Raw genomic sequence first — 144179 nt, 5'->3', positions numbered from 1 at the left:
TCAAGTACTCCACCACGAAGAAAGAGTTGTTAGCAGTCGTGTTTTCCTTTGACAAATTTCGTTCCTATTTGATCGGTTCCAAGGTTATCATCTATACCGATCATGCTACATTAAGACATCTTCTCTCTAAAGCGGACGCCAAACCTCGGTTGATCCGTTGATCCTACTTCTTCAAGAGTTTGACCTTGAGATTCATGATAAGAAAGGCTCCGATAATATGGTGGCCGATCGTTTGTCCCATTTTGTTGTTGAGTCCATTACTGAGTCCATTCCAATCTCAGATACTTTTTCGGATGACCAATTATTTGCAATATCTCATGCCCCATGGTATGCTGATATTGTCAATTACATTATGACGAGTCAAATTCCTTCAACTTGGTCTAAACACGAGAGAGATAAATTCCTAGCTAAGGTTAAGGAATATTTTTGGGATGACCCCTACTTGTTTAAATATTGTCCAGATCAAATCATCCGTAGGTGTGTCCCTGAGGTAGACCAAGAATCTATCATTTCCTTCTGCCATGTCAGGCCTGTGGTGGCCACTTTAGCTCTAAAACAACCGTTGCCAAAATCTTGCAATCGGGATTTTATTGGCCCACCCTTTTCAAGGATACCCACACCTACTGTCTGGCTTGTCATAGATGCCAATTGTTAGGTAAGATTACCAAGCGTAATGAATGGTCCCAATAACCCATTTTAGTTGTTGAAATTTTTGATGTTTGGGGTATTGATTTCATGGGACCCTTTCCTTCCTCATATAGATGTCTTTACATCCTTCTAGCTGTTGATTATGTATCCAAATGGGTAGAAGCCTTAGCCACCAAGACAGCCGACCATCGAGTTGTGGTGCGTTTCTTCAAAGACTTAATTTTACCTAGGTTTGGTACACCTCGAGCCATTATAAGTGATAATAGTTCACATTTTTGTAATAAAGTCTTTGGAAGTTTATTGTCCAAATATGGTATCACTCATAAAGTGGCCCTGTCATATCACCCACAAACCAATAGTCAGGCTGAGGTATCTAATTGGAAAATTTGGCAAATACTCGAAAAAACAGTTAATCCTACACGGAAAGACTGGACCCTCTGGCTTCAGGATGCTTTGTGGGCATACCAGACTGCTTACAAGACCCCTATAGGAATGTCCCCATACCGTTTGGTTTATGGCAAAGCCTGTCATTTGCCTGTAGAGCTGGAACACCGTACTTATTAGGCTATTAAGGCCATGACTTTCGACTCTAATAAAGCTGGTGAACATAGGAAACTCCAGCTTGATGAGTTAGAAGAAATTCAAAATGATGCATATGAGAGTTCCACAATGTATAAAGCTAAAACAAAGTTAGAACATGACAAGCACATTCTTCGAAAAGATTTCTCCCCCGGACAAAAAGTTCTTTTGTATAACTCTCGTCTTCAATTGTTTCCCGGGAAGTTACAGTCACGTTGGTCCGGCCCATACTTTGTCAAACATGTGGCAAATCATAGTGCAATTGAAGTACAAGACCCCATGACTGGGGAATTGTTTAAAGTTAATGCTCATAGCTTAAAGCCTTTCCTTGAGCTCGAGTCTCATGAAATTGAGGAAATTCTCCTCATGAATCTTGTCTATTCGGATTGATATCTCCGGGGGTACTTACCCCTTTGCGTCTGGCTGAAGACGTTAAACTTAGCGCTCCTGGGAGGCAACCCAATTCCTTGTTTCTATTTCTTTAGTTATGCTTATATTTTGTTTGGGGGTACAATCTGTCATAATTTCAGAACACTTGATCTTTATTTTGTAATAACTATCTACAGGGATTGTACTTCAGAAGCACCAAATCAATCGAGGTAATTCATTCTAATTTTTCTTTTTCTCCAGCAGTACATTGTCCATTTCATTCTCCACTTTTCAGTGTTTTATTTTTCAAACACTAGGGACAGTGTTTTATTTTGTTTGGGGGTCGAAAAAATTTATCAAAACATGTACCTCTTTTGAAAAAAAAAATAAATAAATAAAATAAATAAAATCCTACTTTTCTACTTTATGAAAGTTAAGAGATGTCATTATTCTAGATTGAGATTGAGCTTGTTACTAAGGTGATATAATGATAAACATTGCACCATGAGAATTTAGAAGTAGAAATATTTTTGCACAAAGTCGCAGCTTGAAAGAAAGAAGTGAATAATCTCCCAAGAATCTAGAAATCTATTACTAGAGACTTAAAACCATGTGAGTTTTCGTGCCTTTTATCTTTTTAGAGAGCTTTACGCTAACTCCGAGTCACAAGATGACTCAAATTTCTTGGATAGCGCAATAAAAATTTCTTGTTAGTCTCATAATCCTTCATCTTGGTAGATCATTGAGAATGAAATCACATCGAGTTAAGAGAAACATAAGTCTTCTAGTTTGCTATATACTATCATACCTTCATTACCCTTTGTAATCTTGTTATTTTTCTGAGAAATGTTAGGGATAACTGTATGCAAAAGAAAAAGGGATCAAGAAGTCATTCATATCCTCTTCAAAAAAAAAAAAAAAAAAAAATGAAAAAGAAGAAGAAGAAGAGTAAAGTATCACTTTCAAGTATTTTGAAAACCCCTCATTCTCAGAAACATTTTTGTACAAATTGAGCTCAACAATGTTTATAGAAAAGGTATGATAGTGTATAGTAAATAAGAAGGCGTTATGGTAGGTGACTCGACATTCTCTCAAAAAGTGATCAACATTCCTGTTATGAGACTCTTCTATTATATGTATCGGTCCTTCAAATAATTAGTATGTGAGCTTGATTTTACTTTGGAAACAAAGTTCCTACTCACATACATTTGAGAGATACAGTTAGCCAAATATTCGAGCGATACTCTTTAAGAGAGATCTTTACTGTGGGATTTGAAGTCAAACATAGTTTTCTAAAGACTTGGGAATTTCATCACTTGGATTTGAAAATGGATTTTTGTTAACTTCGCACACACACACTCTCTACTTCTAGGTTATTTATGAATGAATTTTCTTGAAATATTTGTTTTTATAACACCTTAGTAGTGTTGTTGGTTTCCTTGATGGAGTCGCCACAACCAACAAAGCTTGAAAGTTGTGTGTGAATTTAGGAGGTGGCCAAGTTTTACATTTATAGAAAGCCACTACTACCTTTCTCTATATAAAATATAGATAGGGCGAGTAGAGATCGTCCCAAGGAATTTGATGGTGTATCAAATTGTGAAACTATGGTAATTAGGGTTAGTAGGTCGAGTGATCACACAATTGATTGGTTGGTTGATTAAGCTAAATTGAATTCAACTAAATAAAATAATATGAAGTAAACAAGAGAGAGAGAGGTCTTGGGGTGTAGAGATCACCACCAAGCAATACTTTTCTATACTACTAACAAGTGATCAATTGAGGGTAATGGATGTGTTGCAATATGATAAGGGTGTGTGTGCATTAGGTTGATTCAATTGGCAAGGATGACAAATCAAGCAAGTATTGTCTAAACATCATGTGAAGAGCACAATATATCTAAACAATAGAGCATATATTGTCTGGACAACATGGGAATAGCACAATAGATCAAAACAAGTCATTAATCCTTCATTAAGCTCACAATCCACATACAACACAATATTAGAGGAATATGCCATTTGGACTCACAAGCATGGAACATCAAACATCAAGAGTAGATTGTCCTCCCATCTAACATTACACTACCACTACACTAAATCTACACTACTAGCATGAAAATAAAGCTATCTAGACTAGGGGAGAGGCACAAACCATCAAGAATAGGCATAAACCATCAAATGAACCAAAATAGCATTCATTAAGCATATCATCTTGATAATCTCTAGATTTATAGCATCAATACACATAGACATGCATCAAAAACACTAAATCTAGGGATAAGCACATGAATATCCTACTCTAGCATACATAGACATATGGATAAAATAGAATAGTTAATTGGAAGCATTAAACCATACAAACCATGAAATAATCAAGATTTATATATACATGAATATCAAGATGTATCATACAACACTAATCCCTCAATAATATACAAGATTAGAGTATAGAAAGCATGCTTGGGGCTAACTCTAGCCCCAAGAAGATGTCTAGCCACTCATGGTAGCGATGATCCAACCCTCAAGGGCTAACTCCATGGCTGCTTCTTGTTAGTGAAGATCTCCTCCAATGGTTGCTCTAGCTTCCTCCCTTCTTCTTCTCCAAGAATAGCCTCCAAGATGATTTTCAATGTGTGACAAGAGACTCTCCCTCAAAAAGTGTATCATATTCCTTATATAGGTAGGTCAAATACACCCCATGATGAGCTGTGGTCGTACAAGGCATATTCTCCAATGATTGGATGAAGGACGGAATAAATGAGCCGGACTTTAACTTTTTCTCGCTAGAGGAAGTTCGATCGATCGAACCTTAACTTGGATCGATCAAAGTGGTCTGACTCCTTCGGATAATGACAAGGCTGGGATATTTTCAAGATATTTATGGGGAAAAAGACAAAAGTGGTTGGTAGGCGTACAGCTGTGGATAAGATCAATCATTTGAATAGGACAAAATAGGGTTCGATCGATCGAAGGTGATGTTGGATCGATCAAACTTGGAATTTCAACAAAGGCCAAGGTTGGATCTATCGGGAAGTACTGTGATCGATCATAGATGTTCGATCGATCGAACTCGAAGTTGTATCGATCGAACTTTTCAGCTGCACAACTTGATTCCTTTTTGCTCCTTTCTTTCTCCACTTTGCTCCCTCCTTTGGTTTTATCTCAGGATTGCTTCAATTAAGCTCTTATTTGGCTGAGTTAGCTTAATTTTGGTATTAGTGCCTGAAAATATAAATAACACATAATAAGTTTAAAACGGCAAAGTAAGATAGATAAAGTACTAGAATGCTTAAGCTTAACGGGTTTAAATGCGCACTTTTCAGTGCGCATCAAGTAGCTCGTTGTATATAAAGAACTTGATATTTTCATCTCTGAAACTTTTCATTTTGTAGATATGCAGGAAAATTCTTTCAAAGTTTGTGGGTACCTTCACTAGAAACCCTTACGAGGCAATAACTCGTCCACTAGGGGTAACCTAGTGGTTTAAGGCCTTATTGCATATGGTAAATGCAATCGAAAGTAGCCTACGAAAGTGGCACATCTTTTTGTTAATAAAAGTAATATTTTTTGTGAACTTATCTATTTTTGTCTTTCTTTGCTAGAGGACTAGCAAAAGCTTGTTTGGGGGTAGTTTGATAAGTACACAAAACTCTTATTTCATGCATCAAAATAAGTTTTTAATTAGACTATTATATTATTTAAACATTCTTATATGCTTATTTTTGTGTTTATAGGTGTTAATGTATGAATGAGAAGAAAAGAAAAGAAAAAAGCAAAAAAAAAATAGTTATATTGTATATATGTGTGTGCATGTAGTGAAATGAAGAAAGAGAAAGAAGAAAAGAGTAATCTAGAAAATAAATGAAGAGAGAGAAAGAAGAAAAAAGAAAGAAGAAAAGAAAAGAAGAAGAAAAAAAAAAAAAAAAAAAAAAAAAGAAAAAAAGATTTGTGGGTGCACGTGAAGAGTAGGAATAAAGAGAGAGAAAGAGTAAGAATAAAGAGAGAGTGATGATGAGGAGAGAGAGAAAGAAGAAAGGAAAAGAAAAAATGTAGGAAATGGTCAGTGGCAGTAGAAAGGTGGTGTGAAGCAAGGAAGAAACAGTTTAAGCCCATCATCACAGCTTAAAAGTAGGTGTCTGCCTTTGGCTATAAAAGGCACACTTCGGAGGCAAATGAAAAGTAGAAAAGTTAGAGATAGAAAATAGAGAGTTAGAAATTGTTATAGTTTTTGAAAGTTTAATTTCTTGTGTAATTTTCTTTAAAGTTTTATTTAATTTAAAGCAAGTTATTTCCACAAGTTTCATTCTCATTTAATTTCTCATTCAAGTGTTTAAAGTTTTATAGTTGTAATTTCGTTTCCATAGTTCGTGACAAATCTCAAAATCAATATTTTTAAATCTCATGTTCCGAAATAGAAACTCACCTTGAATGCGTGGTTCGACCCTACTTGCCATTAGTTAAATGGTTATAGGTATTATATGTTGATATGGAGTGTATTTGACAATGACAAGTCTATAAATACACACCTATCATATACCCCTTGGAGTCTTAAACCAATGGAATTGTGACAAATAACCGTTTCATCCTTGCTGGACTTAAATATATTAATTTAATGTGAAAGGACCGTATTACCCTTGGATGTTTTGGGTTGGGTAAGGACCTGATTAATGATCCAGATTCAATGGATTTGGGTCATTACAGAATGGTATCAGAGCGATGGTTCGAAAACCTTAGGACGACGGGTAGAGGCCTATATAGGGTTGCGTGGGAAGCATGCTAAATTGTTTACTTGTTTATGTGTTACATGTCAAAGTGTTTAAATGTTTGAGCAACATGCTTACTTGTTTACTTGTTTTCCTGTTTAATTGCCTACGTGTAAATTTACTTACGTGATAACATGCTTATGTGATATATGTGTGTAACGCTGACTTAAATGATCTATGAATTTGTGTTATGGTTTCAATATGTAATTGTTTAGTATGCGCACTTCTGTGTTGTATTAATTTTGTGAGTTATCACATATGACTGGGGTAGGTATCAGCATTGTGAGCAAGGGTGAGGTGAATAGCACAATCTTCTGAGTCCAGTTTGATCTGAATGCCTCGTTCCATTAAGAGTCTTTCTCCTAGAGACTGGTAATGGTGAAAAAGGTTGGATCTTAGGTGTCTTCTGGGACAGAAGTCCTCACTTTCTTGCACGAGTAAGGGTTTGTGTTGTGTTTCCTCAGTGTAGCGAATGGACTCTTGGGATGATGGATTAGTAGAGTAGTAGAGTAGGGTGTGTGAATCATGGGATTCTTTCACATACGCAGAATTGATTTGACATCACAGGATGTGAGGTGGTGTGTAGTGTATGACTTGTAAGGTTCAAGTGTTATACTGGTTGAGCAAGGGTTGCATTTGGATTTTTATCTAGAAGTTCATTAATATTAAGATTGCAAGTTTATTTCTTAGATTGTCATTTTGAGAGTATGAATTGTGGTTGACCTTGAGTTGGCGACGAGGTGAGTAGGTTACACCTTTTGCTATGATTTCCAGTGAGGAAGGCAGAAACTAAGTGTGATGTCATTTGGTGACCATAGAGTATTGGTCACAGATTTTGTTGAGCTAGGATGAGGAGTGACCTCTTATGCTTGGTGGCCTGTTTTATTTGATTTGTTTGTTTTGTGGCCTTGTGGGCGAGTATGAGTGAGTTTGTGCAGGTGGCACCAGAAGGCTACCACACTGAGCGAGCTACGGGTACACAACTCAGATGAAATCGATGTGAACATTCCTTTGTGTTGGATGGTAGTCATGGTTGTATGTAATACCCCGATAATTTTAAAAGATTTATTAATTAGGATTAATTATTTTATTTTATTTTTCAATGATTTATTTTATTTTATTGAGTGCTAGATTAATTATCTTATTTTAATTAAATTAATTGGATTGGGCTTAAGGAAAGTTGGACCAAAAGATGTGGTCTTGGGCTTGTATGAAACCTTATTGGGTTAATTAATGAAGGTCCGTGGTTATTTAATTATTTAAATGATCACTTTTGTATCAATTATATTTATATATATATATATATATATATAATTATATATAAATATAATTAATTAATAATTGTTATGGAAAGATATATATATAGATATATATTTATTGATATTTATAAGTATATATGATTTAATTAACTAATGAGTTAATTATGGAAGGAATATATATTTATATATATATATGTTTATAGATATAAATTATTTAAAGATTATTATTTTAATTCATAATACTAGTTGGAATAGGATTTGGAATTTAAGGTGTATAAAAATACACATAAGGCTTTAGGGTTAAAGGTTTTACACGTTAGAAAAATAAAGCAGACAGAGAGAGAGGAAGAAGAAGGGCTGACAAGGAGGAGGTCGGATCTGAAAAGGAGGATGTCGGAATTAGAAGAGATAATTAAAGCTTAAAGCGTCGGTTTCGTTTCGAAACCTTCAGGCGAGTTTTCTCTAACTTTCCTCTTAGAACTCATAAGGATTTCACCTTGAGTATCAAGGCTTTAATTAAATTTATTTGTTTAAAAATTATGGTTAGATCGGAATAATTAAAAAGTATAAACTATTATATTTGATTTTTAGATTATTGGATTTTAATTGATATATATAGGTGTTATGTATATTTTAAAATCAATCTATAGGTGGATTTGTGACCCAAGAGAGTTAATTATGGTTTCTTTATTTTTTAGAATTGTTCTGTAAATTTCTGGAATTTTTCTGATATTTTTAGGAATTTATTAGGATTTATTTTCCTATTATTTGTTAGGAAAATAATTATATATATATATATATATATATATATATATACTAGGTAACTGGCGCATGTGGAGCGGCGGCACAATAAAGAATTGATCCAGTGCGGCGCGGTGTAGGATAATAGGGTGTATACGCCAATTAGGGCCATTTGATTAATTAAACTTATGTGAATTGATATGGTGCATCGCGGCGCATAAAACTTTGGTGCACATGTGTATCTCAACTATGGGATTATTTGGTGTATTGCAGACCATGAGAAGATGGTGCACTCGCTGATCTGGACCTTAGATCTATTATAGTTAATAGAAAATAATCTAGTGTGAGCGTGTTCACTTGCGCACTCATTTATGACCATTGGATGCGGCATAAAGGAAGTGATGGATTCAGTGTGGTGAGCTCACGGTAGCTGAAAGAGCTTAGCCAATACCAGCACACAAGGAGGCTTGAATCCAGCGCGTGCAAGTGCATAGTAAGCACGTGGGTGCGCGTGGGAAACTATGTTGGCCTAATTCGACACTAGAAATTAAAACGGTCATAACTTAGTCATTTTAAATCAAAATTGGGTCATTCTTGAGCTCAAATTCAAGGATTTTTCGTCTTCTTTCCAATGGTACCAATTTCATTATCAGATTCCCATCCTACTAGAAGATATTTATATTTTAGTGAGAAAGTGTCGGAAAACTATTTAAACCAATATGGAGTATTTAAAGGAAACTATTTCTGACATATTTAGTTGCACTAATTTGTGTAAATATAATAAATTAATAATTTGTTATGGAAGGAAGTGTATATATATATATATATATATATATATATATATATATTCATCCTTCCATACAACTCATAGACAAATTAAACTATACATATTTATATATATGTATATATAGTTTAATTTGTCTATGAGTTGTATGGAAGGATGAATATATATATATATATATATATATATATATATATGTATGTATGTATGTATATTGATTTTAAATAATCAAGGATTATTAAAGAAGGTGTTAAACACATATATACATTAAATAACATATGTGTAGGTATATATATATATAAATCATTTAAGATGATTAATATTATCATTCTTATTTGGCATATCTTAATAGGCTGGTTGTTAAATTAATGATATGCGTATAATATGCATGTGATGGCTATGTATGATTTAGCGTATTGTTAATTTTAAAGTTAATTCATGGTTAAAGTGTGGGCATGGATGAATTGTCAAATGATTAAATATATTACCTAAATATTTGTATGAATAGAATACATATATGGAAAGTATGGATGAATTGCTAATTAAATGTATGAATAAATATACCTGTGGAGGCATGGTTGAATTGCCAATGTATAAATATACATACACGGAGGCATGGTTGAATTGCCAATGTATAAATAAATATACTTATGGAGGCATGGTTGAATTGCCAATATATAAATAAAAATATTTACAATGGCATGGTTGATTTGCCAAAGCATAATTACGTTGTTATGTGTTAGATGATTAAAATATCATCTATGGTTGTTGTATGTATGGATTGGATTAGGGTTAGATATTCTTAAATGAGAATAGTTTAGTACTTACTGGTTAGTGTATTATTTTCCATTAATAAAATAATATTGGGGAAGACGTGGATGATTTGTCAAAACTTGGATTTTGGATATGTGATTTAAACAATTAAAATCATTATCGGGTTGGGATTAAATAGAGTATTTCTTTTATTATAATTTGTTGTTTAAATGATTAGACAACTGACTAGGATTTGATTAAGGTCAAAGGAGTTTTTATAAAATGAAATGGTAGATTGGTTTAGGTATGAATATTATTTTAATAATTATTTAATAGGTATGAAAATTTAATAAACTTATTAATGGATGTGATTAGTATAGTATATATAATTATATATAGACATGTATATCGTGCTTTATTAAAGTTAAAACTTTATTAGGTTTGGTTTTGATCAGAGATGATCTGCTTATTGGTTTTCAGAGGCCTGGTAGAGTGAACTTGCTCGTAGGGTTTAACCCACGATTTATTTTTCAGGTTATTAGAGGTTCCAGTCTCGAGGTTGAGGATCCGCAGCTGGGAGACTGTCATTCGTCTATTCATCTTGTGTACTTTTAAATAGTATTGGATTATTGGATAATGTTTTAAAGGGTCCTTGAGTTATGGGATTTCCGAATTGTAATTGTTGGAGAATCATTAAGTAATATTTATTTATTAGTTTTCTTCAGCGGTTTATTTATTCTTTATTATTCATCTTTGTATTCTGTGCTTGTTAAATACTTAAATTGTTTTGATATCCCTTGATTTTGTGCGCGGACTTGATCAATCCGTGTTCCAAAATTAGGGGGTATCACATTGTAGGTGTAACCAGAGTGTCTAGCTAGATACCAATTAGAGACCATTATTTTGTAGTTGTCGTCTACTTCAGTTTAGGTGATTGACCATTTAGCGTAATGTTTGTTTTCCGCCTAGGGACTGTTTCTGTAGTGTGCCACATATGATTCTTTCCTTGTAACGAGTTGTTGACTAGGGTGTTGGGTATCACGAGTGATGTGTGTTCTCATGTTGAGTTAGCATCCCTTTTGAATGAGCGGTTGGTTTGTGGAAGCTTATTGTTTCCAAGGATTAGAGTTTGTGCAATTATCTTGGGAATGATGATCATGAGGTGTTGGAACTTAAGGTTCTTATATTGAAGAGTAAGTCAGTTTGGGGGCGACCCTAGTACTCGGGAAGAAAATGGTGATTGATTGCATCGTTGACAGATTTAAGGAGATAATTAGGTGTTGAGCATTTTAGATTTTTATGCTTATTTTTATTTTGAGGATTTGTTGGCACGACACTGCCGTATGGATGTTCTTTTTAAGTGGTATAGTGGTCGTTGTAGGAAGTACTGAGAATAGTGCTCATTTTATTGTTGTGATGGCATTACATTAAGGTTATTGAAAGAAGAATTGTTTGGTTGAGGCTTGATGGTTTGATGGGGTGATAGGCTAGAACCGTTAGCTTAAATGAAGGGCAGTGAAGATGTTATGACGGGAAGTTAGCATTGATGAGCTTAATGGTTCGAGGTATGATCCGAATATAGGTTGAAAATTATGAGTGTTGTTATGTGCTGACAAGTATGTGATTGGGATTGTGCGCCAGTTGTGACGATTGTGGGCGGCTTAATTTTTAGAACTAGTGAGAGCGGTATTTCCCTATAGGCACCTTTTTCTTTTGAAAAGTCAGTGGGTATTGTGACTGAGATCACGAGTCTTGCGCGTACAGTGATTGAGGCAGTGTAGACTTCAAAGGGTAAAGATGGAATAGGTGATTTTATGTCATAGTATTTCATAGAGTTTTTTATTGGGTGATTATCGGGTAGGATGGGATGCAGTGTCCAACGTACAGAGATGATTTCAAGTGTCAGTATGTTAAGGGCGTTGGTGTTTTTATCTGATTAGTTTTGGTCAGCATAATGTTGCGAAGAAGTGTGTGTGAGGTTTTTGTGTTGATTCTGTTGGACGGTCCGATAATGGGAGAGGTCGCTTAGATTGATGTTCGTGGTTCCGTATGCGTTCCAAGTTAGTTCTTCTCATTTCGTATAAGGAGTTCATTTCATCTCAGGTGAGATTGGGTGTCCTTGGTCAGACGACCGGTTAGTAGTGTGTGATAGGGTGTTTGGTTCATTAAGGTGCGAGTTGTCGGTCTCTTGTGAGAGCGGGGTCTAATACCCTTCCATTTGTTCTAGTCCTGGTAAGGACGTCGTTTGTTGTGGGTCTTGTCTATGCCTAAGAGTTGTGTGTGTCTCTGGATGGACGGATTTGTGAATGGGTGTTACGCCATTAGAGTTCGTCGATTGAGGTTCTGATTGAAGGGGTCGACTTACTTTTATGGAGGAAGGTATAGCCTTTAGTTTTGTGGTGCTTGTTTTGAGAATGGTTTTGACTAGTAAGGTATGAGGCATGGGTTGCCGAATGGGGATTATGTTTCTAATGTTTGTTGGTTGCGATGGCGGCAAGGATATTTTCGTGAATGAAAGGTTGAGGATGAATAGGTGATGTGATGTGACTCATGTATTCAAATGTTTTTATAAGTGATTGATTCTAGCGATGTCTTGAGGACAGGTGTTGGTATTGTTGAATGTTATGCATTTAGAGAGGGATTATGGAATTCCATTGGAGATAATAGGAATGATTGATCTTGGGTATTAGATCTTAGGTATAAGATAGTTGCATTGTATATTTTGACGAGGTCAGAAATGAATTAGATGATATTATGAAATTGTTTACCCAGTATAAGTGTTATGAGAAAATTAGAGAGCTTTGATGTTGGTTGATGATTGGGACATTGTTGTGTTTATTATGGTTTTGTGATTGTGTTATGATTGGGATTCTGAGGATAGGTATGTGATTGTATAGTTATTGAGGTTATGTGTAGCAATGGATGGATATTGAGTGAAGATTATTGTTGTTTTGTGAACTGTGTAAGATTGTGTTCGAGGTTTGGACCTGAGGACAGGAACGATGTCTGTGTTGAGGTTGGATTGAGGATGGGAATGGTCTGACCAACCATTTCACCTGAATCAATTCTTCTTTAACACGATATCGGGTCAAAGGTCAATAATTGTTTCGAGTTGTCATAAATAGTGAGAGTAGAATTTTGGGTGTTATGTCAGTGTGTCGGTGTGGATCTAGAAAGCTATCTCGGGTAACAAGGTGTGTCAAGTAGGACCGAGTGTCCGATAAAGGGATTGTGGTACGATTATTGATTATTAAAGATCTTGTTTCGAGAAATTGTGCCTTAGGTACAGGATTGTACGCTTACTGATTTGGTGATAAATGTTTCTGTGGTTATTAGGGGACTCATTGTTTGATCATGTTGAAGTTGTTAAGTGTTATGATTGTCGTGTAGCGTGATTAGTAGTCATTGGCACGGTTATGTGATGGTGTAGTTACGTATTTGATAGCAAGTGTTTGGTTTGTCAGGGATGTGTAGATTAGAGTTGAAATTGATTGAGAGATGAATGAGATTCCTTATTTGTGGTTTTGTGTATGTGTTCTTTAGACGATGAGTTGTGATTGGATGTAGTTTTAATTGGTGATTTGGTGACCATTTTTCCCTTGGGCTAGGAGCCTTTCATGGCAGTGTTGAGTGGATCGATGTCCATTATCAGTCAAGCGTATGGTCTGGTTGGTCTTGTGTTATGATGTGAAGAAAGTTGGTTAATTGCAGTGGTTTCTGTAGCGGTATTGGTGACACCCGATGTCAAAGGCAATAATGTCGTTGATTTCATAGTCTATGAGTTATGTGAGGTGTTATTCGATAATGTGGGCCTTCTTCATAAGAGGGGTAGATTTCGAGGACGAAATCTCTTTAAGGAGGGTAGATTGTGATGTTTCCGATTTTCGGCATTTTTCATTTTCTGGAATTTTGTCTTCGCGAGGGCATTTTTGTCTTTTCACATTCTACGTACGGGGATTTTAGTCGGGTTCTTTTGCATCTTATACATTTTATTTCATGAGACTTATATGATATTTATGTGGTGGTGCACTTATTTGTGTGTGAGGTGTAAAATGAAAGTATAAAGAAAAAGAGAAAATAAAAAGAATTGGTGGAACCCACCACTATCTCAAAAGTGGTCTAGAGACCACATTTCTATCTTCACTTTCTCTCTCCCCGCTTGTAACTCTCTCACTCTCACAAGACTCCAAATTTTCTTCTTCTTTTGCTTCAAATCTATGAAGCTTGATAACTCTCTCAATACTTGGAAATTTTGAGTACCGTTTGAGGCAAAACAGAGAGCACGATGAGTTCTACGCGTGAGTGCCAACAATTTCAATTTTGGTGCTTCCTAGTGCATTCTAATTTGGAGAACCATTTTAAGGGTTTTGCTCAATTTAGAGGTAGGGGCTTCCTAATCCGCATATTTTTGTATTTTTGTGAGTCAAATTACTTGAATTGTGACTCAACATGCTTATTTGTGCTAATTATAGTTTAAAATGATTTAATTGTGTATATGTGGTTATGTGAGGACATGTATTAAATGTATTATGTGGAAAGTATGCTTATATAATGAATTTCTATGCTTATTATGTTGTTTATATGCTATGAATGATGGATGAAGGCATGCTTCATTGTTTTATGTGAAAATCCCTTATTTTTAACGCATTAATAGTATGAGACATGCATGTAAGTCATTGGGTTTCATGATGGGAAATGTTTTGGATAAAATGAAAAGGGGATTTTCGGGAGAAAATAGTTTTGATTCGGTTTTGAGAAAATCCGGTCATCGCGGGGGTACCAAAGGGCCGGAGTGTTAATATAGCCTAGAGGGAACTGGGGAGTCGCCCTAGCATGATTAAGCTAGCTAGGCCCTATAATGACGCCGCGGAGGTACCAAGGGTCAGGGACACTAGCCAATCCTTCTCTCGTGTCGCTGCGGGGTTACCAAAGGGTGGGTTATATTAACAGTTTGAAAGTGATGATTTTAAACGTGAAAAATGGGAAGCGACATTGGCATGCATTGCATTTCCATTGCATCGTATTATTTATGTTGAGATTGGAAACTATTTTGTAAATTCCCGACATTGTATGACCCCAACTTCTATGGTTCTATTCCTTGTTTTGGATTCACGAGGACTCGAGATGTGCGTCTTAGGCGCCACTTACTGAGCAAATTGCTCACCCCACCATATTTAAATTTTTTTCAGGTCACGACAAGGAGTTGGTGGATGATAATCCACCTCATGCTTAAGAGTACTTAGGGAGCATTTTGGATGTAATTTTTTGTAGAGCTTGAATTTATTTTGTAAAGATATTGGCTTAGGATGTATTACTTTAGCAACATGTAAAATATTTGAATTTTAACATGTACATGGCCAATGGGGTAATGTAATTAAGTTTTACCATCATTTGATCCTTTAAGTGTATTTTAGTGACGTGTGGTAAATTACGTTAGAACGTGGTGGTTGGTTTTGTATGAAATGTTGAAACGTATTTAAAATTGTTTGTGAGAGTAGTGGCATGCCAGTCGATGTGTAGCTTCCCACACGTCGACCGGTATCTTGCCAGTAGCTATCTCTCGGTGCACGTCTTAAACTAGTTGACGTGTAGCTTCCCACACGTCGACCGGTATCTCGGCAGTGGGCACCATCACTGTTCATAAGCCAAACCAATCAACATCTAATGTATATACATCAACCGGTTCTTGTCCCATAAGCATTCTTCTTTTAATTTTCCAAATTACACTTTTGGCACCCAAATGATGATGTGGGTATTTACCTTATGGCCCAGATAAAGTGCAATAAATATATTTTGGTCACGGAAAAGACTACGTTGCCCCCTGATATTATTATTGTTATTTTATTGTTATTATTATTATTTTTATAAGACCCAAGTAAATGACTATTGTGCCCCTTTGAGTTTCAAACCATTGGAATTGAGGCAAAGTACCACCTTGCCCTTTTTGAACTTGAATTTGCAAATTTAATGGGAAAAGACTATATTACCCAAGAACCTTATCTTAATTATATTTTTTACTACGAGTAATTGACCATTATACCCCTTGGAGTCTTAAACCAATGGAATTATGATAAATGACCGTTTCGTCCTTGCTGGACTTAAATATATTAATTTAACGTGAAAGGACTGTATTGCCCTTGAATGTTTTGGGTCGGGTAAGGACCCGATTAATGATCCGGATTCAGTGGATTTGGGTCGTTACCAAGTCAAATATATCTGAATAATATACATTAATGGCTCTTTGTCCATGAATGTAGGGCTTAGTGCCGAACCATATATATACCACCGTTCTTCATTTTTCTCTCTTTAGTCAATATAGTGCGACGAAATAGAGGAGCACACCGTCACCATCCAGTCTATTGACAATGCAAAGACTTACGATGTAACGACCCGAACCAGAGGGTCCGAATCGATAATCGGGTCTTTACCCGAACCCGAACCCGAACTCGAAGTCAACTAAAGACACTACTATCTTTTCTTATGTCAATACACAATATACGTGTCATCCCAAGGCTTATAAAAATAAAAATAAAAATAAAAATAATAATAATCAAAGGAGATCATAGCTACAAAATATGTCAAAGTAGTCCACTAACCCATCAAAACTTGTGAAGGAGCGTCGTCCACCATTTCCTTTCTGTATCTTGAAAAATATTAATAATAAAATGGGGTAAGTCAACCGCTCAGTAGGAATTGTCTAAGATACACCTCTTACGACCCCGTGAATCCACATAAGAATAGAGTACACATGAACGAGGATCATGCCTCGGGAAATAAGTAACGCAATAATAATCAAAAAATGTGTATACAAGTCATCTGACTACCAAGTTTGCAATATATGCTAATGAAATGTTATGTCATGTAATGTCGCTCCCTATTTTTTTGAAACAATACCGTTTCACCTTTTCAAACTGTTAGTGCAATTCGACCCATGGCAAATCCATGGTATCACGAGACAATGATTTGCTAGCTTTCCCCGACCACATGGCAACTCCAAGGCGTCGCGGGTCTAGGTAACTCAATCTCGCTAGGGTCTCTCCCTAACCTCTCTAGACCACACTAATGCAATGGACCACTACGCGACTCCTAAGCGTCCAGGTTTTTACAAACACTTTTCAAAAATAATTTCCCTAAAATAATTTCATTTGTTTTACAAAATACTTTTCCCTTTTTTCCTTCCCCAATGAATGCATGAATGCTTCATGATTCCAAATGCCAATTCAACAATAAAATTTCACACATTTTACCTACATCATGATCATAATTCAAAAATGATTTCTAAACATTTATTTCCATAATTCAACATTCAATTTCATGGCAATTGGAAGTCACAAAACATACAACATGTCAATATTAAGCATGCTCCTTCATTTCAATATAAAAAATCATATTCATGAACTCAATCAACAGATTCAACATATAAAACACATTTGTCATCTTGCATAGATACAACCACAACAACCACAAGTATGATAACTAAAATTAAGCATGCTTAGAGTCAAATTTAAAGGGAAAAATTTACAAGAAACCAAAGAAGTCATGGATTAGAGCAACCCTACGTCAAATTTAAGAAAAAGCCTCAAAAATACCCAAAATTGAAAATCCCAAATGATAGACAAATGACATTTTTCTCCGATCAAAACGTCGGTCTCGATGCGCTCGTCAACTTTGCCTTAAGTGGTAAAACCAAAATCTCAAAGGAAATCTCTAGATCAAAATTTAAACTTGTGGAGTAAAAAAAAAAAATAAAAAAATAAAAAAAAAAAATAAATAAATAAAAAAAAAAAACAGAAAAGAAAAGAGAACGAGAGAAGCAGGCTGCGTGAAAGAGAAAGGAAAAAAGAATCACCAGCCAAAATGGCCTTATGGCCATTAAAAGAAAAGAAAATGATAGGTCCCTCACATATAAAAATTTCTTAACTTTAAATTTTACACCACAAATCTAAATATACACACACTAATTATGATACAACCACTAATAAATATTTAAACCATTAATTGTGTACAAAATAACAATACCTGAAATGTAATGGACCCACGACACAACCCCTCTGCACAACAACCCCGGTAACTGGTCCCACTCGGCCCGAAAAACATAAAAATGCCGAAATGGCAACCATTGCATTTCCAAGAGTTCTGCACTCAATGGAATGCCCCAACCAACTCTCAGACACGGTGTCCGGCATGCAAAATGAGACAAAATGAAAATAAATCCAAAAAATCAAAAAAATCCCAGAAAATAGAAAATGAGAAAAATCGTAAACATTACATTCTTTTCAACTTAAAAAGATTTCGTCCCCGAAATCAAGTTGGCTCATAAGTGAAAGACGAAAAGGATATGAGAATGGAGTACATCTCTGAGTATCCTACACCACATACCATAGAATCTCAATCTGAAGAACTCTCATGTCTTAATGTCATTCGCAACCTCGTGCTTATGACCTAGTGTATCATCAACCGAATAGTGACCACCAGTCACTTGCAACATTACCCCCACGACAATTAACTGGACATGAAGGCACACATTGTACTGGACTAAAGCTCCCTACCTTCACTTATCACAATCTAGGACATTATCCACACCTTTAGGGAAACTACTAAGCACAAGAGGCACAAATCCCCAACCACACTCTGTGACTCCACTAAGTCCAAACCACTCAGAACCATTAGGATCTCCATTCCCTTAGCCTGAACATACTGTTAGTCGACACTAGACCCGCAAAACGACAACTCCCGTCAATCTATATGGATACATGCATTTCTAAAGGAATCATTCAATTCGATCACCACAATACTCAACCACCTGGCTCCACACACGAGATCAAGGAAAACACTCAGCCCAAGTCAAAGACTGACCTAAAACATAAAATCGTGTCAGCGAAATCTTCACAAGATATCTCACCAGAAAACCGTTAGATCTAACACGAAGTATGTCAAACCGGCAACGCCTCACACAAAATGCACTAACACATTATAAGGGCTCACAAGGATAGCGATTACAAAACCACTCAATGAATCAATATGCGAGTTTAACTTACGGTCCCAGGGATACTCCAAAAACCGTTCCCAACAACTACTGTCCTCAATAATCCTATGGTACTGAAAGGGATCACCAGGGAAGGGTATGCTGTTTGAAAAGCACGGTCACCTACAAATTAAAGTATATACAGATGCAGACTGGGCTGGGAGTATAACCGATAGAAGGTCAACCTTTGGTTACTGTACTTTTGTTGGAGGAAACCTTGTTACTTGGCGTAGTAAAAAGCAAAATGTGGTGGTAAGAAATAGTGTTGAAGCCGAATTTAGATCAGTTACCCACAGAATTTGTGAGGTGTTGTGGGTTAAGAGAATCTTAGACGAGCTGAAGGTCTTAAGTTCCTCTTCATTAAAGGCATACTGTGATAATAAAGCAGCAATCTCAATAACACATAATCCTATTCTTCATGACAGAACCAGGTATATTGAGGTAGACAAGCACTTTATTAAGGAAAAAATAGAGAACAGGCAGATTTGTATGACCTATATACCAACTGATGAACAGATTGCAGATATTCTTACAAACGGTCTGTCCAAGAAACAATTTAAGAAATTGACGGGCAAGCTGGCTGTGGAAGATATCTTCAAACCAGCTTGAGGGGGAGTGTTGGAAAGGAGAATATTCAGCTGAGATTATTGCTGATCTCTAGGGATTGCCCGAGATTTATTGCTGATATCTAGGGATTGCCTAGCTATATTTTATGTTTAAATATAGGCCTAGTCAACTTTGTAAATAAGAAAAATTAGTTGTATAGTTATTCTGTTCCTTTTTTAATGCCTTGTATAGCCTATAAGTAGCGTACGTGTATATCATTCTCAGTATCAATAAAATACCATTTCACTAAAACAATTCTCTCCTAATTCCTTGTTGTTTAGAGGTTTGTTTATTAATCGAGTTTGAAAAATCTGTTTGAGATTGGTTTGTTTATTAAACAAAACACGAACCGAGCTCTTAGTAAGCTTAACCCAAACTGTTCGTCAAACATTTGATTCATTTACAGCCCTATCTGTACATGCGCGTTTGTTGAAAAATCATATTATTTTTGTTATAAGGTTTCATGTTGTTAAATGCCTGCTACTAAATATAGTTGCCTCATATTATTAAAATCTTGCTCCAGAATTTAATTACATCATAATTTGATTAAACACACGATGGTACAATTATACATATTGAATAAAAAACACCGTAAATTAGAGCACAAAAAGTAGTTTTGTTAAATTGCCACAAAAAGCTGCTAAATACAAACAAGGTATCAAATAAAAGAGTCCTAAAGTAGCTTTTGACCGGTCTAAGAGCAAGTCCAATGGACAAGAATTCCGCGATTTTGACCAGTCTAAGAGCAAGTCCAATGGGCCCCACCCATTGGATTGCGGAATGGGTTGCGATATTCCGTGACCACCATGTTGACGAGCCGCGGGCCTGCCATGCGGGCCCGCATCCATTTTCTTTTAATTTTTTTATTTTGGCTCAAAATTGACATTTAGCCCAAAACACTGTTCATAGGCATGTTTACCTGAAAAAAAAAAAAAAAAAAAGAAGGAAAAATTCAGTTTTTCAGCTGATTTTGGTCCTTTTTTTTTTCCCTCAAAATAATTGAACCAAAGAGCCGTTAAGGCACTGTTTAGCTGACACAAACAGTACCTTAAAGGCTTTTTTGGGAAAAAAAGTTAAAAAAAAATAGATAAAAGAGTTTTTTTTTTTTTTAAAAAAAAAAAATTACTTTTTAAAATAGTCCTATTGATAATTTTCTTACAAACCCTCTATTTATAGAGTGTATAGTATAGCCATGCGGCACGAATTGCATGGCTGGCAAAATCTGAGTACTATAACCACGCAGCCTGTATGAACAAACAAACTTTGCAAAACCGTTTCACCTAATCGATCGTGGTGAAGTCAGCAATAGATTCGGCGGATCATCCACTTAACGGTTATATTGGCACAAAAACCTATTTTTTGATTTTTTTTTTTTTGAAAAAAATCAATATATATATATATATATATATTTAAAAAAAAACCTTTCATTTTTTTTCTATAAATACATCAACCCTTACTATTATTCACCTCATATTCAACCCATCTTCTCTAGTTTTCAACCTACAACTACAACCACTAAGTCATTTTCTCAATCTTTTATTTATATTTTTTTACTCAAGTTCAATTTCATGGATCCTCCACCACTTTATTACAACTACAACTCCCAATTCAACCAATCAAATGATAATTTTGATCCCTTCTTATTTGTTGGAGAATAATCTCAATTTGTTGGAGATGAATCTCAATTTTCGTCTCATCAACCTTCTCAAGTTTTCAACATTCCTACTGAAGTGCTACAATCCAGTAACTCCCAACCTCTTAGAAAACAAAGGGCTACTCGGCCTCCTAATTGGTCCACGGTTGAAGATGAGGCTTTATGTTATGCGTGGATGGCCATTAGCACTGATGAAGTCAACAGTTCAGACCAACAAAAGACAGCGTTATGGATCCGAATTCAAGAAAGTTTTGAGCAATATGCTAGTGGTGCTAGTACACCTAAAAGAAATCATATCGCTTGCTTGAATCGTTGGTCCATCATGTAACAAATGATACCAAATTTTCTGGATGCATGGCCCAAATCGAAAGGAATTACCCCAGTGGGCAAGACAATGAGTACAAGGTAAGTTATTTATTATATTAAATTTAATTGGTAGATATTTTAAAGATTTGTCTTCTAATAATTATTGATTTTTATTTTTTTAGATGATAGCAGCCAAAGAGTTGTTTGCTCGTCAAAATAACACCAAATTTAAGTTTGATAGTTGTTGGAACATTTTGAAGAGCAATAATAAGTGGCATTTACATTGTCAAAAAGAATTGACATTCAAAAAAAAAAAAAGCCGAAGAAGAGGAGTGGAATCTACATTGATGATAGTGAGTCTATTGGTCACTCAAACCCATCTACTCCATTAAGTAATGTAGCAACGACACCAAGTTCATTTGAAGGATCGACGCTTATAGGTGAAAATGATCCGACGAATTTTGAAGAATGTCAGCGACCAGAAGGATGAAAAGTAGCAAAGCAGATGCGAAATAAGGATAAAAGACAATCTGAGAGTCAAAATGATTTCATTAGCAAATTCGATTATGCAACAGCCCTTTATCAAAGACAATCTGAAACTCTTGAGGCCGCTCAAATAGCACAAGAGGCACGCAAAGCAGATAAAAAAAAAAACCAGACAACTCGAGTTTCAAAGCAAACTAAGAGAGATTGAAAACAACTAAAGAGCTGAAGAGATGTTAATCATGCAAAAAGATCCAGAATCGATGCCAACACAAGCAGGGAAAGCATGGCTAATTGAACGCCAAAATGAAATATTAGCATCTATACACGCACACGGCAACTCAAGCTTTCCATAGGATTATCTCAAGCATTCCATATGATTGTTCTGTTTTTCCTAGTTGTTATGTTTTTAATTCATGTCGTATTGTATTGTTTCTTTTATTTTTATTATATTGTTTAAATTTATGTTGTATCATATTGTTTTTTATAATAAATATTCTATTGTTTAAATTTTTTTTATGATATAGCCATTTTAAAAATATAGCCGTTAGGAAAAAGTTAAAAAATAAAATTTATTAAAAATTTAAAAAATATTAAAATATTAATATTTTTGGAGTGCGAAAATGCACCATTGGAGTACATCCAATAGCTAAAATTTGAAGATTCTAAAACGCTAACGTGGTTATGGAAAATGCTGACATGGCTATTGAAAAATGCTGATGTGGCAAATTCGGAAAGCTTAAATTCGGAGAGTCCATTGGAGATGCCCTAAGAGAATTAAGTAACCCAAGAAATTAGCTCCAAAAATTGATACTCTTAAGGGCATCTTGAATAGACTCTCCGAATTCAGACTCTCCGAATTTACCATATCAGCATTTTTCCATAGCCACGTCAGCATTTCCCATAGCCACATCAACGTTTTACAATCTCTAAATTTTAGCTATAGGATGTACTGCAATGGTGCACTTTCGCTTTCCAAAAATATTAATATTTTATTATTTTTTAAATTTTTAATAAATTTTATTTTTTAACTTTTTTTTTAACGGCTATATTTTTAAAACGGCTATGTCATAAAAAAACAATTAAACAATACAATATTTATTATTAAAAACAATACGATACGACATAAATTTAAACAATACATATATATATATATATATATATATAATGAATTTTTTCAAAAAAAAAATTCAAAAAATAGGTTTTTGTGCCAATATAGCCGTTAAGGAACTGTTTGGGTTAGCCAAACAGTGCCTAAAACGGCTATATGTCAGTAGGAATATTTTTAAAAGTAAATTTTTTTTAAAAAAAACACTTTTATCTATTTTTTTAAAACTTTTTTTGCTTAAAAAAGCCTTTAAAGCATTGTTTGTGTCGGCCAAACACAAACATTTTGAGAAAAAAATGTTTTGGTTCAATTATTGAGAAAAATTAAACTTTGGTTTTTTGGTTCAATTATTGAGAAAAATTGAACTTTGGTTCTTTGGTTCAATTATTTTGAGAGAAAAAAAAAAAAAAAAAAAAAAAAAAAAAAAAAAAAAAAAACCAGACCAAAATCAGGCAAAAAACTATTTTTTTTCCTTTTTTTTCCAGCCAAACAGCCCTTACCAAATAGTGTTTTGGGCTAAAACACTGTTTGGGCCTGAATTTAAAAAAAAAAAAAGAAAATTGATGCGGCCCGCAATTCTCCAAACCAATCTTGGTTTTTAAAGACTTGGATCAAGATTGTCTTAACGGGGCCCGCTTTATGAAGAGTCTAATGGAGCAGCCCAATCTTCAAATTCAGCCCAGAATCTTCAAATTTTACACCATTGGAGATGGTCTAAAGCCCAATTGACGGTTAGCAAAGTGTAATTCAATGCACTAAAGCCAAAAATTGGAAAAGAAAAAAAAAAAAAAAAAAAAAAAATGTGCCCGATTAAAAATAATATAAGTTGCCGAATCAGTATTCCTGAAGAAACTCTGCCAATGAGAAAACTTCTAACGCATAAGCAAACACACCCGCAACACTGAATGCTTTACATTGTCAAACTCATCTATAGATTAGACAAAAGGAAATATAGAAACAATCTGGGAATCCATATATGAGCTTGCATTCTTTCTTTTAGTATTTTTCTCACTCATTAACTAATAATCATAGAGTTTCGCATGCGTTTGCTCTTCCTTGGCTGAATTTGTGGAATAAGTAGTATTATTCAGGTATTATTCGTAGACATTTTCAACATAACCATGCGTTTGGTTGCTGATTATGACACCTTCATGATGGTAATTTTTTTTAATATATTTATATAAATTATAATATTGATATGTAATAACCTGTCCCATACCTATCCGAATACAAATTATTATTTCTTCAAATTTTCAACATAACCATGCGTTTGCTTGCTGACTATGACACCTTCATGATGGTAATTTTTTTTAATATATTTATATAAATATTAATATTGATACGTAACAACCTGTCCCATACCTACCCGAATACAAATTATTATTTCTTCAAATTTTCAACATAAGCAAGCGTTTGGTTGCTGACAATGACACCTTCATGATTGTAGTATTTTTAATATATTTATATAAATAGTAATATTGATACGTAACAACATGTCCCATACCTACCCGAATACAAATTGTTATTTCTTCTAGTTTTAGCTAATTTTCTTTATATTTTTAGTTTACTTAAGTAATTTGTTTCATTTTTGTTATTAGTTTCTTTTACAGTTTTAGAATTTTATTTATTATAAAAATATGTACTAAAAAAACCAATCAATTTTTTAATAATATTTTAATTACTTTATAATTTTTTTTCAACTTTGTGGATTCAAAGTTTCTAAATTCAAGGTACTCTATATATATTTGGATTCAAGATAACTCTCGTTCCATATGAACATTTGTGGAATAAAGAGTATTATTCATAGAAATCTGGTGTCACTTCTAAACTACTGTAGTCCTAAATGGATCCTTGTATTGCAATGCAAAGATTAAGAAAAGCAGACCTCATCTATAAAAGAAGAAGAAGAAGGAAGAATTTTTTTTAATCAATTTGAAGAAGTAACGATAAAATACACCGAAGGTGGGTTTACTCGGTTGAAGATCTGTTTATACATTTGGCAATATTGTAGATTGCTGTATGTAGCAAGATATGGTTGTCAAAAGGGTAATATAGAACGTAGATGAATATGTGGGGAACTCGAAGATGGACTTATCCCAGGGACCAGGGCGTTAAACATGGATTGATGGTGTAGATTATAACAAGACATTATAATTTTTTATATTCTAATTTTTAATTTTTCATGATATCTTATGTTTTTAGTTAAGAAAGTCAAGTGAGTAAATATTTATTTACACCGTATAAATATTTAAAAAAAAAATGAATTTTTATTTTATATTTTTTTACCGTACAAAATTGGCATTAGAACATCTAAATCAATTGTTCAAAATTATGCAATCAAAATGCATAAACAGTTAAAATCATCTTTGCTTTTGTTATGTCAGGGGTTATTTGTTAGTTTAATAGGTCATAAGTTGACAGTCTTAGGGCATGTTAATTGGGGGCGTAAAATTGGTGATGGTAATTAAAGTCCATGGATGGGGGATAGAGGTTCGGAGATCAGAACCATCGAAGCAGATTCATGAGAGCTCACTTGCATCAATTACGGAACTTCTTTGATTGCTCTGGAAAAAAAAGGTTAGGTTGCATATAACCATCATGAATCATGTGCCAGACAAGAAAGTCAAAAAGTGTGTGGAAATTATGTAAAAAACAGAGTTAAGTTGCATATCACCATCATCAATCATGTGCCAGAGACAAGAAAGTCAAAGAGGGTGCGGAAATTATGAGATTGAAGAATGATAAGGTTCTCATCATTTTCATTTCTAATTAACCACTCAAACTTAACTGGAACTAATCATTAGGTTCTCATCATTTTTATTTCTATCCCACTGAAACTCAACACATTTGAAATGGATACAAAGAACCCTTTATGGATACGTGGTGTCAACACCCTTGCTGCAATTATCCTCCCCTTTCTTGTGTTCAAGAATAAGAAGAAAAAGGAGACCAGGGACACTTCTTCATTGCACCTTCCAACACTTCTTCATCGTCCACTTCTCCACCTGCTGCAGCAAGATGTGACTATGAAGTGTTCTTGAGTTTTAGAGGCCCAGACACTCGTAAAACCTTCACTGACTACCTCTACAATGACCTTGTGGCTGCAGGAATTCGCACGTATAGAGACAACAATGAGCTTCGCATTGGAGAGAAGACAAGCGAAGAGCTTCCCGAGGCTATACAGCACTCAAAGATATTCATGCCAGTCTTTTCCAAACACTCTGCTTCAAGTGAATGGTGCCTGCTTGAGCTCACCAAGATGGTTGAGTGTAAGATGATGCGACCCGAGCGTGTGCACAAAATAATGCATAACACTTTACATTAAGAATTAATGTCAAATGGGTATCATATTTTATAATTTATAAACCGCTAGACACTTATACTATGTAGTATGAAGCGAGAAGGGATCGAACCTAAGAGATTGAATACGTGTTGGGCTTAAACTTGATTTTAGTGCTAATGAGATTACACAAGAGATAGAGAGAGAGAGAGAGAAAAAGATTTTTGGGGAAGTGATTAAACTAGAGTTAAATCGAAAGCATGGAAATAGAAATGACAATGTAAGTAAATTAAATTAAATTAAATGAAACTAAGAATTAAAGAGATATGAAGAGAGTCTTAGGGTTAGGATTCACCATTAAGTCCATGCAATTAACCATATGCTTTCAATTAATGGGGAATTCATTAGTGTAATTATAGATGTGGTCACATTATCATCACAAATCACAATTGTAAGCATAGATTATCAACATCAAGAATGAATTGTCTACCTAATGACAATTAAACTAAAGTGTAGAACCCATTCAAGACTACGTCATAACCCACCATACATATTCACAAATGTATCTGATAAGAGCACACATCAATCAAAAGGATAATACTAATTGTAATTAGAAGTATGGATTAACATAATCAAGCACAAATTGCCTACTTTACTACAATTAACTAATGACAATAAGCTAATTTGTAGAACAACCCATCAAGATTAAGCTTTATTCCATCAAATTAATTGACAATTGTATCAACTAAGTATCATGCTATGGCCATCACTAAACACAACTAAAAGAAGTATCTAGTGTAGAGTATAATTCTAAATCAATCACACATAAACATGCAATTTTCATATAGAATCAATGGAATAATTAATTTTCAATCAACTAATGAAGAGTAAAATCCCTAATTAATCATACATAGACATACAATCAACTAGAGATTTCAATGGAAGAATTTATCAATACAAGCCCTAATTTGTCAAATCAAGCATGTATATATAAAGAACAACGCCAAATATTTAATTACAACTTAATAATTCCCCAAAAAAAAAAAACAAAGGTTTAGGTTACATGAACTTAGGGTTCATCCAAACCCTAAGTGAAGAACTAGCTTATAGAGAAGATGATCATGGTGTCAATAAGCTCCATCTCCATCTTTTTGCTCCTTCTTCTTCTTTATTCAATTGTAGACAAAGCCTCTGTAAAAAGTTCTTTAAACCCTCGCTTTTCCTTTTTCCCCCCAGAGAGAACATAATATCACTGTACAGAAAAAAAAAAAAAAAAAAAAAAAAAAAAACTTAATAATTCTAATAATATTCACCTAAATAAAATAAATATTAACCATAATCTAATGGCTCACTGGGCCTTAAGTAACAACTCTATTAAAGCCCAATAGTTCACAAAATATGCCCAAACAATAAAAAAAAAATCTATAATGTTGCCAAATCCTGGGGGATCGATCCCCCCAGAGTTGGAAATTTCCTTTAAGCCTTATTTAGCTCTATTTTGGCCCCGGGCTAATTGGTTTGCTTCTTCATCTTTGGGAACATCATCAAAGGCCCGAGATTGACCGCTTTCGAAAAATAAACACACTATATGAGCAATGGGCTACGACCTCTTTTTATCATTTTCTGAATTTTTTCTGAATATCTTTGCTTGACTCCAAAAAGGCTTTAATGGACCGTTCTTAGCTCATTTTAACTTTATTGCCCTGAAATACACATAAACATAAATTAGGACTAAAACATGAAATTAAGATAGATGCAAAGACTGAAATACCCTACCTTAGGTGCTGAAATGTGCAACATTTAAGCACTTATCACGCCCCCAAACTTAGATATTGCTAGTCCCTAGCAATGAACTAAAGCATGGAAATGAAACAAACATATATATAACTATGAACTAATAAAACAAATAAAGATAACATCACTTTCGTAGGGATCACGATTGCATTTAGCATATGCAACAAGCCTTTTAAACCCCTAGGTTACCCCTAGTGGACGAGTGAAGTCTCGTGAGGGTTTCCAGAAATGGTACCTACAAACATCAAAAGCTCTTTCTTACTTGAGAAGCAACGACACATATTAAACAAGTGTTGAAAGTAGACTACCTCAACTATGCAAATTTCTGCCATTTCTAAGCTATTATCAACATTTCAACATCATGTAAGCAAAAATCGTCCTCCACACATCAATCAATTAATCATGCAAATTGAATCAATTCTATCATCCTTTTTGAGTGAACCAGCATCAAAATGTGTTACTATCCTAACAAACCAAAGTAATATCGTAGCCTTACCCTCAAACTAGCATACAGATATAGTACCAGACATCAAGACATTGAATGAACCTTGTTATTCAATCAAACATTCTTTTTTTTTTTTTTTTTTTTTATTGATTTCATTTTTTTTTTTTTTTTTTTTATGTATGACCATGTGCAATGTCCAAGTTCCTTAAGCTCTCTAATCACCCCATATAACAAGCGTTGAGCCAACGACTCCCAAACCAGATGGTCTTAGGGCGTTAAGTGTAAAGATACTCCTAAGGGCGTAATGACTCGGAATGGTTAGGTTACGAACTCAAACTAATCATACATCTTACATTCTTTTCTTGTCTTCCTTTTTAATCAGTTGACATGTTGAAAGAATGCTATTTTTTTTTTTTTTCCTCATCTTTGGTGAGTGCTTTTATTTCTTTTCTTTATAAGGTCATTTTATCAAGAATGAAAGCTTTCAAAGCATACTAGCTCAATTGGGATAAATCAAGACAATAATCAACTAAGCATGTACCCCACAAATTGAATGCTAGTGTGCGCAAGTGCAAGTGTAGAATTCTAGAATCAACTTTTAAAGCATTTTCAACCAACAAGATGATGTGTACCAGAAAAGCAAACATGATGTCAAAAATTAAAATTTACCCCTAAATGGCATCCTAGAGCATACAAGAAGTATTAGACTCTAACAACTTGTTTTTCAATGGCACTATGTTTCAAAAGTTCAAAATCATTGCCAAACACATCTCCAATCTCAATTATATATTTAAATCTCAACTTAAAGTAGAATGTAACACGACTACCTTATCTCCAAACTTAAACTGCACATTATCCTCAATGTGCAATGAGAACAATGGAAGAAATGGAAAGAGTATACCGTGATGGCAAAAATTAATGACGCCCGGCAATGATCCATGACGAAAGAGGTCTCCCCCAAACTTGGATGCAAAAACCTACTGGAAAAGCCACATTAGCAACTCACATCAAATATTAAATGGGATAAGTAAAACATACATTCCAAAACAATATAGAACAAGATGTAAAGAGATATGATATCAAGCCCTTTGTAAAAGATGAAAACATGCATAACTAAACAGAAGGGCATAACGGGGACACATATTTTTGAAATTTTATTTATTTGTTTATTTATTTGTTTGTTTTGTTTTTTTAATTGTATTTTAAAAGAAACAAAGAAAAAGAACATGTATATACAACTTAAAAAATAAATAAATAAATAAATAATTGGCTAAGTTTAACGTCTCTAGCAAGACGGAATGGTACTGAAATTTTTTTTATTTAAAATAAATCAATTCAAAATTTTTTTTTTATTTAAATTATCAATGCAATTGTTTTTAACAACAATTCAACTGTTTTTTTTTTTTTTTTTTTTAGAAGAATAAATTTTTTTTTATGTATTTATTTTTTATGTATTTATTTATTTATATTTATTATGTATTTTTCTTTTTTTTTTTAAATTTATTCTTAAATTAAATTTTTTATATTTATTATTATTTAATGTTATTTAATTTTTTTTATATATATTTATTTAATTTTTTTCTTTTATTTAATTTTTTCCTTTTCTTTTTCCTTCCCTTTTTTTTTTTTTTTTAACACATCACAAGCTCGCCGGAGAAGACAGCCTGCAGCGCTGAAGAAACAGGCCAAGAATCGCCGGAAGAAAACGGCGATTCAGAATTTCGCCGGAAGATCAGCGACCCATCGCGACCCAACCGAGATCTGAAGCAGAACCAGTCGAAATCCAACCAAAATCGCTGGAGAACGACGTTTCGCATTCTTGCCGGAAAGACCCAGTCAAAATCGCTGAAGAGAATCCAACCGGTTTTGCTGGAGAAAAATCCGGCCGAAATAGGACTCATCTACGTGAAGGACAAGGACGGCCGGAAGTTTCAGCGTTTGACAGTTTAAGCGAAACGAAGCCCGAGTCTGAAATCGTGGCCGGAGAAGAGCCCAGCCGGAATCAGACTTGCAAACTCCGCTGTTTTTCAGGAACGGCAAGCCCACCTTTGTAATTGTACTCAATTCAGTCAATGATGGCTGTTACCGAAACCCAAAGGGCGAACTCGAACCGTCAGCCAAAGATGGCGCCGGAATTTGTCCCCTTCAACACCGCAGGAGAGAGGAACGAACAGTGAGGGGGAACCAAGAAATTGGGAGTGTGGATTTGGGTTAAGAGATTTGAGGGTTGGGTAGTGAATGGAGGAGAGAGAGAGAGATGGTAAGGGCAGAGGGGCTCGATCACCCTAAGCAAGGGATTGACAATTTTATACAAAAAAAAAAAAAAAAAAAAAATTCCCCTTCACTGTGTAATATGAGAAAGTCGTTGGGAATTGATCCCCATGAGCCTCTTTTTTTTTTTTTTTTTTTTTTTTTTTTTTTTTTTTGGGTTAAGTCTCTACCAGACAAATGGGATCGATCTCCCACCTATTTTGGGGATCGTTTGTGTTTTTTTTTTTATTTATTTTTTTTAAGCAAAACTAAAAATACAATATACACTAAAATAAAATAAAAATAATAATAATAAATAAAATTGAAATAAAATCACAAAGCAACCTATATGAACTAGTACTATTTTTTTTTTATTTAATTTTTTTATGTTTTTGAAGAAAGCAAAACTAACATGAAATATATATAAGAATAATAAAAATAAAAATAAGAATAATAATAACAATAATAATAAAACAACAACCTACACTATCTATCACAACAATTTTATTTTTTTTTGTTTTGTTTTGTTTTTATCTTTTTTTTTTTTTTTTTAAATTTAAAAATGCATAAATGTACAAAAGGAAAAAGAAAAAAATAAAATAAAATAATAATAAAATGTAAATTAACGTGCAACGAAGGAAAAATCGATACAACTAGTATTTAACGCCTCTAGCAAGACGTTGGGGCGATTCACTAGTCAAAAGAATCAAAAATCGGATATGACACATCCTCATTGATCCGTTTATCTATTTTCCCCAATGAATCTTCTCTCACAACAATAAATGCATCTCCCAAAAGAATGATTTGAAAATGAATAATGAAAGTTGCGATTTGTTTCCTTTCATCCACGGTCTAGAACACAAAACAAACATTAGTAGGCCTTGCAACCTTGGGGTGCTCTTGAAGCATATTTGAAGAATTGCTTCCATTAGTATTTGGCAAGGTGGTGTCTTTAAAAAACACAATAGGATTATTATGAAACTCAATCTCTTCATCCTTTTTGTCAACTTCCACATTAATCACTCTCTTCTCATTCACTAAGGTCGCCGCAATGAATTTATCAAACCTTTGAGTAAGAATTTTGACCTCGGCGGCAATTTCCATGGAAGTATTTATTTGAGAAAGATTGGAGGTTTTCTGCCCTCCTCCATTCAAATTTTGGCCCAATCGGGACGATGAAGAACGATGCATTGAATTTTCGCTCATGCGATCAAAAAGATGCCACACATCGTCTTCATTTTTGTCCAAATAGGCTCCTCCACATGAAGCATCAACCATACCTTTTTGGGTATTGGATAAGCTTTCATAGAAACAGCGAACTAATTGCCACTTTGAAATGTCGTGATGTGGACACTTCCGTAGCAAATTGTTCAAACGCTCCCATGCTTCATGCAAAGGTTCTCCCTCTCTTTGGGAGAATTCACGGATAGATGCTTTCATAACATCGGTTCTACTTGAGGGGTAAAATTTTTTTAGGAATTCATATTGTAGTTGAGCCCAAGATGTGATTGAATTTGCCCTCAAGTTATTGAACCAATATTTAGTCTTTTCCCGAAGAGTGAAAGGGAAAAGTTTCATTTTTAAGACTTCTTCCGGAAGATCCGTGATTTTTACGGTTGAACAAACTTCCAAAAACTCATCCACATGTTTATGTGGTTTTTCATTGCTCACCCCATAGAAAATAGGGCATATTTGGATGGTTGCGGGCTAGATTTCATAATGGGTTGCCTGAAAGTTTGGCAACCGGATGCATGTTTGTGTATTATATTCATTGGGAGTGTAGTGATCCCGAAGAGATAATTGAGAATTGGGGGGATACACTACATGATCTTGAGGATGGATTGGTATTATTGGAGGTTGTTGCACTTAATTGGGTTGTGGAAACACATTAGGACGAGAAATTCCCAAGGGTGGATGCACACCTTGAGGTGGATACCCACTAAGAGGATGATACACACCTAGATTATCCATATGCCCTATATCCTAGAAATGGTTTCCCATTAATTGTGGGATAGTCAAGAATGGGAAGAATTATCCTAGAAATAACAAACCACAACAACAATCAACAACAATTCACCACCTCCACATACGATGTTCCCATACTCCCATGTTATATCAATGCACAAAATTAAATTGCCTCCACACGGGCAAATGCTTTCTATCAAGAAAGTAATAGCCTCCTTTTCGGCTTATGCTTAGACAAGAATTTAAACAATGTGATAACCTCAACAAGGGCTATCTCGCAAGCATGTAAAGAATTGAACAATTATAGTAAAAGAAATTCAAGGAAGCTCACGAAAATCCGTAGCAACAATGTCACAATGGTGCCAAGATCCAATCCTTGCTCCTCTTCTTTTCAAGTACCTAATTGAACAAGAGGGATTTGTAAGAAAATAGTAATTTAAAGAAAACAATCAAATTAACACTAATGCCTAATTTAATTCCAACTAAACCGTCAATCCCTGGCAACGGCGCTAAAATTATGATGCGACCCGAGCGTGTGTACAAAATAATGCACAACACTTTAGGTTTAGAATTAATGTCAAGTGGGCATCATATTTTATAATTTATAAACCGCTAGACACTTATACTATGTAGTATGAAGCGAGAAGGGATCGAACCCAAGAGATTAAATACGTGTTGGGATTAAACTTGATTTTAGTGCTAATGAGATTACACAAGAGATAGAGAGAGAGAGAGGATAGAGAGAGAGAAAAAGAATTTTGGGGAAGTGATTAAACTAGAGTTAAATCGAAAGCATGGAAATAGAAATGACAATGCAAGTAAATTAAATTAAATTAAACTAAGAATTAAAGAGATATAAAGAGAGTCTTAGGGTTAGGATTCACCACTAAGCCCATGCAATTAACCATATGCTTTCAATTAATGGGGAATTCATTAGTGTAATTATAGATGTGGTTACATTATCATCACAAATCACAATTGTAAGCATAGATTATCAACATCAAGAATGAATTGTCTACCTAATGACAATTAAACTAAAGTGTAGAACCCATTCAAGACTACGTCATAACCCACCAAACACATTCACAAATGTATCTGATAAGAGCACACATCAATCAAGAGGATAATACTAATTGTAATTAGAAGTATGGATTAACATAATCAAGTAAATTGCCTACTTTACTACAATTAACTAATGACAATAAGCTAATTTGTAGAACAACCCATCAAGATTAAGCTTTATTCCATCAAATTAATTGACAATTGTATCAACTAAGTATCATGCTATGGCCATCACTAAACACAACTAAAAGAAGTATCTAGTGTAGAGTATAATTCTAAATCAATCACACATAAACATGCAATTTTCATATAGAATCAATGGAAGAATTAATTTTCAATCAACTAATGAAGAGTAAAATCCCTAATTAATCATATATAGACATACAATCAATTAGAGATTTCAATGGAAGAATTTATCAATACAAGCCCTAATTTGTCAAATCAAGCATGTATATATAAAGAAATCACAAGGCCAAATATTTAATTACAACTTAATAATTCCCCAAGAAAAGAAAAACAAAGGTTTAGGTTACATGAACTTAGGGCTCATCCAAGCCCTAAGTGAAGAACTAGCTTATGGAGAAGATGATCATGGTATCATTAAGCTCCATCTCCATCTTTTGGCTCCTTCTTCTTCTTCCTTCTATTGTAGACAAAGCCTCTGTAAAAAGTTCTTCAAACCCTTGCTTTTCCTTCCCCCCCCCCCCCAAGAGAGAACGTAATATCACGGTACAGAAAAAAAAAATAAAACTTAATAATTCTAATAATATTCACCTAAATAAAATAAATATTAATCCTAATCTAATGGCTCACTGGGCCTTAAGTAACAACTCTATTAAAGCCCAATAGTTCACAAAATATGCCCAAACAATAAAAAAAAATCTGTAGTGTTGCCAAGTCCTAGGGGATCGATCCCCCCAGAGTTGGAAATTTCCTTTAAGCCTTATTTAGCTCCATTTTGACCTCGGGCTAATTGGTTTGCTTCTTCATCTTTGGGAACATCATCAAAGGCCCGAGATTGACCGCTTTCGAAGAATAAACACACTATACGAGCAATGGGCTACGACCTCTTCTTATTATTTTCTGAACTTTTTCTGAATATCTTTGCTTGACTCCAAAAAGGCTTTAATGGACCGTTCTTAGCTCATTTTAACTTTATTGCCCTGAAATACACATAAACATAAATTAGGACTAAAACATGAAATTAAGATAGATGCAAAGACTGAAATACCCTACCTTAGGTGCTGAAATGTGCAACATTTAAGCACTTATCATAAGCGGACCATAAAACCCATTTTCTACGATGTCAAACCATCCGATGTGCGACACCAAAGGGGGAGTTACGAAAAGGCCTTCCAGGAACACAAGAAAAAATATGATAGTCTTACTGTGGAGGGATGGAAGAAAGCCTTGACGGAGGTTGCAGATTTGAAGGGTTGGGAAGTTATTGATAGGTAATTGTGTTATTTACTGCTTCTGCTCTACCTTTGAACTTTTATGATTATTTTACACAACTTTTCCTCATTAGAACCAACTATGAGCTTGTTTGATTAATCAATCTCAAATTTGTCACTATAATTTTTAATTTTTAATTTATTTATTTTGGTATCTAAAGTAAACCCTAGAATTAGACACTAGTTTAACCAAACAACAGTTTTTAACAAATTGCTAATCAAATGAAATTTGAAACTACTTTCTATTTTTCCGTTTTATCAGAATAGGCCATATAAATACTTATCGTTTTTCCCATAGATAGATATATGTGACATCAATTATGTTTGGCAGGCATAAAGGAGAACTGGTAAAGGAGGTTGTTTTAGAGGCATTGAGAGAGTTGAAAAGAAACTCATTGGTTGTAACTGACTGCTTAGTTGGAATTGATGATCATGTAGAAAAATTGATGAAATTGTTTACCAGTGATGTAAGGATTGTGGGAATCCATGGCATGGGAGGAATCGGCAAGACCACTATTGCCAAGGTCATCTACAACCAACTCTCCCAACATTTTCAACCCCATTGCTGCCTCCTTGAAGATGTTAGAGCAACAACACAACAACAGAATGGTCTTGTTCATTTGCAAAAGCAACTTATATCTGACATCTTAAAACTGAGACGCCCTGACTTAATTAGTAATAAGGATGACGGAATTAATGCAATCAAAGATAGATTTTCTGGGAAGAAAGTTCTTGTTGTCGTTGATGATGCCGATCACAGAGATCAGCTTCATGCACTTGCACTTGTGGGAAAGTGTGATTGGTTTGGTTCGGGAAGTAGGATAATTGTCACAACTAGAAACAAAGAGATCCTAAATCTGCTTGAAGATTGTAGGACTTAGAACCAAAGGAATTGGGTGCTACTCAATCTTTTCTACTTTTCAGCAGGTATGCTTTTAGAAGGGACCATCCCCCAGAAGACTAGTATAATCTCGCTAAAGATGTTGTGTCCACTACTAGAGGGTTGTCTTTGACTCTTGAGATTATTGGTTCTTTTTTATCTGGCAAGGGAAAAGAGGTATGGAAAGGTACATTAAAGAAGCTGGAAGTAATACCGATCAAACATGTGCAGGACAAGCTGAAAATAAGTTATGATGCATTAGAATATGATCAGCAACCTATATTTCTCGATATTGCATGTTTCTTAATTGGAGTGGATGGAAGAATTGCTTTTCACATGTGGGATGACTGCAAATTTTATCCGGAAATTGGGATTGAAGTCCTTATTAACATGTCCTTGGTAAAAATTGGAGATAATAATGAGCTAAGGATGCACGACCAGCTTAGAGACCTTGGTAGAGATATTGTTCGTCAAGAAAATGTTGAAGAGCCGGGGAAGCGTAGTAGGGTGTGGTTTCATGAGGAAGCCATCGCCCCATTGGAGAGGCATGCAGTAAGATCCAACTCCTTCCTGATGTCCTTGTTACACATTAATTTTCTTGTCACCTTACTAATACAATTATGTATGAGCTATGAGCTACTCAAAAGCAGGCCTTTACACATTCTCTTTCTACTTGGCCTATTTTAGGATTTTTAATGTCAAGAATCTCCAGCAATTTCTCCTCTCACACGTTTTCAGTTATGTCTATCAACTCCACCTTTTCATATTCTTCTAAATTCGTAATGTTTATATTATCAAGTAGATTAGTTAATTATCTTTATGTTTAATTTCAAGGGGAGAAAATCTTACATTTTTATAATTAAAACACTTTCAATAAATCTTACATTTTTATAATTAAAACACTTTCAATAAATCTTGCATAAGATCAGTTCTATTGTTCTTTAATTTACCTTTTTTTTTTTTTAATCTATAAATACGTTTTATTTAAAAATGTGAATTAGGATTAGTAAAAATTTCTAAAAGGAAAAAAGAAGGGGTTGGGTAAATTAAATCCATTTTTGTTTTTATATTTATTTTAAAAGGAGCTCTTGTAATGATAAACAAAATATTACCAAAAAAAAAAAAAAAAAATGAAGAAAATTTAGTAAATAAATAACCAAGATTTCTAACAAAAATTTATAATTTTGCATCTCAAGAAGCAAGACCAATATTATATATATATATATATCTAATTTTTTTTTTTAATGTAGAAAGTTAATTAATATTAATTATATTACTATATGAATATTCTCTTGTATTGCCTTAGCCTCAGCTTATATTGAGCCACTCCTGCTCAACAAGTCGGCCATTAAAAACCTATAGCCTGCAAATGCCACTTATGGTTGTACCCAAACCATTGTTTTCAAGGACATAAATTATTGAGCATCCTGATATAGGTTTCATCTCATTATTAATGTTAAACTTCATTCCCCCTAATTATCACTTTATGATAGATTACCTCCCAAATTCTCAACTTTTGCAGATCATTCCCCCTAATTATCAACTTATCTTAAAGTTCTCTTTTGGCAGGGAACAAAAAAGGTTAAAGCTATCTGTCTTAACGTAAAATCAGAGTCACTGTTGAAGCTCTCTGTCTTACAAATGAAGAATTTGCAAACCAACCTAATCTAAGGTTCCTTCAAATGAACTTCGCAAAGCTGGATGGAGATTTTAAGGGTCTTCTTTTAAATTTGAGATGGCTTTGCTGGAAAGGATGCCCTGAAATTTTTAGCCCAACCAATTTTTATCTAAAGAATCTGGTCATTCTTGATTTATCATGGAGCAAGGTCACACAAGACTGGGAGGGTTGGAATTATATCAAGGTTTCATCAATTTCTCTGCTTTTTGTTTCCTTTATCTCATCACATAATTCTATGTAATTCTCTTTTTCCTTATTTTGCAGATTGCAACAAAGTTGAAAGTTCTAAATATCACATGTTGCAAAAAAATGGTTAGCACTCCTGACTTCTCTGCATATACAACTTTAGAGAGATTGATTCTTGAAGACTCTGAGGTTTTGGAACATATTGACCCATCAATTAGGAAACTCAACAGTCTGGTTTTCTTAAATATGAAGAATTGTGCTAAACTCAAAAGTCTGCCTCGGGAATTTGATGAAGTGGAAGCTTTAACAGAACTCCTTATCGATGGTACTCGTATAGAAGAAGTCCCTGTTGGTAGAGGAGTTATGAAGAAGCTTGAAACTCTCAGTGCCACTCGTTGTAAGTCATTGACTCAAATTTCGACCTCAATCGGTCACCTAACATCTTTGTTGGACCTTACATTTGATGGTTCATCTGGTATCACTAAACTACCAGACTCGATTGGTTCGCTAGTGAACTTGCGACGCTTGTCACTAAGGGACTACAAATTAAAAGAGCTTCCAGACTCCATTGGGAAATTAGAATCATTAATTGAGCTGGACTTGTCATCAACAGCCATTACAGAATTGCCAGATACTATTGGCAACCTAAATCGTTTGAGAATTCTTAAGATGGAATCTGGTTTGATAGTGAAGTTACCTAGTACCATCGGAATGTTACTGAAACTTGAAGAGTTACATGCCTCGCGTTGTTCCAGTTTGGTAGGCGAAATTCCCAGTAATTTTGGGGGACTATCCTCTCTGAGAATCTTAAGATTAGATTCAACACGCATCTGTCATCTACCAACAAGCATTTGTGGGCTTTCTAACCTCCAAACCCTTTATTTAGGGTATTGCGAAAATCTTGAGTTTGTCCCAGACCTTCCCTCTAGTCTAGTGTTTCTAAAAGTCACTTGCAGGTCAATGCAGACATTTCTAGACCTTTGTAGCCTGGTGAACCTATAGGAGTTGGCAATTATTGAATGCTATAAGCTGTTAAAAATTCCTGAAGGTATTGGTGCCCTTTCTCAGCTTACATTTCTCAATGTAGATGATTGTGAACAACTTCAATGCCTTCCAACACTTCCCTCAAGTCTTACGTCTCTCACTGTACGCGTTTGTGGACAACTTCAATGCCTTCCAACTCTTCCCTCAAGTCTTACGTCTCTCAATGTATATAAATGTAAACAACTTCAATGCATTCCAGCTCTTCCCCCAAGTCTTACGTCTCTCAATGTAGAAAATTGTAGACGACTTCAATGCCTTCCAGCTCTTCCCTCAAGTCTAAACTCACTAGATGTTATAGCAATTGAGTCAATGAAGAGGTTGCCAGATCTGTCAAATTTGAAAAACTTATCAAGACTACGTGTTTTAGAGTGTTCAAAATTAAGGGAGATTCCTGGCCTTGGAAGATTAGAACTCCTAATAGAATTATATTTAGGTCGCTGCTATAACCTACATGAGATTGAGGGTTTTGAGGCTTTGAAATCCTTGAAGGAGCTAAACTTATCAAGGTACAAGGCCTTGAAGAGGATACCTGATCTGTCAAGACTAACAAATTTAAGGAAATTAATTATTACAGATTGCATTGATCTGAATGAAATTACGGGCCTTGATAGATTGGAATCCTTGAAAGATTTGAATATGAAAAGTTGCACATCCTTGGAAAGATTGCCTGATCTATCCAAATTGGAAAAGCTGGAAGGATTAAATCTCCATGACTGCGAGAAGCTACATGAGATCGAGGGTCTTGAGGCTTTGAAATCCTTGAAGGAGCTGAACTTATCAAGCTGTTTCTTGGAGAGGATACCTGATTTGTCCAAACTAACAAAGTTAAGGACATTGGACATTTCTGGAGGCACTTCACTAGGAAAATTACCGGACCTTCCAAATGGCTGTTTTGTTAAGGGTGGAGAGCACGCAAGTCACTGGTAAAATTGGTGGATGTTATGGTAATTATCTATTTTCTGCCAATCTATTTTGCCTTCGTATGATGGTTTTTTCCCCCTTAATTGATTGTAACTGTGATTGTTTCTCTGTTCTCTTTGTGTGTTTTCATTTCAGCGTTCTACTTTGAGGTGATTTCGAGACTATGGCTCAGTTTGAAGTGTGAATGGAGTAATGGAGACATCGTTCTATAATTCTTGTTGATTTTAGGGCTCAATTTCACAATTGAAGCTCCAAATTCACACATGCATGCCAAAAGAATGAATGAAAGATCAATTCTATAATCTCTTCAACTTCCAGAGGCCATTAATCTGTTAGGGCTTCATTTCATGCATTCAATCAATCTCTGAACATAGAGAGACAATCTTCGCTCGAGGTATTCTAATACCTTTGCAACACAACGATGAATTGATTATTTTGATATTTTAGTTGGTTTATTGGTTAGGGTTTGAGGTCATGTGTTAAAGAACAATCTTCAAAGCTTTAAAGGAATCAAAATGTTTTCGTAAGACGTTTTCTTTCTTAAAGTTGTTTGGATACAGAATTTTTTGGCTCATATTAAAGTCAAAAAAATTTCTCATTTTACTTATCAAGTACTAATATGCAGAAAATTTGATATTTATTAATTTTAGATATATATTAATAATAGTTTATATACAGGAATGCATATAGAGGATAGTTCGAAATTTCGGACAAGTGTTTGTTCAATTTGGGTGAGATTGATCACAGATCTCTAAATGAATGCTTGCTTTCGTTTCCTAATGGCTATGCTATGGCTGAGTGGTTTTTTTGGTTGCTTAACCAATTTTGATTTCGTTTCCTAGATTTGGTTGCCGTCACTGCCCATCCATCGTTGGTGCACTTGATTGTTGATGCTGTGAGGGTTGGGTGCTGCCTGTCGACTCTGTGTTGGTGTCATTCGACTTGTCCTCCTCTTCACTGCCTTTTATCAAATTTTGATGCTGTGGTGCTCTTTAGTTAATTTCCTTTGGTGGTGTTATTGGATGATGCTGCTGCTCTTCAATTATCTTTGGTTAATATGGCAGATCTGAAGTATACTAGTGTGCTTAATTTCCTCAGCCTTGTATATTGTACATTTGTGAGTTTGTATAATTTTTTGGACTTACAATATTACTCGTAATACACTACACAGTTGTATATATATTGACTGAAATTATACAAAACTGTTACTGTTCATGTCAATTACGGAACATAGTTTTTTTATTTTTGCTATCAATTTTCTGGCAACATTTTTAAGTGTTTTCAGTATTTTGCTTCCAAAAATCGTGCAATAATATTTGACATTACTAAACATGTTTTGGTGTATATATTTTTGTGTTTTTTTTGAAATTCATGTAACAAATATTACATTTCAACCCAATATACCCATTTTCTCTTCCCTTGTTCAATCCTCCAAAGACATCCCCATCAATCTCACAATTTCTAATCAAATCCTCCCTCTACACCCTTAATCATCATAGCCAAACCCTCAAATTCTCATCAACCAAGCACAAATTCAAAATGATTCAATCGCTCTAAGATCTACTTTTTCTCTCTCAGCGGACCTCAACAGACCCACGTCAGTCAGCCGTAGAGGAGGAGCCGGATCCTCTCAGTTAGAGGAAGGAAGTTACAAGAAAGAACCCTTTGTTTTCTTCCTTAGGGCTATTCTGGTAAATAACATGATTTCTTTTATTTATTTATTATTATTTATATTATATTTTATGACGACGATGAATGAGAAAATATTGTATCGATTGGGAAAGGCCACAAGCAGACGCAACTAACAAGGCCAAGCCCAAGAGATAGGGCCCACACACAAAAACAATAAGGATGCCCTTTGCCAAACCACTCCCCAGTCAAAAAGAGTTGCGTTGAATATTGCAATCATGATGGTAATATATATATGTATCACTATCATGAATCATTTCTTCAACGCCCCCATTCACAAGGTTATCATCATTTTCATCTTTCCAAGCCCTGAAACTTAACAGTAACTGATCATTGAGCCTTGAACATTTCATTAGTATCTCAAATGGGAGTTTATGAATTGATGGTTTCTTATAACTTCTCTATTAATTTCGCTATAAATTGTGAATGCTTACAAGAGGTTAAAGATGTCAAATTCCTTTTTGGAGGATATTACCGACTCTCGACAAAACAATTAAACATAAATTGAATATGAGGATAATTTTTTTTAATAAATAGTAAAATTGATATGTAAACTCTTCCTACCTACCGAATAACAAATTATTTTTTTCATCAAAATTTCAAAGCGTGTGTTTCCTGCTGACTATGCCACCTTCAGAAGAGTTGGAATTCTTCAATCTTTGACTTTTTTTTCTTTTTTTTTTTTTTGAATTGTAACCACCTTTTCCCTACCCAAAAACAAATCATTATATTTTTTTTTATTAACAAACCAAACATAAAAATCAGTATTCCTTTCTTTCTTTTCTTTTTTGCCTTCCAATTCCATCATCCAAACAAGCCAAATGTCACCCAAAATACAAAATTGGGGCTTATTCAATGGAGCTTAAAATTGGTGATCTTGTGAGTAAAGTCCATGGATGGGGATAGAGGTTCAGAGATCCGTCGGAAACATGGTCATCTGACGGGGCGGATTCATCAGCTCCCTTGCTGCATCAAATACGATGGAGAGGAACTGGTTCTTCACTACTTCAAGCGCAAACCAACTGCTAAATTCTCTCTTTTATCCTCATTTCTCTCTCTCATTTCTCTCTCTATATTTTTATACGTGTATATTTTGTATTTCTATATGTAGGTATTGAGGTGTGACTTTGGAGGAAGCTTACTTCAGAGGAAGGAATGAAGTTACAAGGAAAACCCTTTCCCTTCCTAGGGCTATTCTGGTAAATAACACTGTTCCTTTCTTTGTTTCTTTATTCTTTATACTTGTGTGTTAGGTTGCATTATCTGCCATGACGACAAAGTCACACGACGAAGTCAGAAAGAGTTGGGTTGCATATCACTATCATGAATCAATAAATTAAGAAATTCAAGAATTCATTTCTTCAACGCCCACCACACTGGTAATTTGGTTCTCATAATTTTCAATCCTAACTAACGAGAACAGAACACTAAGCCTCTCACACATTTGAAATGAATACAGAGAACATTTCATTAGCACCCTTGATCACTTCATTGTCCACCTCTCCGCCTGCTGCAGGATGGGACTATGAAGTGTTCTTGAGTTTTAGAGGCAAAGACACTCGTACCACCTTCAGTGACTACCTCTACAATGACCTTGTGGACGTAGGAATTCACACGTTTAGAGATGACAATGAACTTCGCATTGGAGAGAAGATCTTCTCAAGGCAATAGAGCAGTCAAAGATATCCATCCCCGTCTTTTCCAAAGGCTATGCTTCAAGTAAGTGGTGCCTGCTTGAGCTCACCAAGATGGTTGAGTGTAAGAGGACTTTGGGGCAAATCATATTACCCATTTTTTACGACGTTGAACCATCCAATGTGCGCCACCAGACAGGGAGTTACAAAAAGGCCTTCCGGCAACACAAGAAGCATTTTGATAGTGCTACTGTGGAGGGGTGGAAGGAGGCACTGAAGGAGGTTGGAAAATTGAAGGGATGGGAAGTGAACAAAGTTGCTGATGGGTAATTGTGTATATTTGTGTGTGTGTGTGTTTATTGACTCTGCTATTTAAATCTTTATTATTATTTACCATTGGGCATTACCTCAGATAGTATGATCTGTATTCCCGAAGGGGAGCTTGAGTGTTCAACCTTCACCTTGTGGATGCACATGCATTTGCTTGAACTTTGAAAATAAAAATAAAAATTTAATGATTATTTTCCTCAAATGTAAATTTTCCATATTAGAACCAACTATAAACCTTGTTTGGTTCAGTTCTCTGGAATTAGGCACTAGTTTAACTTAGTTTACAAACAACAATTTTTTACAACTTGTTAATCAAATGAATTTTGAAAATACTTTCTATTTTTCAGTTTCCTAAGAATAGAAAACTACTGTTGAAAATTTAAATTAAGGAGGCCATTTATATTTATCGTTCTTCCCATATACATATATGTGACATCAATTATGTTTGGCAGGCATCAAGGAAAACTGGTAAAGATTGTTGTTTCAAAGGTATGGGGAGAGCTGAAAAAGAACTCATTGGTTGTAAATGAGAACCTAGTTGGAATTGATTATAATGTAGAAGAAATGATGAAATTGTTGAGGGTTAATTCCAATGATGTAAGGATTGTGGGAATCCATGGTATGGGAGGAATTGGCAAGACCACTATTGCCAAGGTCATCTACAACCAACTCTCCCAACATTTTGAATTCTGTTGCTTTCTTGCAGATGTTAGAGAAACGGCACACCAACAAAATGGCCTTGTTAGTTTGCAAATTCAACTTATATCTACCATCTTAAAACGGAGATGCTCTGACATTAGTACTGTGGATGAAGGTATTAATGTAATCAAAGATAGATTTTATGGGAAGAAAGTTCTTATTGTCGTTGATGACGTCGATCAAAGAATTCATCTTGATGCACTTGTGGGAAAGTGTGATTGGTTTGGTTCAGGAAGTAGGATAATTGTCACAACTAGAGACAAACATATTCTAAATCTGACTGAGGTTAATTGGACTTATGAACCAGAGGAATTGGATTCTAATCAATCTCTACGACTTTTCAGCAGGTATGCTTTTAGAAAGGACCATCCCCCAGAAGACTATGATATACTCTCTAGAGATGTTGTGTCCACTACTGGAGGTTTGCCTTTGGCTCTTGAGATTATTGGTTCTCTTTTTTTTGGCATTAATAAAGAGGAATGGGAAGATACATTAGAGAAGTTGAAAAGAATACCGAATGGCCAAGTGCAGAAGAAGCTGAGAATAAGTTACGAAGTATTAGAATATGAACAAAAACAGATATTTCTTGATATTGCATGTCTTTTCACTGGAGTGGATAGAAGAATTGCTTTCCACATGTGGGATGACTGCCGTTTTTATCCCAAAAGAGAGATTGGAGTTCTTCTTCGCCTGTCATTGGTGAAAATTGGAGATAACAATGAGCTAATGATGCATGATCAGCTTAGAGACCTTGGTAGGGATATTGTACGTCAAGAAAATTTTAAGGAGCCGGGGGAGCGTAGTAGGGTGTGGTTTCATGAGGAAGCCTACGACATATTGAAGAGTCATTCAGTAAGATCCAACTCCTTCATGAATAGATTCCCCTTATTAAGCCCTAATTTCTTGTCACTTACTAACACAAATATGCATGAACTACTCCAGAGCAGTGTTGATTCAATCACCTGGCCAATTAGGCGGCTGCCTAAGGCCCCTCAACTGAAATATCTCATTATAGTCTTTTAAAAAGTAGGCCACACCATAGATTTTGTCACCGATTAGTATACATTCTCTCTCTACTTAGGCCCATTTTTGCAGTTTTAATGTTAAGAATCTGTAGCAATTTCTCCTCCTCTCGTGTTTTTTTATTTTCCTGTACATATGGTTCAGTTATATCTTTCAAACTCATGCCTTCTACACTACTTCTCACGTTTTTGATGTGATTGAGTAGACTAGATAAATATATTTATCTTTTCTAAGTGAAAAAATATGGCATTCTTAAATTAATAAATTCCTTGAAGTTATAAAAGAGATGAGGAATTTTTAAGAAATTCAAAAACTTCTACTAACACCTGAAATCTTTTAAGGCTTTTTACTAATTTGCATAAGGCCTGTTTTATTGTTCTTTAATTCTTCTTTTCCATTTTTTTTTTTTTTTGGGTCTTACTAATTACTATAGTTTATCTATCAATATGTTTACTTCAAAATGTGACGTGGGATTATTAAGATTCTCTAAAAAGAAAGAGTTTGGCAATTAATTGCATTTTAAAAAATAAGGAGCTCTTATAATGATAAAAAAAGTATTAGAAAAAAAATAATAATAATAATTTTTTTTTAGTAAATTAACAACCAAATTTTCTAACAAAATTAGTAATTCTGCATCTCAAAAAGCAAAAATAATGGTATATATATAATTTTGTTAAAAAACATAGACAGTTAATTAATATTAGTTATACTACTACATGAATATTTTCTTGTATTGCCTTAGACCTCAGTTTAAATTGAGCCATCCCTGCTCAAAAGTTTAAATAATAACTGGAATTTCCTCAAATAGAGTGATTATAGCATTAGTGTATATATATATATTTATTTATTTATCTAAAGGTTCTCTTTTGGCAGGGAACAAGAAAGATTGAAGCTATCTGTGCGGACTTTGAATTAGAGTCACAGGCATGCTCTCTTACAAATGATGAATTTGCAAACCTATCTAATCTAAGGTTCCTTCAAATGGACTATGCAAACCTAGTTGGAGATTTTAAGGGTCTTCTTTCCAAGTTAAGATGGCTTTGCTGGTATGGATGCCCTGAAATTTTTAGACCAACGAATTTTCATCTTAAGAATCTGGTCATCCTTGATTTATCATGGAGCGATGTCACAGAAGCCTGGGAGGGTTGGAATCATATCAAGGTTTCATTAATTTCTCTGCTTTTGTTTCGTGTGTCTCCTCACATAATTCTTTGCAATTGATTCTAAGCAATTCTCTTTTTCCTTATTTGGCAGATTGCAAGAAAGTTGAAAGTTCTAAATCTCACAGGTTGCATTTACATGGTTAGAACTCCTGACTTCTCTGCATATGCAACTTTAGAAAGATTGATTCTTGAAAGCTGTGAGAGTTTGGTTCATATTGACCCATCAGTTGGGTATCTCAAGAGTCTTGTTTTCTTAAATGTGAAGAAATGTTATAAACTCAACAGGCTGCCTCTGGAATTTGATTCCGGGGAAGCCTTAACAGAGCTCCTCATCGATGATACTAGTATACAAGAAGTCCCTATTGGTAGAGGTGTTATGAAGAAGCTTGAAACTCTTAGTGCCACTCATTGTGGGTCATTGACTCAAATTCCTACCTCAATTGGTGACCTAAAATCTATGTCAGACCTTACATTTGATTATTCCCATATCACTGAACTACCAGACTCAATTGGTTCACTAGTGAAATTGCGACGCTTGTCACTAAGGTACTGCAAATTAAAAAAAATTCCAGACTCCATTGGGAAATTAGAATCATTAATTGAGTTGCGCTTGTCAGGAGCAATATTTACAGAATTACCTGATACCATTGGCAACCTAAAACATTTGAGAATTCTTGATATTGTTTTTTCTTCGATAGTGAAGTTACCTAGTGCCATTGGAATGTTACTGAAACTTGAAGAGTTAGATGCCTTGGGTTGTCTCAATTTAGAAGGCGAAATTCCCAGTAGTATTGAGAGACTATCCTCTCTGAGAATCTTAATACTAAATGAGACAAATATCCATAGCCTACCAACAAGGATTTGTGAGCTTTCTCACCTCCACACCCTTGATTTACAGGGTTGCAAAAAGCTTCAGTTTCTTCCAGAGCTTCCCTCTAGTCTAGTGAGTCTAAAATTCACTTGCATGTCAAAGGAATTTCCAAACCTTCCTAGCCTGGTAAACTTAAAGGAGTTGGCATTTTTTTTATGCTCTAAGCTGTTAAAAATTCCTGAAGATATTGGGAAGTTGGTCAAACTGGAGACCTTGACCTTGGAAAAAATTCACATTACCAGCCTGCCAATGGAGCTTGGTGCACTTTCTCAGCTTACAGAACTCACTATTCGAAATTGTATAGAACTTCAATGCCTTTCAACTCTTCCCTCAAGTCTAATCATACTCCGTCTTGAACATTGTCTATCAATAAAGAGGTTTCCATATCTGCCAAATTTGAAAAACTTATCCGAACTGAAACTTAAAGGGTGTTCAGGGTTAATGGAGATTCAAGGCCTTGGAAGATTAGAACTCCTAATAGATTTGGATGTAAGTGAATGTGAATCGTTAGAAACATTACCAGATCTTTCAAACTTAAAGAAGTTAAGGAAATTATATGCTGAGCAATCCTACAAGCTGAAGGAAATTAGGGGCCTCGACAGATTGGAATCCTTGAAGATACTGAACTTGTCATATTGCACAGCCTTGGAGAGGATACCTGATCTGTCGAGACTAACAAATTTAGAGGTATTGGCACTTTTCAAGTGTGAGAAACTTAATAAGATCTTGGGACTTGAAGAATTGAAATTGTTAAGATTCTTGGACTTGTCAATGTGCAGGGCCTTGGAGAGGTTACCTGATCTGTCGAGACTTACAAATTTAAGGGAATTACAACTTTGTTATGGTGAGAAGTTAAGTGGGATTGGTGGATTTGAGGAACTGAAACTATTAACATTGCTGAACTTGTCATGGTGCACAGCCTTGGAGATGATACCTGATCTGTCGAGACTAACAAATTTAGTGGAGTTGCGACTTTGTAACTGTGAGAAACTTAGTGAGATTTGGGGACTTGAAAAACTGGAACTCTTAAAAAATTTGGACTTGTCATCGTGCATGGCATTGAAGAGGATACCTGATCTGTCTAGACTAACAAATTTAAGGGGATTACAACTTTCTAACTGTGAGAAATTGCAGAGGATACCTGATCTGTCTAGACTAACAAATTTAAGGGTATTGCAACTTTCTAACTGTGAGAAACTTAGTGAGATTCGAGGACTTGAAGAACTGAAACTTTTAGAAGTCTTGGACATTTCTGGATGCAAGTCACTAGGAAAATTACCAGACATTTCGTTTGACATTCCATGTATCCGGAGGGGAGAAGTTGCTGAGACTTATACGTGTGGACAACCCTTAACTATGTAGACGCCTTTTGAGGAAAACTGTGAGCACCGTGAGGAGAGTGTGCAAAGTGAACAAAATCTACATGGTGCGGAGCGGGTTGTGACAAATGGTATGCAGAGTGGAGAATATCCACATGGTGCGGGGCCAATTGTGAAAAATGGTATTAGAGAGCACCAAGACCGGAAATGGGTGATTGTGATGTCCCACATCGCCTAGTGTGGACACCTCCCAACTATGTAGACGCGTTTTGAAAACTGTGAGCATGGAGAGTGTGCAAAGCAAACAGTATCTACACAGATTGGGCGGGTCGTGACATTTCAAACATCAGAGAAGGTCGGCGTTGAGAACAAAATTGCAGGATGTCAGATTTTAGTGTATATCAGGCAATCTGATGTCATGGTAATTATCTTTTTTTGCTAATCTATGTTGTCCTTGACTCCTTGTATGATAGTTTTTTTTCCTTAATTGATTGCTAACTTTTATTTGTTTCTCTGTTCCTTTTCCAGGTAATTGATGAATTATCATTGCAGGATTATGTCGAACACTGATATTTAGGCAGTTGGAATTAAGGTTGTTTTGGTGTTTATCCCCATATTATATGACTGAGCTTGGTAGTCTGTGCTGTGGATGTTGGAACAATTTGGTTTCAGTACTTCCAGGGGCACATTGTGAAAAAGCTGGTGCTAACAACAATCATGTTGTTCTCATCACATGCACATTCTTGATCTTTTTTCATGTTTTCATTGAAATGGAATTGTATTAACACGCCCTAAAATTATTGTTCAAACACACTGAACTTCTCTCTCTTCACAAAATTCATCCTCACTGTACAAGAAAACATACATATCTGTCTTCATGTCGTTCTGAATCAAATCAGTATAAATGGTCACTAGTATGCTTACTGCCTAATTTCTCTGTCTATAAGATTTTTCACATGGTAACAATTCCATAAGGAATATTATCACTGTTTACATCCTAGATGATAACCTTTATTTTTTAGTTCCTACCTTTTGTTTATGCATGTATTCAATCTTGATATACAGGTATGCATGATATATTTGATGGAAACTCCTGCTGGGAAAATCAATGGAGATAGGGAGATTGAAATAGAGGATGGTTCGAAATTTACAGCAAGTGGTTCTCCCTTTACAAGCCTGAAGAAGGTGGACATGGAAGGAGATGCAGAAAAGAAGCAACAGACACCACATGCTAGTGTCATGACAAGGCTCATTCTTATCATGATTTGGAGGAAGCTCATCAAAAATCCCAATACCTACTCAAGCCTTTTGAGACTGATTCGGTCTCTAATATCATTCAGGTACCTGGTAATCTCTTCTTTCACTCTCTCTGTCACTCAACATATGAAGTTCTAAAGCAACGACAATTAAGAACATTGTATCATTTCAATAAAAAGTCTCAAACTGCTTGAATGGTTTTTGGCAGTGTTAGAAAAAACCCTGCTACTAAATTCCCATCATTTTCAGCAATCCGTCAAACCATGAGATTTTAAGTGCATAAAACTAATTGTTGAGGGACAGTTATGAGTGAAAGTATTCACACATTATGATGCTCATGGACAACATTGCTCGAAAGACGAGCAACTTAAATACTGAGAAAATAGCAGTCTTAAAGGAAGTATATGTCTTGTTTTTGCAGTTGGGTGGGGTTGCCTTCAGACAGGTTTTGGCATAAAAGCAGACCACAACTAGTGTACATAAAAGAACCTCCTGCAGAACACCAATTTCTTTTGTATCATACAAGACTTGATGGTGTAGAAGAACAGATGGGAAGAAAAGGAGGTTCTCAATGGAAGCATACCCAGACAACGAATCCTCAAAAGTTTGAAGAAGCTTTGTTCAGAACTACTATGGTGTCGGAGCAATTTGTCAGTTAAGTGAAGAAATTAAAGTAAACTGTAGTAGTAGTTTGGAAGAAGAGTTTGTGTGGCGAACGACCTCATTCATATCCATATAAATTATTAGATATCTCTCTCTTCTGAAATTTCTTTTGTATCATATGATAGTCTTGTTTCTGTAAAATTAAAGCTTGTTTGATCTTTTGATATAATTACCTCATGTGGAGATGCTAAATATATACAGAAGTCATGTTTGAATCATGAGTGCTTCGATATAGGTGTTGAACTTTAGGTAGCAGTCACAACTGTTGTTATAAATCTTTGATGTGTTAGAACCAAATCTAGCAGTTTTTATTACTTTTAGCAGTAAATATATTTGCTGTTATATCTCGTTTTGTTGTTGGATACATCCACTCTAAATTTTGTTTTTGTGTAATTTGAGATCTAGTGTTGGCCAGTTTTACTTGCCATAATTCAAGCTAATTGACAGAGCTCTCTATCTACATGGAATCCGTTGAAAATGTGGATATTTTATCAATAATTTTTCTATCTTTAATAGGCGAAATAACAAAATGACTACCCGTTCATGTTTTTTTTTTTTTCCTAAATTACCCGTCCATGTTTTTACAACTTCATATGGATTAGCTGTTCTTGAACCCTTCTGGAGTCTACTAAAAAGTAATTTACTTTTAGTAGGTTCAGAACTGTAATATATATAAGAACATTAAGCATCTAAAAATCTGCAAAAAGCAAGTTTATGCATTGATGGTTTCAAAGTTCTATTTCCCTACTAATTTCTCTATAAATTCTGGATTATGCTTAGAATCTATGAAGCACGGATACGGGTACGACACGGATATAGCGATATGGCAAATTTAAAAAAAAATTGGACACGGAAACGGCGGGGATACGCCTATAAAATAATATATATATTCAAAATATAATTAATAGAACCTTGCACATTCATTTTACTAATAACAAACATGTATGTATAAATACAAAATTGCAAATAAAACAACAACAAACAACGTGACCAATTTCAATAATTTCATCTCTGTTATAAGAAAAACATAGATAAGACAAAATAGAAAATGAATGAAAAATAAAGTTGATTTAAATTCCAAACGAAGATGTGCAGAAGAGACATAGCTATAATGGGCTAAATATATATGTACATGAATAAACATATATACTTTTGTAACGATCCGAACTCGAGGTCAACTAAGGACACTACCGTCATTTCCTATATCAATACTTACATAATATACAAGTCATTCTTGGGTTTATAAAAATAATAATAATAATAATAAATAAATAAATAAACAAATAATAATGAGATCATAGCAACAAAGTATGTCAAAACGGTCTACTAACCCATCGAACCCTGTGGAGGAGCGTCATCCGCCACTTTCCTTCCGTGTCCTGAAAATTGTTAAATATAAGGGGTGAGCAAAATGCTCAATAGGTGATGCCTAAGACACACCTCTTGTGACTCCGTGAATCCACACAATGAATAGAAAAATAAAGAAGCGGGATCATACCATACCAGAATAAACATAGCAACAGATTCGACAATCCAAGTTATACTTAAATTATGTCGTGCGATGGGATGCAATGACATGCAATGTCACTCCCCCTTTACAAAACTATTTCTACCATCATCACCAAACCGTTAATGCAACCCGTCCCATGGCGGCAAGAGAGAAGGATTGGCTAACTGTCCCTGACCACAAGGCAACTCCAGTGCATCATTTGGGACCCAGTTAACTCAACCACGCTAGGGTTGTCTCCCTAGTTCACCCTAGGTCACATTAACCCCACGGTCCTTAGGCAACTCCTAGGTGGCCGAGTTTTTCGAAAACCCTTTCATAAAAAAAAAAATCATTTCCCCAAAAATCATTTCTTTTATTTTCAAATCAAATTTTCCATTTTCTGCCCAATGCCAAACATGAATGCATCACGTCTTACCATGTCATGTCAATATCAATTTTCACATATTTTATATATATCATTCTTGCATACAAAATGAAATAAAATAAAATAATTAACTCAAAAGCTTCAACAAAAATCAAACTCAAATTCATAACATATAACATTCTAGGCATATAGGGAATTTAAACTTAGCATGCTTTTTCATATAATTTCAATTAAAACATGTTTATAGCACTAATTTCTCATACAAGAATACAACTAGCATGATTGTTACACATAGCCCATATAACCACAAGCAAAATCATGTAATTAAGACATAGTGGAGTCAAATAATAGAGAAATAATTCACCGAAATCAAAGATTACATGTGGTGTCTTCTCGGTGATCGCACAAAACTTTGAGTTTGGAAATTAGTGTCAAGTGGGCACCATAATTTAAATTTATAAATCGCTTAACACCTATACTATGTAGTATGAGTGAGAAGGGATCGTCCCAAGGGATTGAGTTGTCGTACTGGCTTGAGGAATCAAAATTAGGATTAGTAGGTCGAGTGATCAAAATAGTGGTTGGTTGGTTGAATTAAACTATATGTAAATTAAACTAAAGTAAGCAATAATGCAATAGAGAGAATAAAAGATAGAGAGAGATCTTGGGGTTTAGAGATCACCACTAAGCATAGCTTTTCTACACCTTTAATGAATGATTAATGAGGGGAAGAACATGTATTACAATAAAGTGTGTGTGTGTGTGGTTATTTCAACAAGCATGTATGACAAATTAGGCATATATTGTCTAAACAACATGGTGGATAGCACAACATATCAAATTAAGCCATTAATCCTTTCTTTACGCTCACAATCCAAACATATCATAAGGTTAGAGATACATGTTACTTGCTTTTCATAAGTATGGAACATCAACAACAAGTATGGATTGTCCTCCCATTTAACAAATACACTACAACTAAGCTAATGACATAAAATTAAACTAATTAAACTAAAGGAGAGGCACAATCCATCAAGAAATGAGTATGAACCATCAAATAAACCATAAGAACATGACATTAAGTACTAAGTCTTAACAATCTCTAGATCTATAGTATCAACACACATAGACAACATCAATAACACAAGAAATAGAGACAAACACATGAACGTCTATTCTAGCATACATAGACATATGGATAAAATGAAATGATCAATTGGAAGCATTAAACCATATAAATCATTGAAGAAACAAGATCTATATATATAAAAGTGTCAAGACATGAATTACAATACAAATCTCCTAAAAAATACATAAATCAAGAAGTAGAAAGCATGCTTAGGGCTAACTCTAGCCCCAAAAGGATCTTTAGCCACTTATGGATGATGTCCTCCAACCCTCAAGGGCAAGCTCTATGGAAGAAATCTGCTCCTTGATGAAGAGTCTCCAATGGTGTCTCTAGCCTCCTCCCCTTCTTTTCTTCCTCCCTAAGAGTTCTCTAAGGTATGGTATAATATAAGATAATACAATATGATCCTCTATGTTCTACTATCCTCTTCCCCTCTCATACAAAAAGTAATCCTTATCCTTATATAGGTAGGTCAAATGACACCCAAAATGAGCTGGGGTCGTACAGCAAATATTCCCCAATGATTGGATAAAGGACAACTTTTGTGAGCTGGAAATTTAACTTTTTCGCACTGGAGGAAGTTCGATCGATCGAACCTTGGACTTGGATCGATCGAACATGGTTGAGATCTATCGAACTGAAGTTGGATTGATCCTCAATGGCGGTGCCTTTTTGGATACAAACAAATCTGAGATATTTTGAAGATATTTTTGGGAAAAGGATAAAAGTGGTTGGTAGGGTGATACAACTGGATAAGATCAATCATTTGGATAAGGACAAGAATGTTTGATCGATCGAAGAAGGAAGTAGGATCGATCGAACTTTTGAGATCTTTAAACGGGGACAAACATGGCTCGGATCTATCTTGAAGTGCTGAGATCGATGAAAGTTGGATCGATCGAACTTTTGTTGAGATCGATCGAAGTTGCTGAAATTTCACCATTTGCTTCCTTTTGCTCTACTTTGCTCCTTTCTTTGATTAATCCTAGAATTGCTTCAATTATGCTCTTATTTGGCTGAGTTAGCTTATTTTGGGGATAAGTACCTGAAAATGGAAGTAACTCGAAATCAATACAAAAAGGTAAAATAAGATAGATAAAGGTTCTAGAATAACTAAGCTTAAGGGGTTTAAATACGCACTTTTCAGTACTCATCACACCCCCAAACTTAAACATTGCTAGTCCCTAGCATTAAGCTAGAAAGTAAAGGAATGAAATGAACAACTATACAACTATGAACTAGAAAGTAATAAATGGATAACGCCACTTTCGTTGGGAATACGATTGCACTTAGCATATGCAACAAGCCTTTTCAACCCCTAGGTTACCCCTAGTGGATGAGTGAAGTCTCGTGAGGGTTTCTAGAAATGATACCCACAAACATTAAGCTCATTTTTTCTAAAGAGGTACCAATATTGCAAACAAGCATTGAGAGAAAACTATCTCAAGTATGCAATTTTTCAAACATTTCCAAGCAATCTCCCAAAATTTCAATATCAAGTAAGCAAATATGATCCTCCACACATCAAGAAAATGATCATGCAAATCAAAACAACTCTAGAATCTTTTTTGATTGGACCGGCATCAAATGTGTTGTTATCTAAGCCAACTAAAGAATTAATCACATCCTTACCCTCAAACTAGCACACAAATCTGGTACCGATCATCAAGACAAAAAGTGGACCTTTTATTAAAGCTTCATTCATCTAGGTGCGCTTATTCTTTTCACTCGATTTTTTTTTTTTTTTTTTAGGATCAAAGATGGAAACATAGTGCAATGTGTTGATCTATTAAGCTTTCTAGCGATCCATGAGGTCGAGCGTTAGGTCAATGACTCCCAAACTAGACGGCTTTAGGGCATTAGGTATTCAAACACCCCTACGGACTTACAAGCTCAAATCAACTAGGCTACAAATCAAGACAACCTCCATCTAATCATTTCCCACTTTTCACCTTTTAGGAAAAATCCTCACTTTTTATTGCTTTTGCAACTTTTTCCTTTTTTTTTTTTTTTTAAAAGCAAGTTCAATTATTAACTTAGAGTTTGGGCCCTTCACCTTTCGGCACGAGAAGTTTAGTGCTTGATGAGGTTAGAATCCCGGTTACTTAGTGAAAAAGGGGTTATTATCCACATTTATCAAGAATGAAAACTTTCAATGCGCTACTAGCTCAATTGGGATATAACCAATTCAATAATCAACAAAGCATGTACCATACAAATGAATGCTAGTGTGCGCCTGTGCTAGTGTAGAATACTAGAGTGAATCTCAAAATAATCACAAAATCATGATGATGTGGACCACAAATGCAAGCAAGATATCAATCTTTCGAAAAATTTACTCCTAAATGGCATTCATAGGGCATACAAGGAGTATTAGACTCTCAAGTCAAGCAATTTTTAAATTTTAAGCAATATAGTCCTCAAAAGATCGAAATCATCGCTAACATGGACCAATCATATAAAATCTCTCAAATATACAAGACATGCTCAAAATTTTGAATTTAAAAATAAACATTGCAAAGCACCATTACCCATAACCTTAAATGGCACAGTGTCCTCAATGTGCAAAGAGAACAAAGGGAAAGAGTATACCAGTGCAATTAAGGCAAAGAATAGCTGGGACTGAAGTATCCAAAGTGGGTGGCATAGCCCCCCCAAACTTGGGATTAACTGTGGTCCTGAAATTTGGCACTTGGATAAACTCATCAGATAACAAAAGGGATAATACAGTGCACAGTGGTCATGCAAGTGTAAATGGGATAGCAACTGAAAATAGAAAGAGGTATAAGGGTGGTCTTGAAAATTTTGGACAGTACGCTTTCTCACTGAAGTCACTGGGATGCACTTGATGGAGTCAAACAGATAGCAATACGAATATGAAAATATAACATCCATAAAGAAAGCATATATAAAGAAAATAGAGTATAGGGACATAAAAATGTCAAAGCCGACAGACCCGGCTGTAAAAATAATATACAATGACAAAAATGAAGTATGAATGATAGAGATGTAGTATGGAAAGATAGAAGAAACTGGGAATCTCAGGTGGACAAGGTAGGACGGGCAGGGCGTGCTCCACGGACATCCCTAGATAAATCTCGGAACATAGTCGTGATATTCGTGCGGAGTGCAGTAAAATCAGCTCTGTGGGCAATAGTATTAGCTCTGAGGGCGGTAATATCAGCTCGCATAGCAACCACTGCATCCTCAAGAGCCTGAAAGCCCTCTCCAAAGCCGGGGGTCTGACTAGGAGCCTCAGGTACATAAGAATCTGAAGAATGAGAATCCTGAGTCTACTCCTCCTCGTGTACTGGTGACCCAGCTAGAGAGTGTTGCTCTGTGTCATCTACAGGTCGCTCTAAATCAATGTCTATGCGCTCGGCAGTCGGATCAACTGGTGCGTCATCCGCTGCCGGGTTTGTTGCTGCTGCTGGGGCCTCGGCCTCTAAATCCTCTGCCGCCTGTAATCGGGCAATAATAGCATTATAGCTCTTGTCCCAATCCTTTTTCCGGAAGTTGCAGGTACCTTTCTCTGGGCGCTCCCGTGGTTGGAAATAATATCCCTGATCAAGTAGGATCTGGGTGATGAGGTGGCCAAATGGAAGGAACTTGGCCCTTTTGGGCTGCTCTTTGCTAATGAAGGTATCATAGAGCTGCCTCATCACGCTCCAGATGAGCGCGGGGATAGACACCTAGTGCCCTATATAGAATGCGTATAGGGCTGTCAGATAATCTCCTCGTCTCTGAATCTTGTGCCCGGCCATGTATATGTTGCAGAACAAGACAAAGTCAGTGAACCACAGGTCATTTGGAAGATATGTACAGGTGGCGAATGTCTCACCAGCGGCATAGTGACTTGTCAGAAGAACTGCCATATCTGCATAAGAAGGCTTGTATAGCCTGGGATATGTCTCCTGTAGCTCAGGAGGGCATAAATGTGGGCAGTGGCAAGATGTGGATAATGTGTCCACTGTGATAGAGATCTGGTGGCCATCAATGGTGGTAATCATTTTTGCCGTGGTACGCGGGGATGGCCGGAGGTTCTGGAAGAACACCTGTACGAGCCTCGGGTACACAGGGCTAGTAACTGGCGCAAGAATAGCTGCAAGGCCCCTCCGGATAATGTTATCATAAGTGGATCGGGTCAGCACCGATCTGGAGAAATAATGTATGTCAAAACCTGACTCATGGGCCACTGACATCTGTGCATATCTGGATGTGGGCCTGTCAAGCTCTTGGGCTGGCTGAGCTGGTGAAGAAGATGGAGATGGTGTAAACTCAGCTTGAGCCTGAGTAGGAGATGGAGAATACTCAGCCTCTGCCGCATGAGAAGGTGACTGAGGTGGAGTAGGCTCTAATGGCTCCTCCTGTGCATATAAGGGCTCTGCTGGCTCCTCTATCTGAGATCTGACTCCCCTCTGTGGGCCGTGTTGCCTCTTGGCAACAGTCTTTTGCCTAATCATTGTCTGCAAAAAGAAAGAGAAAACTCGCAATGGAAGTCAGTGCCAGAATAAAGAATTGAAAGCACAAGATAGAAACATGCATGTCAAATAAGATAGACAAAACAGATAAATGACATGAATCTATGAAAGTGATAGAATGTGAACATGCTAAGCAGTATAAGTGTAAAATGCATCCAATGTGGAAAATCACAGGCATTAGGCATGAATAAGATAGCATGGACACAAGATAAGATGCATGGAATGTGTGTATGAAATCTGTGAAGTTCGATCGATCACAAAAATTGTGAGATCGATCTCACTCGATCGATCTGAGAAATTGAGAAACTAAGTTCGATCGATCTTACTAGATTGATCTAAGAAATATGTTCGATCGATCGAACTCTGCGAAGAATGTGGATAGTCACAGATCTGTGATGTGGATGACACAGGGCCTTCACGAACATAGTCGTGGGCCCATCAACACATAAATCAACAATCCTATTCACCTATACGAGGCCCATACTCCCAAAATCAAATAAAAAATCAACCATATATACAATCATATAGACACATATATACATATATATACAAAAAGCTTCAAGCCTCATCAATGGTGATTTTCAACATTAAAAGAGTATGGATATAACATTTAAAGCAAGTATTAATCAAATCGAAGCTTGAATCAAAAGGATGGATTTGGATCTCACCTAAAAATCAAGAGAGAGAAGTGGAAACTTGAAGGGGTGAGATGCGAAATCCAAGAGGAAAGATAGATATCCGGGATGAGATGAAGCTCGCCAGAGATGGGAAAGATGGGTGCAGTGGTGATGAGAGGGTTAGGGCTTGAGAGGGTTAGATCGATCTTTGGAATCGATCTACAAACCCTCGGTTTTTTAAAAACTTCCCCGAACCAGTTCGATCGATCGAACTAAGACCTCAGATCGATTGAACTGAAATGATCTCTCTTTGAAATTTTTTTTAAATTTTTTTTTTTTTTTTAAATTTAAATTAAAAATTAAAACTAAAAATTAAAAATTGAAAATAAAAATTTTAGAATTTTTGAAGAATTAAAATAAATTAAAATCTTTTTGGAATTTTTAGAAAATAAAATAAAATAAAATAAAAATATTTTTGGAATTTTGAAAATTAAAAAGTCAAACAAAGTCAAAAATGGTGAGATGAAGAACAGAGATCGATCTGAACAAAATGTTCGATCGATCTGACAGAGAGCAAAAATATGTAGGTTTTTGGGTTCATAAATTTGTCTAAGTGTGGGAACTCAAGATCGATTGAACTTGAAGTTTGGATCGATTTAAGGACTTATGATCGATCTGAGAATAAGTTCGAATGATGGGATAGAGAGGTGATTTGGATGCAGGTGGATGCAGGTCGAAAATTTTTCTAAGTGTTGGATGCAGGTAGAAGTTCGATCGATCGAACTCTCATTTGAGATCGATTGAACTTATGCAAAATGCTCAATTTCAACATAAAAGTGCATGCAATCCTAATCACAGTTCCTGGCAATGCATATGAACCAAAAACAAGTATCTAGACTTCGCAAGAAATGAAATTAAAGATAGAAATGAGGGAGGAATAGGGTTTTGACACCCTACGAAATGTCGTGCTAGTCTTTAACGTCTCTAGCAAGACGTTGGACTCTTTTAGCCCGGATCAAACATCTTGTAGTGCATCCCCTCCTCAATGGGGTGATAAGTGCTTTGAACTCCACCCAACAAATGGTTCTTTAAGGAACTTGTTGGATTAAGCTCAAAAGATGTTTTCGGTCCTCGGTCAATGCAATCTTTGGGCTTCCATGCCCTTTCAAAATAGGATTTTGAAACAACTTTCTTTGATTTCACGGTTGAAGATGGACTTTTTGAAACATTGGTCCCACACAAAAGCTCAATTCCTTCACTTTTAAGATCATGATATTTTTCTACAACATTAATCTCTTCATGCTTGTCAAATGAATTGGGGGTTGGATTAAAAATATTCAACTTTACCTTTATATGGCCAAATGAGATTTTCATTATCCCCGTCCTAGAATTGATGTTGGCATTCGTGGTTGCCAAGAAAGGACGGCCAAGGATTACGGGAATTTGGCTCTTAGGATTTGGGACCGGTTCCGTGTCAATGACAACGAAAATGACAGGAAAGAAGAATTTATCAATTTTAATCAAGACATCCTCAATGATACCCCTAGGCTTTTTGATTGATCGGTCGGCAAGTTGTAAAACTACCGACGTTGGTTTTAAGTCTCCTAAGCCTAATTTGACATATACCGAGTATGGAAGAAGATTAACACTAGCTCCTAGGTCAAGAAGAACTCGATTAATGATATAATCACCAATGATGCATGAGATAGTAGGTGAATTGGGGTCCTTAAACTTGGGGAGAGTGTTATGCTGCAAAATTGAGCTCACTTGCTCGGTTAAGATCACTTTTCTAGGTGCTTGGCTTTTATTCTTCCCCTTTTGGGTGCACAAGTCTTTCAAGAATTTGGCATAAGCCGAAATTTGCTCGATTGCATCCAAAAGTGGAAGATTGACTTTCCTAAACACGTCCATGATTTCATTGACTTTGGCCTTTTGCTTGTCATTTGAAATGGATCCTTTTAAGGCATCCGGAAATGGAACTTTTGGTTCAAAAACCTTTTCAGAATTTTTCTTTGAAGTCTCTTCAATACAAGAAATTTTCAAATCATTTTGCACATCTTTCTTTTCAAAATCACTTTTCAAATCACTTTTCAACACATTCTCATTTATATGGTCATGCACATGCAATGAAGGAGGAATATGATATGAAACAGGACGGGTGTCAACTCGTGGTTGCACTGGTTCACTCTCTTCATTGGACATACCCACTTGGTTGTCCACAATCTTTCCACTTCTCAAGGTAGTCACCACATTGACTTGCTCTATTATGTGACCTTCCGATGAGGAATGAGCCTCCACAACACATTGTTGCTTTTGTAGGTCATTCAAAGGCATTTTTCCCTTCTTTCTTGCATTCAAAGTACTAGCTATTTGCCCTACTTGGGTTTCTAGGTTAGCAATGGATTGAGAGTGAGAATGAAGCAATTGTGGGTTTGACTCCAAAGTGCCCAAAGCGGTCAAAACTTTTTCTTCAAAAGCGAAACTTCTAACATTTCCTTGGGAATATGATGGTTGATTAGGAAAATGAGAATTTGAAAATTGGTTTCCTTGTGATTGATATGATGATTTAAAACCTTGAGAACCTTGGCCTTGTAGTGGAGGTGGAATGTGTTTTCCTTGAAAACCGCCTTGGAAAGGGTTTGAGCCCTCCCCTTCGTTTTTCCAAAAGAAATTCGGGTGATTCCTCCAACTAGGATTGTAATGATTTCTTTAAGGATTGTTCCCTTAATTAGCAAAAACAGCATTTGCTTGTTTATGATGCTCACTTGGCACATGTCCATGGGGACAATTGGAAGTAGAATGTAAAACACTTGAACAAGTCATACATGTCTCATTAGATGCATGATGAGAATGGTTAGGGAAGGAAGATACTTGATTCGATGAGTTTTGGTTGATCAAAAATTGATCAAACCTTTGAGATAATGATTTCATCTCGGCGGCAATTTCATTGGAGTGGTCGACTTGATGTAAGCCAACACTCTTCCTACCATTAGAATTTCTACCATTCTTCGAAGATAAAGTATGATGCGAAGAATTTTCACTCATGCTCTCATAAAGATGTCACACGTCATCCTCATGCCTATCAATGTAATAGCCACCCATGGAAGCATCAACCATGCCTTTGTAATTGTTCGATAAGCTCTCAAAGAAATATTGAACTAATTGCCATTTGGGCATGTCATGATGGGGACACTTCCTAAGAAATTCATTAAAGCATTCCCATGCCTCATGAAATGTTTTTCCACCCCCATGTGAAAATTCTCGAATTGAGGTTCTCATGGCATTGGTCTTAGAAACCGGATAATACTTCTTCAAGAACTCTTGTTGCATTTCCGCCCAAGAAGTTATTGAAAAAGGCTTAAGATTGTTAAACCAATATTTTGCCTTGTCTTTAAGGGTGAATGGAAAAAGTTTAAGCCTTAAGACCTCTTCCAGCATGTCCGTATATTTTACGGTGGAACATACTTCAAGAAACTCATCCAAATGCTTGTAAGGTTCTTCACTTGGAAGTCCATGATAATTAGGAAGCATTTGAATGGTTTGTGGCTTAATTTCATAGTGATGTGCTCTAAACGGTGGCAACTGAATGCATGTGGTGCATTGTATTCAGTAGGCACATAGTGATCCCGTAAAGCAAGGGGAGGATTAGCAATTGGACGTGCAACATGGGCACCTTGGTTGCCTTGAATGATTGGAGGTGGTGGAACATAGATTGGCCTTGGCATTCCCAATGGGACTTGGCCTTGTTGTTGTGGTGGATGAATATATGGCCTTGGCAGGCCTAATGGTACTTGCATGTTATCATGATGCACATTAGGGTGGAGGATACCTTGTTGGTCTGTGTGACCAAGGTCTTCTATATGGTCCTCATTGTGTCCTTCCATTGATGAAATGGATTGACTAGAACTACCACTTCCCCTAGGGTTTCGAACAATGGATTCAAGATGAAAATTTAAAGGGATAAGAGTGGGTCTCAATGATCTATGACCATGCATGCATAATGCAACACAACAAGCAATAACAACAAACACTTCACCTTCACAACAAATCAATAATCAACGAACTTTCTCCATATACGATGTTCATACTCCCATGCTTTGATAATAATATGCAAGAAAAGTAAATTGCCTCCACGCAGGCTCACGATTTATCTAAGAATTGAATTACAAGCCTCTACGCGGGCTGACGATTTAACTAAGGGATGAGTAAAGAAAAGCTCACAAAGGTCATTTAGCACTTCAACTCCAAATTTATAGCTTAGCTTAACAATTTTTAAATTTTTAGCATTTTTCCTTTGCTTGCTTAGCTCCTTCGCTTGGAATATCCTTTGTTTGCTTCCTAGCTCAATGCTCCTTGTCAATCAAGAACAAACATAATAAGTAACAAAAATTAAAAACAAAGTAAAGACACGATCAAAAGAGTACTAATTCCTCATTGATTCCACAAATACGACGTTGCCAATCAATCAGTCCCCGGCAACGGCGCCAAAAACTATGGCGTCTTCTTGGTGATCGCACAAAACAATGCATAAAACTTTGAGTTTGGAAATTAGTGTCAAGTGGGCAGCATAATTTAAATTTATAAACCGCTTAACACCTATACTATGTAGTATGAGTGAGAAGGGATCGTCCCAAGGGATTGAGTTGTCGTACTAGCTTGAGGAATCAAAATTAGGGTTAGTTGGTCGAGTGATCAAAATAGTGGTTGGTTGGTTGAATTAAACTAGATGTAAATTAAACTAAAGTAATCAATAATGCAATAGAGAGAATAAAAGATAGAGAGAGATCTTGGGGTTTAGAGATCAACACTAAGCATAGCTTTTCTACACCTTTAATGAATGATTAATGAGGGGAAGAACATGTATTACAATAAAGTGTGTGTGTGTGTGGTTGTTTCAACAAGCATGGATGACAAATTAAGCATACATTGTCTAAACAACATGGTGGATAGCACAATATATCAAATTAAGCCATTAATCCTTTCTTTAAGCTCACAATCCAAACACATCACAAGGTTAGAGATACATGTTACTTGCTTTTCATAAGTATGGAACATCAACAACAAGCATAGAATGTCCTCCCATTTAACAACTACACTACAACTAAGCTAATGACATGAAATTAAACTAATTAAACTAAGGGAGAGGCACAATTCATCAAGAAATGAGTATGAACCATCAAATAAACCACAAGAACATGACATTAAGCACTAAGTCTTGACAATCTCTGGATCTATAGTATCAACACACATAGACAAGCATCAATAACACAATAAATAGAGACAAACACATGAACATCTATTCTAGCATACACAGACATATGGATAGAATGAAATAATCAATTGGAAGCATTAAACCATATAAATCATTGAAGAAATAAGATCTCTATATATAAAAGTGTCAAGACATGAATTACAATACAAATCCCCTCAAAAATACATAAATTAAGAAGTAGAAAGCATGCTTAGGGTTAACTCTAGCCCCAAGAGGATGTCTAGCCACTCATGTATGATGTCCTTCAACCCTCAAGGGCAAGCTCCATGGAAGAAATCTGCTCCTTGGTTGATGAAGAGTCTCTAATGGTGTCTCTAACCTCCTCCTCTTCTTTTCTTCCTCCCTAAGAGTTCTCTAAGGTATGGTATGATATGAGATAATATAATATGATTCTCTATGTTCTACTATCTTCTTCCCCTCTCATACAAAAAGTAATCATTATCCTTATATAGGTAGGTCAAATGACACCCAAAATGAGCTGGGGTCGTACAACAAATATTCCCCAATGATTGGATAAAGGATAACTTTTGTGAGCTGGAAATTAAACTTTTTCGCACTGGAGGAAGTTTTATCGATCGAGCCTTAGACTTGGATCGATCGAACATGGCTGAGATCTATCGAATTGAAGTTGGATCGATCCTCAATGGCGGCGCCTTTTTTGGATAAAAACAAATCTGAGATATTTTGAAGTTATTTTTGGGAAAAGGACAAAAGTGGTTGGTAGGGTGGTACAACTGGATAAGATCAATCATTTGGATAAGGACAAGAATATTCGATCGATCGAAGAAGGAAGTTGGATTGATCATACTTTTGAGATCTTTAAACAGGGATAAACATGGCTCAAATCTATCTTAAAGTGCTGAGATCGATGAAAGTTGGATCGATCGAACTTTTGTTGAGATCGATCGAAGTTGCTGAAATTCCACCATTTGCTTCCTTTTGCTCTACTTTGCTCCTTTCTTTGATTAATCCCAGAATTGCTTCAATTATGCTCTTATTTGGCTGAGTTAGCTTATTTTGGGGATAAGTACCTAAAAATGAAAGTAACTCGAAATCAATACAAAACGGTAAAATAAGATAGATAAAGGTTCTAGAATAACTAAGCTTAAGAGGTTCAAATATGCACTTTTAAGCTCTCATCAACATGCATGATAAGTGCTGAAAAGTACACATTTAAACACCTTAAGCTTGGGTATTCTAGGACCTTATCTATCTTACTTTTCCGTTTTAGATTGATTACGTGTTATTTTCGTTTTCAGGCACTTATTTCTAATATAAGCTAACTCAGCCAAATAAAAGCAAAAAGGAAGCAATTCTGGGATGAATCAAAGAAAGGCGCAAAGTGGAAGCAAAAGGAAGAAAAAGATGGAATTCAACATTTTCGATCAATCTCAAATCAAGGTTCGATCAATCTAACATGATCAGTCTCAACACTTCAAGATGGATCTGAGCCATGATGTCATTTTCAGAGATCTCAAAGTTTAATCGATCCAACATCATTCTTCGATCGATCGAACCTCCTTGTCCTTATCTAAATGATTGATCTTATCTAGTTGTACCACCCTACCAACCGCTTTTGTCATTTTCCCAAAAATATCTTCCAAAAGTATCTCAGATTTGTTTTTATCCAAAAAGGTGCCGGCAAGTGGATCGATCCAACCTCAATTTGATTAATCTCAGCCAAGTTTGATCGATCCAAGTCCAAGGTTCGATCGATCGAACTTCCTTCAGTGCAAAAAAGTTAAATTTCCAGCTCATTAAAAGTTGGCCTTATCCAATCATTGAGAGAATATTGGAGTACGTGCTAGATCATTTTGGGGTGTCTCTCAACCTTCCAAAAGGGGGATTTTGAGCAACTTTTGGGGGGATTCACACATAACCATTTAAGGAGATTTTGGAGAGAATTCTTAGTGAAAAAGAAAAGAGGAGAAGGTTAGAGACACAAGTTTGGAGTCCTTCATCAATCAAGGAGCAGATTTCTTCCATGGAGCTTGCCCTTGGGGGTTGGGAGAGCACATCCATGAGTGGCTAGACATCCTCTTGGGGCTAGAGTTAGCCCTAAGCATGCTTTATACATCTTGACTTGTGTATTATTGAGGGATTAGTGTTGTGATATATGTTTTGACATTGATTTATATATAGATCTTGATTATTTCATGGTTTATGAGTTTTAATTCTTCCTATTGTTTATTTTACTTTATTCATATGTCTATGTGTGTTAGAGCAGATGTTCATGTGCTTATCTCTATTTCTTGTGTTGTTGATGCATGTCTATGTGAATTGATGCTATAGATCTAGAGATTGTCAAAACATAATGCTTAATGGAATGCTATTGTAGTTTATTTGATGGTTTATACTCATTTATTGATGGATTGTGCCTCTCCTTTACTTTAATTAGTTTAATTTCATGTTAGTAGCATTAGTTGTAGTATAGATATAGTGTAGTTGTTAAATGGGAGGACAATCCATGCTTCTTGTTGATGTTCTATACTTATGAATGCAATTAGCATATGTCTCTAACATTGTGATGTGTTTGAATTGTGGGCTTAATGAAAGGATTAATGGCTTGCTTTGATGTATTGTGCTTTTCACCATATTGCTTAGACAATATATGCTTAATGGGTCATCCATGCTAATTGAATCAACCAAACACACACATACCAATATTACACACATATTTCCCTCATTAATCACTTGTTAAAGGATGTAGAAAAGCTATGCTTAGTGGTGATCTCTAAACCCCAAGACCTCTCTCTCTCTTACTTACTCTTTATTACATTCAATTACTTAGTTTAATTTGCTCTCTAGTTTAATCCAGCCAATTAATTCTTGTTTGATCATTTGACCTACTAACCCTGATTGTGATTCCACAACCTAATACGACCTTCCAATCCCTTGGGACGATCCTTACTTGCCCTATCTATATTTTTAGAGAAGGTAGTAGTGGCTTTTATAAATATAAAACTTGGCCCTCGCCTAAATTGCACTCTTCTAAGCTTATGGTGTGAGTGACCGACCATAGTTTTTGGCACCATTACCGGGGATTAGGCAACGTCGTATTTATGGAATCAATTAGGAATTAGTACTCTTTTGATCATGTCTTTACTTTGTTTTTATTTCTTTTTGGTTACTCATTGTGTTTGCACTTATTTGACTAGGTGCATTGAGCTAAGAAGGCAAGCAAAGGAGCATCCAAGCAAAGTAGCTAAGCAAACAAAGGAAAAAGCTAAAATCTTAAAAAAATTTGCTAAGCTAAAGGTTAAATTTGGAGTTGAAGTGCTACAGGACCTTTGTGAGCTTTCTCTTACTCAAACCCTTAGTTAAATCGTTGGCCCGCATGGAGGCAAATTTTTTAAATTCTCAGATAAATCGTGAGCCCGCGTGGAGGCAGTTTTTGTTGTTGTTCTTTGCATATTTTTGATGATTGAGGTTGTTCGTTGTTTGTTGAGTTTGTTTGTGCATGCATGGTCGTAGATCATTGAAACCTACTCTTATCCCTCTTAATTTTCAACTTGAATCCGTAGTTCGTAATTCTAGGGGAAGAGGAAGTTCCAATCAATCCATTTCATCAATGGATGTGCATAATGAAGACCATGTGGAGGACCTTGGTCACATAGACCAACAAGGTATCCTCCACCCAAATGTGCATTATGAGAACATGCAAGTGTCATTAGACATGCCTAGGCCATTCATTCATCAACCTCAACAATAACAACGCCAAGTTCCATTGGGAATTCCAAGGCTAATGTATGCTCCACAACCTCCCATCATTCAAGGAAATCAAAATTAAGGTGCCCATGTTGCACCTCAAATTGCAAATCCTCCTCTTGCTTTAAGAGATCATTATGTGCCTAATGAATATAATGCACCCACATGTATTCAATTGCCACCATTTAGAGCACACCACTATGAGATTAAGCCACAAACCATTCAAATGCTTTCCTAACTATCATGGACTTCCAAGTGAAGAACCTTACAAGCATTTGGATGAGTTTCTAGAAGTTTGTTCCACTGTTCGATATACGGACATGTTGGAAGAGGTCTTAAGGCTCAAATTTTTTTCATTCACCCTAAAAGACAAGGCAAAATATTGGTTTAACAATCTTAGGCCTTTTTCAATCACTTCTTGGGCAGAAATGCAACAAGAATTTTTGAAGAAGTACTATCCAGTTTCTAAGACCAATGCCATGAGAACTTCCATTAGAGAATTCACGCATGGGGATGGGGAAACATTTCATGAGGCATGGGAACGCTTCAATGAGTTGCTAAGGAAGTGTCCACATTATGACATGCCCAAATGGCAATTAGTTCAATATTTTTTTGAAAGCTTATCGGACAATCATAAAGGTATGGTTGATGCTTCCATGGGTGGTTCTTACATTGATAGGCATGAGGATGACTGTGGCGTCTTTATGAAAGCATGAGTGAAAATTCCTTGCATAGAACATTGTCATCAAAGAATGGTAGAAATACCCAAGGTAGGAAGAGTGTTGGCTTACATCAAATCGACCACTCCAATGAAATAGCCACCGAAATGAAGTCATTATCTCAACGGTTTGATCAATTTTTGGTCAACCAAAACTCGGCGAATCAAGTATCTTCCTTCCCCAACCATTCTTATCGTGCATCTAATAAATCGTGTATGACTTGTTCTAGTGTCTTACATTCTACTTCCAATTGTCCACATGGGCATGTGCAAAGTAAGCATAATGAACAAGTCAATGCAACTTTTGTGAACCAAGGGAACAATCCTTATGGTAATCATTAAAACCCTAGTTGGAGAAATCATCCGAACTTCTCTTGGAAAAACTAAGGGGAGGGCTCAAACCCTTCCCAAGGCGGTTTTCAAGGGAAGTATATTCCACCTCCACTACAAAACCAAGGATCCCAAGGTTATAGACCATACAATTCACAAGGGAACCAATTCTCAAATTCTCATTTTCCCAATCAATCTTATTCCCAAGGTAATTCTAGAAGTTCTGCTTTTGAAGAGAAAGTTTTAAATACTTTAGGCACTCTTGGGCAAATATACAATTGCTTCATTCTCACTCTCAATCTATTGCAAAGCTAAAAACCCATGTAGGGCAAATAGCTAGCACTTTAAATGCTAGAGAGAAGGGAAAGATGCCTATAAATGCCCCACCTAAGCAACAATGTGTTGTGAAAACCCATTCCTCATCGGAAGGGCACATAATAGAACATGTCAATGCGGTGACTACCTTGAGAAGTGGTAGGATTGTGGACAACCAAGTGGGCATGTCCAATGAAGAGAGTGAACCGGTGCAACCACAAGTTGTCACCCGTCCCGTTTCAAATTCTATTCCTCCTTCATTGCATGTGCATGACCATATGAATGAGAATGCTTCAAAATGTGATTTGAAAAGTGATTGTAAAAGTGATTTGTTGAAGAAAGATTTCTTGGAAAACAATCTTGAAAATGATTTCTTAAAAAATAGTTTGAAACAAAATGATTTGAAAAATTCTTGTGTTGAAGAATCTTCAAAAAAAATTTCTGAAAAAGTTTTTGAGCCAAGAGCTCCATTTTCGAATGCCTTAAAAGGGTCCATTTCAAATGACAAACAAAAAGACAAAACTAATGAAATCATGGAGATGTTTAGGCAAGTGAAAGTGAATCTTCTACTTTTGGATGCAATCAAACAAATTCCGGCTTATGCCAAGTTTTTGAAAGATCTTTGCACCTAAAAGAGGAAGAACAAAATCCAAGCACCAAGAAAAGTGGTTTTGACGGAGCAAGTAAGCTCGATTTTGCAACATAACACTTTACCAAAGTTTAAGGACCCCGGTTCACCAACCACATCATGCATTATTTGTGATCACATCATTAATCGAGCGCTTCTTGACTTAGGTGCAAGTGTTAACCTTCTTCCATATTTGGTATATGTCAAGTTAGGCTTAGGAGAATTAAAACCGACGTCGGTGGTTTTATAACTTGCCGACTGATCTATCAAAAAGCCTAGGGGTATCATTGAGGACGTTTTGATTAAGATTGATAAATTCTTCTTCCCCGTTGATTTCATTGTTATTGACACGAAACCGGTTCCAAATCCTAAGAGCCAAATCCGTGTTATCCTTGGTCATTCTTTCTTAGCAACCGCAAATGCCAACATCAATTGTAGGACGGGGATAATGAAGATCTCATTTGGCCACATGAAGGTGAAGTTGAATATCTTCAATCCAACCCCCAACTCATTTGACAAGCATGAAGAGGTTAAGGTTATAGAAAAATGTCATGATCTTAAATATAAAGGAATTGAGCTTTTGTGTGAGACTAAAATTCCAAAAGGATAATCTTCAACCCTGCATTCTAAGGAAATTGTTTCAAATTCTTGCTATGAAAGGGCATGGAAGCCCAAAGATTACATTGACCAAGGACCAAAAGCTGCTTTTGAGCTTAATCCAACAAGTTCCTTAAAGAACCATTTGTTGGGTAAAGTTCAAAGTACCTATCACCCCGTCGAGGAGAGGATGCATTGTAAGATATTTGATCCGGGCTAAAGGAGCCCAATGTCTTGCTACAGACGTTAAAGACTAGCAAAAGCATTTCGTAGGGCGTCAAAACCCTATTTCTCCCTCATTTCTATCTTAAATTTCATTTCTTGCGAAGTCTAGATATTGGCTTTGGGTTCATATGCATTTCCAGGAACTATGGTTAGGATTGCATGAGCTTACATGTTGAAATTGAGCATTTTGTATAAGTTCGATCGATCTCAAAATGGAGTTCGATCAATCAAACTTCCACCTGTATCCAACACTTAGAAATTTTTTTGACCTGCATCCAATCACCTCTCGGTCCCATCGTTCGAACTTATTCCAAGATCGATCGTAAGTTCTTCGATCGATCCAACTTCATATTTCGATCGATCTTCAGTTTCTATACTTAGAAAATTTTTGGACCTGTATCCAACTTGAAAATGTCAACTCTCGGGATCTCCAAAATTTTCCTTGTTCGATCGATCCAAACTTCAAGTTCGATCGATCTTCAGTTCCAACACTTAGAAAAATTTTTAAACCTAAAAACCTGCATATTTTTACTCTCTGTCAGATCGATTGAACATTTTGTTTCGATCGATCTCTGTTCCTCCTATCACTATCTTTGACCTTGCTTTGATTTTAAATTTGAAAATCCCAAAAATATTTTTCATTTTTAAATTTTAAAATCCAAAAAGATTTTATTTTATTTTATTTTCAAAATTCCAAAAATATTTTTAATTTTTGAATATTTCATGGTTATATATATATATATATATATATATAGGAGAGATCTATTCAAGTTCGATCGATTTGAGATCTTAGTTCGATCAATCGAACTGGAAAAGGGAAGTTTTTAAAAAATATAGGACTGAGGGTTTCTAGATCGATTTCATCCTCTCTCATTCCAAACCCTACCCCTCATCGCCGCTGCAGCCTTAGCCATACTTCATCTTCTCCAGTGAGACCTCCGGCAACTTTGCATCTTATCTCTCTCTCCTCTGGAATCTCGAATCTCGGATCTCACACCTCTTTCGCAGCTCATTTCATTTCTTTGATTGAGGTAAGATCCGAGATTCCACTTTGTGATTTAAGCTTCTATTTCATGTATTCGTACTTTACATGCTAGATCTAAGTTGTTTTAATGATCAAAATCTCCATTGTTGAAGCACTGTGTTTATATATATATATATTTGTGTATATGCTTCGTGTATATATTCGTGTTTTGATTCGATTTTTGGGAGTTTTAGGCTTCATACAGTGAGTAGGATAGATGCCATGTTGTGTTGATGGGCCTACGACCTTGTTCGTGTGGGCCCCGAGCCATCCTTGTCACGGATCTGTGACTGTTTAAATTCTTCATGGTTCGATCGATCGAACTTACTTTTCAGATCGATCTGAAGAGATCGATCTCACTCGGTTTCTTAGATCGATCCAAGTTTTGAGATTGATCTCACATTTCTTGTGATCGATCGAACTTCACAGATTTCATACACACTTCATGCATCTTATATCGTGTTCATGCTATCTTATTCATGCCCAATGCCTGTGATATTCCACAGTGGATGCATTCCTTACTTATGTTGTTTAGCATGCTTCACATCTTGTCACTTGCATTAATTCATGTCATTTATCTGTTTTGTCTATCTTACTTGACATACATGTTTCTATATTGTGCTTTCAATTCTTTATTTTGGCACTGACTTCCCTTACAAGTTTTTCTTTATGCAGACATGACTAAAAGGAAAACAGTTGCCAAGAGGCAACACGGCCCGCGGAGACATCAGGAGGAGCCAGCAAAGCCCATGCAGTCTCCACCTCAGTCACCTTCTCAGGCTCAGGCTGAGTTCATACCATCTCCATCTCCTCCACCAGCTCAGCTTGCCCAGGAGCTTGACAGGCCAGCATCCAGATATACACAGATGTCAGTGGCCCATGAGTCAGTTTTTGACATAGATTACTTCTCCAGATTGGTGCTGACCCGATTAGCTTATGATGACATTATCTGGAGGGGCCTTGCAGCTATTCTTGCATCAGTTACTGACCCCATGTATCCGAGGCTCGAACGGGTGTTCTTCCAGAACCTCCGGTCGTCCCGTCGTACCACGGCGGAGCTGATCACCACTGCTGATGGCCACCCGATCTCTATCACTGTGGATACTCATTCTCGATCTTGCTAGTGTCCACACATCTGCCCTTCGGAGTTTCAGGAGACATATCCGAGGCTATTCAGACCTTCTTATACCGACATGGCAGTTACTCTTACAGGTCACTATGCCGATGGCGAGACCTTCGCCACCCGTACATATTTTCTTGATGACCTATGGTTCTTTGATTTCGTTATTTTTTGGAACATATACATGGCCGGGCACAAGATTCAGAGGCGAAGAGATTATCTGATAGCCCTATACGCATTCTATACAGGGCACTGGGTGCCTATCCCCGCGCTCATCTGGAGCATGATGAGATAGCTCTATAATACCTACATTAGTAAGGAGCAGCTTAAAAGGGTACAGTTCCTTCCATTTGGCCACCTCATCACCCAGATCTTGCTTGATCAGGGATATCCTTTCCAGCCACGGGAGCGCCTGGAGAGAGGTACTTGCACCTTCACGAAGAAGGATTGGGATAAGAGCTATAATGCTATTATTGCACGATTACAGGAGGACGCCTGTGATACCCCTCGGATCCGAGACACAGGTTAATCAGGCCCAGGCCCAAACCTAAGGGATATCAAACAATTAATACGTTAAAACGAACACAAAATCCAAAATGAAAAATATATATATATATATAATAAGCTGAGAGAAACTAAAATAAAAATCTATATTCCAAAACCTCCATAGTTTACAACTCGGGAATCCATCCAGTGGACCCCTTATGAAAAGTTCTCAAACTAAAACTGGAAAACTAAAATAATAACTAAAGCTAACATAGAGAAGATTCTTACATAATCGGAGGAATGAATATCTGTATCTGCTCTGCACGTCCAAGCTCTAACCCTGGAACTGACGAACACCTAAAAAACAAAGCAGTGGGTCAGGCCCAAATGCAAGTCCTGATCTACTGCAATCCAAACAGTAATCCGAAACGCAGATACATCCTAGAGTACCTAGACCTACCAGGGAACAACACCTATGTCCAGTTATCCATCCTAGGCAATATAAGTGCCCTAACCATGGTCATGAGACTCAAGCTCATACCACGGCACCATATAATAAATATATAAAGTCCATACTCCTCATAATACAAAATACCATCCATCTGTGTAGTGGTCTGATACATGTATAACAAATCCATCCTAAAGCCATAATAAGTCATTCAATTCTCAATTGATATGACACAAGTAGGCGATGGACTTAACCTATATGATTAATCCATACCTTAATCCAAGTTAGGTAGAACTTAGGGTTTTAACTAGTCCATACCTAGTATGTCACAGTCCCATACCGGTACATACAATCCAATCCATCCAACATAATTATTAAGATAATTACTGTTATTTATCAACCATTATCCAAAATATGCATAAATACAATTCAATACATATCACATGACTTTAGGAAAATCATTACAGAACCTAAACATCACATTCCATCCATTAAAATCACTAATATGAGTCATAGCATTCAAGTCCTCCATAAAATCCATAAATTGATAGAATTTACAAAAGATACTTATCAATTTATTACATATCAAGAATAAATGATTTCAAGTATTTACTATTCTTATACTTCTGTTTCAATACAAACAAACAGTAATAAATTATATATGCCAGAAAAATTCCAAGTTCCAGTACATGGTTTAAATGTTAAAAATAATTAGCAACTCCCGATTTTTCTTAAATCTAATTTGCTCCAATCCTTAACCCAATCATGGATTAATATTTTCCATAGTATAACAGGTTTATTCCAGACCCAACAACAATTTAAAACAGCTTAAACAAAGTTCCAATACCCTATACAGACCAAATAGTGCACAGAAACCAAACTGAGTGCGTTCGATTGAGAGTAGGCTCATTCAGAATAAAGAGCCTGCTCTTTTTTTCAAATGAGCCGGCTCAATTGTCCTAGGAGCTGGCTCTTAGCATGCTAAAGCTGGCTCCACCTTCCTTTGGAGTCGGCTCTAAGGTAGAAAGAGCCGACTCCTCCTCTTTTTGGAGCCTGCTCTTCTCCCCTTAGTTGCCGTCGTCCGTTCTGCTGCATCTTCTTCAACTTCGGTGTTTTTCAGACCTCTATAAGGTTCTTAATGGTGTTCTAGGGTTCAATCTTAGTTCTAGGGTAATCTTAACCCATTGTTAACCAATCCTAACTTGTATAGAACACAACCTTTTTTAAAGCAAACAATTACAGAATTCTCAGTTCTAAACTAATTCGATTCAAAACAGATTTCTTCGGTGAAATTTGAATACTATTTTTACTACTTGATTCAGAGTTGAATCTCATCCCCAGATTAGTTACTAATCATTAGTATATAATCATGATCTCAACTTAATCAAAACTTAAACATAAAAACCGAGAAGAAACCAATAACAGAAACATCAAAGATTACGCAAATTTCTTATGTCAATGAGATTAATATAATTCATACATGCACACAAGACTTGATATAATATTCGTTTAATCCATTTTAGTCTTTAAATAAATCCCTGGAGTCTAACTAGGCATGCACAGAACACGAATTAACGGGAAAGAATAGAACAGAGACTTGCCTCTGATTTCCGGTTGAAAATCTAAAACTGTCGTCACTAGCAACTCCGGCAACGTCAATTGTTGTTATCAACCTCTGCCACTCCTAGTTAAATCTAGAACTCCTCCTTGAATCCCTCCCTTAATCTCTTAAGGTTCTCTCTGTATTTTGTCTCACAAAACACACTTAGTTGCCCTCTATAATCTCTCTGTATCTTAGGTACGTGTATATGGTGAATAGGGTTTACAAAAACCCTTGGCAGACGTATACCTATATTTATAGGTTTTATGTGAAACCCTAAATTAAATCCTAAACCAACTATATGTCGGCTCCAATCCTAGACACGATGTAAAACATAAAACCCTAAGTCAATTCACGTAATTAATTTAATCCATTTTAAAAATAAAATCCAATTAAATACACATGAGATTAAAAATAATTAACCACATAACATAAAAAGAAAACCATTTAATTTAAAGAAAATAAAACACAAGTAAATAACAATAATACAACAAGTAATTCAAAAAAACACTTAAACATTTACACCAATTAAAACTAATTCAATAAAATTATACATAATCAAATAAAATGCAATTAAATACAATAATTAAATTCCAGAATTATCCTTGTAAAATTAGGGGTATAACATTCTTCCACCCTAACAAAAGGAATTCCATCATTGGAATTCGCTCTTACCTTCTTCCCATAATTCAAGAAACTGCGAGCGAATGACATCCTCCCATTCCTAAGTGGACTCAGCCTCATTGTGATGACTCCACTGAACACGTACTAAAGGAATAACCTTGTTACGAAGAATCTGATCCCGTCGGTTTACAATATGACACGGCGACTCCAAATAAGTTGCATCCGGCTGCAACTCAATCTCCCCAACGTTGATATACTGATACCAATCCTCATCTCGTAGAAATTTTTGCAATATGGAAACATGGAACACATTATGGATGCAATCCAAGTTATCCGGAAGTGCCAACCGATAAGCAATAGCTCCAATACGATCCGTAATCATGAATCGACCGACAAATCATGGTGACAACTTCCCTTTCTTCCCAAAGCGCATGACACTTTTCATAGGTGACACTTTGAGTAGAACCTGATCTCCAACCTTAAACTCCAAAGCACGAGTACGCCGATCAGCATAACTCTTCTGCCGACTCTGAGCAGTACGCATACAAACCTTAATAAATGTTATCTTCTCAGAAGTATCCTTGATGAACTCAGGACCCAAGAATCGACTCTCGCTAACCTCCATTCAATAAATAAGCGATCGACACGGTCGGCCGTATAACGCCTCAAATGGTGCCATCCCAATAGTCTTCTGGAAACTATTGTTATAAGCAATCTCCACAAGCGGTAAGTAATCCTCCTAATGGCCCTTGAAATCAAGAACACACGACCGGAGCATATCCTCCATGATCTGATTCACCCGCTCAGTCTATCCATCAGTCTGAGGATGATAAGCAGTGCTAAGATGCAACTCTGTACCCAAAGCCTGCTGAAAACTCTTCCAGAATCCAGACACAAAGCTCGAATCCTTGTCCGATGTAATAGACAATAGAATACCATGTAACTTCACAATCTCGGTAATGTAAAGTCTTGCCAACTGTTCTGAAGTGTAGTCAGTGCGAATAGGCAGGAAATGAGCTGATTTCGTCAGTCTGTCCACGATAACCCAAATGGAATTGTGTTCCTTGAAGGAATTTGGCAATCTTTCCACAAAATCCATAGAAATGCTCTCCCATTTCCACTCTAGTATCGGTAGTGGCTGTAGAGCTCATAGCGGCCTCTGATAATCAATCTTGACCATCTAACAAGTACTACATCGGGAGACAAAAAGAGCAATGTCCTTTTTCATACCTGCCCACCAAAACTGCAGCTTCATATCCTTATACATCTTGTCGCCTCCCGGATGAACAAAAAACTTCGAGTGGTGAGTCTCAGTCATCACATCCTTCCTCAAATCATCAACAGAAGGTACCACTAACCATCCCTTGTACCTCAAACCTCTATCAGCCCCAACTTAGTAGAATGAAACCTCTCCGGAAGCTATCTCTGCAACCTTGTCAATGCATTGCTGATCCGTGAGTTGTGCTTGCAAAACCTTGCGAATAATGGAAGGCGTAACCACCATGCAAGCTATAAAAGCATCTGACAACTCATCTACATTCTTCAAAGCATTCCACTTCATGGTGAATAAGGCAGAAAGACTACCAACAGGTCGGTGACTGAGTGCATCTGCTACCACATTCGCTTTCCCTGGATAGTACTATATAGAAAAGTGATAGTCTTTCATAAACTCCAACCATCTGCGCTATCTCATATTCAACTCCCGCTGAGTGAACAAATACTACAAACTCTTGTGATCACTGAATAATCTGAAGGACTCACTCAACATATAATGCCTCCAACTACGTAAGGCAAAGACCACAGCTGCCAACTCCAAATCATGGTTGGATAATTAAGCTCCTGAGGCTTAAGCTTCCGAGATCTATACGAAATTGGTCGCTCCTCCTACATCAAAACACATCCAAGACCCTGCAGCGAAGCATCTGTGTAAACCAGATACTCTATCCCGCTCTGTGGGGTAGACAAAACTGGTACAGAAGTCAACTTAGTCTTCAGCTCATCAAAAGCTTTCTGACAATGTTCATCCCACACGAACCGTACACCCTTCTTAGTCAGATGAGTGAGTGATTCTGCTATCTTGGAGAACCCCTGGATGAATCTCCAATAATACCCTGCCAAACTGAGAAAACTCCGAATCTCGGTAGGTGAAGTAGGCTGTCCCCACTCAACCACGGCTAAAATCTTGGCTGGATCTACTACTATCCCTCTTTCTGACACCACGTGACCCAGAAACTTCACTTCCCGCTGCCAAAATTCATACTTCTCGAACTTAGCATATAACTGGTGTGCACGAAACGTCTGCAACACTATTCAAAGATGTCGCACATGATCATCCTCCGACTGAGAATAGATCAAGATGTCATCAATAAAGACAATAACAAACTGATCCAAATAAACCCGAAAATCTCTGTTCATTAGTGTGTTAGTCGTCCCAAACGGCATGACATGAAACTCATAAGAACCATATCTTGTGAGAAATGCCATTTTAGGAATATCCTGCTCTCTAACCCTCAGCTGATAATACCCAGAACGTAGATCAATCTTGGAGAAATATATGGCTCCCCTTAACTGATCAAACAAATCATCAATCATGGGTAGAGGGTACTTATTTCGAATAGTCACCTTATTCAACTCCCTATAATCTATACATAGGCGAAGCGAACCATCCTTCTTCTTCACAAATACAACTGGTACTCCCCAGGGTGAAGTACTCCTACAAATGAAACTCTGGCTGAGTAATTGCTGAATCTGATCCCACAACTCTCTCATCTCCACTGGTGCCATCCTATAGGGTGCCCTAGCAATAGGCATAGTGCCTGGAGCTAAGTCAATAACAAAATTGATTTTATGACTAGTTAGCAACCCTGGAATCTCCTGAAAAACATCCGAAAAATCCTGTACAATTGGTATATGATCCAATGATACAGTAACCTCCTCCTCCGTTTCCTTCTCCACATAGAACAAATACGTGCTAGTGCCTCCATGAGAACGTGGCATAGCTACAACGTACAACTCCTGACCAAGTATGGTGAACACAATAGACCTATCAAAATAGTTAACTTGGGCATGGTAACGCGATAACCAATCCATCCAATGCATCACATCATATGGGTGCATGTCCAGGACCAAAAGACTGGTTAGAAATCTTAGCCTGCATAAATATAGTGTCCCAACCAAACTATCCAAACCAAAATTCTAAAAAACTCTGTAGAGCAAAACATAGAAGGTACGCGAAATACCCCGTAAAGTAAAACATGTAAAGTTAACAAAATAATCCGAAAACGACCCACTTTTAGATTATTGTTCTATCCTAGGAATTCCGCCTTTGAAACTGTACCTACCATATTGATTACACAAGTTCTTTTAGAAACTTCTCAGTAATCATTCCATTTTAACACAACGAACCTATGAGCAAAGCTTTGTGTGCTTGCTCCAATACAATCACTCTAATGTGATATTCCTTAATCATCACCTCACACACAATCCAACACAGTTTAAATAAACCATATGTCTATAAATCCAACAATACCATCATAAACCACAAAAGAGATAGCCAAAACCACCAGTTTACTTTATTAAAATTTTTCCAAACCATAAACTTCCATAAGAATAATCATAAAATATTCTTTAACAAAACTAGTGTATTTGATCAAATCCATACTACACTTTTAGTAATCCTTCCTCTACTACTAGTAATCAAAATTATACTTAAAAGAATAGTCATCCATGAGCTCCGGTGCCTTCCATCTTGGATGCTCCGGTATCTCCTCCATCTTGAACTTCTTCAGGGTCTTCCTCTCTACTTGGCTCAGCTTTGAGCACCACCGAAGTTGTGTTCGGTCCACAGTATGGTGGTCAATCCTGCACACAAGAAACCTTCCTTGCCTTATACTCTGGGACAACACTGACTGGATATAAGTCTTGGTTCTCTAGTTTTGCCTTCTTGGTCGGCCTTCGCAAAGGAATCGTCGGAGTAATCTTCCTCTTCTTTAGGTTCTTCTTTGCCTTCATCGCAGACCACATCCTTCTCCTAGTGACAAACATTCTGAAATTACAAAATAAACTTGACATCAGTACGTTCTTAATGAACCGTAAAGGAATTCAACGAATCCTAAACTTAAGCTCTAATCAAGAGATAATGCAACGCGAAAGTCTTAATACGAAACACCCTAGAGACACTTGAACCTGGAGTGCTCTGATACCAACAGTGATACCCCTTGGATCCGAGACACGGGTTGATCAGGCCCAAGCCCAAACCCAAGGGATATCAAACAATTAATTTGTTAAAACGAATACAGAATACAAAATGAAATAATAAAAAATATATAATAAGCTGAGAGAATCTAAAATAAAAATCTATATTCCAAAACCTCCATAGTTTACAACTCGGGAATCCATCCAGTGGACCCCTTATGAAAAGTTCTCAAACTAAAACTGGAAAACTAAAATAATAACTAAAGCTAACATAGAGAAGATTCCTACATAATCGGAGGAATGAATATTTGTATCTGCTCTGCACGTCCAAGCTCTAACCCTGGAACTGACGAACACCTGAAAAACAAAGGAGTGGGTTAGGCCCACATGCAAGTCCTGATCTACTGCAATCCAAACAGTAATCCGATACGCAGATACATCCCAAGAAGACTCAACAATATCTAGAGTAGTCCATATATGTATATAGTACACACTATAGGACGCTCGCTAGTCCAGTAGGTCTGTCTCAGCCTGAATAGAAGGCAACATGCAAATACGCACCCTAAGGTGGGCATGAGTACCTAGACCTACCAGGGAACAACACCTATGTCCAGTTATCCATCCTAGGTGATATACGCGCCCTAACCATGGTCATGAGACTCAAGCTCATACCACGGCACCATATAATAAATATATAAAGTCCATACTCCTCCTAATACAAAATACCATCCATCTGTGTAGTGGTCTGATATATGTATAACAAATCCATCCTAAAGCCATAATAAGTCATTCAATTCTCAATTAATATGACATAAGTAGGTGATGGACTTAACCTATATGATTAATCCATACCTTAATCCAAGTTAGGTAGAACTTAGTGTTTTAACTAGTCCATACCTAGTATGTCACCATCTCATACCGGTACATACAATCTAATCCATCCAACAAAATTATTAAGATAATTACTGTTATTTATCAACCATTATCCAGAATATGCATAAATATAATTTAATACATATCACATGACTTTAGGAAAATCATTACAGAACTTAAACATCACATTCCATCCATTAAAATTGCTAATATGAGTCATAGCATTCAAGTCCTCCATAAAATCCATAAATTGATAGAATTTACAAAATATACTTATCAATTTATTCTATATCAAGAATAGATGATTTCAAGTATTTACTATTCTTATACTTCTGTTTAAATACAAACAAATAGTAATAAATTATATATGCCAGAAAAATTCCAAGTTCCAGTACATGGTTTAAATATTCAAAACAGTTAGCAACTCCCGATTTTTCTTAAATTTAATTTGCTCCAATCCTTAACCCAATCATGGATTAATATTTTCCATAGTATAACAGGTTTATTCTAGACCCAACAACAATTTAGAATAGCTTAAACAAAGTTCCAATACCCTACACAGACCAAACAGTGCACAAAAACCAAACTGAGTGTGTTCGATTGAGAGCAGGCTCATTTAGAATAAAGAGCCTGCTCTTTTTTTCAAAAGATTCGGCTCAATTATCCTAGGAGATGGCTCCTAGCATGCTAGAGCCGGCTCTACCTTCCTTTGGAGTCGGCTCTAAGGTAGAAAGAGCCGGCTCCTCATCTTTTTGGAGCCTGCTCTTCTCCCCTTAGTTGCCGTCGTCTGTTCTGCTGCATCTTCTTCGACTCCGGTGTTTTTCAGACCTATGTAAGGTTCTTAATGGTTGTTCTAGGGTTCAATCTTAGTTCTAGGGTAATCTTAACCCATTGTTAACCAATCCTAACTTGTATAGAACACAACCTTTTTTGAAGCAAACAATTACAGAATTCTCAGTTCTAAGCTAATTCGATTCAAAACAGATTTCTTCGGTGAAATTTGAATATTGTTTTTACTACTTGATTCAGAGTTTAATCTCATCCCCAAATTAGTTACTAATCATCAGTACATAATCATGATCTCAACTTAATCAAAACTCAAACATAAACACCGAGAATAAACCAATAACAGAAACATCAAAGATTACGCAAATTTCTTATGTCAATGAGATTAAAATAATTCATACATGCACACAAGACTTGATATAATATTTGTTTAATCCATTTTAGTCTTTAAATAAATCCCTGAAGTCTAACTAGGCATGCACAGAACACGAATTAACGGGAAAGAATAGAACCGAGACTTGCCTCTGATTTCCCGGTTGAAAATCTAAAACTGTCATCACTAGCAACTCTGGCAACGTCAATTGTTGTTATCAACCTCTGCCACTCCTAGTTAAATCCAGAATTCCTCCTTGAATCCCTCTCTTAATCTCTTAAGGTTCTCTTTGTATTTTGTCTCACTAAACACACTTAGTTGCCCTCTGTAATCTTTTTGTATCTTAGGTACGTGGATATGGTCAATAGGGTTTACAAAAACCCTTGGCAGACATATACCTATATTTATAGGTTTTATGTGAAACCCTAAATTAAATCCTAAACCAACTATATGTCGACTCCAATCCTAGACACGATGTAAAACATAAAACCCTAAGTCAATTAACGTAATCAATTTAATCCATTTTTAAAATAAAATCCAATTAAATACACATGAGATTAAAAATAATTAACCACATAAGATAAAAAGAAAACCATTTAATTTAAAGAAAATAAAACACACGTAAATAACAATAATACAACAAGTAATTCAAAAAAACACTTAAATATTTACACCAATTAAAACTAATTCAATAAAATTACACATAATCAAATAAAATGCAATAGAATACAATAATTAAATTCTAGAATTGTCCTTGTAAAATTAGGGGTATTACAACACTGCACAGGCGGTAGAGGATTTAGAGGCCGAAGCCCCGGCTGACAATACAGGAGTCGATTCGGCTGCCGAGCAAATGGATATTGATTTAGAGCGACCTGCAGCTGATACAAACCAGCGTTTTACAGTTGGGTTGCTAGTTCATGAGGAGGAGCAGACTTAGGATTCTGATTCTTCAGATTCTTATGTACCTAAGGCTCCTAGCCAGACCCCCAGCTTTGGAAAGCGTATTCAGGCTCTAGAGGGTGCAGTGGTTACTATGCGAGCTGATATTACCGCCCTCAGAGCTGATACTGTCACCACTCGTACTGATCTTGCTGCACTCCACACGGATATCACGACTATATTTAGAAATCTATCCAGGGATATCCGTGGAGCACGCCCTGCCCGTCCTACCCCATCCACCTGAGCCTCCTAGTTCTTCTATCTCTTTATACTCCATATTTGTGATACTTGATATATTTGTGATACTATTATTTTTGCAGCCGGGTCTGTCGGCTTTGACATTATGATGTACTGCACTTTATTTTCTTTTATCTATGCTGGATGTCATATTTTTATATTCTCATATATCTATCTGTTTGACTCCATCAGGTGCATCTAGTGACTTCAGTGAGAGAGAGTGCTACCCAACTTTCAGGACCGCCTTTATACCTCTCTCACTACTTTATTTGCTTATCCCATTTACATTTGCATGTCCATTGTGCACTGATTATCCCTTTTGTTATCTGATGAGCGTATCTTAGTGCCATCTTTTCAGGACCACAGTTAATCCCAAGTTTTGGGGGGGGTCATGCCACCCACTTTGGATACTTTTGTCCCGGTCATTTTTGCTAAATTGCACTGGTATACTCTTTCCCTTTGTTCTCTTTTCACATTGACGACATTGTGCTGTTTAAGTTTGGGGGTAATAGTGTATTTTGCAGTGTTAGCTTTAAATTCAAATTTTGTGCATGACTTGTGTATTTGAGGGATTTTCTATGATTGGTCCATATCTAGCTATGATTTTGATCTTTTGAGGACTATATTGCTTAAAATTAAAAATTGCTTGACTTGAGAGTCCAATACTCCTTGTATACCTTGTGGATGTCATTTAGGAGTAAATTTTTCGAAAGATTGATGTTGCACTTGTGGTCCACATCATCCTGATCTTGTGATTGTTCTGAGATTCATTCTAGGATTCTACACTAGCACAGGCGCACATTAGCATTCATTTGTGGGGTACATGCTTTGTTGATTATTGAATTGGTTATATCCTAATTGAGCTACTAGCGCATTGAAAGCTTTTATTCTTGATAAAGGTGGATAACAACCCCTTTTTCACTAAGTAGCTGGGATTTTAGCCTCATCAAGCACTGAACTTCTCACGCTGAAAGGTAGAGGGCCGAAACTCTAGGTTAATAATTGATTATTTCAAAAAAAAAAAAAAAAAAAAAAGAAGTTGCAAAAGCAATAAAAAAGTGAGGACTTCTCTCAAAAGGTGAGAAGTGGGAAATGTAATGACCCGGATTTTTCGGATAAATTTTTTCCGTTGTCTTTTCCCTTCTAAGTTTGGTTTCTTGTTGATTAGTGTCGTCTCGAGTGCTCTGGAGTGATTTCTGAGACTCTTTTCTATGGATTGACAACTTCCTTTGAGGACCGAGTCAGTTCCGCACTTTTTGTTTTTCGACACTATTCACTTTTTGTCTTTTTCCTATTTTGTCTTTTTCCCTATTTCGTCTTTTCCTCATTTGTCACTCTGTTTACGTAACCACACTTCTTGTGTTCGGAGTTGGTTTTTGACTTCGCGTATCTTCATTCTCAATGATTTCTATGAGATACGTATCTTTACTTTCGTGAGAAAGTACTCTGATTGCTCCCGGTGCCCATAGGGGCATAAGTGTAAAGTTCTTTGGAAACTTTTTCTTTTCTTGGGGTGTTTTTCATAAATATCTTTTGAAGATATTTTATTTCAGGGGTATCTAAGAAAATATCTTTTGGAAGATATTTTCATTCTGGGGCAGTTTCGCAGTTTTCACTTTTTGGATGGACCATTGTGCAATTAATGAAAGTTATTGCTTAATGCCTTGTTTTGAGCCTAGATTCTCGTATGGGATTCATTTTCACATTTCGTCAAGTCGTGGACTCTTAGAATTTCCTCCTAGACGATGTTTTCCAGTTTCAGAGTTTCTGGCCCCGGTTTGCGCCAAACTTGTTTTGGGCATAACTCTCTGATCGGAACTCGGTTTTCAACGCTGTTTCTTTTGTTGTTCATATTTTCTCATTTGGAATCTTTTTCATTCACGGAGTTTTTCCATTTGAGTGTGTCTGCGCGAATTCCACTTTTCCAGACCCGGCGGGGCCCGTTCGGGGCACTTTTTGAGTTTTTCTATAAATAGGAGGTCTTAGAAAGAAAAATGAGATTTTTCTCTCTCTCTCCTCTCTCATGGCCGGTCCAAGCTCCATCCATGGCTGCCATCTTCTCTCTCCTCTTTTGGACTTCTTCCCTTCATTAAAAAGTGGTGATGCCTTTGTGTTTATTGTTCCCCTCGGCGAGTCCTTCGATTCCAACCGATTGGAATCTCGTTTTGGCCATTTCTTGAGTTTGGGTTTGAAGTCAAGTTGTGTTTTTGATGGGGCTTCCTTGGGATTCATGTTCGTGGTGTTGTCCCCGACAAAACCTAGGAGTTTCGTCGGATTCGGAGCCGATTTATTTTGGTGGGGATTTGAGATTTCATCTCAAATGGAGGTAGGGAATGTTTTAGGATTTTATATGTGTTGTATTGTGTGTTTTCCAAGTTTATACAATCTATATGCATGCCTTGTATCAAATCTAGGAAATTTGAAACATTTAATTCTTTGTATAACATTTAATTTTCATGATGATGAGAAACTTGGTTTTGAATTGTGGCATGGTAGAAACTCTTGTTTTAATATGTTGGTTAAAGTATATTAATTTGGGATTAATTAAATAAGAATTGATCTTTTTAATTAATATTTATCTTTTGTGAAAGATTTAAGTTCATAGACATAACTTGCATGGAATTGAGTTGTATTATGCTTCTAAATTAAGTTTTGGCATGTGTGTTAACATACTTTAATTTGAGAGCATTTGGTTGAGTTTGGAAATCTAGAGACTTTAATTAAGGGTATTAATTAAAATCTATTTTGGTGGTTTCATGGGCCTAATTAAGCTTTTGTATGAATATATGTAATGACCATGATATGTCTATTAGCATATATTAAATTGGGGCCAATTAGAAATGATTTGAAATCTAGAGAGTTTAATTATTTTAATGTAATTAAATTCTATCTTGGGTATCTATGGATCTAATCATGTTTTGCAAGTTGTTTCTATTTTAAGAACATGGATTTAGACTTGTGATGTATTCACTAGATTGTGTTATATGCATTGAAGAGCATTGTTGTTAAATTTATATTCATGAGAGTATGTTTCTATATGAATATATTGTTGGCTTGTGATTTCGTAGCATTATGGATATGAAATGCTTATTATGCACAATTGAGAGTTATATTGCTAACTTGTTACTATGTAGTAGTAATGTGTATAAGTTGTTAACTTATTTATTTTGGAGTTGCTTGGGACATTGTTAACTGTAATGGCTAGGGTTTGGCTCTAGTACGGGGACAAGAGTCCTCTAAGTCAAAAGTTCGCGCGTTGGGTAGGATGCCTGGGGGTTAGTAGCTCCAAATTAGCCCTATAAAGTTCGCGCATTGGGTAGGCTGCCTGGGGGTTAGTAGCTCCAAATTTGCCTTGTCTCGGCGGAAATCCGAGCTGTGATGTCCAAGTCTCCCACTATTTGTTTTCGTATTCAATTCCAAGTTGACAATCTGTTTACCTTGTTAACTTGTGGTTTTGGCTATTGGCGATTTTGATGTTGTTAAGTACATCCACACTAAATTGCTATATTTAGTTGATTTCACACTTTTAGATTTCTAGTTGATAACTTAGAGAATCTATGTCTTGATGTGTGGTATTAGATATTCTAATTATACTAAATTGTTATATTTAGTTGATGTTGTATTTTAGACTTCAAGTTGATAACCTTGAGAATCTATATGTTGTTGCTTGTGTAAGCATGCTCCTATGTTGTTGCTTTGTGTAAGCATGAACCTATGTTGCTAAAATTGCATGAATGAGGTGATTGATGCTAGAAATGATCTTAGGTAGCTAGGATGCTCCTTGAGTCTCACCTTTGACATAGACGTTAGGTGGAATGAACCACAATGATTAAATCATGCAAACTTATAAAACGTAGGTCGATGCATGCTCATTTCCTACGAGTAGCTTTATGTTACTCACCCCTACGATACTGGGGCATATTTCAGGTACAAGAATCAAAGTTGAGGTTTTCATTATGCTTGGATGGTTTGTGGACTTGGAGACTTCCATTTTTGTGAAGGTTGGCTTGGAATGCCAATTATAGTCTTATATGTCAACATGTGTACATTTGATTCCTTATATGTAATGTGTACATGAGTACATGAGTACACTCTTTACGATGTATTTGACATGTATGAGATGAGGCCGGAGGCCAATGTCATGTAAATTGTATCCTATGTAAATTTTGACTTCATGGAATATTATGAAAGTATTGAAAAATATTGAGTTTTTGCTTCACCATGTTTGCATTGGGTATGGGAATTCCATTTTGATTCTTCCCTTACCATTCATTAATCATGTATGAAGTATGGCCAAGGGCCAAACGGCATTTTGAAACCATCTCAAGATTTTCAATTCTAAGTTTTCGTTTCAAACTTCGTTTTTGGCATTTTGGCCGTTGGGGGGTCATATTTTGTATCGGCCATATTTTTGGGCCATGGACCATTGTAGCATGTCTTACTAGGTAAGTTACGTTTGCGTGCATGGTCGTTTCTGGGCAAGGATTCTTCTTTGGTGAAATGAGCCTCCTACAGACTTATTTTTCACTTTTGTTACATATTCTGACCTAAGGGTATTTTGGGAATTTTCTTTGGGAAATAAATTCCGTTCTTCACATGGTTGATTAGAAAATATGATTTTAGGGGGGGGGGGGTTTATTTTTTGTGTTTTTCTAGAAAATGCCATCTTGGCATCAGAAATCGCATCCGAAGTTCAGCTCTCAGTTTTTAAATTTAGCAGCTTTTTGGACCCTCTGGACCAGTTTTCTTGGAAGGGCATTTTGGGCATTTCACATTGCGTATTTTTCGATTTTTCTAGCAATTCATGTAGAAAACTCGATTTTGAGGGGGATTTCTTCTTTGAGTTTTCCATAAAATGTCATCTTGGCCCTCAAATTTCCATTTTTCCCGGAAAAACCCCTGCTGCTAGGTTTTTGGGCTGCCTATTCTGCCTCCTTCACATGTAAACGGTTACGAGGAGTTTCGTAACTGGTTACATGTGCATGGGCAGTGCTTTTGGTGAGATTTTGGGCTTCCTAACCGGTTAGGAAGGTCTCCTAACCGGTTAGATGTTCTTGGTTGCCATTTTTTGACCGTTTTGCCCCTTCTTCTTCCGTTAGCCATATCTTCTTCATCCGAACTCCGAATCAAGCAATTTTTGAGTCTAAGTTCATTGATTTTTCATTGTCTTTCCAATGGTGTGCTCGGTGGCACCCACTTTTAGGCTGGAAATGATGATTTTGCCCCTAGGTGCATTCTTGTCCGTTTTTGAAATGTTGTTTCCGCATTTGATTCCTTTGGGTCCCGTGACCTCGTTGAGGGTCACAATGGTGTCTTAGAGTCATGTTGTATCTCTAGAGACTGTTGTTTGTCTTTTACTTCCGTATTTTGGATCCGTTATCAGATCATCTTTCGGTTCATCACTGACGCACCGGGTTAAAAAACTTGGGCCGTCATAGGAAATGATTAGATAAAGGTTGTCTTAATTTGTAGCCTAGTTGATTTGAGCTTATAAGTCCGTAGGGGTGTTTGAACACCTAATGCCCTAAAGCCGTCTGGTTTGGGAGTCATTGACCTAACGCTCGACCTCATGAATCGCTAGAAAGCTTAATAGATCATTACATTGCACCATGTTTCCATCTTTGATCCTTAAAAAAAAAAAAAAACCGAGTGGAAAGAATAAGCGCACCTAGATCAATAAAACTTTAATAAAAGGTCCACTTTTTCTCTTGATGATCGGTACTAGATTTTTGTGCTAGTTTGAGGGTAAGGATGTGATTAATTCTTTAGTTGGCTTAGATAGCAACATATTTGATGCCGGTCCACTCAAAAGGATTCTAGAGCTGTTTTGATTTGCATGATCATTTTTTTGATGTATGGAGGATCATATTTGCTTGCTTGATGTTGAGATTTTGGGAGGTTGCTTGGAAATAGTTGAAAAATTACATACTTGAGGTAGTTTTCTCCCAATGCTTGTTTGCAATATTGGTGCCTCTTTTAAAAGAATGAGCTTAATGTTTATGGGTATCATTTCTGGAAACCCTCACGAGACTTCATTCGTCCACTAGGGGTAACCTAGGGGTTTAAAAGGCTTGTTGTATATGCTAAGTGCAATCGTGTTCCCTACGAAAGTGGCATTATCATTTTATTGTTTTCTAGCTTAGTATAGTTGTTAATTTCATTTTTTTACTTTTTAGTTTATTGTTAGGGATTAGTAATATTTAAGTTTGGGGGTGTGAGAAGCGCTGAAAAGTACACATTTAAACACCTTAAGCTTAGGAATTCTAGGACCTTTATCTATCTTACTTTTCCGTTTTAGATTGATTTCGTGTTATTTCTGTTTTCAGGCACTTATCCCTAAAATAAGCTAACTCAGCCAAATAAGAGCAAAAAGGAAGCAATTCTGTGATGAATCAAAGAAAGGAGCAAAGTGGAAGCAAAAGGAAGAAAAGGGTGGAATTCAACATTTTCGATCAATCTCAGATCAAGGTTCGATCAATCTAACATGATCGAGCTCAACACTTCAAGATGGATCTGAGCTATGATGTCTTTTTCAGAGATCTCAAAGTTTGATCGATCCAACATCATTCTTCGATCAATCGAACCCCCTTGTCCTTATCCAAATGATTGATCTTATCCAGTTGTACCACCCTACCAACCGCTTTTGTCATTTTCCCAAAAATATCTTCCAAAAGTATCTCAGATTTGTTTTTATCCAAAAATGTGCCGCCAAATGGATCAATCCAACCTCAGTTCGATAGATCTCAGCCAAGTTTGATCGATCCAAGTCCAAGGTTCGATCGATCAAACTTCCTCCAGTACGAAAAAGTTAAATTTCCAGCTTGTTACCCAAGAATTGACTCTAGAGGGGGGGTGAATAGAGTCAATGGCCAATTTTCACAAATTATAAAAATACAATTTCTAATCAACAATATAACCTATTGTGCAATAAGCAACATATGAAATCAAGATATGAAAGTAAACAATTTATAGCACAATTGTAAAAGAGATAAGAGAAGAGAAATTGCAAACTATAACACGGCGATTTTTGTGAGGTTCGGAAACTCCTACTCCTCGGCTCAAGATCCCTCTTGAGATTTCCCAATCCAATATAGCTTCTCCTTACGGGTGGAGAGCAAACCTTGATTAAAAGTAACTCCTTGCTAAGAGAAAACCTGTCTTAGTCTTCCTTTGGGTCACACCAACCCTTACAATATCCTTGCTAAGAGACCACCCTCTTAGTTTTACATAGGCCACACCAGCCCTTACAATTTCTTCGCTAGGAGAAACTCTTCCTCTTAGGCTTACAGCAGATTTGTAGATAGAATTTGTAGTATCAGAAATCCTTTCAAGAATTGATACAAATCAAACCTCACAATAGAGCATATATGAAATCAAGTGAAGCTCAAACTCTAAGTATAAAATGTATGAGAGATGATGAGGAAAATGTAGAACAAAAGTTCTGATGAAATACTAGAATAAAAGTTCAGCAAAGGCTCATGATATGCTCTCTGAAGTTCACTCTGATTTACCTACGGAAGCTTGTATATAAGATAAAGATCGATGTCTGAACAGAGGCTCTATAAGTGAGTAAAACCAGAACTAAAGCTCTGTATAATGGTAGAGCCAAAAGCTCTCTTGGATGCACTTGAATGATGTTCTTGAATGCTCTCTTAAATAGTATATGAGTGAATGAGAGAGATGAGGAGAAGATGTGAGAACAAAAGCTCTCTTTGATGCAATTTAATGTCTCTAAAAAATGGTCGACTTATTCAGTAGACAACCCCTCTGTATTTATAGAATTTCAAAGCTCAACATAGCTGTTAGAAGTAGTTGGGGAGCAATGAATGAAAATGTTTCCGTTGAAGTTCAAAACCCTAGAAGGACCTGGCTCTTGTAAACAAGAGGAGGCAGCTCCTTAGCCTTGAGAGCCGGCTCTCCATTGCATGGAGACGGCTCCCAGCCTCTGAGAGTCTACTCCCTATTTTGGGAGCCTGCTCTTTGGTTGGAAGATTCATTTTTCATCGAAAAAATAGCTTACTGGAATGTTGAGAGCCTTCTCTATTTTTGTGGAGCCTTCTCTATTTGAAATAGAGCCTTCTCTAATTTTGTGGAGCCTTCTCTATTTGAAATAGAGCCTTCTCTAATTTTCCTGAGCCTTCTCTAATTTTCCTGAGCCTTCTCTAATTGAAATAGAGCCCAGTCTAATTTTCCCGAGCCTTCTCTAATTAAAATAGAGCCTTCTCTAATTTTGTGGAGCCTACTCCATTTTCATGGAGCCTTCTCCATTCTTTGAAAGCCTACTTTATCTTTCATAGAGCCTGCTCCATTAGTCTTGAGAGAGCTGGCTCTATTTCTTATAGAGGCTGCTCTTGCTTCATGAAGGCTACTGCTAAATTGGATTGGACAGAAAAAGTGCATGACTTCAAATGGACATAACTCAGTCCATGAAACTACAAATGAGGTGAAATTTGAGTCTAAATTTATTGCCTTGAAGTCAGCTTTCTAAAGCCACTGGCCTTGCTCAAAAATTCCAACCACAGTAATGGTTATGGACATTTTAGTGCAACCTGGTCAGAATTTTCGTAGAGTAGAATCAGGCGTTTATGATGGTTGTATCTCTCTCAATTTAAATCCTTTTTAGGTGAAATTTGAGTCTAAACTCAAGGGCTCGAAGTCCGATTTCCAATGCCACTGGCCTTATGTAAAAATTCCAACTACACAAATAGTTATAGCAGTTTTAGTGCAAGCTGGTCTGAAATTTTTCTGGGCTAAAAATTACTTCTTTTGAGATATCCATCTTTCTAGTACCTAGGACTTTGATGAATGATTCAATTTAGTTCAAGGTCTATTTCTAAGAGTTTAGGGACATATGAAGATGATAAATTTCAAGTGCATTATGTCCTAGAGTCATTTACCAAATTATGGCAATAAAGGCTTTAAAGACGAAATATTAAATTCAATGCCTTTTCCTTTACTTTTTAGAGACCAAAAAAAAAAAATATTATGATTAATGTGCATGGTCCTAGCATTTCTAGCTTAAGTTGTGAGTTCTTTCAAAGCTTATGCAAGCTTGAACTAACTCATTCTTAGCAAAGACTTCATATGTTAAATATATATGTATTGAAGTTCATAGTCTATTGCTAATGATGTAGGAGCATATAAATGATGTATGATATGTATGATCTTATAGAGATGAACTTCAAATGGATTCACAAATACTTTGACATTGAATCCTAAACACTCACCATCCTATCTACCCCTTTTCTTCATTCTTTGACCATAATCGTTCAGACTTGATGAAGACTTGCTTTCTTTCTTTGAAATGCTTGAATGATCTTTGAAGTCCGAGTTTTTCTTTGATTGAATATGCCTTTGATTTCTTGCAACTTTTAAGGCTTCCTTGAATCCATTGCTTGAATGCTTGGAATTCTTGGAATGGATCTTCTAGCTCATGATTGAGGATTGAATATTGATCATCTATACATTAGTACTCAATGAAAATATTAGTACTTAAACATCATTAATGGTTTGTAATCATCAAAACATAAGATTGACCTTTAGATAAAATCCTTAGGCCAACAATCTCCCCCTTTTTGATGATGACAAAACATTGATGTGTTTATTGTCAACGTGGAGTTGCATTTGAAAGAATGCTCCCCCTATCAATAAGCATATCTAGAATATCATATCATGCTTGATTTTACAACAGATATTTTTACAAGACTCCCTCTAACAATATGCATCTATCAATAAAAAGCAATAGAATAGACACATAAGCATAAGAACACATCTTTCTCCCCCTTTGTCATCTCAAAAAGGCAGGGGGAATAAAAAAGTTACTTGCCATTGCATGAAATAACAGAGAAAAATGAATTAAAGGGCAAATGAAGAGCAAATATTTCATTTTATAGATAGTAGAATTCAATACATAAGAAGACTGTGAACACAACTACCATATGATAAAGATTTGAATTGAAGGAGGATTTAGTTCACTAGGGCCTGATTCATCATCATGAGTACGTTGGGCATTTCGTTTTTGTCCATGAGAAGGATTCTTTCTACGTGAGGATGAAGCCATGGATATTTCTAGAGTTTAGACTGAAATTACAGAAAGAATTCTCTGGAAAAAAAAATCCAATTATCATACAATGAAAATTTCAAGACTCAAATTAGTTTTAACTGAAGATTAATAAAGGTACTTAAAATGATTTTGAAACAATGAACCAATCTAGTTTAAAATTCACATTCAGTCAATTTGAGTGCTAAGACAAATTTATACTTGAAAACCCCAAAACAAAATTTTATATAACAAGATTTAAAGATTGAAATTGATAAATTCAGCCTAAAAGTGGAAATCCAGTAGAATCTTGAAATTTACTGTCCAATTGAACCATAGACAACACATGTTTAAAATTTATTCAAAGATAACTTCAAAACAAATGGGGTTTGATAACAAAATTTGTGCAATATATCTCTAAGATTTTATCTATATATAATGGATCAATAGATTAATTAAAGGACAAATGATAGTTTGTGCATAAATTTTGAATTTGCAGACCATAGACTAAGCAATTCTTGCTAGAATAAGTCTTTTACATGTGAAAGAGAAAGGCTACATTGCAATCAAGGGTTTTATGGGATGATGAATTAAAGATGATGAGTTTAGAAATTAATTACTAAAAATCATTTAAAAAGCAAGAGTTACATGAACTTTAAAGAGAATTGTGATGAAGAGAGCTTACTTGTGAAGATGCCCAATCAAGAGTTCTAGCTGAGATGCTTACCCACTGTTGCTTTTGGAAAACTTTCTGGAGTGATTCAAGTTCAAGACCTTAAGACAGAAAGTGCTGAGACTCATTTTAACATCAAAGATGGAGCCAGCTCATAGCATTATTGGAGCCTGCTCTTGTGTTCTTCTTGAGATGCTGAGAAACTGATTCTTATAACCATCATGGGAGCCGGCTTTTATGTTGTATAGAGCTGGCTCTATAAATTCCTTGGAGCCTGCTCTTGTTTTATAAGGAGCCAGCTTTCTCTCATCATTTTTAAGATCCTGAGAGCAAGCAAGTAATATGCAGGTTTTGGTCCAGGTTGGGAGCCGGCTCTTGTTTTTATAGAGCCTGCTTTCTCAGTTTATAGAGCCTGCTCTTATGTAAAGGGAGTTGGCTCTCTTTTAAAATTCTTGAGATCCCGAGAGCATGCAATTTGATACCATTTGTGAAGCAGGCTATGCTTTATGTAGAGACGGCTCTTTTTCTTTAAAGAGACGGCTCTTCTCTGAATGGAGCTGGCTCTACTGTAGTTTGCTTCAGCACATAATCAGTAATAAAACAGTTCAGCTCAGAATTAATTTTGTAGCCACTGTGATGCCTCTGAATCAAGGGCATAAATGGTATTCTATATGGTCTCAGGCTTGGAATACACTTTCACATACTTGGTTCATCTTCTCATAAAAGGTCAGAAGTTAATCAATTCATTTCATAGTTTAATTTCAGCCTCAAAATCAGTTATAGACCAGTTTCTGTAGAAACTCTACACTCAGGGACAAAGCTGTAAAATCATTGCGTCACTGTCTTGAATTCAAAGCCCTCAGGCATATTTCATGGTAATATACTTGCTCAGACAGTAATTACATCAAGATAAGCATGCTATACAATTTTCATTGTTTGAATCCCAGATTTTCATGCCTTTAAACCTTAACAGCTTAGGTTTACTAGGTTAAACTTCAAGTTGGTCAGTTTTGATGTAACTTCTGAACTTCACTAGCCTCTATTCAACTACAGACACTTGCTAGAATGATTAACAGATGAATCACAGCAAGATATTCATACTTCCTTACATAAATCAGAGGCTGATCCAAAAAATAAGCTTAAATGAGGGTTAGGGATATAAAAAAAAAAAAAAAAAACTTACTTCAGCTTAACTTTATTCAAGAGAGCACCTCCTGCAGATGTAAACATGATATAAGAGCTTGTTTAAACCTTCTTCAAGCTAGGATAGTGATCCCAGCAAATTTAAGTCCTTCTAGACACCTTTTGCACCAGATTTTCAGTTTATTAGGCATCTATCATCACTTCAATGTATTTTACATTTGCTCACTGATTTCTAAGAATGTATTTAGCTTTCATTCTTGATTAAGAACTCGGGAAATCATGTGTTCATGTGGCCTCTCGAGACACTCTCATTTAGCTTTCTTTTCTAGGGTTTTCTTTTTACTTTGAGGCTCATCCTTTCAATTTGCTATAACAGCCTTTGTATAGACCACACACTTCTAACCCTTAGGAAAGCAATATACATTCTCATTCTTCAATTTAATGAGATGGCTCTTCCAATGAGATTTGTTCCTCAAGTTGAACAACCTCATTTTCTATATGCATGGAAGTGACACAATTAAGTATAGATAAAACATTTAAGATCACAAAAGCATATAGATGACTTTTTATACATTGCTACTTTAATGCATTTGATAAGGTTCACATGAAATAGTATTGATGGTCTACATTAGATAATGTATGCTTTCATTTGATGGCATATCTTCCAAAAAATCTTTCACAAAGATTGGGCAAAGTTAATCTAAAGATCATTTGAAAGACAGAGAATCATTTCATGTTAGCATGTTCATAACTCATATGCCAAAACAAACTACTTTTATGCAAAATATCAAAACATAGACATTTTTACATCTATTAGGAACAAGTAGCATATCAAAAGCGTCATGCTTAGAATTTCATGATTGAATTCTTCATATAAAAGCATATTAATGAGAAAGGAATTATTTATCCATGGAACTAACTTCATTAGCTTGGAAGTTGTTTCTCAAAGTGATGCATCCTTTATAATCCTTGATTGATGCCATCAAGTAACCCTATAAGAAAGGGTTGCAAATTCTTCTTTTGGTACCCAAAGTTTTTTGGGTCCATATAAGTTAGGCAATGGAACATAAGTTCTTTTTGGAACCCAAACCTTCTTTGACCTCAACTTCTTTCTAAATGGACAATCATGAATTTTGTGTCCTAGCCTCTTACAATAATTACATTTAAAGGAATGGGTACCACTTTTGACAAAGTGATCATACAACGGCTTTCTTCTTCTCAACAAGCATGCATCTTTAGTATGAGGATCATATCTTATCTTATTTTTGAAATAGACAACTCTTTGATTTCCAAGCATAGAACTTAAGTTCTCTTTTCCTTTGGTTGTCTTTGCTAAAGTGCCATTTTGATCATCAATGATTTCCTTTGAAAAATTATATTCGGAAACACAATCAATTGATGGTAGCTCTATAGATAGTATATTATCCTTTTCCTTTTTCAAGGACTCGTTTTCAAGTTAGATCTTTTGTAATTCTTGCACAAGAAAATGGTTTTTCATTTTCAAAGAATCATTTTCAATTTGGACTTTTTTATGTCTTTGAGAAAGATTTTGATTTTCCTTTTTAAGAGAAGCACATTTCACAGTCATTTTTTCTAGCACACCATGTAAGTCTTTAAACGCATCAAGTAATTCATTATATGCATCAACTAGTTCATTATAAGAGGCTTCTATATCAAAAAATTCATGATTAGAATTTACCTCAATTTCATCGGTCATGAGACAAAGTTTGTCCAACTCTTTAACGTCACTTGCTTCTTTGCTAGAAGCTTGGAGAGCTATACTCTTCTTTTGCATTTCGTCACTTTCGTCACTATAAGTGGATGAATTAGTTCTACCAATAACATTCAAATGATTAGTAATGTTAGTAAAACCAAAATGCATCTCATTTATGCTAGAGGGTTCATTTATATTTGAATCCTTATCATAACTTGATCCAACATATGTTAATTCAAGCAAGTCCCAAATTTCTTTAGCCGTTCTACAAAAGATAATTTTATTAAACTCACTTTTGCTTAATGCACAATAAAGATGGCATATGGCTAAAGTATTACACTGTATTAATCTATGATCATTTTCATCCCATTCCCCTTTCGATTTAGGACTTTTATTTCCTTCAAAAACTTTGGTTGGGATATGACCACCATTTTCTATAACTTTCCACACATCAATATCAATACTTTTAAAAAATGCCCTCATTCTAATTTTCCAATAGATATAATCACTTCCATCAAAACAAGGAGGTTTATCAATGGGATAACCTTCTAAGAGTGTCATACTACCATTGGTGGCCATGATCGTACTCTAAGATGGTTAAGTCCTTTAATAGAGTTTAGGCTCTGATACCAATTGTTACCCAAGAATTGACTCTAGAAGGGGAGTGAATAGAGTCAATGGCCAATTTTCACAAATTATAGAAATACAATTTCTAATCAACAATATAACCTATTGTGCAATAAGCAACATATGAAATCAAGATATGAAAGTAAACAATTTATAGCACAATTGTAAAAGAGATAAGAGAAGAGAAATTGCAAACTATAACACGACGATTTTTGCGAGGTTCGGAAACTCCTACTCCTCGGCTAAAGATCCCTCTTGAGACTTCCCAATCCAAAATAGCTTCTCCTTATGGGTGGAGAGAAAACCTTGATTAAAAGTAACTCCTTGCTAAGAGAAAACCTGTCTTAGTCTTCCTTTGGGTCACACCAACCCTTACAATATCCTTACTAAGAGACCACCCTCTTAGTTTTACATAGGCCACACCAGCCCTTACAATTTCTTTGCTAAGAGAAACTCTTCCTCTTAGGCTTACAGCAGATTTGTAGATAGAATTTGTAGTACAAGAAATCCTCTCAAGAACTGATACAAATCAAACCTCACAATAGAGTATATACGAAATCAAGTGAAGCTCAAACTCTAAGTATGAAATGTATGAGAGATGGTGAGGAAAATGCAGAACAAAAGCTCTGATGAAATACTAGAATAAAAGTTCAGCAAAGGCTCAAGAAATGCTCTCTGAAGTTCACTCTGATTCAGCTATGGAAGCTTGTATATGAGATAAAGATCGATGTCTGAACAAAGGCTCTATGAGTGAGTAAAACCAGAACAAAAGCTCTGTATAATGGTAGAGCCAAAAGCTCTCTTGGATGCACTTGAATGATGTTCTTGAATGCTCTCTCAAATAGTATATAAGTGAATGAGAGAGATGAGGAGAAGATGTGAGAACAAAAGCTCTCTTTGATACAATTTAATGTCTCTAAAAAATGGTTGACTTATTCAGCAGACAACCCCTTCTGTATTTATAGAATTTCGAAGCTCAATATAGCTGTTAGAAGTAGTTGGGGAGCAATGAATGAAAATGTTTCCGTTGTAGTTCAAAACCCTAAAAGGACCCGGCTCTTGTAAACAAGAGGAGGCGACTCCCTAGCCTTGAGAGCCAGCTCTCCATTGCATGGAGACAGCTCCCAGCCTCTGAGCGCCTGCTTCCTATTTTGGGAGCCTGCTCTCTGGTTGGAAGATTCATTTTTCATTGAAAAAATAGCTTACTGGAATGTTGGGAGCCTTCTCTATTTTGTGAAGCCTTCTCTATTTGAAATAGAGCCTTCTCTAATTTTGTGGAGCCTTCTCTATTTGAAATAGAGCATTCTCTAATTTTCCTGAGCCTCGTCTAATTGAAATAGAGCCTTCTCTAATTTTGTAGAGCCTTCTCCATTTTCATGGAGCCTTCTCCATTCTTTGAGAGCCTGCTCTATCTTTCATAAAGCCTGCTCCATTGGTATTGAGAGAGCTGGCTCTATTTCTTTTAGAGGCTGCTCTTGCTTCATGAAGGCTGCTGCTAAATTGGATTGGATAGAAAAATTGCATGACTTCAAATGGACATAACTCAGTCCATGAAACTCCAAATGAAGTGAAATTTGAGTCTAAATTTATTGCCTTGAAGTCAGCTTTCTAAAGCCACCAGCCTTGCTAAAAAATTCCAACAACAATAATGGTTATGGACATTTTAGTGTAACCTGGTTAGAATTTTAGCAGAGCAAAATCAGGCATCTTATGATGGTTATATCTCTCTCAATTTAAATCCTTTTTAGGTAAAATTTGAGTCTAAACTCAAGGGCTCGAAGTCCGAATTCCAATGCCACTGGCCTTATGTAAAAATTCCAACTACACAAATAGTTATAGTAGTTTTAGTGTAAGCTGGTCTGAAATTTTTCTAGGCTGAAAATTGCTTCTTTTGAGATATCCATCTTTTTAGCACCTAGGACTTTGATGAATGATTCAATTTAGTTGAAGGCCTATTTCTAAGAGTCTAAGGACATATGAAGATGATAAATTTCAAGTGCATTGTGTCCTAGAGTCATTTACCAAATTATGGCAATAAAGGCTTTAAAGATGAAATATTAAATTCAATGCCTTTTCCTTTTCTTTTGAGAGACCAAAAAAAAATATTATGATTAATGTGCATGGTCCTAGCATTTCTAGCTTAAGTTGTGAGTTCTTTCAAAGCTTATGCAAGCTTGAACTAACTCATTCTTAGCAAAGACTTCATATGTTAAATATATATGTATTAAAGTTCATAGTCTATTGCTAATGATGTAGGAGCATATAAATGATGTATGATATGCATGGTCCTATAGAGATGAGCTTCAAATGGATTCACAAATACTTTGACATTGAATCCTAAACACTCACCATCCTATCTACCCCTTTTCTTCATTCTTTGACCATAATCGCTTAGGCTTGATGAAGACTTGCTTTCTTTATGAAATGCTTGAATGATCTTTAAAGTTCAAGTTTTTCTTTGATTGAATATGCCTTTGATTTCTTGCAACTTTTAAGGCTTCCTTGAATCCATTGCTTGAATGCTTGGAATGGATCTTCTAGCTTATCATTGAGGATTGAATATTGATCATCTATACATTAGTACTCAATGAAAATATTAGTACTTAAACATCATTAATGGTTTGTAATCATCAAAACATAAGATTGACCTTTAGATAAAATCCTTAGGCCAACACAGCTTATTAAAAGTTGTCTTTATCCAATCATTGAGAGAATATTGGATTACGTGCCAGATCATTTTGGGGTGTCTCTCAACCTACCAAAAAGGGGATTTTGAGCAACTTTTGGGGGGATTCACACATAACCATCTAAGAAGATTTTGGAGAGAATTCTTAGTGAAGAAGAAAGGAGGAGAAAGCTAGAGACACAAGCTTGGAGTCCTTCATCAATCAAGGAGCAGATTTCTTCCATGGAGCTTGCCTTTGGGGTTTGGGAGAGCACATCCATGAGTGGCTAGACATCCTCTTGGGGCCAAAGTTAGCCCTAAACATGCTTTCTACATCTTGACTTGTGTATTATTGAGGGATTAGTGTTGTGATATATGTTTTGACATTGCTTTATATATAGATCTTGATTATTTCATGGTTTATGAGTTTTAATTCTTCCTATTTTTCATTTTACTCTATTCATATGTCTATGTGTGTTAGAGTAGATGTTCATGTGCTTGTCTCTATTTCTTGTGTTGTTGATGCATGTCTATGTATATTGATGCTATAAATCTAGAGATTGTCAAAACATAATGCTTAATGGAATGCTATTGTAGTTTATTTGATGGTTCATACTCATTTCTTGATGGATTGTGCCTCTCCTTCAGTTTAATTAGTTTAATTTCATGTTAGTAGCATTAGTTGTAGTATAGATATAGTGTAGTTGTTAAATGGGAGGACAATCCATGCTTGTTGTTGATGTTTTATACTTATGAATGCAATTAGCATATGTCTTTAACATTGTGATGTGTTTGAATTGTGGGCTTAATGAAAGGATTAATGGCTTGCTTTGATGTATTGTGCTTTTCACCATGTTGCTTAGATAATATATGCTTAATGGGTCATCCTTGCTAATTGAATCAACCAAACACACACATACCAATATTACACACATATTTCCCTCATTAATCACTTGTTAAAGGATGTAGAATAGTTATGCTTAGTGGTGATCTCTAAATTCCAAGACCTCTCTCTCTCTTACTTACTCTTTATTACATTCAATCACTTAGTTTAATTTGCTCTCTAGTTTAATCCAACCAATTAATTCTTGTTTGATCATTCGACCTACTAACCCTAATTGCAATTCCACAACCTAATATGACCCTCCAATCCCTTGGGACGATCCTTACTTGCCCTATCTATATTTTTAGAGAAGGTAGTAGTGGCTTTTATAAATATAAAACTTGGCCCTCGCCTAAATTGCACTCTTCTAAGCTTATGCTGTGAGCGACCGACCAATGCATTAGAGACCCCTACCTCCAATTAAGCAAAAATCCCCAATTTCACCTTAAACCCTAGGATTTAGAAATCCCCAAAATTGGTGGTCAAATGGAGATTGGCTCTGATCAAATTGTAGACCTCGTCGTGCTCTTCGAAGAGCCGCAAACAGCTTCTAAAAGTTCCAATTGATGAGGGAGGAATCAAGATTTGAAGTTTGAAGTAAAAGAAAAGAAAAATGGAAGCTTAAGAGAGAGTAAGAGAGACCAGTAGGAGTGAGAGAAAATAGTGAGAAATGAGACCAAAATGTGGTCTCTAATTCTCTTTAAAGGCTAAGGTGGGTCCCACTAATTTCTTATTTTATTTTCCTTTTTCTTTTATTCACTTTTTACACCACACATATACATATACATACATTAAATAAAATTAAATATAATGTAAATGGACCCAATTAAAATCTCCGTGCACTATAATTCCGGTAAAGGGTGGCACTAGACCGTCTGGCCTAAAAAAGGGAAAAATGCAAAAATGACCACCCTTACATTTTAAAAAGTTATAGACTCAATGAAATGCCCCAAACAACTCTCAGACAGAATCGGCACACTCCATAATGTTTGGTACGAAAAATGACAAAAGACGAAAATGCCCTTGCTGCAATAAAATTTTTGAAAAAATGAAAAATGGCGAAAATGGTAATATCACAATCTACCCCCCTGAAAGAGATTTTGTCCTCAAAATCTACTCTCCTTAAAGAGAATGCTACAGCCACACAGTTTCCGAGAACACCTCATAAAACCCCGAGACTATGAACTCACCAGCATTATTACCTTTGACACTGGACGTCACCAAGCCATCACACACCACTACCACTAAAACCCTATGCGGTTGCCCATCTCTGCCTTCATCACAACACAAGACCAACTAAACCTTACGCCTGACTCAAAACAGACATCAGTTTACTCTACACAGTCACAAAAGGCTCCAAGGCCCGAGAAAAGAACAATGACTAGACCACCAAAAAAAAGACAACATCTAACCTTAATATATCCTTTAAAGGACACACTAAACCCAGACAAAGAATCATGTCCATCTCTCAATCAATCTCAACTACAACCTACACATCCCTGACAGACCAAACACTTGCTAACTAATACGTAGCTACACCACTACATAACCGTACCAACAACTACCAATCACACTATATGACAATCATTACACTTAACAACTTCAAGATGATTAAATAATGAGTCTCCCAATGACTACATAAACATTAGTCACCAAATTAGTAAAACGCACCATCCTATACCCAGGACACAAATCCTCAAAACAAGATCTTCAGTAATCAATGATCGTACCGCAAACCCCTTATCGGACACTTGGTCATACCTAACATACCTCGTCACCCGAGACAAACCATCTGAATCCACCCAGTCACATTGATATATTGCGCAATACTGTACTCTCACTGTTCCTGACAAACTAAAACAATCATGGACCTTTGACCGGACATCATACTAAAGATGGACTGACTCAGGATAAATAATTGGCCAGGCTATTTTCTTCATCGATCCGATCTCAACACAGATGTCATTCCTGTCCTCAGGTCCAAACCTCAAACACAACCCCATACAGTCCATAAAACAACCATGAGATCCTCCCTCTAATCAATCAATCACTCTACATAACCTTAACAACTAAATAGTCACATACCAGCTCTAAAAATCCCAATCGCACATTAATCACACAACCCCTAACAAGCTGGAAACAATAAGGCACTAAACGTCACAAACATCAACCAGCATAAAAGATCTATAATCTTTTCATAACACCCATACCAGGTAAACGACTCCATGTCACCATTCAGTTCAATTCTTAGCTCTTCAGAACACTCAATACGACCGTCTCATACCTAAAACCTCAAAATCAAAGTCAATTATTCTTATTATTCCTCAATAGAATCACACATTCACTTTCTCTAATCACAAAATTCTAAAGCAACATTGACACTTATCCTCAAGACACTACTCGAATTAAATGCCTATAAAAACATCCGAGTACATGAATCACATCCCATCACGTAATCATACTTAGATTGCGATTCACGACATATTTCCTAGCCATCACCGCTAGTACTAAACATCGGAAACACAACCCCTATTCGGTAACCCGTGCCTCACATCCTACCAGTTAAAACCATTCTTAAAAGAAACACTACAAAAACCAAAGACTCTACCTCCCTTCGTGGGAGTGAGTCGACCCCTTCAATCAAGACCTCAATCGATGAACTCTAACAGCGTAACAAACCGCTCACAAATCCATCTGCCCACAGACACGCACAACTCCTAGATGGAGAATAAGGCTCACGACGAATGACGTCCTTGCCAGGACTAGAACAAATGGAAAGGGTAATGAACCCCGCTCGCACAAGAGACTGACAATTCACACTTGAATGCACCTGACACCCTGTCACAAGTTAGTCACCAATCGTCCAACCGTGGACACTTAATCTCACCTGAGATGAAATGAAATTTTTACACACAAGGAGAATAACCAACTGGAAACACATACGGAACTACGAACATAATTGTAGGTGACCTCGCCACTTAAGGATCGTCAAACATAAACACAGAACTTCACATACACTACGTCGAGATACTCATGCCAACCAAAACCAACCAGATAAGAGTACTAATGCTCATGACACTCGATCACTAGAAACAATCATAGTACTTTGGACACCGCGTTTCGTCTCATCTGGAAACCGTCACTCCCAAATGACAACCTCATAAAATGACACTTTATCACCCATTCCACCTTCACCCTTCAAAACGACATTACCTCGAACATCGAGCACACAAGACCCATGACCTCAGTCATAATCGATGGTCGATTACAATTTATAAATCAACCCATTTGCAATAGCACAAATCATTGTAAAATAGGGCTATTGTTCGGTAAGTCAAACCACATGGATTGCTAGTTTATAGCAACTGAGGTTTCCAAATCACTGTTAGAATGATAAAAGAGGGGGGGGGGTATAGAGTTTTGTTTGGGTTGTCACTAAAATTAGGAATTTAAATTACATAAAACGATAATTTGCAAGGAATTAAAGAGATAGAAATATAAGTAGAGAGGACTAGGGAGATGAATCCACTACCAACCCTATACACATGCTAGATTAAGACTAATTTGGGGAAAACAACATATATAATAGTCATGATATGTAGCAACACATGGTTGCTATATAATCTTCAAGAAGTTCATTAGATCAAAAGGCAAGAATAACCTATCAAAGGTTCACATATTTAAAGTACCTAAACTAGGGTGTAGCCTTGAACATGCTCACTAAGTTAAAGATTATCAAGCCCTTAATTTAATGATGCAAGCACATAAAGCTAAGAGTCAAGCATAGACCATCAAAGGGGGAACCTAAGCCATGGACTATCAAGGTTCTCCATCTTCATGCCATTAAAACTATTCCATGATCTCATTTCCATTGTCACTATGAAAGTGCAAGCAATATGATTAAGAGAAAAAACCATCTAAGATAAGATAATTAACTCAAAATAATCATTTATATACATTAAAATCCATTACAAGAAGTAAGGTGCTCTAGATCATGAAAAGACCAAAACTATACATCATTACCCCAAAATAGAATCTAGGTTAGAGCATGCTTACAAGGGAGGGCTTCATCACCTCCCTAGATAGAGAATTAGTTACCCATAGAAGCAATGGTGGAAGAAAGAAGCTTGGAGCCAACTTTCATTTTCGCACCTCAGCCCTTTAAGACACACCACCCACAAGCTCTCAATATTTATCTCTCTAGATCTTGCCAAATTGTATGATGATGATCATAAATGCTTCCCCCCTTCTTTTGTAGACAAGATGTCTACCAAACCCCTAAAAACTGAGGTCCAAGTCCCCTCAAAGCATTTTACCAACAACCCAATTAAGGAGGGAATCTAATTGAAAGGTTCAAGGAGCCAAGTGGGTCTGCAATGTTTGTACGAGTGCTCGTAGATCGTAGCACGAGCACTCGTAGATGCCTTAAAAACTTCTTCATGGCTCAAGACTTCATGGATGAGGGCTCGTAAGTGGAGTTACGAGCGCTCGTAAGGGCCTTGCTTCTTACTGCCTTGAATTGGAGCACTCGTAAGTGAAACTACGAGCGCTTGTATGCATCTGGTTCATTCTGCCTTGAATAGGATCGCTCGTAGGATGTACGAGCACTTGTGCGACATGGTGCAATGCGCTTACTTAGCCACTGATACCGGACGAGCGCTCGTGGAGGATGCTACGAGCGCTCGTAGATGCCTTAACATTATTTTTCTTTCCTTCAGCTTTGAACTTCTTTTACTTTAATCTTAGCAATGGGCCATTGAGAATCATCTGCCCTTTTTCTTTGTAGGAAATCTTCATAAACCCTCTTTGGTGGTTTCTTCTTGGAAATCAAAAGACACAAAGGCCCGGAATGACTTGATCTTCAAAAAGCCTTCAAAAGCTTCCATTTATTTCCTTTTGGAAGACAAACCTGAAAATACACAAAAACACGGAATTGGAGATAATCTATACAATTAAACCACTAATGGACTTAACTAATGCAAATAAGGGCGCTTGAATATGCAATATTCGGCGCTTATCAAGTCACAATAGTCCACTGACTCCTTAAAAGAAAAAGGTGCCTATCTGGCAACACCACTCTCACTGGTTCTAAAAACTAAGCCATCTACAATTGCCTCAACTGGCGCATAATCCCATCACCTACCTGAGAACAGACAACAACACTCACAATTCTAATCCATCCTCGGATCATACCTGAAACCATTATACTCATCAATGCTAAACATCACACTATAACGCCCCTACTATCACTCATTCAAAATAACAGTTCAAACCTATCACCCCACCAGACCATCAAGCCACCTCATTCCACTCATTTTTATCATCAGTCTACCTTTCCGAATCCTCAAACACCAAGCACTATCTCCTGATATGCCAAACACAATTGAAATACAACCCGAATCCGCAGCTTTCAAATTTTAAAACACAATTCATTTGACAACACCATACTCACCAGCTATTACTTCATCCATAAACAACCAAACTCTCCAATGACCCTATACTACCTATCTTATCGTGCAACCCTGCACTACACAGCTAAAACTGACCACTATACCTCACCTTGAGACCTTATAGACAGCTGTGTCAACCCCAAACCCCGCTCATCGACTGAGCCATGCAACCGACTCACCGAGAGTCAATTACCCGTAACACGCTCCTGCAACTATCTTAAATGAGAATCACTCCTCGATAAACCAGTCTCCAAAACAGATTCCTTTAAGACCATGAAATGATTTACATCCAACAACTGGTCCTAAATCACCATAAACCTACAGGATCCAACAAGTTCCCATGACAATCAAAACTAACATACTTTCTTAAGCCGTTCTAAAATGCTCGAGATACAGCTTTACAATCCATAAACTACACTCGTGACTCAAACAACCCCTGTCATACCTACCACAACCGGTTCAAAAGTAACCTCCACACCAATTCGTGACCTAAGTCGTAAACATTGACCTCCTAAGGTCATACTGAAACCCTTACTCGTATACTTGACCTCCACGATTACCAGAACCCGTACACTAATACATGAAACTCACACACAAGGGCACCTTGCCATAAAATATGAACCCGTTCTAAAGTCATGCTCTAAGCACCACACAAAATGCAACTATAAGATAAAAATGGCTAGACACCAAATAGCTCAATCCACGAGCTAAAAGACCAAGCCATCCGTTCGATAAGAACTGATACCCAACAACCCTGGAGCAACCGAGCTCCTTGCCATCACAGGTCAAACTCACACAACTATCCCATGCTCGACCGCATAAACACATAAGAATACAAGTATATACATAAGACATACTTATATATATACACAATAGCCGTAGTATAAACCTTGACATGACCATGTCTTATCATATAAGTTTAAACAATGAGTCCATTAAATTATTAGGTGAAATTAAATATCATTTCCATCCTCATCATCATTTCATTTACTACACACTTACATAATCCATGTTCACAGCTTACCATCTTATCACGTATAACATGTTTTCCAATACATTCCCATTTCATTTTCATAGTCAGGTCATATAACTATTTCACATGCATGGCCAGGTAACACAAATTTTAGCATTTAAACACGTAAACACTTAGCAATTAGGCATGCCCTCAAAATTGTAAACATATAAGCATGTAATCACATAAGCAAATAAACAAGTAAGCAAGTAAACAAGTAGGCATGTTTCTCAAACATTTAAACACTTTAACACGTAGCACATAATCATGCAATTCAACTTCCCTATGCAAACCTAAGTAGCCCTCTACCCATCGTCCTAATGGTATTCAAACCATTGCTCTGATACCAAATTTGTAACGACCCGAACCCGAGGTCAACTAAGGACACTACCGTCATTTTCTATGTCAATACATACATAATATACATGTCATCCCAGGGTTTATAAAAATAATAATAATAATAAATAAATAAATAAATAATAATGAGATCATAGCAACAAAGTATGTCAAAACGGTCTACTAACCCATCGAACCCTATGGAGGAACGTCATTTGCCACTTTCCTTCCATGTCCTAAAAATTGTTAAATATAAGGGGTGAGCAAATTGCTCAGTAGGTGGTGCCTAAGACACACCTCTTGTGACTCCGTGAATCCACAAAATGAATAGAAAAATAAAGAAGCGGGATCATAGCATACTGGGGTAAACATAGCAACAGATTCGACAATCCAAGTTATACTTAAATTATGCCATGCGTTGGGATGCAATGCTATGCAATGTCACTCCCCATTTTACAAAACCATTTCTGCCATCATTACCAAACCGTTAATACAACCCGTCCCATGGCGGCACGAGAGAAGGATTGGCTAACTGTCCCTGATCACAAGGTAACTCTAAGGCATCATTTGGGGCCTAGTTAACTCAACCATGCTAGGGGCAGTCTTCCTAGTTCCCCCTAGGTCACATTAACCCCATGGTCCCTAGGCAACTCGTAGGCGGCCGGGTTTTTCGCAAACCCTTTCATAAAAAATAAAAAAAATCATTTCCTCAAAAATCATTTCTTTTATTTTCAAATCAAATTTTCCATTTTCTGCCCAATACCATACATGAATGCATCATGCCTTACCATGTCATGTCAATATCAATTTCCACATATTTTATATACATCATTCTTCCATACAAAATGAAATAAAATAAAATAATTAACTCAAAGGCTTCAACAAAAATCGAACTCAAATTCATAACATATAACATTCTAAGCATATAGGGAATTTAAACTTAGCATGCTTTTTCATATAATTTCAATTAAAACATGTTTATAGCACTAATTTATCATATAAGAATACAACTAGCATGATTATTACACATAGCCCATATAACCATAAGCAAAATCATATAATTAAGACATGGTGGAGTCAAATAATAGAGAAATAATTCACCGAAATCAAAGATTACATGCATTAGAGACCCCTACCTCCAATTAAGCAAAAATCCCCAATTTCACCTCAAACCGTAGGATTTAGAAATCCGCAAAATTGGTGGTCAAATGGAGATTGGCTCTGATCAAATTGTAGACCTCATCGTGCTCTTCGAAGAGCCGCAAACGATTTCCAAAAATTCCAATTGATGAGGGAGAAATCAAGATTTGAAGTTTGAAGTAACAGAAAAGACAAATGGAAGCTTGAGAGAGAGTGAGAGAGATCAGCGGGAGTGAGAGAAAATGGTGAGAAATTAGACCAAAATGTGGTCTCTAATTCTCTTTAAAGGCTAAGGTGGGTCCCACCAATTTCTTATTTTATTTTCCTTTTTCTTTTATTCACATTTTACACCACACATATACATACACACACATTAAATAATTTTTATCACCTTACATAACACATTAAATAAAATTAAATATAATGTAAATGGACCCAATTAAAATCTCCATGCACGACAATTTTGGTAATGGGTCCCACACGGGACCGTCCGGCCCAAAAAAATGAAAAAATGCAAAAATGACTACCCTTACATTTCAAAAAGTCCTGGACTCAATGAAATGCCCCAAAAAACTCTTAGACACAACCGGCAGACTCCACAATGTCCGGTACGAAAAACGACAAAAGACGAAAATGCCCTTGCTACGACAAAATTTTTGAAAAAAATGAAAAATGACGAAAATGGAAATATCACAACTTTCAGTCTTGTTCATGTAACTTAAAAAAAAAATAAAAAATGTTTTGTTCATGTACAGAGATAATTGAAGAAGAGGTGAGATTTTGAGAGGAAGTGAGAGAAAATAAATTTTTTTGTGTAATACTATGTCTGTAGTTGTTTTTTTATTTTTTCAAAATTTTACTTTTAAACTTCTAAAATTAGTAAATTACATTAGGTACCCCATTTATCTTTTAAAAAAAAATTACAAAATATACCCCGCCGTATCCCCCGCCTGTCCGAGCCGTGTCCACCCCGTGTCCAATAAAAAATAATTTCTGGACACTTCACAGAAGTGTCAGACATGCGTCCGAGCCTCAGACACGCGTGTCTGTGTCTGAAAAGTGTCTGACATTGGTACGGGACCCCTGAGTGGAGTGTCCGTGCTTCATAGCTTAAAATAGATTAAATAGATCAAATTCTTCTTTGGAGGATGCTACTGAGACTAAGAGAACACAATTCGATAGAAATTGAATATGAGGGTTATTTTTATTAATTAATTTATTTATTGATAAATAGTAATATTGATATTTAAACTCCTCCCCCACCCAACAATGAAGTTATTTTTTGATGCCGTTACTCTTTAGTTTTCTGTTGAAGTCTATCCTGCAGAGGTATTCAAATTGAATCAGTGATCGATTTCTAGGTTTCATCGCATTTTATTGGTCCAACCAATACAACCATAAATTATTTTGAAGATTCAATTAATTTTTCTTCATAATTTCAACATAGACATGTGTTTTGCTAATTAATGACACCTTAAGATAAGTTGGGGATTTCAATCAAGATAGTGATATTTAGATCTTACCATTTTTCTCTATCTAGTAATCTCTGCAACCTTATCAGTAACTTCCATTTGAAGGATGTTACTGATAAGGTTCATATGCAAGATGCATTTTGGCAACTTATGTAGGAGATGACGACTCCATTTTTTGTTTGAATTTCTTGGTGAGTGTTAGTCTATCATCAAAATATGGAAGTAGAAGAATCTATTGACCACCTGTTGTGCAATTGTTCTGTTGCTAAATTAATTTGGAAATCTAGTCCTTTGAGCAGAATTATGGAAGATTTTTTTGAATTCTATCCAGTTCAAAAACAGCTTCATAATATGGTTTTTGTTGATTCTTCCTTAAAGGGTGGTTCAGGAATCTTGGACAGCTCCAAAATATGGCTATCTGAAGGTCAATTTAGATGCATCATTTATATATATATATCTAACAAATGAATGCCGGTGGAGGTTTATTTGATATGTCTTGGAAACCATTTAGGGAGTCCTTTGAAAGTTGCTTCCTTTTACTTTAATGTTTTGAATGCTGGGATGGCGAAGGCCGATGAACCCAGATTCCGGTGTTCCACGTGGGTACAAATATTCAATATCTATATATATATATATATATATATATATATATATATATATATATTGAAATATGTGCTTAAATATATTTTCGGATTCAACAAAAGTCAGATTCAACAATATGTATGTTCATAGAGTGGCACCCTCTATAAACCTATGTATTCATTTCCGTCCAATCATTTGTCCAAAATAAAATGTAATTTAAGTAAAATCTCTTTGTGCTTAATCAGTAAAAAATTCTTGATTATTAGAAAATAACAGTAGTCTTTATTTTTTAGTTCCTACCTTTTGTTTATTATTTGCATGTACTTAATCTTGATATACAGGTATGCATGATTTGATGGACAATGCAAATCTTTCTGGAGATGATAGTTGATATACAGGAATGCATGGAGATAGAGGATAGTTCGAAATTTCGGGCAAGTGGTTTTCCCTTTACAAGCCTGAAGAAGGTGGACATGGAAGGAGATGAATAAAAGAAGCAACAGATGCCACCTGCTACTGTCATGACAATGCTCATTCTAACCATGATTTCGAGGAAGCTCATAAAAAATCCCAACACCTAATTATACCTTTTGGGATTGATTTGGTCTCTAATATCATTCAGGTACGTGATAATCTCTCGCTTTCAACATGTGAAGTTCTATAATTACGACAATTAAAAACATTGTGTCATTTCGATAAAAGTCTCAAATTGGAATTGGCACAGTATCGGGAAGTGGCAGCCCTTGCTCAATTTGGGTGAGATTGATCATAGATCTCTAAATGAATGCTTGTTTTCATTTCCTAATGGCTATGCTATGGTTGAGTGGTATTTTTGGTTGCTTAACCAATTTTAATTTCGATTCCTAGATTTGGTTGCTGTTACTACTGTCTTGATTGTTGAAGCTGTTAGGGTTGGGTGTTGCCTGTCCACTCTGTGTTGGTGTCATTTGACTTGTCCTGCTCTTCACTTGGATGGTGCTCTTTAGTTAATTGCCTTTTGTGTTGTTACCGGATGATGTTGTTGCTGTTCATTTGTATTCTGCTAATTGAGCAGATCTGATGTATACTATTCTATTGTGCTACTACACAGTTGTATATGTATATATATTGACTGAAATTATACAAAACAGTTGTCATTGTTCATGTCAAATGGAGTTAATTCAATTTTTTTATTCAATGCATGTGCAATTTTCAATTCTTAAAATATTTTTCTTGTCAAATTCCAATTTCCAGTTGTTAATTCTATTATTATTATTATTACTTGTTTTTCTTAAATGAAAAATGGATGTACATTTTTTTTTTTTTTACTGTTATCAAATATTTTTTTATATTCTTGTTTTAAAAAATTTATATTACAAATTTTACATTACTAAAATAGTTTTCAATCTCAGCATATTTGACTTATTTGTTTACACTTGATTTGTCCCCATTATTGTAACAACCCGGACCTGGAGGCCCGAACCGTTAGCTGGGTCCTTACTTGAACCCGAAGTCACCTAGGTCAAACTCGTCATTTTTAGTGCCAAAACATCCCCCTTAGGATCATCACTAGACTTTTACCAGGCTCAAAATGAATTCCGAGGGTCAAGAATAGGATACATTGAAGAGAAGAAGGAAAATGAACAAATAGGTCCACTTCGGTGGCTCAAAATGAATTCCGAGGGTCAAGAATAGGATACATTGAAGAGAAGAAGGAAAATGAACAAATAGGTGCACTTCGGTCGACCGAAGTGGAGCTTCGGTCGGCCGAAGCAGACCCTCAAGAACTGGTCGACCGAAGCCTTCTTTCAGTCGACCGAAGGGATAGATCCCGAGAGCACAAAAGAGGTTCGGTCGACCAAAACCCATTTCCGTTGGCCGAAAAGGGAGATTTTGAGAGCATACAAGTGGTTCAGTCGACCGATGAGCCATTTCGGTCAACCGAAATGGCTCCTCCGAGCCCTAATCCTGAAACTGAGGTGCTGCACTAAGGAGATGAAGGGGAAATTGAAATGGGGACTTTGTAAATGAATTAAACTTGCCCCAAACAATCAAAAATGAATCATTCTACCATTCTAGACAAGAATGCCAATGCATGATCACATTACAACGAAATTTGATTCATTTACATAAGTCTAATACATAGTCTTTACATCTTGAACCAATTTACATCAAGATAGAGCTAAGGCTCATGATTGGATTACAAGGCTATAAACATTAGCGTAGACACATTTCCAAAGTAATGGATATACAAAAGAATGACCTAGATACAAAAATAGCAAAAATAATGAACTTCAAGCACTCCGTCAAACTTGTGGTGGATTGTCATCCGCCACCTCCTTTCTATGACCTGAAAAATGTTAAATATGTTGGGGTGAGCAATTGCTCTGTAGGTGGTACCTAAGACACACCTCTTGTGTCCCCGTGAATCCAAACAAAGAATGGAACAATAGGGATCAGGGTCATACTATATCGGGAAAATATAACATCACATCCACTCTCAACATAAGCAACATTATGCAATGAAATGCAATGCATGCCAATGTCGCTCCCCATTTTCAACATCCAAATCCATCATGTTCAAAATGTTAATATAACCCGTCCTTTGGTGACCCCGCAGCGACACGAGAGAAGGATTGGCTAGTGTCCTTGACCCTTGGTACCCCTGCGACGTCATTTTGGGCCCAGCTAGCTCAACCACGCTAGGGTAGTTTCCCTAGTTCCCTCTAGGCTATATTAACACACCGGCCTTTTGGTACCCTCGTGACGACCGGGTTTTCACAAAACACTTTAAATAAAACTTCTTCCCAAACTTCCCCTTTTTCATTTGAAAACAATTGTACCCATTTTCATGCCCAATGTTAGTGCATGGATGCATCAATGCCATGTCCATGTTTATCATCCCACAACTAGTTCAATTTTAATTAACAAAGCATGATTCACAAGAATTTGTAAGAAAATTACAACATGCTTTCATACAATAAAAAAAATCTAGTATGATGGACATATGGAAATCAACACTTAGGCATACTCTTCACATAGACAATTTAATACATATAGTTACACAATTAACATATATGCACAACAACCAACAATTTGCAAGATTCTATACAAATTAATCATGCTAAACCACAATTCAAGAGGAGTTAACTCACTAAAGCACAAGATTGCATGGATTAAGAACCCCTACCTCGATTTGATGCAAAACTCTCAAATTGGGTTCAAATTTTAGAAAATCTAAGGGAAGTCCAAAGCTGAAATTGCTGGTATGGATTCAAAGATCTCGCCGTGAGCTTTGATTTGCCGCAAACGGCACTTAAAATCACTAAGTACTGAGAGAGAAATCTTGATTCAAAGTTTGGTGCAAAATGAAAAAGAAAATGAAGAGGAAATGAGGGAGAGAGAGTAACTAACGGGGAGAGAGAAAGTGAGAGACCAAAATGGTCTCTAAACCACCAAATATGTGAATGGTGGGTCCCACCACCAACATTTTGACTTTTCCTTTTTCTTTTGTTTTATTACACACCACACAATTAAATACATGAGCACCACGAAATAAATACCACATAAATCACATAAAATAAAATGCATGAAGTGCAAATGAACCCAACCAAAATCCCCGTACACAACAATACCGATAGCGGGTCTCACACGGGTTTGTCTGGTTCGAAAAATAGAAAAAAAAAATGACCAACCTTGCATTTCAAAGAGTGTCGAACTCAATGAAATGCCCCAAACAACTATCCGACACACTCGGCACACCCTACGGTGTCCGGTACGCGAAATGTGAAAAGACAAAATTGCCCTTGCAAAGACAAAAATTCCAGAAAAGAAAAGTAGAAAAAATTGGAAACATCACAATCTCCCTAACTTAAAAGGATTTTGTCCCCGAAATCAAGTCATACCTGTAGGAGAAAACAACGCCGGACACTTGGAGCGAACCTCCTGCTCAAGCTCCCAAGTAGCCTCCTCAACTCCGTGGTGTCTCCAAAGAACTTTCACCAATGGTATCGTCTTTTCCCTTAACACCTTCTATCGTGTGTCAAAGATCTGGACTAGTCCCTCTTCATTGGAGACATCCTCATCAACGTCCACGTCAACCCAATCCAAAACATGAGATGGACCCGATTCATACTTCCGTAGCATCGACACATGAAAAACATTGTGAACCCTGTCCATCTGTGGTGGCAAAGTAAGTCTATAGGCAATCTCTCCTACACGGTCCAAAATCTCAAACGGCCCAATGAATCGTGGCGACAACTTGCCACTCTTCCCGAACCTCATCAAACCCTTCCGTAGAGAAACCCGTAGAAAAATATGGTCTCCCACCTCAAAGATAGCGGTCGTCTCCGCCTATCCGCATAGCTTTTCTGTCGACTCTGAGCTGTGAGCAACCTTTATCTGATCAGCTTAATCTTCTTGGTAGTCTCGAGCACAATGTTGGGTCCTAAGGCGGCTGTCTCGCCTACCTTAGTCCAACAGACTAGAGACCTACAGGGTCTACCATACAACGCCTCAAATGGAGCCATCTCTATGCTCACCTGATAACTGCTGTTGTAGGCAAACTCAATAAGTGGAAGGTGATCCTCCTAACTACCTCCCAAATCAAGCACACATGCCCGAAGCATATCCTCTACGATCTAGATAGTACGCTCTGACTAGCCATCTGTTTGTGGATGGAATGCCATACTAAGGTGCAACGCTGAGCTAGACGCTGCTTGAAGTCCTTCCTAGAACTTTAAAGTGAACTTGGCATCCCTATCCGAAACAATGGTTACTGGAACTCTATGTAACCTTACAATCTCCTTCACATAAAGAATACCAAGTGCCTCTGCATCATCCGTTGCCTTAATAGGCAAAAAGTGAACCGTCTTGGTCAATCTGTCAATGATGACCCATACGGCCTCGTTGCCTCTCCGTGACCTTGGAAGACCTATCACAAAATCCATGGCAATGTGTTCCCATTTCCACTGCGCTACAGGCAATGGTTGCAATAAACCCGCCAGTTTCTGATGCTCGGCCTTCACCTACTGACAGGTAAGGCATCTAGCTACAAACTGTGCAATATTTTTCTTCATCCCATTCCACCAATACTAATGTCTCAAATTGTGATACATCTTGGTACCACCTGGATGAACTGCAAAGCGGGAAGTATGAAACTCCCATAGAACATCCTCATGACAAACTATGGGAACAACCAACAAACCTTTGAATCGTAGACCTCCATCTACATGCAAAGTCCAGTTCTTTACTGTCCCACCACTGGAGATCAAAGTGTGAATGGCATCTAAATCCGGATCCTATCTCTGTGACTCAATCACTCGTCCAACAAGAGTGGGCTGAGCCACAAGACTAAACAAGAATGCCGACTCACCGCAAATATCAACATCAAAACACTGCAATCCCATTTCTGCCAAAACCTTAAGCGTTTTCTATTTTTGAATAGCCAAACCGGCTAAAGTTCCATGAGATTTCCAGCTTAAGGCATCTGCTACCACATTTGCCTTACCCGGATGATACTGCAAGTCAAAATTGTAATCTTTGAAGAATTCAACCCATCGCCTCTGTCTGTTGTTCAAGTCCTTTTGGGAGAAAAGGTATTTGAGACTCTTGTGATCCGAGAATACCTCGAATCTCTCACCATACAAGTAGTGTCTCTAAAACTTCAAAGCAAATACAACTACCGCTAATTCCGGATGATGAGTAGGGTAGTTGTACTCATGAGTCTTCAACTGTCGAAACCCATAAGCCACTACTCTACCATCCTGCATCAACACACATCCCAATCCATCACATGAAGCGTCACAATAGATCACATAACCCAAGCCACGCTCAGGTATCACCAACACTGGAGCTGTAGTCAATCTTGTCTTCAACTCCTGAAAAGATGACTCACAACAGGGACGGAGCCAATGAAGGCCTGGGGGGCATGTGCCCCCCCTGAGTTGGTCAACAACCTATAATATATGTGGTAATTTTTTAAAAAAATTCCATATATATGAAAAAATTTATACAGTGCCCCCCCTCAAATTTTTAGTTCCTAAAATTATATTTTTATTTTTTCTTTCTTTTCTCTTTTATTCTTCACATTCCTTAAATTTATTTAGTAGAAAAAGTCAAAATTTTCTTCCTCAATTGAAACTTTTCAACTATTTCCTTTTAAAGTTCTCTCATTTTTCTTTCCTTTTATACTTTAATAATTTTTTTCTTCTTTGTCTTTTGAATTTTATAGTTGTTATATATATATATATATATATATATATATATATATATATATATATATTCCGTATTTTTATTATTTTTTTAACAGCGTGCCCCCCCTCACTTGAAATCTCGGCTCCGTCACTGGACTCACAGGCTTCATTCCACACAAACTTTATCCCTTTCCGGGTCAAACGGGTCATAGGCACTGCCAAACGGGAGAAATCTTTCACAAATCTCCGATAGTAACCCACTAAACCAAGAAAACTGCGGATCTCAAACACATTCTTGGGTTGCTCCCAATTCAAAACTGCCTCAATCTTGGATGGATCAACCGATACTCCACCTTCCGAAACAACATGCCCCAAAAACTTCACCTCTTGTAGCCAAAACTCACATTTCTCATATTTGGCATACAATCGGTGCTCCCGTAAAATCTGCAATACAATGCTCAAATGGATCTCGTGCTCCTCCCGAGTCTGTGAACACACAAGAACGTCATCCACGAAAACTACCACAAACTGGTCCAAGTAATCGTGAAAGACACAGTTCATCAAGTTCATGAATGCTGCTGGCGTATTAGTCAAGCCAAAAGATCATATTTATCATATTTATCGAAAAGGTCATATTTATCATATTTGTCAAGCTTTCAATTTATATATATTTTGTCAAGCTTTTAGTCTTTTATCAAAAAGTCAATTTTCGTGAAATAAAAACTTCTGAAACTAGACCAAACTAAAGCAAGTTCTAGAACGCAGTAATGAGCTCTTTTCAAAGTAACAAAATCAGACCTATTTCGAAATATATAGTGGTATTTGTATAAATGAGTAAGCAAAATTCCTGGCATAGTTAATGAATAAAATAATAATTTTGCTATAGAAGTAAAAATAGCTACAAAAAAACATTTCTTATTTTAATTTTGCTTATAATTCGTCAATTCACACGTTATTACTAATTTGTGACAACCATTATTCAAGAACAGCCTGAACAGGTCAGGATGATATTTGCTCCTAACTCAAGCTCAGTTTGATGACAAATCTTTGTTCAAGCCTCACGCAAAGCATTAGAAATTGGCCCAAAGTTTGTAACAGCAACTTAATACAATAGCTCAGTTTGACATTGTTGGGCTTATTGGTTGGTATTGGGTCCAATTACCCAAGCTCAAAACTGATTCAACCAAAGCAAAACAAATTTACCGTGTCCCATGATACTCCAGTCTAACTATAAATTACCTACTCATCCATGAGTAGTTACTCTCCACTAATGGCTGATGTGGTTCGATCTTATACTAATACATGAATTTTAATTATAAATTTAAAAAGTTGAAAATAAAAATGAACGGAAGACTGGGAGTTCAATTTTCTTATTTATTACTTTTCTATTCTCATTATACTGTAGTACTTCTTCTTGAAGTAGTTTTTAAGTAATTGGAACCCTTGTAATGCTTTTTCTAAAATTCATACCATCATACTATTAGATAGATACACACAAAAATAAAATCTCCACAATTTCCTCTCCCCAAACAACTAATAACAGAATCTAATGTACATAATAATCAAATCTCTATGTGTGTGAACTTAAAGAATAATACCTTCCGAAAAGGGGGGGGGGGGGGAAAAACCTTAAAGAATAATAACAATAATGATAATGGGACTAAGTGGGATCCTGTCTTTGTTATGGAGAGGACTATTTTCTATTTTAATTAATTTGTAGAGGTTGCACAAGCTGCCCAGGTTGATAATTGCAACTCTTCATATGTCGTTGCTCTAAATCAAATTCACAATCTTAAAATAAAAATCAAAACCAAACTCCTGCTAATGATGACAACCCCATGATTTTGTTAAGCAACAAAAAAAACAAGATGAACAGAAAGAATTCAAGAATGAAAAGGTACCTTTGTCCTGGTAGAACTGAACTGAACAAACCAGAGAGAAAATGACTATTCAGTGCCAAACAGTTGGTGATGAATCGGATAGAAACTAAAAGAAGGCAAGAAAAATTGGGTGTGAACTTTCTAGTAAAAAAATTCTTCTCTTTTCACAGAAATTAAAAAGTAAAAAATAAAAAATAGTTAGAACCCAAATTAGCAAAAATCCTGCTAAGGATGACACCTTTTTCATGATTTTGTTAAGCAACAAAAGGAACAAGATGAACAAAAAGCATTCAAGAATGAAAAGGTACCTTCGTCTTGGTAGAACTGAACAATTGGTCGCTGGCCGTCGCTCCCCTCTGGTAGCTGCTGATTGATCGCCCGTCGCCGGTCATTGTTCACTGTACATTGTCTTCTTCGTCACACGAAAGGCACGGAAATGGTTAGGGGTTTATTGATCGCTGTTTACAGAGAAGGTGGGTGAGAGAGGGCGGCACGAATGGGAATGTGAAAGAGGCATTAGGGCTTGAAATTAGATAAGTGTAGAAAAGGACATTTTAGGCAACACATAAAATAGGAAGAAGGGTATTTTAGGCAACAGAAATATGAAACAATATTTTTTTCATGTGCCACCTCAACTTTTGGGTCAAACTCATTTTAGAGAAACTATGGGACTTTGACTTAGCCTCTTAGTAAATATGGTACCCTAACCCTATTTATATGTAATAATCCCTTTTATAAATGCAATTGTATAAGGGTAAAATAAAAAATTTGTAAATATAACAAATTTACACTATTATTTGGGTAAACTAGACCTTCCCTGGGTGGTTTGGTCTAATTGCAAATAAACTTGAAGTTTGTCAAATTTTTAGAAAGACACCCTGTGTCAGTTTTTCTTATAAATTTACTTAACTACCCTCTTTATTATATTATTAAAAATATCAAAATATTTTGGTATATAAAATGATTTTACCCCTTTAAACCATAATTCCCACCTACCTTCTTGTTCTCTCTCTCCACCTACGGCCATGGCCACCACCACCATCTCTCTCCCCTCTTTATTCTCTACTCTTTCGCACAAACCAACACAGTCCTATGAATCCACAACAATAATCCCCGCCGGAATAGGATCGTCCGGTTCAGCCGCTACTGGCAGCCCACATCCAGCCATCTTCCCCCAGATTCCCCCTTTCCACCGCTAGAGCCCACTGTCGTCGACCTCAATGACGAGATTGCCCTTGCTGTCAAGTGGGCAGTAAATAACTACTTCCGCCCTAGGGACGGCATGATCCTCGTCCATGTCCGCCCCACCTCCGTCCTCTACGGCGCCGACTGGGGCGCCATCGACCTCTCCTTCGACACTAACTCCGAGGAGTCACAATAGAAGCTCAAGGATGAATTCGACAACTTCGCCACCAGCAAGGTAAGAACCAAACTATTGTTGCGAACCCTTCCTTCTCCAACGACATTGCCACAATCACCAACCCGTTTTAGTTAAAATTTTGATTTTGACCTCCTGCAGCACCGGCGGCGTTTTTCCTCTAGTTGCTCCTCTTATGCGTATGTGTGTACATATATAGCAAACATTTTTTTAGGGATTACCTACTGATTATGTGTGTGTGTAGCTAGTGATTCCTGGTTTGCTGATCATGAAAGTTGTGTGCTTGGTGGTTTGAGTTTTGCAATCTCTTTCTTAAATTCATTCGTCTTCTGCAATATCTAATTGCATACAGGTAATGCAGAGGTTCAATTTTCAGGAATGGAAGAACTAAAAAAAAAATCAGATCTTTAGATTCACACCTAACAGTTTGAGAATTGACTAGGTAACATATATGATGAATTTTAGGTAACATATATATATGTGTGTGTGTGTGTGAAAACCCATTGAATAAAATTTGAATGATGATATTTTAATTTTTCATTACAATTATAATAGAAATTTTACATTATGGCTGTGAATACTCGCAAAGTCACAAATAAGTCACAACTTGGTCACTCACTTTTAATTAATTCACCAATACTAGTAATATAAGAAAGATATGGAGACTAAATGTTGGGTGTATAAACAAATTCATATATGTGTGTGTGTGTATGATATGGAAAAAGATAAGGGAGATGATGTGTGGTGGTAGTGGTGAAGGAGGAGGTAGTAGAGGTGGTGGAGTTGGTGGTGGTGGTGGGTAAGTGGAGAGAGAGAGAGAGTGAAGGGCAATTTTGGTTCTTTAAACAATTTTTTTTTTTTTTTTTATTTTATTTAAATTTGATGACATAGTAAGGGCAATAGGGTCTTTTTACTTAGTTGAAGGGTATTATGGTCACTTTAAACTAATTTCTAACATGTTCATTTTTGTACGAAGGGAGGTCTTTGCAAAATCGGGCAAACCTCATAGGACACATTGCAAAAATAATACAAACCTCAGGTTTATTTGTAATTAGGTTAAACCTCAGGGGAGGCCATTGTAATTTATCCTTATTATTAATAACATTCTAAAAATTTAAAATAAATTCTAAAAATGTTAATTATAAAAATAATTTTGTATATAGAATTCTTAGTTTAGGATTTTATTAGTATATTTTGATATAGAATTGATATTATGTATTTATTGAAATAAATTATATATTTTATTCTCTAAATTTCTTTTTATTGAATTTCAGTAATTTTAACTATTATATTATTATTACGATTATCTCCTCTAATTAGATTTCCTTTTAGTATTTTCTACTACTATATTGTTATTATTAGTATTTCTCCTCTAATTGGATTTTATTTTATTGAATTAAATAAATAATTTTTTTTAACATTATATATTTTGTTCTCTAATTAAATTTCCTTTTATTGAATTTCAATATTTCCGTTTTTTTAATTATATATATTTTCTTCTCTAATTAGATTTTCAACTATGCTACTATATTATTATAATTATTAGTGTGTCCTAGTACTATATTATTAAATAAGTTTTTAATATTATATATTTCATTCTCTAATTAGATTTTTATTTACTGAATTTTAATATTCCATACTAGTATGTCATTATTATTAGCATTTCTTTCTCTAAATAGATTTTTATTAAATTTTAGTAGTTTAACTTTAGCATTTTTTTTAAATATTATTTAGAAAAAAAAATTAGTATTATATATTTTCTTTTATTGAATTTCCTTTTAATATTAATAATAGTATAAATTTCCTTCTTTAATTAGATTTCCTTTTATTGAGTTAAATAAATAAGTGGTAAATGATTTGAAACACTTTGTACTTTTAATAATACTAGTAAAATTGAAATTCAAAACACAGATTTTTGAACCTCAAAGTTCAATTTCCTAATGAACGCACAATAATCTACTTAAATTTAATTTATAATTCTTTTATAAACAATTTTTAAATATAATTTAAAAACTATATATTTTTATGGTAATTGAATTTTATTTAAGCAAATATACCTCACATATAAGTAGATATACACTTGCAATATATTAAAATGGCTATCCAATGACACGTTACAATATTATTTTTTGTGATGTCTAATTTTTCAAATACTATAAATAGAAATTCAATAATAAGTGTGTGTTTGCTTTAACTTAAAAAAATGATATTTTATGATGCGTTGTAGTTATTTGAAATCAATTAGTGTTACAAGTAGATAGATTCTTTCTCCAAAAGGTTAGACACCATGTGATTTAAATTCGATTTCTGAAAAGTTTTAAATTCGATTTCTCCAGTATAGTGGACTGGTGTGCTTGACATTACCAGAGAACCAAAAACTAGTCTTTTCTCTTTCAGTTTTGCCTTTTTCTATATATGATAGATTTCTAGAATGATCTGCAAGTCAATGGAAAAGCCCAACACAATAGAAGTAGAACACTAGTTTTGAGTTCTCTGATCAACAGCAGCATGACTACTTTGGCAATAATGTATTGTTCATTGATTGCTGACGGTTCTAAGATGAAATGTTATGTACCATCTGAGTACGAGATAGAGCTGCTAACCGATGCTTTTTTTTTTCTTTTCTTCTAAGCTTAAGGCTTTTCTGGGAGTAATTATTGCTCATGTATGAATTAATTGTGTTTGATGTGTAGTTGGCTCTATGGATTTATCTATGTCCTTCTAACATAGCCCTGGTGTTTTCAATATAAGAAAATTATAAATCCTACTAAATAGAAGAGCCATTGTTTTAAGCTTAAAATATAGTCATTGAAGTTTGGTCATGACTCTGCATACCAGTCAACATGTTCTCACACACACACACACCTACTAAATAGAGGAGCCATTGTTTTAAGCTTAAAATATAGTCATTGAAGTTTGCTCATGACTCTGCATACCAGTCAACATGTTCTCACACACACACGCACACACACACACACACATTAGCAGTCAGATTTTGCATCTTGGACTACGAAGGATGAATTGATGAACATGTGAGAAATAGAGGAATGAACAATGATTATTGATATATATGTGTGTGTGTGTGTAAAGATTTATGTTCTGATATAGAGAATCAAAATTTAACTACAAGGAGGAAGTTCCTCCTTACATGAAGGGGCATGGACAAGTGATAAGGCTAGCACAAAATCCATGGAGAAACTTCAAACCTACCTACCAATGATCCAAATCCATCCATTGCCCCACTAGTTCTCCCCACAAAGGAAAGAAAAGAAAAGAAAAGGATTTAGATTTTCATGCCAACCAAACAATCATAGGAACATGAACACTTTGAAAGTAAAATGCAAACAAAGGACCCCATCGATCCCATATGATAATAAAATTTTAAGAAACAAAATTAAAAAAATCCTTTTCTCTTACATCAAAGGGTCCCACCCCAAGTCCCCATTTTGGCCCCTAACAATCCCATTTTTAGGTTAATGGTTGATATTCAGTTGTGTCATGTTTTTTCATCAAATAAACAATGACTAGTGATTTTTTTTTTTTTTTTTTTTTCAGTATATAGTTGAATGTTCTGTATCTCAACCGTAGCATTTTATGATCTGTCATGTAAATTTTTCAGTGTCTGAGAATTGTGGAGTAGTAGCATGTATTTTCTTATTTTGTCCTGCCATCATTTTCGAATAGTTTTGTTTTTTTGTTTTACACTTTTAGAGAATGATATGTAATGAAACACTCAAAATTTATCATTTCTTTCTATAACTAAAGATGCTAAGAAAGTTATATCTACAAGATTCATCATGTTTATTTATGCATTTCCAAATGATGAAATATGTGAGTGCAGTAAGTTACAGTGATTAGAAAATATTTCCTTCTTGAAGACTATGTTTCAAAAGTGCTGGAAGCATAAAATTGTAACTTTTTTTTTTTTTTCCCAGTAAGCCATAAAATTGTAACTTCATTGCTTCATTGTGCATGTGTGTGTGTGAGACACAGAGAGTGATTGAGAGAGAAGTAGTTAATGTCACAATCTGAAGTCAACTAAGAATAAAGAAGCGAAGTGTAGATTTTAAAAGTGAATTCATAGGAGCGAACATGAAAATTTCTATTGGATACTTGAAGTATAGATTTTAAGAATAGAGAGGGGAATTTAAATGAAAATTTTCGAACTGAATATTGGATTTGGTCAATACAGGCTGGGGCTAGAAACCTACATTCAAAGGTTAATGGCTGCTCAGAATTACTTCCGTCTATTACTTATGGTACAACTTTTTAATGTACTTTTCAGAAAAGAAAAAAAGAAACAAAAAAAACATGTTTCTTGGTTGTATGACTTGTATTTTGGCCTTATAAACCTATCAAATGTTATCAGTGTATAGTGTAACATGGGGATGACCAGCTCTTTTGTGGACGTTCAGTCAGTATGGTGGTGCATGAAAACATGTATGTGCTATGTATAAACTGCAACACATAAAATTAAAACCCAAAAATTAACATCACAATACTAATATGTTTGTTATAAATGCATTTTATATGATTATAGATTTCAATCAACAAGAAGCCTCCACATACAATGATCCTATACTCCTATGCTTTTCAACAAATACAAGAAAGTAAATTGCCTCCACACGGGCCGATGATAAATAATGAAATTAAAATGCCTCCACACGGGCCGATGATTTAAAAATTGGTCACTTCAAGGCATGTGACCCCCTAATACACCGCAAAGAGTTTAAAAATTGGTCACTTCAAGGCACGTGACCCCCTTTTTGCAAAATGGAAGCATGAAAACTTACAATCATCTCCGAAGCAGTAGCATCAGTAGCACATGACCCCCTTTTTGTTCACTCACTTTTTCCACTTCACTAACCGTTCGTTTCATTGTCAGCTTATTACTTATCCTTCCTGGAAAAGCAAACAAAAAAGTGAGAATTCATTTAAGAGAATGCAATCAAATTGTTAAAAAAAGGCGGTGCACAATCCAAGAATCTTTTTAGGTTTGTACAACTTAACCATCTTGAATTTTTTCATCATTTTTATGGATTTTTAACACCATAAGCTTTAGTGCTTCACCACTTCTGCAATTTTACATGATGGATTTTACTATTCTTACTATTTCTATAGGTGAGTAAAAATAGGTGATCGAGGTGAAATTCACCATCCTGTGAAATTTCACATGGCATGAAACTGAAAAAAAATTAATAATAATAATAATTTCTTGGAGAGAATTTTGATTCTTTGATGTATTAATCTTCTAAAAGCCTAAAAAAAAAAAACATATATATAAAAAGAAGCAAAGCTTCTAATGTACTCTGTCCGTCCCACAATAGTTGTCCACATTGGGACGAAGATAGTAATAGAGAAGTTAGTTATAGAGTGTGAACAACATGATTCGTGTTAGTTATATAAGTAATTATTATTTTAAAAAAACCAAATTTTATATAAGTAATTATTTACTTTCCTTATCTTGTCTTGCAATAGTATTATATTTCTCCCATTTTCCTGTAGGAACTCTTATGCAATTTAACAAAAAAAAATAAAATAAAAAATAACACTCTTATGCAGTAATAGAGGCTGATCAGACTAGTCCTGTGGGCTCTAGAGAATTGTTCGTAAAATGTTGGGAAAGTGAAAGGTTGCTTCAGTTGGAGATACTTGTGTTGAGAAAGGAAAGGAAAAGAAAAGGGAAAAGGAAAAGGAAAAAAAATAAAATAAAATGATTCCATCTATTTTTTCAACATTTGCTTTTATGTCCTTTCTTGTCATGGGTCCCTTCTCTTTAGGAGAATGTCTTACATAGATATATAGAAAACTTGCATTCTTTTGTTGAGGTGACCCCAATGCATGAAGCCATAAATTGAGCTTGTTAAGTCAAGAATGAATAAGCAAAAGCAGAAAGAAAAAAAGAAAAATGAAAAGATACACCAACTAATGATATCCTTATGTGAGAAATCATGAAGTGGGTATGTGTCTATGTTGTGTGTGTGTGCGTGTATTGGGAGAGATGGAAATTAGAAGGTGAATGCCATAAATTTTTAAATCTTTTCATTTTTTCATTTATGTTCAATAAGCACATAAGACACATACAGATTCTAATATTCAATAAGAAATTAGTATATAGTTTATTTCAGCAAGCATAAATATTACTCAAAAAAGATATAAAAAGCTGAATTCATGCAATTTTTCATGATGAGAAAAATATCATAGTAAAATATAAATGTTAAAAATGCGCGCACATACCACCTGACATTGTAATGGTGGAAAAATGAATTGTGATAGAAGATGAACACGAAGATTCATCTACACATGATAATGTCATAACGAACCAACAAATGCTCTGTTGCAAGGAAAGAACATTTATAGGGAGTAAGTAACAATGTTTGCGCAAGACATTTTTGTTTTGGTTTTTTTGGGTAAGGATACATGTGATATGAACAATAAAGAAGTATGTACAAGTTCAGGTATATCATTCTTTCCATGAAATTTTTTTACATGAAAAACATTTTTTGATATAAAATCATTTTATACCAAAACCAATGGAGATGAGAGAGAGAATCTGGAAAGCAGTAAACAAATTCAACTTCTCTCTCTATATATACACATATATATATATATATAATATAATCACTAAAAAAGATATACTACTCTTTTATAACATGATATTAATCTAAAAACAAAGCCTTCAGAAATCCTATGAAACGGACAGACCCTATAATAATTTGGTCATGACTGGAAAAGTCCCAATACATTTCACTTCATCCTTCACAACCTCTGTCAAAGTTCAAGTTCAACAAGCATTTCTGAATGAATTTAGTTTTCATAATATTTTAATAAACTAAGAGAAAGTGAAATCCAATGTTAACAGGCAACTATCTAAATTATCAGGTATAAAGGTTAGGAATGGTAAAAAGAATAGATCTCGAATAATACTCATTAATGTTGGAGCTTCCTGAACAACATATATCTAGAATAATTGTCAAAGATTAGAACAATTTAACCAGCTAATGTCTCTGTCATGCCATGGATTGCGATATTGTTGGTAGTACCAAAGGATTCCGTTCCAAATCAGGGCACGATGAGAAGTCAAATTAAACTTTCAGATCAACAGATTCCCAAAAAAAAGTAAAGAAAAATAGAGAAAAGTAAAGAAAAATTCAAAGTCCAAAACAAAAAAGTTCAAACAATCAAACATAGGAAGTTAGGAGCACACCTTGTTTAGACTTCAGAAAGCTGTAAGGAGGAGGCAAGGAGCTATCCAAGGCTTTCGCGATGTCCAGTAGTCGGGGGCAAGGAGCTAGGGCTTTCGCGAAGAGAGTCGTCTGCCGACTCTGCAGAAATAAAGCTAGGGCTTTGTAACTTTCCTACTAGTGCACGTTGACAAATATGGTAATTTCATAATTTAAATTAAAAAAATATATATACACAGGTAATCAAAATCAGAAGGCGAACAGTTACTAACCTAAAAAAATTCTCGTCCGATCTGTTAGTGTAGACGAGGTTTTGGAAACCCCCAATGACGACTCTTTCTCTCTGTGTGTGTGACTTTGTCTCTCTAAACCAAGCCACCAGTTTTGGAACGCTGACCGGTGATGGAAGGAGAGAGAGCTGTGATGACCGGTGATGGAAGGAGAGAGTTGTGATGACCGGTGATGGAAGGGCGAGACCGATGATGGAAGGGCGAGAGAGCTGTGATGGAAGGAGAGAGAGCGGCTGAAGGTGTTAGGGTTATTGCAAAATGAAATGGGAAAGGGGAATAAAGTGTTAATTGGCTCTCAAAAATGAAGTAGTTTAGGGCCTAAAATTAACGGAGGGAAAAAAATGGAGGGAAGGGGAAAAAAAAAAAAAAAAAGGAGGGAAGGGAAAAAAAGGCTAAAGACTTAATACTAGCGCTCCTAAAAAAAGCTTTGGTACAAAAGACCCAATACAAGCGCTCTTAAGAACGCTGCCACTAACGACCCAATACCAACGCTCCTACAAAGAGCGCTGATACTAAAGACCCAATACTAGCACTCCTAATGAGAGTGCTGGTACTAAAGACCCTATACATCCTATACCAGTGCTCCTAAAAAGAGCGTTGGTAATAGTGCACCTACACCAGCGCTCTTCAAAAGAACACTGGTAAAACCCCAATCTGTTGTAGTGAGAGATTAAAATGTACCTCTAAAACAATATATTTACCTATGAAATTAATAAGGTAGCTCATTTTAACCAATTTAAATGTCATAAAGTAGCAATATTCATTTACATTTTTCTCATAAAAAACATACGTAGTATTACTTAAATATTATTATATTATATGATAATTCAAGTCTTTTAACTGATTATTTATCACTTGTAATTGGGGGATGAGAACTTAATTCCCTTGTAATTGAGGAATGAGAAATTTAAGTGTACAACACAAAAATGCCATTGATGTGAAGGCTAAGACTACACATATCAACATCTCTTTAGTTCTAACCTACAATTGTGCACTCTTTTATATAATTGATAATGTCTATATGCGAATTATGACTTTACACTAAAAATAAATTTTTAGCTAAGTTTCCCTACTTTATAGATTTGTTTTGCCTTTGTCAGACCGATTCTCCAATTGTTTGTACTCTAAAAAATCATTCAGATTAAGACGTGGATCGAGGCTCACGGTGACCTCCTCTACCACCACGGACAGCCCTGGCAGCCCTCCTACCGCCTCGAATACCTCTGGTAGCCCATTTGCCGAGCATCACCCCCAGCGGCCTCATCCTCAACTGCCTCATCAATAGGAACATCCTCAGCAGCTCGTGTCGCTCTAGCCAAGGCATCCCTCGTGACACTACGGCCCCTAGAGGAGGCAGCCTTCCTAGTGCTAGAACTAGGATGTCGTCTTCTGCGAGAAGGGCCCGCATTTCCAACAGCCATCAAATGAAGCAACAGGTAAGTACCTCCCCACTCTGCAAGGAAAACATTTCCAATAATCAGTTAAAAATCAAAATTTTAAAATTCAACTGTGATAAGTAGCATGGTCAACATGAACTGTGAAAAATTGAATAGCAATCTCTGCATGCTTAGTTAGCTACAACTTGTTTATTGCGTATCTAGTTATCTGCAACTTGATATATCAATAAGTTTATGTTATTTTTGACTTCTCTATCTACGTATCTTGTTATCTCCAACTTGATAGATTAATATGTTTAGGTTATCTACAACTTAATGTTTATTTGTGTATCTTATTATCTGCAACTTGATACATCAATACGTTTAGGTTATTTACAACTTGCTTATTTGCGTATATTGTTAGATCAAACATGATAGGTTATTAGCAAATTGTTTATTTATGTTTCTTGTTTTCTGCAACTTGATAGATTAATAGGGTTTAGGTTATTTACAGATAGATTAATAGGGTTTAGGTTATTTACAACTTTCTTATTTTCTTATCTTATTATCTGCAACCGGATACATCAAGCATGATAGGTTACTTACAACTTACTTATTTGCGTATCTTGTTATCTACAACATAATAGATCAAGCATTATAGGCTACTTACAACTTGTTTTTTTGCGTATCTCGTTATTTGCAACTTGATATTTTTAGCATGCTTAGTTAACTATAACTTGTTTATTACGTATGTTGTTCTCTGCAACTTGATAAATCAAAATGCTTAGTTAGCTACAACTTGTTTACCTGCATAGCTTATTATCTGCAACTCGATAAATCAATGTACTTAGGTTATCAACAACTTGTTTAATTTGTGTATCTTGTTATTTGCAACATGAAAAATCAAGCATGTTTAGGTTATCTACAACTTGTTTAATTGTGTGTCATGTAATCTGTAATTTGATAAATCAATAGGCTTGGTTAGCTACAACTTGCTTACTTGAATATCATGTTATCTGCAACTTATTGTTTTTAGCATGCTTAGTTATATACAATTTGTTTAATTGTGTATCATGTTATCTGCAACTTGATAAACCAATAGGCCTGGTTAGCTATAGGGGTGGGACTTGGATGGGCCTAACACGAGCAACCTAATAGTTATACTGGAATGGGCAAGGTCATTGAGACCATAAGATGGGATTGGGTTTAAACTTTGGAACCCAAATTTATTTTGGGTGGGATTTGGGCAAAGATTTTAGTAACCCAAAAACCCGAAATATAATAATAGCTTACTTGCACATGTATCATGTTTATCTGCAACTTGATAGATTGTTAGCTACAACTTGCTTACTTGCGTATCATGTTATTTACAACTTGATAGTTTCAACATGCTTAGTTAGCTACAATTTGTTTAATGGCGAATCTTATTATATGTAATTTGATAGATCAATAGTCTTATTAACAACAACTTGTTTACTTGTGTATCATGTTATCTTCAACTTCATAGTTTTAGCATGCTTATTTTGCTACAATTTTTTTATTTGCATTTGTCGTTATCTGCAACTTAATAGATCAAGCATATCTGGGTTATCTACAACTTATTAATTTGCGTATCTTGTTATCTGCAACTTGACAGATCAAGCATGATTAGTTAGCTATAACTTGTTTATTTGCATATCTCGTAATTTGCAAACAAGCAAGTTGTATATAACTAATCATGCTTGATCTATCAATTTGCAGATAATGAGATATGTAAATAAACAAGTTGTAGCTAGCTATTTTTTATGTGGTTTACCCAAAAACTAAGATTACGTCAACGAGTTGCGGGGATTTTACTATGTTTACAAAATGACATACAATACAGATAGTTCAGAATAAATAAATATCATGCCCTCATGCAATAGAGCTACATAACAAGTCTGGAATATACCAAACTACCTTCAAAAATTTATCAAGCTCCACGTTACCCATCAAATACTTCCACAACCATTACGAACAAAAGAGAGGATATTAGATCATCTAGTCTCAGCCCCTTTTTTCCTTTGAAATCTATAATTTCCCATCGAGTAAGATTGAATAGGATGCACTTGAAACACATTCTCAATAAGGAAGTTCAAATGAATTGTGTCAAAAGCTTTTTGAAGGTCAATTTTCCTAAACATCTAGGCTGAGGAAATGTTCTGTGATACCCATTTAAATAATTCATGGCCAAGAAGAGTGTTTGCTAAAAATGCTATGAAAGAAGAAATGGATCGGAAGACTTCAACTAAAGAGGGATTGGGAACTTTAGGAACCAAAGCAATGCAAGAGGAGTTAGATTCCTTAAGCATTCTAACAGAGACCAAAAAAAAAAAAAACCACAACATTCTTAATACTTAAATTCAGTAGCTTGCATAATGTTGACATGAAGAAACCTTGCTTCTAAATAATCATACAAAATGTTGAAAAACATAATTTTGATAACTAGCCTGAATTTTGAAAATTAATAATCTGAAGAAAAAAGAACAAGAAAGTTAATTTTTTCCCATATTGTACTCTGTCTATGAAATGAATGTTAATGAATAAAGTGGATCCAATTGGGAAATTATGTTCATAAACCTGATAATCCCCGAGACTTTGGGTACGTAATTGATATAAAAGCACCAAATTTATTGAACTAGATTTTAAGGTACAATAAGGAACATCTTTCTCTGCAATTTTAACATCAGATGAGAAGCAAAAGTACACAATACAGTGCCCAATCTTGATTATAGACTTGTAAAGAAACATATTCACATAGAAAACTTTAAAATTCCAGTGATCGAAAAAGACAAACATTTCTAGAGCGAAAGGCCAAAAACCTCGAATCAGTATGGAACATGTCACAAAGTCAGGATAGAGTGCCACTAGTATGCAAGGAAACCAAAACTGCCCTTATTATTTTGTTAGGTCATTTAAGTATTTGCAATTAGAATATAACTAGTGTAACTTGCTTTGCAATAGCTTTGCCATTTAATTGAATAAGTGCCCTGTTGGGATTCAGAGGGAAAATCAAGTAGCACATGATTAGAAATCAACAATTAAATACCTTTAAAATTTATTAACAACCAATGTCGTTAGTTTGCTTAAGATATGATACATTTCGCAGATTTACTGGGAAAAAAGATCGGAAGGCAGGAAGAAAACTCACAGAGCATCCTTGTCCCTTCATTAGGTGTTAGCAATGGCTAAGAAACATTTTTAGGGTTGTAATTAAAATCATTTATCATGTAGTATGTGCACAAAAAGCCTACCAAAAGCTTACTTCAACCATGAAATGAAGGAGAAATAAAACTAAAGGGAGAAACTAAAAAAAAAAAGTCAAAAGGAAAGAAAGCACTAGATAATGTTTCTTATTTTCAAATAAAAAGTACAAGTGATTGCCAATCTACTGAAAAAGTTTGTAGTCAATTATCTCAAACTTAAACAAGCAAACTAATAATTAAAAGTTTTACCAATTTAAAGTAGAATAAAAGTTTGTAGTGAATTATCTCAAACTTTAGCACATATGTAACTGTAAAATTTTAGTAGCTCGCTTATAAACTGAAGTAGAATAATAGTTGTTGTCATGAAATTCTGACTTGCAACTCGAAACATCTGATTAGGATGCCATCTACTCATGATGAAGTTAAACAAGTCTGAGTATGGTAGAATTGGAAAATTTGGAAAAGTCAAGAAAAAAAAATTCAAGAATATACCATCCAGAGTAATAAAACTACTACAAATTGCGTTTATGAGAATATACTTAAAAAAAATTTGTAGGTATAATGAGATGAAGATGGAACTCCCTAATTAAGATTAATATACATTTGCAAATAGCAGAGGGAATTAGTGAAAGAGGACAATATTGGCCACTATTTCACTAATAAGCGAAAAAAAGGGGAAGTTTATATTGTTGCAAGACATAAGTCATATATATATATATATATATATATATATATATATATATATATTTTCCCGATAAGGTAAAAAAGAAGCCAACTGCTCTCTCTTATGATCGGAAGGAAAATATTATCCCACAATGTTCTCACAAATTAGGTTATGGAACAAAATATGAGGCCATTTGAACAAAATAGATTGTACATAACAAATAGATGTTCATCATTGTTTGAGAATCCTATGGGATAAGTAGATGATTTGGGACTGTAAAAGTAACTCTAGTCCATGACTCCCGATTCCCATATTCCTTCATTACCCAAAACTCACTAGGATATTACAAAATACCCCAACATGTAGTACTGATGCAAAGACATCCTCTGAGAACTCCAAGCTCATAAGATTTGAAAGGACTTATAAGAATTGGCAATAGAATAACATCCCCGAATTTCTCCGTCGCTAAATCAAGAGAAACAATTTTACTCATAATGTAAGTTAATCAATGAAGAACTCCATTCAAAAGTGTCACAGGTTTAGACTTCATAACTTAAAAAAGCGAGTTTGATAATTTTGAGAATCACCAAAAACCTAGCATTTACACTTAGTGTCTCGTATGCAAAACTCATCATGAGTAACTAACAGAAAAGATATCAAGGTAAAAAATTGAGCAACAAAGTTTAGCCAAAATTTTGAGCAACGAAATTTGAGAAATAACATCTAACAGCCTCTAATCTGGACTTTTACAAAATCGTATGCACTGAGGACATCATGAATTAATGATCATGTGACAACCCTGGATTTTACAAACTAGTGTGTCTTGTGATGACTCTCTGGAGATATACGTCATCCCTAAGACACGAGTGACTTCCTGAGGAGTTGCGAGACTCAACGGAAGCAAAATGGAGCCAAGAGTATCAAAACCCTACAAGAGAAAGACCAAGGGTAAAATAGTCATTTTACCCAAAGTGGAGTGAATTCAACTTACAATAAGTCAAATGAGATAAAAATAAAATAAAAAAAATCCAAAAACATCCTTTGGTAACTTCATATGCAGTCCCAAGGTCAAAAGAAGAGAAAACCCAAAAGAACCCTATCCCGGTTCGAACTAAATCTGACACCCTCTCACTAAAATAAGTATATCTCGAGTTAGGAGAAGAATCTAAAACTAAAATTGGTACCATTGGAAAGCTTATTCCGATGCGGTCTGTTTAGACTCAAGAACAGACTAATTCAGAAATAAAAAGAAAAAGTTACGACAGTTCAAAGTTGGAAGACCAAAACTGAACTTGCAGAAAAGATTCTGGGGGACTTGAACCGGTTCAGCATAGACAAAACTTCTATATTGGACCCAAAAATGCACCTTGAACCGGTTCAGCCCCTCTGAACCGGTTCAACAACCCAGAATTGAACTAAAATAGTAGAAAATCAGAAAAATGGAACCGACGTGGGATTTTCGAGACCAATACGACATTTTCCGAAAAAATGCCGTGATAAAAACTCCCCCTAAAATCACATTTTCTATGTAACAGAGTCAAGATTGGAATTTATTTCCCAAAAAAAAACCCCAAAATGCCTTTAAACTAGAATATGCAAGAAAAATGTGAAATAAGTCCATAGGAGGCTCATTTCACCAAGGAAAGGGTTTTTCATGAAAACAATCATGCATGCAAGTGTAACTTACCTATTAGGATGCGTTACAATGATCCACAGCTTAAAAATATCGTCGATACAAAATATGACCTATCTGAACCCCCATGCATGAAAATTACCCTTTAAAGGTAAAAAATGCAACAACCGGACATAAATGCTTTCAAAGGACCGTTTGGCCCTTGGCCACACTTCATGCATATTAAATAAGTCCTAGTGGATGTGCTCGTGCACACTCTGTACCACCCGATTTGAAAATAGACCCTTAAAGTCTCTCATTTTCCTATTTTTGCCAAAAAATGCAATATATGAAAGTAAAATGAAATGAATGTCAAATGATAAATTTCATACACAATGCACACTCCGGTGCAAAAATAACATGCTAAAACCTTAGTTTTTAATATTATTCACATTAAAGGCAAAATTCTACATTTATGGCATACATGTGATTCCAAAAGAAGTTTGGCCCTTGACTACATATCATATGCATAAAATGAATGTCAAAAAGTGTGCTTAGACACACATTACAAGTCTCAAGGTAAAAATGACATTTTGAACCTAGCTATACATTACAACTTTAAAAGTAAAACTCAAATATACTAACACTTGCATATAAACAAAATTACATCAGAAGAACTTCAAATCAACAAAATGACCTTAGGATATTGTGCATCCCAAAACCACGTCTTCTTGCCTGAAACAAGTCGCATTCAGCGAGGGGTGAGTAACCTGTATTACTCGTAGGAAATGAACATGCATAGACCTAACGTTTTACAAATTTGCATAAATTAATCCTTGTGATTCATTCCTCCTAACTTCTATGTCAAAAGTGAGACCCAAGGAGCATCCTAAGCTACCTTAAAACATTTCTAACATAAACCATAATTTTATGCAATTAAACAATATAGGAGCATGCGGTATAATGCACCAATATATAGATTATCAACGTGAAATCTAAAATGCGGAAACAACTAAAGTGAGTCATTGCACTTAACGTCTATGTTCCAAATGAATCTATAATATCATTCCTAAGCTACATTTGAATATTTAAAGCATAAATGTACGTAACAACATTAAAAGTGTGATGATTCATTAAAAATCATACTCCCTTCGTCCCATAAAAAGTGTCACTTTTAGGGAACCGTGACTCTCACAAATTGAACTGACACGGTTCCCTAAATATGACACTATTTTTGGGACAGAGGTAGTAATACATAAATGTACTTAACAACATTGATTCATTAAAAATCATAATGCATAAATATACTTAACAACATTAAAACTGCGATGATTTTTAAAAATCATAATGCATAAATGTACTTAATAACATTAAATCGCCAATAACCAAAACCACAAGTCACAATTAAATATTGGTTGTCAACGTTGAATTGAATGCGAAATCAAATAGTGAAAGACTTAGATATCAAATCTCGGAATAAAATCAAGACCTAAACGGTTATTCCGGGCACTAACCCACTGAGAATAACACCCTACTGCGCACTATAAAATGGGGAGAACTCGTACCTCCCGTACTAGAGCCAAACTATAGCCATGTCTTTATAACAATGACCCAAGTGACTCCAAAATTAATAAATAAGTTTACAACTTATACGTAATTAAGTAATACACGAAACCACCTTCCATGCACAAGTAGGTTAAAACCACACAATCCATGCTGTTGACCTTGAATCAAAGGTTTTTGATGATCATAATTCATTAATGATGTTCTATGATTACTAATGTCTTCTTGAGTGAAATTACAGAGCCAAGCATTCGTCAAAACAAGCATTACAATACAAGGACAAAATTGAAGAAGCAACACCGAAGCATGAGCAAAGGACTAAGCAATCAAAAGTCAAAGTCAAGTCATCACAAGACATCAAAATGGGGTTAGCTAGGTTGGTGAGTTTCTTAGGAAGCTTTGTTAAAGTGTATATGAACATCTTGAAGCTCAAACTCTCCAACATTATGCATATCATCTCAATTACCATGACTAAGGAATAAAGGACTTAAGCATATCCTTATCTGAAAATGTGAGTCCATTTCGGTTTACCGAAATGGGAAGCACTAGTGTATCAGTCTACCGAAATGAACCAAGAGTTAGGATCAAAGCTTCAAGTTATTTCGGTCTACCGAAATAAATCATCATTTCATTTCGGTCTACCGAAATGAATATACAGATCCAACTAATAGTTATTTCGGTCGACCGAAATAACTGAGAGTTCACTTCGGTCTACCGAAATAGAAATACCGAGAGGGTGAAGTTCAATCCTAAAACTATTTCAGACGACTGAAATAAACATGGGTTCCTCTTCAGTCTACTGAAGCTAAGATACTGAGAAAGGTGTCCAACCAGAAAACCATTTCGGACGACTGAAACTCAAGAGAGTTCTACTTCGGTCGACCGAAGCTGCGCATTTCAAAATTCAAATGGGCATTTCTGTCTTGGGCTGTGTGTCCAACAGCTAGAAAAGTATTAGACATTATCTGAAAGTATATATAATGACTGAATAACTTCATAAAAGCTAATTTCATTAATTATGAAAGATATCATTGCAATCATAAAGCCTTTATCATAAACACACACTTTATTTCATCAAAAGAGTATTGAGCTTCAAGTTATTCATACATACTCTAGAGTAAGCTAAATCTTGTACTTCAGATCTGAGAGAGAGATCATCTTGTACTTTATCTATATATTTCAAAGACTTGTAAGAGCTGGTGTGGCTCAAGGAAGACTAAGAGAAGGTGTATCTCTTAGTACTTAGAAGCTAGAAGGTGCTTCTTGTAAAAGGTTTGCTCTCCTCCTGCAAGGAGAAACCATAGTGAATTGGGAAGTCTCAAGAGGGGTCTTGAGCCGAGGAGTAGAAGTTTCCGAACCTCGCTAAAATCGCTGAGTACATGTTTGCAACTTTTATCTTTATCTCTCATATTTATTGCTTTATGTATGTCTTGATATGTCTCTTTATAAATATTGACAATTAAAGCTTAAATTCAATTTGCACCATTCAATATTTGTCAAAGAAGTTAAGTTTAACTCTAGTTGATAAATCAATATTGAAAAATTGACCTTAGTTTGCTTAGACTCTATTCACCCCCCCCCCCTCTAGAGTCTATACTTGGGCAACAATTGGTATCAGAGCAAGGTCTCTATTGAAATAACTAAAGTGTTTTAGAGATCGATCTTGGCAAACTTAAATGGTCACCTTCTTCAAGAAGGTCAGTCCAATACTAGACCTCCTTGGTTTGATAGAACAAATTATGGTTATTGGAAAAATAGAATGATAGATTTCCTCCAATCCGTGGACTACCAAATCTGGTTGGTTATTGTTAATGGACCTTTTGTTCCAATGAAAGGATTTGGTGCTGAAAGAGTCCCTAAGACTGAAGTTGAATGGAACACCGAAGATTATAAACTTATCTCCTTGAATGCCAAAGCCAAAGTCAATCTTAATTGTGCTATAAGTCCTAATGAATATAATAGAGTCTCTATCTGTACCACAGCTAAAGAAATCTGGGATAAACTCCAGATTACCTATGAAGGGACATCACAAGTTAAGGAATCCAAAATTGACATCCTTATTCATCAATATGAACTGTTTCGCATGAATGAAAATGAGTCTATTAGTACAATGTTTGTGAGATTTACTAACATTATTAATGGCTTAAAACACCTTGGCAGAACTATGACTAATTCTGATCTTGCAAGGAAAATTCTTAGAAGCTTACCTGAAAAATAGGATGCTAAGGCAACTGTAATCAAGGAAGCTCATAACCTTAATACACTTGAGCTGGATGAACTTCTTGGTTTTCTTCTCACATGGGAGATCACTCTAAAGGATAGAGAAGGAGATCATCACTGAAAGAAAGAAATTGCCCTAAAAGCCTCTCAAATTGAAAAGGAAGTTTTCGGCAACGAAAGTGAAAATGATGATCTAGCCCTTATTACTCAATCCTTCAAAAAATTTCTTCATAGGAAGAAATTCAACAAGGGAAGGTTCAAAAAGGGAGAATCATCTAATGAGCAAGGCAAACGTGACTCCCCCACCTGTTTTCATTGTGGAAAACCGGGACACTTTAAAGCTGATTGCCATGCCTACAAGGAGGAAACGAAAAAGAAAAGAGCAATGCAAGCCACTTGGGAAGATGACGACTCAAATGGATCCGAAAGTGATGAGGAAAAAGCTATTCTTTGTCTCATGTCAAGTAGGGATGAGGTAAATTCTAATTCTGACTCTTCTTCCGAAAATAAAATTGCTTATGATGATTTAGTTGATGCATATAATGGTTTACTTAATGGCTTCAAAGAATTGCATAATGAACTAGGTAAAATGGTAAAAAAATGTGCTTCTTAAAGAAGAGAAAAACTTATACTTGAAAACAAACTTTAAACTCTTCTAAATGAAAATGAGTGCTTGAAAAAGGAATGTATTTCACTTAGAGAAACAGGACCACCTGAACTCATATCTGAAAATGAATCCTTGAAGTTAATCATTGAAGACCAAATTGATAGTCTAGCTAAGTTCACTCAAGGTACCAAAAATCTAGAACTTATGCTAGGTGCTCAAAGAGGTGTCTTTAATAAAAATGGATTAGGATATGACCCTTTTGACAAGAAAGCATGTCTATTGAATAAAAGAGAGTCTTTGGCTAATTACTTTGTTAAGAGCAAGAACAAAAATTCTAAATGCAATTATTGTAAAAGAATAGGTCATCTTATTCAAGAGTGCTCAAAGAGAAAGCCTAAATTCATAAAGAAGTGGATTCTTAAAGGAACATATATGCTCTTAGCTAACTCCCATGGACCCAACAAGATTTGGGTACCAAGTGAAAATATTTGAAATCTCTTTTGTAGGATGGTTTCAAAGTCTCCACGTCTTCCAAAGACAAATGGTTTCTTGATAGCGGATGTTCAAGACATATGACGGGTGACCGCGTAAAATTCTCCTCTCTAGAAGCATACAACGGAGGAAGCGTAACATTTGGAGATAATTCTAAAGGCAAGGTAATTAGCATTGGGATCATAGGTATTTCTCCTTCTTTGTCAATTGAACATGTCTTACTTGTTGAGGGTTTAAAGCATAATCTATTTAGTGTTAGTCAACTTTGTGATAATGGATTTGATGTGACTTTTAAATCGGATAAATGCATTGTTAAAAGAAATAAATCCCAAATATTTTGTGCTCCTAGAAGTGGTAATGTATATATTTTGCTCTTAGGTGAACTTCAAGAACAAGATGTTAAATGTTTCATGTCATCCAATGAACATGGTTGGTTGTGGCATAGGAGGTTAGGTCATGCTAGCATGGATTTAATCTCAAGATTGTCTAAAAATGATCTAGTCAAAGGTCTCCCCAAGACAAATTTTTCAATAGATAAACCGTGTAGTGCTTGCCAAATCGGTAAACAAATCAAGTCCTCCTTCAAAAGGAAAAAGGATATAACCACTTCAAAACCACTTGAATTAATCCACATGGATCTTTTGGACTGGAGAAAATTGCTAGTCTTGGTGGTAAACTTTATGTCTTTGTGATCATAGATGACTACTCTAGATTCACTTGGATATTCTTTCTTGCACGCAAAAATGAAGCTCATTCAATTCTTTCAAAATTTTGCAAAAGAATCAAAAACGAAAAGGAATACAAGATCAAAGCTATTAGAAGTGATAGGGGTAGAGAATTCAAGAATCAAGATATTGAAAAATTTTGCAATGAAAATGGCTACAATCATAATCTTTTGGCACTTAGAACTCCCCAACAAAACGGTGTGGTTGAAAGGAAAAATAGATCTCTTCAAGAAATGGCTAGGACCATGCTAAATGAACACAAATCTCCTAGATTTTTATAGGCCGAAGCCGTAAATACTTCATGCTATGTTATAAATAGAGTTGTCATTAGAAAGATTCTCAATAAAACTCCATATGAGTTATGGAACAATAAAAAACCCAATATAGGCTATTTCAAAGTTTTTGGATGTAAATGCTTTGTCCTCAACGACAAGGATAATCTAGGAAAGTTTGATGCCAAATCCAATGAAGGCATTTTTCTTGGATATTCCTCTAGAAGTAAAGCATATAGAGTTTATAACAAGAGGACCCTTGTTGTGGTTGAATCGATACATGTTGTGTTTGATGAATCCTCAACCTCTCCTACAAAAAGTGTGATGGACAATGATGAAGAAGTTGAACTTGAAAAGGGTACCAATGAACTTGATACAAATAGGTCCCCTATAGAGCTTAAGAGGAGTATCAATGATCTCAACATAAATGAGTCTCCTATTGATATCTATCAAAGTTCTAATTCAAGTAATGATACCTCTCTAAATAGAGCTACTCTAAATGAATGGAAGTTAGTTCATAATCATCTCATTAACCAAGTCATTAGTGATCCATCCAAAGGTGTTAGCACAAGGTCACAATTAAGAAATGTACGCAATTTTGTGGCATTCGTTTCTCAATTCGAACTTGAGAATATACATGAGGCTGAAAATGATGAATCTTGGCTTTTGGCAATACAAGAAGAACTCATTCAATTCAAAAGGAACAAAGTTTGGAATCTTGTCCCTAGGCCTTAAAATAAGACAATTATCGGCACAAAATGGGTTTTTAAAAACAAAAAGGATGAGTCGGGAACCATTGTTAGGAACAAGGCTAGACTTGTTGCAAAACGATATAACCAAGAAGAAGTTATAGACTATGAAGAGACTTTTGCTCCTGTTGCTAGGCTTGAGGCCATAAGAATGTTACTTGCATTTGCATCTCACAAAAATTTCAAATTATTTCAAATGGATATAAAGAGTGCTTTCGTAAATGGTTTTATTGATGAAGAAGTATACGTAGAACAACCACCGGGCTTTGAAAGCTATGATTATCCAAACCATGTTTTTAAATTAACTAAAGCTTTATATGGTTTGAAGCAAGCTCCTAGAGCTTGGTATGAAAGACTTAGTGGGTTCCTACTTTCACATGGGTTTTGTAGAGGTAAGATTGATAACACACTCTTTACTAAAATCATTAATGGCAATTTGTTGATCATCCAAATTTACGTTGATGATATAATTTTTGGATCAACAAATGACACTTTAAGTAAAGAGTTTGCCACCTCCATGCAAAACGAGTTTGAAATGAGCATGATGGGTGAACTCAACTTCTTCTTAGGGCTGCAAATCAAACAAACTCTTGATGGAATTTTCATTTCCTAATCAAAGTATACCAAAGATTTGCTAAAGAAATTTGGCTCGGAAGACGCCAAACATGCTAAAACTCCCATGAGTCCTTCCTTAAAACTTGATAAGGATGAGAAAGGCAAGGAAGTTGATATTAAGAAATATAGAGGAATGATCGGAAGTCTTCTATATTTAACGGCTAGTAGGCCGGACATTATGTTTAGTGTGTGCTTATGTGCTAGGTTTCAATCTTATCCCAAGGAATCTCACTTGAATGCTGTCAAACGCATCTTTAAATACTTGAATGGCACTATCAACCTAGGTTTGTGGTATCTTAGGCACACATCCTTTGAACTCGTAGGATTTATAGATGCTGATTTTGCTGGCTGTAAAGTTGACAGAAAAAAGTACAAGCGGCGCGTGTCACTTTATACGTCAATCACTTGTATCTTGGTCTTGTAAGAAACAAAACTCAGTCGCATTATCAACCGCTGAAGCTGAATATGTTGCTGCTGGTAGCTGTTGTGCACAAATTCTCTACATCAAACAATAGTTGGAAGAATTTGGTTTATTCTTCGACAAAATCCCAATTAAATGTGATAATACCAGTGCTATTTGCTTATCAAAGAATCCCATTCAGCACTCTAAAACAAAGCATATTGAGATCAGATATCATTTCCTACGTGATCATGTTTCAAAAGGTGACATTGAATTGATGTTCGTTAACACCGAGAATCAATTAGCGGACATTCTCACGAAGCCACTTCAAGAAGACAGATTTTGCACACTTCGTCGAGAAATCGGAATGGCTATAGAAAGTGAAATTCATAACAGCTATTAATCCTCATAATCAACACTTCAAATTCTGCTCTCAGGATCAGCATTTTGGTAAACCGAAACCATGCTTCGGTCGACCGAAATAAGGATGAAGTTTCCCCTTAACAGCCATTTCAGTCAACCGATGAAGCCATTTCGGTCTACCGAACCGTCGGCCCCGTCACATATGGCCCATCTTTGAATGTTAAATACCTGCGAATCTCATTCTTACCTTTAAACCTCAAAACCCTATCTCTCTCGCTCCCTGAGGCGCCTTTTATCGTGCAAACCTCCTGCGATCTTCTTCCTTCATCCTCTCATGCGAATCTCTCACTATCTCTCAAGGTAAGTTGCACTTTGAACTCTCTCATCTTTTCGTCATATTCATTCTTGAGTTTATACGTCTCTGATTATCATCTATTCAAAGGATTCGTCTGCTGTGATTATTCAACTCTTTTGCTTCATTCTAAGATAGAAGTGTTTCCTTTCAGTCACTATCATCTTGTTGCATCACTGTAAGTTAGATTGTGTTGCTTTTAGCTCTATCATCACTTCACATAACCTTAAATCTATCAACAGAAATTAATGGCAACCAGAAAAAATTCTATTCTTCCAAACTTGATAGAGAGAAGAGATCTAAGCATAGACATGACACTGAAGCTGGAGGGTCTAACCCCCCAAATCCTGTTCCTTCCGACCCTTACCCTACCCTAGCTATGCATCTATTCCGTGAACCTGAATTCAAAGAAGTTTTTGAAACCAAGTTTCTCCACAAAATAGTTGAAAAAGGAAAGTTTTTTGAGGAACATAACACTGAGGAACTCATCACACATACCTTTTCTCTCTTTGAAGCCATAGGGTTAGGTGAATTCTTGACTATCAAAGTTCCTATCTACCCCAAATTGGTTAGGCTATTCTATACTCATCTTCAGAGGATTGTAGGAGAGAACACCTTCTTTTCATTCGTTGTAAGAACCAAGATCACACTCCCTCTGTCAGCCATTCGTCGCATTCTTAACCTTCCTCATGGCGATATCACCTATAACACTGCCTATGACTGGTATGACGGGGAAGGGTTTGACCCTTACCAAGCCGTTCAACAAATGAGCCAATTTCCTACCAACACTATTGACAAAATCTATGCAAGTCAATTAACGGTACAAGCCCGTCTCATTTATCATGTCATCATTCATTGCATCCTTCCTAAATCTGGTGACCGCTCCAATGTCTCATTCTTGGAGGCATTTCTTATCTGGTGTGTTCTAAATGGCAAGAAATTCGATCTCGCTTTTCTCATCTTTCATCATATGATCGATTGCACCAAGAAAGAAAAAAAAACTCACCTCTTCTATGATA

At 35.9% G+C, this 144179-nt stretch overlaps 4 protein-coding genes and 1 long non-coding RNA gene across 14 annotated transcripts; 4 read left to right on the top strand and 1 right to left on the bottom strand.

Moving 5' to 3' along the window:
• The first annotated feature begins 1224 nt into the window (after positions 1-1224).
• LOC132296414 (uncharacterized) lies at positions 1225-1617 on the top strand. Its single transcript, XM_059794617.1, has one exon. The coding sequence runs from the start codon at positions 1225-1227 to the stop codon at positions 1615-1617; it is 393 nt and encodes a 130-aa protein (XP_059650600.1).
• A 34030-nt stretch (positions 1618-35647) lies between these two features.
• LOC132296413 (disease resistance protein RUN1-like) lies at positions 35648-39073 on the top strand. The gene is made up of 3 exons (XM_059794616.1): positions 35648-36112; positions 36376-36759; positions 38150-39073. The coding sequence occupies exons 1-3, from the start codon at positions 35648-35650 to the stop codon at positions 39071-39073; spliced, it is 1773 nt and encodes a 590-aa protein (XP_059650599.1).
• Positions 39074-39366: 293 nt separating this feature from the next.
• On the top strand, positions 39367-111638 carry LOC132295312 (probable disease resistance protein RPP1). 4 transcript variants are annotated; one of them, XR_009478437.1, is made up of 3 exons: positions 39367-40430; positions 40715-40767; positions 40879-41202. XR_009478437.1 is itself a non-coding variant. In XM_059793519.1 (2 exons), the coding sequence occupies exon 1, from the start codon at positions 39425-39427 to the stop codon at positions 40040-40042; it is 618 nt and encodes a 205-aa protein (XP_059649502.1). In that variant the 5' UTR covers positions 39367-39424; the 3' UTR covers positions 40043-40430; positions 111363-111638. The 4 variants fall into 4 exon arrangements, 3 of the variants coding, with proteins under 3 accessions (XP_059649502.1, XP_059649505.1, XP_059649503.1); XM_059793519.1 differs by lacking the exons at positions 40715-40767; positions 40879-41202 and adding an exon at positions 111363-111638; XM_059793522.1 differs by lacking the exon at positions 40715-40767.
• Positions 42343-51003, top strand: LOC132295310 (disease resistance protein L6-like). Of its 3 annotated transcripts, XM_059793517.1 has the most exons (7): positions 42343-42719; positions 42837-42924; positions 44142-45240; positions 46285-46572; positions 46666-49185; positions 49293-49356; positions 49830-49961. In XM_059793517.1, exons 2-5 carry the CDS (start codon positions 42881-42883, stop codon positions 48805-48807), a joined length of 3573 nt encoding a protein of 1190 aa, XP_059649500.1. In that variant the 5' UTR covers positions 42343-42719; positions 42837-42880; the 3' UTR covers positions 48808-49185; positions 49293-49356; positions 49830-49961. The 3 variants fall into 3 exon arrangements, with proteins under 3 accessions (XP_059649500.1, XP_059649499.1, XP_059649501.1); XM_059793516.1 differs by lacking the exons at positions 42343-42719; positions 42837-42924 and adding an exon at positions 42951-43685; XM_059793518.1 differs by lacking the exons at positions 42343-42719; positions 42837-42924; positions 49293-49356 and adding exons at positions 42959-43685; positions 50443-51003 and having other exon boundaries at positions 46666-46713; positions 49830-50104.
• Positions 111639-113075: 1437 nt separating the features above from the next.
• LOC132295309 (uncharacterized) lies at positions 113076-128272 on the bottom strand. Of its 5 annotated transcripts, XR_009478433.1 has the most exons (6): positions 127909-128257; positions 127660-127777; positions 125246-125354; positions 119383-119532; positions 119096-119180; positions 113076-113350 (listed from the first exon to the last, which is right to left on the bottom strand). It is a non-coding gene; the product is annotated as an uncharacterized LOC132295309 (long non-coding RNA). The 5 variants fall into 5 exon arrangements; XR_009478436.1 differs by lacking the exon at positions 119096-119180 and having other exon boundaries at positions 127909-128255; XR_009478435.1 differs by lacking the exons at positions 119096-119180; positions 119383-119532 and having other exon boundaries at positions 127909-128241.
• Between the last annotated feature and the right edge of the window lie 15907 nt (positions 128273-144179).

The sequence above is a fragment of the Cornus florida genome, unplaced genomic scaffold, assembly GCF_030987335.1.
Source record: "Cornus florida cultivar Cherokee Brave unplaced genomic scaffold, ASM3098733v1 CherokeeBrave_3.0.0_Hap2_Chr02, whole genome shotgun sequence".
Classification (NCBI taxonomy): Eukaryota; Viridiplantae; Streptophyta; class Magnoliopsida; order Cornales; family Cornaceae; genus Cornus; species Cornus florida.
This window is presented reverse-complemented; position numbering and strand designations above follow the sequence as displayed.

Bases quoted from the DNA above. Each gene is read 5' to 3' on its own strand.
- LOC132296414 (XM_059794617.1), top strand. From the start codon at position 1,225: ATGACTTTCGACTCTAATAAAGCTGGTGAACATAGGAAACTCCAGCTT.
- LOC132296413 (XM_059794616.1), top strand. From the start codon at position 35,648: ATGTTTGGCAGGCATAAAGGAGAACTGGTAAAGGAGGTTGTTTTAGAG. The intron at 36,113-36,375 runs GTGGGAAAGTGT...TTATCTGGCAAG, and splicing joins AGCTTCATGCACTTGCACTT to GGAAAAGAGGTATGGAAAGG. The intron at 36,760-38,149 runs GTAAGATCCAAC...CTTATTTTGCAG, and splicing joins CCCCATTGGAGAGGCATGCA to ATTGCAACAAAGTTGAAAGT.
- LOC132295312 (XM_059793519.1), top strand. From the start codon at position 39,425: ATGAAGAGGTTGCCAGATCTGTCAAATTTGAAAAACTTATCAAGACTA.
- LOC132295310 (XM_059793516.1), top strand. From the start codon at position 43,474: ATGGTTGAGTGTAAGAGGACTTTGGGGCAAATCATATTACCCATTTTT. The intron at 43,686-44,141 runs GTAATTGTGTAT...TATGTTTGGCAG, and splicing joins GTGAACAAAGTTGCTGATGG to GCATCAAGGAAAACTGGTAA. The intron at 45,241-46,284 runs GTAAGATCCAAC...CTCTTTTGGCAG, and splicing joins ACATATTGAAGAGTCATTCA to GGAACAAGAAAGATTGAAGC.